Here is a 139115-nt window from a genome sequence, read left to right as displayed (position 1 = left end):
GAGTGGTCTCATCATGTTCCCAGTGTCTGACCATTTAAGAAGGGCATCTAGCATCTTGACTTTGACTGACACTTTTAATCTTATGAGCCAAGGACCGGGGCTCATGAGAAATCAACAGAAAAACCAAAAGTTTCATTAAGTAAGAGCAAGACACCAGAAAAGCCACAAATGAGGAACTGTTGCCACTTTGAGGAAGTGTATGGATTTTAAGTTTATGCAATGGTCTGCTAAGGTAAGCTGTTATTATGTGTGTGTTTTTTTGACTGTTTAAGCTCAGAAGTTGAATTCATTGTGCCAAGTTCCTTTCATCATGCTCAATAAGTTATTAGCTGAATCAAATGGCATTTTCCTTACTGTTCATGTAATCCTTCTTTGGAGGGATTATGTAAGCACTTCAGTGACTGTAAATCACTTTAGAAATTCCTGAGGCCATGACATCCTCTAAATAAATCCATACATTCATACAAAATAAATTCTTAAAGAAATGCAGTCGCGAAAGTCAGATTAATTTTTGTCCGTGGGATGTGGGCATCATTGGCTGGGCAAGCATTTATTGCCCATCGTGAATTGCTCTTGAGAAGTTGGTGGTGAGCTGCCTTCTTGAACCACTGCAGTCCTTGAGATGCGGGTACACCCACAGCGCTGTTAGGAAGGTGGAGTTTAATGATACTGACCCAGTGTCACAGTAGTAAGGTTAAATTATTCCAAGTCAGGACAGTGTGTTGCTTGGAGGGGAAATTGCTGGTGGCAGTTTACCCATGATCCACTGCCTGTGAGCTTCTAGATGGTAGAGATCACGGGTTTAAAAGGTACTTTGAATGAGCCTTGATGATTTGCTGCAGTGCATCATATAGATGATACGCACTGCTGCCATTGCATGTCGATGGTGAAGGGAATGAATGTTGAAAGTGGTGGATGTAGTGCCAATCTATCAGGCTGTTCTATCCTGGATGGTGTTAAGCTTCATGAGTGTTGTTGGAGCTACACTCATCCAGGCAAGTGGACAGTATTCTATCACACTCCTGACTTGTGCCTTATAGATGATAGACAGGCTTTGTGAAGTAGGGAGGTGAGTTGCTTGCAGCAGAATTCCAAGCCTCTGACCTGCTCTTGGAGCCATATTATTTATATGGCTGGTTCAGTTCAGTGTTTGGTCAATGGTAACCTCCAGGATGTTGATTCTGGAATAAAGTGAGAATAATATCATTGAATGTCAATTACAATGAAGATTACACTGTAAAATTCTGTGTAATTCATTGAGCAATTGCATTAGCAAGTAGTGGTGAAGTTTGATTTCAAAGGTAGGGAAACACATCATAAGAATAAGTGCCTAACACTGCTAAATAAATCTAAGCAGATAGTCCAACCGATCATTGCTGTTCCTTAAAGGAAGTGTACTGATACCATTAACGTGTCATTACATCGATTGTGACTGCATAGTAGGTAGTTCTTTAATTACAAGGTGCATTTATGTGGCGACTTTAATGTTATGAAAACATTTCAAGGTGCTTTAAAGAAGTGTTTTCAAACACAATTTGACTCTGAGGCACATAAGGTGAGACAGGTGATCAAAATCATAGTCAAAGAGGTAAGGATTAAAAAGTGATTCAAACGAAAAGTGATAGGTACAGAATTCGATAGTTTGGGGATGTAATTCCAGAGATTATGGTTAAACAATTGAAGATGCAACTGCCATAAGCCAGTAGCAATAGTGGCAAGGTTTGTCAGATTGGAGGGATTATATTGGACTGCTTAGCTTCCTGGATTTAGGGTTGAGACTATTGCGCTTCTCACAATATATTAAAAGTGGCCCAGTATGATACTTGTGATCTGCAAGGCCAGCTCTGAGCACACTCTTGTCCATTTCTTCAACCCAAGCCATTTCCTTGATGGATTTTGTAAATGGTGGTCTTCCTCTCTTGGGAGAAGCAGGAGAATGCAGTTCCCAACTCTACTTCATCCCAAACAGTAACTAAACTTTACAGTGTTGGCATTATTCCAAACCACATATTGGCCATCTACTCAAATGGACTAACCTGCCCCTCACATGTAAAGCCCTTGCAAGCCATTCAGGTCAAAGTGCTTTCAGGATGGACAGTGCCTTGCCAGTGACACCCACATTCCAAAAAAGAATAAACAGGATGAAAGCTTTGAGTGTAAAGTTCAACTTCCGTAGAGATACAAAGTATGAGATAGTTGATAGGCTGCTCTGGCAGGTGTCAATGCTACAGGAAGTGTTCAGAAAAGGATATTGCTGGGGTTGGAGGGTTTGAGCTATAGGGAGAGGCTAACTAGGTTGGGGCTATTTTCCCTGGAGTGTAGGAGGCTGAGGGGCAACCTTATAGAGGTTTATAAAATCATGAAGGGCGCGGAGAGAGTAGTTAGACAAGGTCTTTTCCCCAAAGTGGATGAGTCCCAAACTGGAGGGCATAGTTTTAAGGTGAGAGGGGAAAGGTTTAAAAGGGGCAATATTTTCACTCAGAGGGTGGTACGTGTATGGAATGAGCTGCCAGAGAAAGTGGTGGAGGCTGGTACAATGACAACATTTAAAAGGCATCTGTATGGGTACATGAATAGGAAGGGTTTAGAGGGATATGGGCCAAATGCTGGCAGATAGGACTCGATTAATTTAGGATATCTGATCAGCATGGAGGAGTTGGATCAAAGGGTCCGCTTCCATGCTGTACATCTCTGTGACTCTGTGACCCAATAAAATGAGAATTTGGATAGGGTAACTAACAAGGTCCTCACCCATTACTGCCAAGATTACAGTCAGCTCCCTGCCTGCTTGTAGGGGAAACGATATCCATATTTGCAGAAATAGTGAGTGAGATTATGAATATATTGAAGTGATGGTTAAAACAATGCTTGCTGCATCAAGCCTTCCTTCACACTCAGGATGTTTTGAGCAATGTGTTTCCCAAGCTTATAACAAATGTCAGAAGCACAATTCAGTTAGTGGCTAGGAAGATTACTGAGTGTACAGAAGGTTAATATGGGAAGCAAAGAGGGATCATGAGAATAAAAGAAATTTATGTTAATCTCTTGTTTCTTTTCATGATCACCATGACATCCCTAAGTGCTTTAATGCGAATGAAGTTCTCTGAAAGTGTAGTCACTCATGTAGGAACTCCCACAAACAGCACTGAGTTAATGACCAGCTGTTCTGCTTGGATATATTATGTGTCCACCCAATTGAGGAAATGCTTTAACACAGTTTAATCTCAGTTGAACATATCATCTGAAAAATGTCAGAATCAACAAAGCTACACTGCTCTTTTTTGAAGGGATTTGATTTATTATTGTCACATGCACCTAGTGAAAAGTTTTGTTTTGCATGTGTTACAGGCGGTTCAAACCTTACAATGATATGGAGGAGCTGGTGATAAAAATCACACAACACCGGGTTATAGTCCAACAGGTTTATTTGGATGCACGAGCTTTCAGAGTGCTGCTCCTTCATCAGATGGTTGTGAAGCAGGACCATAAGACACAGAATTCTGCTTTCTTGCATTTCTGGAGAAACTTGATGTCTGTGTTGATTTGCGTGATCTTCTTGCGTGATCCTCCCAACTTTGAGCCAGCAGTTAGTGGTGTCGATGATAGCCGTGATGTGGCGGAGCTGGTATCTTATAGTCCTGATGAAGGAGCAGCACTCCAAAAGCTAGTGTTTCCAAATAAACCTGTTGGACTATAACCCAGTGTTGTGTGATTTTATTTTAAACTCAGGCCATAAAAAGTGCATAAGGGTAATAGAACAGAGCGTGGAATACAATGTTCCAGCTGCAGAGAAGGTGCACAAAGAGCGGGATCAACATTAATTTTTACATTTTGAAAGGTCCATTCAGAAATCTAATAACAGCAGGGAAGAAGCTGTTCTTGAATCTATTCGTATATGTATTCAAACTTTATATCTTCTGCCTGAGGGTGGGAGGGATCTTTGATTATATTGGTTACTTTCCCAAGGCTGGGTGGAATATAGATAGAGTCAATGGATGGAAGGCTAGTTTGTGTTCACAACTCTCCGCAGTTTCTTGTGGTCTTGGGAAAAACCCCGATGTGCGTCTTGAAGCATGTTCCATGTGATTCAGAAGCAAAAGTGCAAACAATAGAGCCATGACTGACTCTGAATGAGCCATGTTTAGTTGAATCATAGAATTTTACAGTACAGAAGGAGGCCTTTTGGCCCACTATGCCTGTACTGGCTCCCAAAAGAGCTAGTTCTATTCTCCAGCCCTATCTCTGTAGCCTCCAACTTTCAGGATTTAGCAATGAGACTATTGAACCTCTCGCAATACATAAAAAGTGACACACAGAATAATACTTGTGATTTGCAAGGCCAGCTCTGAGCACACTCTTATTTGTTGCTTCATTCCAAGCCATTTCAAATATATATCTAGCTCTCTTTTGAAACCTCCTAATGAATCCGCCTCCACCAATCTCCCAAGCAGCGCATTCCAAATCTTAGCAACTCTCTGAGTAAAAAAGGTTTCTCCTTGTCTCACTCTTAGCTCCCTTGCTGACAGTCTTGAAATTGTGACCGCTAGTTACTGACATAAATCCTATAACATTTTCCTCACAAATAACTAGCTAAGGAAAAAGCTGGGTCTATTCAGGATCCAAAAAGATACTTTCAATTAAAGGCAATGAAATGGCTAAAGTATGGCTGAATGGCTGGATGTGTTCACGGGTTTTTATAATTCTGTGAAGGTCAATTTAAGAGGAAAGCATCTACACCATTCCTCTCCAAATCTCTAATGTAGTTGGAACTTGTCTGGGATAATCATGAATCACATTGCTTCACATCTCAGCTCATTCCTGTATGCAATGATATCAAGCCCAGGAGGAACAAGTCCTTTGAAGATATGGAGCTGATCAGAACACACCATGTTCTCTGGCCTCTCACTCCACAGATCTAAGATCAAAATAAAAAGCTTGCTGATATCTAACCTTGTTCAAATTATTTAAATTTTATAACCTTCCAGAGGCAACAATGGCCTTGTGATATCGCTAGACTGTTAATCCAGAGAGGAACTAGGAGAAAGTGAGGACTGCAGAGGCTGGAGTACCAGAGTTGAAAAATGTGGTGCTGGAAAAACACAGCAGGCCAGGCAGCATCCGAGGAGCAGGAGGATCGACGTTTCGGGCATCAGCCCTTCTTCAGGAAGCCCTACATTTACCCCTGACTAATCCACCTAACACTACGGGCAATTTAGCATGGCCAATTCACCTCACATGCACATCTTTAGACTGTGGGAGGAAACCAGAGCAGAACAGAGGGAACCCACGCAGACACGGGGAGATTGTGAAAACTCCACACAGACAGTCACCCGAGGCGGAAATCGAACCCGGGTCCCTGGCGATGTGATGCAGCAGTGCTAACGATTGAGCACCCGTGCCGCCCAGAATGATCAGTAGGATAAAAATAATGGACAGGGATAAGGGAAAACAGCATGAAATTTAGAGTCATAGAGATGTATAGCACAGAAACAGTCCATGGCGACCAGATATCCCAACCCAATCTAGTCCCACCTGTATGGATGAGGGTCAGTTTGTTAGATAGCTGATTTGCAATGCGAAGAGATACCAATAGCGTGGGTTCAACTCCTGCGCCAGCTGAGATTAGCATGAGGGAATCAACTTATCATTCCTGTCCCCTCACATGGGATGTGGTGATTCTCAGGTTAAAAGCCATGGCCAGACATCGCTCTCTAATGAGAGAGCAGACCTATTGCAGGGTTGTGACAACTTTAGCTCATTGACTGTTTAAACTGCAGCACAGAAAAACATTTCATTATTGACAAAATAAAAGTGATTCATGTGAAAACCCTGCTGTTTGTGAGAATGGAGTACAGTCACAAACTAAGTGAGACTGAATGTAAAACCCTGTTCACATAGAATAGGAATCTTCCTCTGTCCTATGATAGAGATTGGTTGATATGACGTCACTTTATTTCCAATAGGTTAGTTGTAGTTTAGCAGTTACCTAGGTAGAAATGGATGGCATGGAAGTTTATTTAGAGAATTATAGAAACTAGAATACAAGGACAGTACCTCAAATCTGTCAGTCTTGGGATCAAAACTGTGCTGAATTTCAGATCAAGCATTTCTGGCCCTGAGCGAATTAGGTCAAGCTAAATAGGGTGTTGTGAAGAATCGCTTGGGACATTGGATAGAGAGGAGTGCAAAGCGATAGTAGCCAGTAACTGCTCTGGAATCACAATGTGCCAATGTAATGCTTAGCCAAACTGTCCAGGTAATTTTAACACAAACATTTATTAAACTAACATTCATGCAGGAAGGTTGTAAAAATGTCCAGTTTCTAGGTATTTGGGTCGCTCGATTTGAGGTACAAGTATTGCATATAAAATTTGGCTAGTTCTCAATCTCCTTAAAAATAAATAGTTACGACCATCGAGAATTTGTTTCTGCATGTGCCCCTGCTGTACAGCCTATAGGTATTAATAATCAACCTCATAAAAATTGAAAAATGAGATAGATTTTAAAATTTAATCTTAAACCTCTCGTCACAGCATGAAGAGCGTTCCAAACCATTTCCTTTAAGACTGAAATTCAGCACTTCTGTGTAAGTTTTAATGACTTTGAAAGTGATATAGGTTTGCAAATGTAAGTGTGAACTTGAACAGCACTCTGCATCCCTGATATTTTGAGGGATGCTACGTTTCACCCTACATGCTACGTTTCAGACAAATGTCACTAAACATAATATGTATATTTGCTTGTGCAGTCAGGTTCATAGAGTTTATGTGACATTGAAACTGCAGAATTTTGCTTTAGTATAATCATAGTTCAGTAATAGCAGTCTGCGCTATTTGATTTATTTCAAAAATATGCTGATGGACTGACTATAAAGGATTCTGTTCTTTACAGCCTCTTCTATTAGGAGAGAACTAGTAACAGGCACTTAATTAATTGGATTGATCTCTAAGTTCAATTGTCCATCACTTCTCCCTACCTCCGGAACCTCCAACAGTTTGCAACTCTCTAGAAATTCTGTTCCCCTCTACTCTGATCCTTGTGCCTTCAGACCCACCATCAGTGACTGTGGTTTCATTTGTCTGGGGCCTAATATCTGGAATTTTCACTCGAGTCCTCAATACCTCATTATCTCTCTTCCCTCCTGTGAGTTTCTCCTTATTACCTCCCTTTTGGACTGAGCTTTTGTACATCTGTCCTAATATCTTTTTATGTGGCTCAGTGTCCAGTTGGTTTAGATATGATTCTGTGAGCATGTTGGAATATTTTACTATAGCAAAGGCCATACAGAAAGCAAATTATTGTTAATGATAATGGAAGGAGGAAGTGGGAGCTTGTATCAGTCTGGTCTTATATCTAATCTGCTAGTTTTGGATGGGGCAATGCAATGCCAGCTTTACTCTCTATTGTGCTCTGCCTTATCTGGCAACTCATTGGAAATGCTGGGTGGACTAAGTAAAAAATATTCCACATATCATGTAATAAATTTTTGACAAATTTATTAGAGTTTTTTGAGGGAATCACTGGGATGGTAACTAAGAGAGCCAGTCGATGTAGCGTACCTCAAATTCCAAAAGTTATTGGATAAATTGCCACGCAAAAGGTGAATACACGAGATAAGTGTGCATGAATGTTGGGGTAATGATAGCATGGACAGAGGATTTGTCAACAGACATGAAGAAGTGATTAGGTATAATTGGGTCATTTTCAATTTGACAGGCCATGACTACTGAGTGCTGTAAGGATCAATGTTGGGGTTTCAGCTTGTTACAATCTGTATTAATAGACAGACAGCATTATACTGTTGGTTCTGCTATAACATGGTAGTTCTCATGCGATCCTGTATTATAGGAAAATCACATAACAGCAGCGCCATTTAAATTAATGGGGCCAGAATAGCATTATAGACAATGCATGCTTTAAAAGTTTGAGCGTTAGAAACAATGTCCCCAATTCATCAGTTGCATTATAGCAAATTCGCATTAACTAAATACACGTTAAAGCAGAACGACCTGTATCTAGATTTGTTGATACAAAATGTGCAAATGTAACTAAGAGGCTGCAGAGACATGGACATGTTAAGTCAGTGGGCAAAAGGTAGTGGATACAGTATAATGTGGGCTCTGTGAGCTTATTCACTTTGATTGTAAGAATAGAAAAGCAGAATATTTTTTAAATGAAGTAGTTGGCATGAACACAAAGATGGCCATCAAAATGGCAACATTACATGCACGAATGAGCCTAGTGACATTAGTTCCTAGTGACAAATGTCTCTAACTTAGAATGATTGAGGCTAAATTCCCTTCAACCTGATGGAATACATCCTAGGATGTTAAAGGAAGTGATTACAGAGATAGTGGTTACCCTAGTAGCAGGGGTAGCACGGTGGCTCAGTAGTTAGCACTGCAGCCTCACAGCACCAGGGTCCCACGTTCAATTCCAGCCTCGGGTATATGGAGTTTGCACATTCTCCCTGTGTCTGCGTGGGTTTCCTCCCACAGTCTAAAGATGTGCAGGCCAGATGAATTGGCCATGCTAAATTGCCCACAGTGTTAGGTGCATTAGTCAGAGGGAAATGGGTCTGGGTGGGTTACTCTTCGGAGGGTCGGTGTGGACTGGTTGGGCCGAAGGGCCTGTTTCCACACTGTAGGGAATCTAATCAAATATAGGGAATCTAATCAATCTTCCAAGATTCCTTAGGTTTTGGCAAAGTTCTGAGGATTGGAAAATTACCACTGTAACAGTCTCATTGAAAAACAGAAAGAGAAAGAAAGGTAACTATATGCCACAAACACAGAGTGCTGGAGAAATCCAGCAGGTGTGGCAGAATCTGTGGGAAGAGAAACAAGGATAACACTGAGTTTGTTATGACGCTCCTTTAGAACTGAAAGATGTTGGAAAAGGGTTTTATTATACTTCACTGAGGACTCCCAATCACCTCCCCACCCCAACCACTTCATTGAATCTCTGTGGATTGGTTCAACAAACTTATCCTACTGCTGGAAGGCAGCTGTGTCTGTCCCTTTACAGTGGAATAATACAGACAGGTGGAGTTTCTGGGCCTGCACACTGTTTGTGCCATCTAGAGGTGGCATTCCTCTGACACAGCCATTTTGTAACAGCTATGAAACTTGTAATTATTGATGTTCAGAGACAATTGTGAACACTTGTGCAAGGAATTCAGAATATTAGCATACAAGTAAGCAAACCCTTAGGAAACTAAATGGCATGTTAGTCTCTATTACAAGGCGGCTGGAGTGCAGGAATAAAGAAGTCTTACTGACAGTTGTACGGGGCTTTGGTGAGACTACACCTGGAGTACTGCATATAGTTTTGATCTTCATATTATTCTAAACAGCCCACGAGTGAAGTTCCCCAACACAGTATTGTTCCAGATTGGATACCTCCCAAACTGTTAAGCTCCTGGGAGAGGTGGAATAAATGGGCTCCTCCTCTTTATTCACTTATTCAAGGAACAAGGTTCATTTAAAAAGGATCCCTTCCCTTGCAGATACCATTTTCCTGGAACAAAAGGACTGCTGTTTTACAGAATGAGCAAATTAGGCCAGGGTTTCTTGAATTAATGTTTCTGAGTTTAAATATTATTATTATACGTGAGAAGGAATACTGACACAACCCAATAAAAAAACGAAAGAACTGAGGATGCTGTAAATCAGAAACAAAAACAGAAATTGCTGGAAAAGTTCAGCAGGTCTTGCAGCATCTGTGGTGAGAAATCATCATAGAATCCCCAAAGTGTGGAAACAAGCCACTTGGCCCAACAGGTCCACACTGACCCTCTGAAGAGTATCCCACCCAAACCCATTACATTACCCTATTAGGCCCACAATCCATTATGAGGAGATAATGGCATTAACGGTGATGTCACTGGACTAGTAGAGTCATAGAATCATAGAGATGTACAGCACGGAAACAGACCCTTTCATGGTCCAACCCGTTCATGTCGACCAGATATCCCAACCCAATTTAGTCCCACCTGACAGCACCCGACCCATATCCCTCCAAACCCTTCCTATTCATAAACCCATCCAAATGCCTCTTAAATGTTGCAATTGTACCAGCCTCCACCACATCCTCTGGCAGCTCGTTCCATACACGTACCACCCTCTGCGTGAAAAAGTTGCCCCTTAGGTCTCTTTTATATCTTTCCCCTCTCACCCTAAACCTGTGCCCTCTAGTTCTGGACTCCCTGACCCTAAGGAAAAGACTTTGTCTATTTATCCTATCCATGCCCCTCATAATTTTGTAAACCTCTATAAGGTCACCCCTCAGCCTCCGACGCTCCAGGGAAAACAGCCCCAGCCTGTTCAGCCTCTTCCTGTAGCTCAGATCCTCCAACCCTGGCAACATCCTTGTAAATCTTTTCTGAACCCTCTCAAGTTTCACAACATCTTTCTGATAGGAAGGAGACCAGTATTGCATGCAATATTCCAACAATCCAGAACCAGTAATCCAGAAACAGGCTAATTCTCTGGATATATGGGTACATGGCAGATGATGAACTTTGGATTCAATAAAAATTTACAATAAAAAGCAAGCCTAATGGTGAACATGTAACCTATAAAAAAAACCCATCTGGTTCACCAAACTCCTGTAGGGAAGGACGTCTGCTGTCCTTACCTGATCTGGCCTATGTGTAACTCCAGACACACAGCAATATGGTTAACTCTTAACCACCCTCTGGACAATGAAATGTTGGTCTAACCAGCCACTCCTGTATCCCACAAATTAATTTTAAAAGTCTTCATGACGCTCTGATAAACTTTAAAATAAAAACAATCTCAGACACAAGTGTGATTGTGCACCATTTATGAGTTATTTATTCCTCACTGACTGATGTGCAGTTTTTAGCTTTACACAGGATCTAATTCTATTATGATGTGTTGTAGAATGTTTCACAATTCGCAGTGGACTTACTGAAATGGCTACTGAAGGTAATGCACTCACATTGATCATAATGCTGTCTCAATTCAAATCAAGTTGATAGTTCTTCTCATTGAAGAATCTACAAAGGATTCATTTTATGAAGCAAGCCATTTTCAATTCCGCCATTGTGTGGTAAGGCTGATTGCAAAGCCATTGTTGTAAAACTGATGTGTACTAAAATGTGGGTATAGCATTGTCCATTGTTCATTGTGATTCTTCCCCAGCCAGTTTCTAAGACTAGAAGATGAGAACCCTTATTTGTGTCTTGAGTGCTTTTTCAATAAGCCATCAGAATAATTAGAAGCCCAATGCCCCCACCTATTCTGTTTTTATTAGTAGCAGATTTTGTCTTTGACCCAATTTCCTCCCTTTCTATTTTGAAGGCAGCAATCCTTGTAGAGGTTTGGCACCATAGGTGGCATTCATACAACAGTATATTGTCCATGCATCAATTCACTGTTTATTCAGACAGGAATCAGGCACTGAGGGTATACAGTATTGACAATTCTCACAACTGGAGCTCCACAGCTGAATAAGGTGCTCTCTACTCTGCCTCATTCATTTGAGATGTAAGGGATTGAATACAATTGCTGTTACCTTGACAACTTGTATTCAGAAACTGAATGTACATTAGTTAGCTTGGCGTATTGTATCAAATTAGGCGAATTTGAAAAAGATGGATACAAAGTGGAGTGGATACAATTTCTAAGCGACAGATAAAATTTAATGTAGTTAAGTGAATTAAAATGGGGATCATGTACTGGGCGGGCAGTATTGAAAGGGCTAAGAGTGATTTTTTAAGACACCTAGGAGCATTGATAGAATTGTTCAGCATGTCGAACCAGTTAAGAGCAGCAAACAGGTCAGCAATAGGGTGAAAACACAAAGTGCTGGAGATCTCAGTGGGTCAGGCGGCATTCATGAAGAGAGACTAGGAGAAAGTGAGGACTGCAGATGCTGGAGACCAGAGTTGAAAAATGTGGTGCTGGAAAAACACAGCAGGCCAGGCAGCATCGAGGAGCAGGAGAATTGATGTTTCAGGCATAAGTCCTTCTTCAGGATTCCTGAAGAAGGGCTTATGCCTGAAACGTCGATTGTCCTGCTCCTCGGATGCTGCCTGGCCTGCTGTGTTTTTCCAGCACCACAATTTTTCAATCCATGAAGAGACAGCAAGCTAACATTTCAAGTCTGGATGACTCTTCATTAGACAAATATGGTGTTGGATTAAATAGTTAAAAGTTAAAGGAAGTTACAATCAAACCGATTAGACCACACGTGGACCATATGTTTGGTGTGGTCACTAAGTCTCAGGAGTCACCTTCCAGCGCTGATGCAGAGGAGGGTTACAAGACAAATCCTGATTTGTAAACAGCTAGATTTTCAAGGAAAGAGGCATCTAAGAGGTGATCTTATTGATGTATATAAATGAATAAAAAATAAGCAATGCTAATTAGGAAATTTATTTCAACTAGATTGTGAGGAAAACAAATAAAATTAGTAAAAAATTAGTGAGGAATAAAATTAGTAAAAAGCAAATTTGGAATTGATAGCCAAAATTTCTCTCACAGACAAATGATCAATAGATGGAACTGGCTCTTGGTTGGAGTGGTCAAGACAAACAAAAAACTTCATTAATATTTAATAATAATTGAATTCTGCAGAGGACATATTTAGAATATTTGCCATTGCAATGCAGGAGGACCTTGAGATGCTTCAAAGAGCAGTGACCGATGCTGCCAATCTTGAGGTTCAAAGACTGATATAATATGAGATGATGGGTAGATAAAGACAATGATTTCTACAGCTTGATTGCTAAAGAATGAACTTAGGAGACAATGTAATGAGGGCTCTGTTCCGAAAAGCTGTAACTAGACAGTGTGGATATATGTCCATTAATGGCCCAGGCAGTGTGTGCTTGAAGAAATTGTTTGGTCTGAGTCCATCTCTCTTGTCTTTGTTTACATCCATACTCATGTGTATCTGGAGATGGTAGATGTGTATGGTGTCCATACTGATGTTCGAGGCCTTCCCCAATAGATGGACCCTGCAGCGTATCTAGTGCATCATTACCCCCAGGAAAGTTACTTTGATTTATTAAGAATCCAGTAAATTTTCTTAGCTGTTTAATTTCTAGACAAATGCTCTCATTACCCTCCATTAATTCATCGATATGAAAATCTGCCAATGATTCATTCATTAAAGATTTAGATACTGTAGAGGTGAAAATTGCTATGGTCATTATACAGATTCAATTGGCCATGAGTGAGGATACAAACGGAAGATATCAATTCTCCACCTGTAATACACACTGCCTGGTATTCAACAGCATGTACAGGAAATGATTTTATATAAGGAAATTTTCTGAATTCCAGACACTGCCCTCAGGAAGAATATATTGACCTTGTTGTGGGTGCCATGCAGGTTCACCAAAATGTTACTGTGGTAAAAAGAATTAACTTATGACAACAGATTGCAAAGACAAGGTATCCATTCCATTCAGTAAGGAGTTGTCTAGCTGTAGTGTTTAAGATAACCAAAGAACTTAGAGTCATAAAGTCATAGAGATGTACAGCACAGAAACAGACCCTTTGGTCCAACATGTCCATGTCGACCAGATATCCCAACCCAATCTAGTCCCACCTGCAAGCACCCGGCCCATATCCCTCCAAACCCTTCCTATTCATATACCCATCCAGATGTCTTTTAAATGTTGCAGTTGTACTCGCCTCCACCACTTCCTCTGGCAGCTCATTCCATTCACGTACCACCCTCTGTGTAAAAATGTTGCCCCTTAGGTATCTTTTACATCTGTCACCTAAACCTATGTCCTCTAGTTCTGGACTCCCCCACCCCAGGGAAAAATACTTTCTGTATTTATCCTATCCATACCCCCCAGGGTTTTATAAACCTCTAGAAGGTCACCCCTCAGCCTTTGATGCTCAGGGTAAAAAGCCCCAGCCTACTCAGCCTCTCCCTGTAGCTCAGATCCTCTAACCCTGGCAACATCCTTGTAAATCTTTTCTGAACCCTTTCAAGTTTCACAACATCTTTCTGATAGGAAGGAGACCAGAATTGCACGCAATATTCCAACAGTGGCCTAACCAATGTCCTGTACAGCCGCAACACAACTTCCCAACTCCTGTACTCAATACTCTGACAAATAAAGGAAAGCATAACAAACGCCTTCTTCACTAGCCTATCTATCTGTGACTCCACTTTCAAGGAGCTATGAACCTGCACTCCAAGGTCTCTTTGTTCAGCAACACTCCCTAGGACCTTACCATTAAGTGTATAAGTCATGCTAAAATTTGCTTTCCCAAAATGAAGCACCTCACAGTTATCTGAATTAAACTCCATCTGCCACTTCTCAGCCCATTCGCCCATCTGATCAAGATCCTGTTGTAACCTGAGGTAACCTTCTTCGCTGTCCACCGTGGGCAGCACGGTGGCACAGTGGTTAGCACTGCTGCCTCACAGCGCCGGAGACCCGGGTTCAATTCCCGCCTCAGGCGACTGACTGTGTGGAGTTTGCACGTTCTCCCCGTGTCTGCGTGGGTTTCCTCCGGGTGCTCCAGTTTCCTCCCACAGTCCAAAGATGTGCAGGTCAGGTGAATTGGCCATGCTAAATTGCCCGTAGTCTTAGGTAAGAGGTAGATGTAGGGGTATGGGTGGGTACGCTTCGGCGGGGCGGTGTGGACTTGTTGGGCCGAAGGGCCTGTTTCCACACTGTAAGTAATCTAATCTACACCTCCAATTTTGGTGTCATCTGCAATCTTACTAACTGTACCTCTTATGATCACATCCAAATCATTTATATAAATGATGAAAAGTAGTGGACCCAGCACTGATCCTTGTGGCACTCCACTGGTCACAGGCCTCCAGTCTGAAAAACAACCTTCCACCACCACCCTCTGTCTTCTACGTTCGAGCCAGTTCTGTATCCAAATAGTTCTCTGAATTCCATGGTATCTAACCTTGCTAACCAGTCTCCTGTGTGAAATCTTGTTGAACACCTTACTGAAGTCCATATAGGTCACATCTACCACTCTGCCCTCATCAATCCTCTTTGTTACTTCTTCAAAAAATTCAATCAAGTTTGTGAGACATAATTTCCCATGCACAATCTCTAATCAGTCCTTGCCTTTCCAAATACATGTACATCCTGTCCCTCAGGATTCCCTCCAACAACTTGCCCACCACTGACATCAGGCTCACTCTTATATAGTTCCCTGGCTTGTCTTTATCAACTTTCTGAAATAGTGGCACCACATTAGCCAACCTCTAGTCTTCCAGCACTTCACCTGTGATTATCGATGTGTTCTTGTTGTACAGTATGGGCATTATGAGAGAGGAGTTTTTACCTGGGATTGAATGATTGTTCTTCAGATGGTCCCATTCATTAGCATTTCTTATCAGCATCTTGCAGTTTGTTTATCGACTGATCTTAAATCAGCAAGTCGTGTGGAAAACATATGAGCCAAATTGCACACAGTCATTCCTGGTAAATAGCAACAAAATAGGAACAAAGGAACAGGAGAAGACCATTCAGCCTCTAGAAACTTCACTACCGTTCAATTAGATCATGGTTCATGGCTGCATTCTGTAATCTATGTGCAGTGTAAATCATCTATGTATTTGTAGTCATAAAGAATGTGGAACATGTGTATTTGGATGCTATAAACATTCTGGGGTATTTCACCAAATGCAAGATAAGTAAGAGGCTCATAGCGTCAGGCCACGGAGTCTGCTCCATGTAGCAACCTACTGGATAGTCAACCATCCATGGTCATCCTGAAGGGCCCAGGAATCAATGACTAATCTCTTCAAAATTGTTGAGAGTAAACTGGGGAAAAAGGTCAGGGGAGCATTAGACTCATTATTAGAACCTTTTTATCCCAATTCATTTGAGGTTAGGGGTTAAAGACTGTTGTACTTGTTGGGAATAGTTGAATGTGGGAGGTTATGTGATTAACCTCCAGCAACATATTCAACAAGAATGAGTAACTCCAGGAAGACATGACGACCTGCAGCAATAAGACTGCCAAGTACTGATTCCATTCAAGGTGTTTGACATGATTAGGTCAGCCACTAAAGTTCTGCACACCTATAGCAGCATCAAATTCATGACCTCAATTAACTGCTAGATCTACAGAACAATAATTGATAGAGATTTGAACTGGAGCTTAATGCAATTTTTACTTCAGTACGCTAAACTAGATAAACAGTATATATAATGGTTATAATATTATGTGTAATGGATATGGCTATGTGTATTGGCTGTTCAATAATTTACTTCCAATACCTGTATCTAGGCTGTAGTTAAGGTTCTATTCTACTGTACATTAGTCAATGTTGCAGGACCTGCTGTTAGATCTGTCCCACTTCTCACTTACTTTGCCCCTGGAGTAACCTTGCAGCCAAGCAAGCTATGCCAGCACTGGAAGAGGACTCATGAAGCAATTATCCTGCAGCCTTCATAGCTATCACTATTGTAAAAGCATAAAAGAGTGTGTACCCCTTGTCTGTGGTTAATTCCATAATCGTCTGTTAGTAACTCTGAGCTAGTGGCAGAAGAAGGCTCCCAAGCTGGAACTCATCTGCTCCACTGCTTTTCTTCCTTCTTTTCTCACTTCTTCCTTTTTTTTAGTTTTTCTTTTCTCTACTTACCTTCTGGAGGGAGCTCAGTCGTGGAGGCAATGGCAGTGATGGCAGCAGTTAGGGAGTTTTGGCCGTTGGCCACAAGATGGCTTGGGTGCCTACACCGAGCTCTGGCAGTCAGCGGCATTGCAGCTTCTTTGAGGTCCTCGGCATGGAATAGGCTGGGGGTCCAAAGCGGGACTCCAGCAAGAGTGCAGGAGCAGGCAGCTTGGGACAACAGCAAAAGAAAGAACAGGGGAAGGTTGAGTCCTTGTGAGGAGTATGAGCCTAGCATGGCCAGACACTTATGGACAGTGGTGTTGAACTATTTACTATGTATCTTTGTTTTTCTACTTTTTAGTAAGAAGGATTGTAATGTTTAAGTTTTTAACTTTGTTTTCCTTATTTTTCTGCTTTGTACCTAAGATTCTGTTTCTCGGTCCCATTATAGCTAAGATGGCACCATAAGTGGTGACTTGAAAACTTCTCACTGTATTCATGTGAGTACATGTGACAATAAAACTAATTCAGCTCAATTCTCTTGAATATTTCTTTCCATGCTATATTGTGAATGATGTTGTTCGATTTAGTGTTGAATTCTTACTGCTCGTCATGAATAATTGCACATTAACAGTGAAGTATTAATGTGCTGCACATAGGCTATATCCGAGAAAGTACAATGCACCGAATGTCATGCTTTATATGAATTTTATACCATTGCATATGTTTATGTTACATATGACTTCATCATGGAGTCTGCATCTCTCACATAAATTAGCAATAACTTTTGATTTATAAAGCACCAATATTGTAATAAAATTTAGAAGTAATATTTGTGATGCATCTCAAATGTTTGATAATCAATCTGTGAGTCTGTTTGGCATTTCTCTGCTGTTCCTTAAAAGGGAAAATAGTGTATTTGAAAACATGCTAAAAATATTAATCTCCGGTTCAGTACCTTGGTATGATTATTAGACAGACTTTGATACTGAGCCACATAGGGATAATAGGACAGGTGACCTAAACCTTGCTTATTTCATCACTCACTGTATCATTGTGTATAGTTCTGTCACTGTATTACTAAAACCTGTCCATGCTTAACACTTTGACCAGAATGTTGAACGTTTCTGTAATACACATTTATTATATCAAATCAGCTTTATTTCAGAGATAGCAGTCTTACCTCTAACCCTGGAAGATTGTAAGTTTAAATCCCACTCTAGGACGTCAGCTTACATTGACGATTGCCACTTCATCACAGTTCTGAGGGAGAATTATAAGGTCAGAGGTGGGAATTTGACTCTTGATTACAAAATGTTCAGTACCATTCACAACTCCTTAAATGCCGAGGTAGTCTGTGTCCATACCCAGGAGGATCTGGATAATGTCTGAATTGGAGTTAAGACAACATGAGTACTAAGAAAAGACCATTTTCAATAAATGAAAATCTGACCATTTTCTTTGACATTCATGCACATTACAATCACTGAATCCCCCATGATCAACATCCTGGGGGTTGCTGTTGAACTTAAAATGAACAGCACTAGCCATACAAATAGTGTGGCTACAAGAGGAGGTCAGAGGCTGGAAATTCCAAATCCACCAGCAGCTAGCAAAACAAATGCAGAAAATACAAGGGAATACCACCACCTACTAGTGTCCCTCCAAGCCACTTGTTGATTTGATTTGAATTTTTTTTTTTAAAATTCAGTGATAAGCACCTCACCTCCTGATTCCCTGTTCTGTATCTACAAAGCACAAGGCAAGAATGTCATGAAATATTCTCCACCTGCCTGAATGGGTTTAGCTCCAACAACATCCAAGAAGCTCATTGGCAACCAGGACAAAACAGCCCTCCTGATGGGTATCCCATCCACCATCATCAATATTCACTTCCTCCACCATAATGCGCAGAGACAGCTGAATGCACCATCTACACAGTGCACTTCAGTAACTCACCCAGACTCTTTTGATAGCACCTTCCAAACTCATGACATCTACCACCAAAGAGGACAAGATGCACAGGAAGACCACCATCTGCAGATTGCTCTCAAGGTCATCCACCACCCTGACTTGCAACTATATTGCTGTTCCTTCACTGAACTCCCTTCTTCACAGTAATGCACATCACATATATAGTGTATACCTACATTGCATGGACTGCAGAGGTTCAAGAAGGTGGCTCACCATTACTTTTCCAAGGACGATTAAGGATTGGCAATAAATACTGATCTGATCAGCAATGTTCACATCCCATGAAAGAATTAAAAACATCATGTTTTCTCTATATCACTGAGTTCTAGACTTCTTAAAATCAATAAGTGAGAAAATTAGTTGAGAATTGAGGGGGAATCTTTGGATTGTTTACTTAAACAACTTCAAATAAAACAAGCCAATGAAGCAGCAAGATAAAAACTGTTTAATCAAAATAAAATGGTGTACCAAACTCAGATCTTCAAAACAGCATGATTCCACATGTATATTTATTTTGTTTCTGTCTTCTTCTATCACCTGGGATGACATTTTTCAGGAACAGGAAAATATTTGGGATTCTGGTGTGCCCAGTACATTGACCAGATGAGCATACCTCCTGAAGGAACAATGTAATTAGAAAGTGCATTTCCTTGGGATATTCAGAGCATTAATAAAGTATAATTAACAGAAGAGATCCCATTAAAAATATCTAAAAGATGATGTAACAATGTCTTGGCGTGGGCTTCAAATTTGCAGTTTTGGAGACAATACTTTCAAATAGGAACAGAAACCAGTGTTTTGATTTAACCAGTCTCGTAGAAAAAAAATCTGTCAATGAGGAACTAAATTCAATCTTGGCATTCCAGATGACCCAAGGCAAACTGTCAATCCCACATTCTTTATAATCACAAAGAACACCTACTTCAACTTTTATAACATCACCCACCTTCATCCTGGCCTCAGCTCATCTGCTACAAAAAGCTCATCCATTCCTTTGTTACCTATTCACTTGGCTATTCCAATGCTCTCTTGGTTCGCCTCTTATATATCACACTCATAAAATTGAGCTTAACCAAAACCTTGCCCGTTTCCTAACTCTAACTATGTTCTGTTCTTCCATGCTCATTCTCCCACATTGGTTTTCTACCAACCTATTTTAAAACGCCTCACCCTCTCGCTATATCTATAACCTCCTCCAGCCCTACAACTTTGGAGGAATAGTGGCAAAGTGGTAATGCTACTGGAATTGTAATCTGACAGTTTCATTTCCTGGGGTCGTGGGTTCAAGTTCCACCAAAGCAATCTGGAAATTTACAATTCAGTGAATAAATCTGGAGTTTAAAGTTAATCTCATAACGGTAACTGGGGCAACTATCATTGAGTGTGGTACATCAAAATGTCTGGATCACTAATTTTCTTCGAGGAAGGAAATTTGCTGCCTTATTTGATCTGGCCTACAAGTGACTCCAGGCCCACAGACTGGGCTGGAGGAGGTTACAGAGATAGGGAAGAGGTAAAACCATTTAGAGTATTTATAGGAACTTTTAAAATTAGGGTGTAGCTGGATCTGAAACCCAATGAAGGTCAATACAGAGGTGATGGCTCAACATGACTTTGGGAGTGAGTTAGCAAATATGCATGAGAGTTTGGGATGAGCTGATTTCAACCATTATCCTTGGAATTTCTAGGGAAAAGAACATTCTTGTGGATTACACTCTTGCAGGGAGAAGGTACTGCAATCGTAATGTCTTTGGACCAATGCAAAGAGCTTTTGGCGACGTGGATTCAATCCCCACCAATGGCAGCTACTGAAATCGGATCAATGACAAAATCTTGAAATGAAAGCTGGTCTCATAACCACCATGCTATCATTGATCGATATAAAAACCTATCTGGTTCACCTGAGGGAAGAAAATACACCATCCTCAGCTGGTCTGGCCGAAATGTGACTCCAGATGCACTCAAATGTGGTTGACTCTTAACCTTCCTCTGAAATGTTGGCGTATACCATTCAAGGGCAAGCCACTCCAATTCAGGGGTAATTAAGGATGGAGAGTAAAATGCTACCCCCAGTGGTGACCATCCCCTCCCTGTGTCTGAGATTGAGAGGGAGGTTGAAGAGGGGGGAGCTGTGATGGGACGGTGTTGGTGGTACTATCCTGAAGCCCTTTCTTGTTACTTTAGCTTGGTCAGGGTCACAAAAGGTCATGAGGTCGATTGGCTGAGGTAGTGAAGGGCTGTGCCACTCAGCGTAGCTCCCCTTGGGAGGAAAGGCCAGAGTCATCGTGGAGGGAGTGATTCCAGAGAGAGAGAGAGGTTGGGAGACACAGAGAGATAGACAGAACCTGCTGTATCTCTCTCTCTCTCTCCAGTCTGAGCGGAGATGATCTCACCTTGTTGAGTGCGCAGTCTCTGGAGCTGGGAGAGCCTCTCTCTCTCGCCAGCTATAGATCTCTTGTTTTCAGGCGTGATGGCAGCTCCTCTCGTCACCCTGGACGAGGAATGGCAGGATTTTTATGAACTGAAGCCGGACCGAGCCGGCGAGCAGGCTCGGTACGAGGCAGAGGACAGTCTGAATGAGCTGGGCTCCCTCAGCTCCCTGGCACTGCCTCAGCCCCTGGAAGAAATGGGCGAACTGGACAATTTCAGCACCGACATCATCAGTTTCAAGTCCATGGAGGACCTGGTGAACGATTTCGACGAGAAACTCAACGTTTGCTTCCGAAATTACAACGAGAAGACGGAGAATTTGGCCCCGGTGAGAAAACAGGCGGCGGAGGAGGAAGAATTGATTCGAGACGACGAGTGAGTAGATTTAGTTTATAAATAATCTCACCGAGATTTATCATTCCAAAGATTGGGGCTTCAAAATGTCATCACAACTGCATTAATTATAATTGCTCGATCTCTGATGAAATTAACATTGATGCCACTTCTTTGCATACATCACCCCCCCCCCCCCGCAAAAAAAATGTATTTATTCCATGGAGTTAAATTAACTCAATGCTGTTTTGATGCATGTGGAAGGTTGATTTGGCAATTCCCCCCCATCGCCCCCAGCAACAAACATTGTGAGATTTCCCTTGTGTTATTTGTAACCCTATACTCCCACCGCTTTCACCTGCAGAATAGTGACATTCACAGACACACATAAGAAATACACTGTAATGTCCTGATTGTCCCAATCCCTTGTGCAGCACCCTCACTGATTTTGTTTTGAACAGAATGAGATTGGAGATGGTTTGGGATGAAAATGTTGAGCCATATATGCGGTGTATATATATATATAGAGAGAGAGAGAGAGAGAGAGAGCTGCTGTCAGTGTGTGGGAGAGAGATGTTTTACAGATAATCACTGCACCAGACTTCTAAAGGCAAACCCTAGACCCCCAAGGGTTATCCACATGTGATGGGATGCATCCCGCAATGGCCATAAGCTGATACCAGTATTCCCATTTCGAAGCACTGGTTACCCTGTGGTACATTTTTCCCCAATGTTCTTCCCCAAGAAGACTTTATCATTTCTGTGTTCTTCCCGTAAAGACAGAGGATAATAAAAAGCTGGGTGGGTTGGCCATGGGAAATGCAGGGTTACAAGGGAAGGGAGGGTGGGTGCGTCTGGGTGGGATGCCCTTCAGGGGCTTGGTGTGGACTCAATGGGCTGAATGGCCTGCTCCCACACTGTAGGGATTCTATGACAGCTGCTTTGAGAAGATATCTGGACTGGACAGTGGGCTAGCATGGCCTGCTCAAAGGTGCAATCTTGGCACACAGTGGTAGCACACACTGCTCTGCCTGGCGCTGCTCCGCATTCACTTACACTAGGAAATCTGCTGCAACATTTTGGAAGCAGACTGCAGCCTGTCCTTTTCCAAGTCCCCAGTTAGTGAGAAAATGGGTGAACTGTAGCAATGCCTCTGTGGGTAAGGGCTTTAATCAGTGCAGCATTGCCATTACCAGTTTGTGTCGCATTGGCTGCTTTAATGAGGGGGCCAGCAATTAACCTCAGTATCTGAGTCTTTGTTACCCTTAATGTTAACATCCTTGGTTATTATCCAGCAACCTGGAACATTTGTGTATGCAGTGTCCTGGTATCCATTAAATAACGAAACAGTTATGCCCTGCTATGCCACTTACAACCAAAGTGCATGCTGTTCGTTGTTGCCTGGGTTAACATGCTTATTATGGTCATTAACAAAGACTGCCACTGGGCCATAGAATTGTAACAGAGTATATACCTTAAGGAGAGAAATGATGGAAGGACAAATAAATGATTGGAGGAGCTAATTAGTTATTCATTGGTGATGAGGTCAGGTTTCAAATTATTCAGTGATGTTAAGGAACGATTATTTTAGGATATTGTGGAATGTGGTCTGGAACCTTCATCAGCTCCAATCAAGTTAATAATAGCAGAAACACCTTTACACAGGATCAATACCATTGTTATTTAGAAATTCCTGCCAGCGCAATAAGTGATTTGACCCTTCCTGAACTAACTGAGTATTCATATCTCCTGAAGCAAACGTTGAAGCCCCTTATTGAGCTGTGAACCAGCCGGGCAGCACTCTTACCTTTAAATCCGAAGGTAATTCATCTTGAATTCCACATAGTTTTGAGTCTATCTGCTTCCTCTTCTCCCTATTGAAGAAGTGCCACTGGGTCAGAGATGCTGTCCTTCAGAAGATGCTTGTAACAGGTTGCATCTTATCATAGAAGCCCTGCAGCACAGAAGGAGGTCTTTCAGTCCGACCAAAATCACACCAACCCACTGTTGAGCATCTCGATCAGACCCACCCCTCTACTGTATCCTATAACCCCACATTTACCCTGGCCAATCCACCTAACCTGCATATAGAGTCATTGAGATGTACAGCATAGAAACAGACCCTTCGGTCCAACCCGTCCATGCCGACCAGCTATCCCAACCATGGGAGGAAACCAGACCATCCATCAGAAACCCATGGGAAGAACATGCAAACTCTGGACAGACAGTCGCCCAAGAGTGGAATCGAACCTGGGTCCCTGACGCTGTGAGGCAGCAGTGCCACCCATCTGCCAGGAACTCTGTAAGGATTCTGTCACTGTTTAAAGAGACATAATTTATTCAATATCTTTGCTAATAATTCTCTCTGAATGCTAAAATTCTGTTGCAGTTGACTATCTAACAACTGAAAAGGTGATGTACAAAGTGCTTTAAGCTATCTCAGTTTGACAGATAATTGTGTCAATGGGGATAAATAATATTGTGAGCTGTTGATGGCCAACATGCAAAACCTTGACCAATATTTATTATTGTTCAGCCTTATACCGACACATCATGCTAATTTCAGTGGGGACAATTTTGACTTAACCCACTTGTCAAGACTCTGATGGCTTGGGTTCAATGCTGGTTTTACACCACACTCAATTCTGCTCTGTATTCGAGTCATTGTTTGATTAGTTTCAATCACAGAAGGTTTACAAAATCATGAGAGGTATAGATAAGGTGAATGGCAGGTGTCTTTTCCCTAGGGTGAGGGATTTCAAGTCTAAGGGGTGTATTTTTAAAGTGAGAAGAGAAAGATTTTAAAAAGACACGAGGGACAATTTTTTAACATAAGTGTTTGTGTGTGGAATGAACCTCCAGAGGAAGTGGTGGACATGGCCACAGTTACAACACTTAACAGACATTTAGATAAGTACATGAACAAGAAATGATTTCGAAGGGTGTGGGCCAATTGCAGGCAGCTGGGACTAGTTTAGTTTGTGATTATGGTCGGCATGGGCTGGTTGGATTGAAGGATCTGTTTCCATGCTGTGTGACTCTATAAATTTATGTGTAAAAGCAATGCTGCACCCCATCCAGTGGGGTGGTATCTGACAAGACAAGGTGATAACTCTGATGGTCACTGGAGTGAGGTGGAGTTACCCTGATTAAGAAAGACCCTAGATTTGGTCAGCAATTGGTTCTGTGAGCAGATCTTGACCAGTGAGGCTGGGATCATTTAGTGATCCCTCAGCAAGGTGGTAGAATCAACTGAAGTGAAGCAGAGGCCACATCTGCCTGCTCATTAACGATCCCATGAAAATATGTTTTTAAAGAAAAAACACATCAGATGAGGTCTCTCTAGTGTTCTGGCAAATAATTAGCCCTGATCTAACAATTTTAAAAAATCAGGAAACTAACACTTCATTCTTTCAAGGGATGTGGGTGTCACTGGTAAGTTCAGTATTTGTTCCCCGTTCCCTAATTGCCCTTAAACTGAGTGGCTTCCTCGGGTAGTTAAGAGTTAATTACGGATCTGGAGTCACATGTGGGACAGTCTGGGTAGGGGTGGCAATTTTTCTTCTCTCATTAAGGGCATTAATGAATTTGATAAATTTTACAACAAACGATCATAGTTTCATGGTCACCTTTACTGACAGTTAGCTTACAATGCCGGATTTATTGATCAAACTTAAATTCCACCAACTACCATAATAAGGTTTGGTCTCATTTATTGGGGTATTAGCTTAGGCCTCTGATTTTCTACAGAATCAATATTATCACCATATCACACACTCAACTTTGAAAAATACTTTCAATGTGCTCCACTGATTATAAAGCATTAACCACAACCAATGTCAAGACTTTCCTCCTTATTCTTGCTCTGAGAAACAGAAGAATCTCTCCATAGATGTTGCCTCTGTCTGTTATTTGCAATAAAACAGATTGGAGATCGTTTCAAAGTGATTTCATATCTTAGTATTTGCATGCCATTGACTAAAGAACTGAGCTTTATCCCTTAAGAACTGTGATGCTATTTCAATGCTCCGTGTCCATGTCTCATCTGTGCCTTACCTCCTGTGTAACATATTACTGCATTATTTTGATTGTCACTACTTGAATATCATGATTTATTTAATGACATTCAGTGGGAGTGAAGGTTGGTCAATGGCATTACCATGACAATGGCATTGCCTTCTCATCCCCCTTTGTGTTGCTGGCTCCACTCTGAGTGTACAGAATCATTCAATTTACTTATTAAACAATAGAATGATTGGGGGCAGGAATTTTGATGGACAATGTAGCACAGTCCACACCACTTTCACCTTGAACCCCATTAGAGCAAACAGCAAAAGGTTGACTCAGATTATTCTTCCTTGAGAGGAGTGTTTGCCCAGTCACCTGTGTCTGTAGTTCCAGCATATTTTACACATTCTGCAGCCACAAAAACAACATGTATTTATGAAGCATCTGTGACATAGTAAAGTGTTAGCTTTATCAGAGAAAATTTCGCAGCTAGTTACACAAGTGAATATGAGAAGAGGTAACAGAAGCTTGGTCAAAGAGATGGTTTTTAAAGAATCTCTTGAAAAGGACAGAAGGGTTGAGGTACTTAGCGAGGAAATTTCATCCAAGCAGCTGAAGGCACAGACGGCAGCAGTGAGTTGAAGAAAATCAGTGATGTTTTAATCTATACAATTTGCAGATAATGATTTAAATACTAAGACCATGGGAAGGAATAATGGAAGGCCCCAAATCCATTGATTATTATAATATACATTTAAAGGATGTACTCCACGTTATTATTGGGAATTATCAATTACTGGGTAAATTGGTGTATGAAAAAAGTGGTAAGATGTCAACAGATACATCCTTTACACTGGTGCCATTGTGTGGGACAACAAACTTGGCACAGTTAACTCAGAGGTTTTACACAATTAGCAGTTTAGTCCTGGTCAATATTTATCCCTCAACCTATATCAAAACAAAATGGCTTATTTTTTACACATTGTGAGACCTCACTGAGTGCAAATTAGTTGCATTATCACTTTGCATGTCAATGATGACTGTATTTCAGAAGCACTTTATCGGTTCTGAAGTGCATTGTGGTGTGCTGTGAGGTTCTGTTGGTGTTAACTCTTCCTTCTGCATGGATTACAATCTTGTACCAGTGACCGCTATTCAAGTCAGCTCATTTCAACCAATTATGTGACTGTGATGGGCATCAGAGTAAAGTCCAAGACCTGGGTTCAAATCCCACCTGTTCCAGAGCTATGTAATAACACCTCTAATGAGAAAATGTAGAATGTGAAAGGAGCTATACAAATGTAAGGTTTTCTTTCTTTGAGAATTTCTGCTTCTCATGAAAGCAAAACATGAATGAATTGTGTTTTTGTGTTCGCAATTCTTTATCCCCCATCACCTAACATCAACACAGGGGAAATTGGCAAACAGCAGTTGGCATCTTAGCCATTGTTCCCTCCTCTATCCCAAGGAGACTGAATAGTTTGTAATGCTGTCTCTGCGATAAGCTACCTTTGCAAAATACTGTGGATGCTAGAACTCTGAAATAAAAACAGAAAGACAGCAGTTTTGGGGACAGAAACAGAGTTAATGTTTCTGGTCAATGATTTTTGATCTCCAACTGATGGTCTGTTTCCTTTTTACATCCAATGGATTCTGGAGGAGGGGGATTTTGACTGTCCCTCTCACTTGAAATTGGGCAAACTGGACAGTGAAGTTGCCTCCATCTTTTCCCTGGGATCATCCCTACTCTTCATTGCCTGTGATGTGTAAATGTGATGGGAGCCTATGGTTCTTGCCTTTTTTGTTCCACTTACCACAGCTTCTTTCAGCTGCCACAAACCAAGTTTATGAACAGGGGATTCAGGCAGTGTTGGTAATTACCCTGAGATACCCCTTGAAAGTGTAGACCGAGGTGACAGTCTTGTCTTCCCTAGTATCTGCTTAATGGACCAAACCCAATGGAAGCCTTAATCACTGCACCAAGCCTGAACTGTGGGTGATTTCTGTTGCATTACATCATTTTTAAACAGGTTATTGCTCATAGAATATGGATATCACTGGCAAGGTCATGGTTTAATATTAATGAACCAGATGAGTTTTTACGATTATCAATGGTAGTTTCATTGTCACCGTTATTGGGACAAACTTTCAATTGCAGATTTTATTAATTGAATGTTAAACTGCAGAGTTTGCTGTGCATTGATTCATAGTAGTAGGGTCACAGAGATGTGCAGCACGGAAACAGACCCTTCGGTGCAACTTGTCCAGGCTGACCAGATATCCTAAATTAATCTAGTCCCATTTGTCAGCATTTGGCCCATATCCCTCTAAACTCTTCCTATTCATGTACCCATCCTAGTGTCTTTTAAATATTATAATTGTATCAGTCTCCACCACCTCCTCTGGCAGCTCATTCCATGCTCTCACAACCCACTGTGTGAAAAGAATTCTCTCCGGCCCTTTTAAATCTTTCCCCTCTCACTTTAAACCTAACCCCTCTAGTTTTGGACTCCCCTATGGTGGGGAAAAGAGCTTGGCTATTCACCCTATCCATGCCCCTCATGAATTTATAATCCTCTATAAACCTCAGCCTCTGACACTCCAGGGAAAACAGCCTCAGCCTATTCGGCCTCCACCCCATTGCTTAAACACTTCAACCCTGGCAACATCCTTGTAAATCTTTTCTGAACTCTTTCAAGTTTCACGACACCTTTCCAATAGCTTGGAGACCAAAATATTTATCTGTGTCTTAGGATTGCTAATTAAGGGACAATACCATCTTGTCGCACCTAATGGCGTTATGGCAGTGTCCACTCAATCACATGCTCAACATCACTCCCCACTTTCATTGAAGTTGCTGAGACTGATATATCAATGGACATATTTCCACTATTTTCCGTTGTCGCCCGAAGGCATAATTCTTCCATTGTCTTCCTCGGGATCACCAATCATCCTGTAGGAGGAAGCCTGACTGATTTGGAAAGGAGAAAGCGAGGACTGCAGATGCTGGAGATCAGAGCTGAAAATGTGTTGCTGGAAAAGCGCAGCAGGTCAGACAGCATCCAAGGAGCAGGAAAATTGACGTTTCGGGCATGAGCCCTTCTTCAGGGCTCATGCCCGAAATGTCGATTCCCCTGCTCCTTGGATGCTGCCTGACCTGCTGCGCTTTTCCAGCAACACAATTTCAGCTCTGATTTGGAAAGGAGCCAGCTCAAATAGATAGCATATCTCTCATAGAAAGTGAAGGTGTTCTTTGCACAGTTTCTATCCAGTGTCTAAGTCCCGAGGAGTATATTAAAGACACAACTTCACTGAAGCCAATTTTTAAAAGCCAGTAATGATCTCAGGACATCCCAAAGTGAACCAGCCAATGAAGTATTTTGGAAGTGTCATCACTGGTCTATGAATACATGATTTGTGCTCAGCAAGGTCTAAAACAGGGCACAATGAGATTGATCATTACCCATTTATTGCTAGGAATTATTTAATTTCCAATCAAACACTATAACTTTGGCAGACTCTCTTGATACATTCTGGTTGTCTTCAACTAAAGTCAATTAAAACAACACATAATTTTCCTAACTGAAATGTGATAGCACTTTACTTCTGTTGGCTTAATACAGATCAGGGATCCAATGTGAAACTTCTCCTGGTCAGTATAATTCAGGTGTGTCAGAATAAGTCAGTATAGGTCAAGCTTGCAAATGCGCTTAAACACTGTGTACTGTGGAAATAGAAACTTCCTTCACAGCCCCTTAGATGTTGTATAAAGGGTTTGATCTGACCGTACGATATGGTCAAGTGACCCAGTACGCATTACCACAGAAAGTAATGCAATGTCACATGATGTTCCTTACTCTAGTGGCAAGATAAGGACATACAGCACAGAAACAGACCCTTCGGTCCCACTCGTCCATGCCAACCAGATATCCTAAACAAGTTTGGTCCCACGCCAGCATTTAGCCGATATTCCACTAAACCCTTCCTATTCATGTACTCATCCAGATGCCTTTTAAATGTTGTAATTGTACCAGCCTCCACCACTTCATCTGGCAGCTCATTCCACACACGCACACCCTCTGCATAAAAAAAATTGCCCCCTTAGGTCCCTTTTAAATCTTTCTCCTCTCACCTTAAACCTGTGCCCTCTAGTTTTGGATTCCTGTACAGTGGAGAAAATTTACCCTATTTACCCTATCCATGCCCCTCATAATTTTATAAACCTTTATAAGGTCAGCCCTCAACTTCTGATGCTCCAAAGAAAATAACCCCAGCCTATTCAGCCTCTTCCTGTAGCTCAAATTCTCTAACCCTGGCAACACCTTTGTAAGTCTTTTCAGAATCCTTTCAAGTTTCACAACATCTTCCCTGTAGCAGGGATTTGAATGCAGTATTTCAAAAGTTGCCTAACTAATGTCCTGTACGGCTGCAACATAACATTCCAAACATATACTCAATGCACTGACCAATAAAGGCAAGCATGCTAAACATTTTCTTACTACCCTGTCTACCTTTGACTCCACCTTCAAGGAACTAAGAACCAACACCCCACGGTGTCTTTGTTCGGCAGCACTCCCCAGGGACTCACCATTAAGTGTATACGTCCTGCCCTGGTTTGCCTTATCAAAGTGCAGGACCTCATAATTGTTTAAATTAAACTCCACCTATCGGATCTCGGTCCATCAGCTCATCGTACTCTGAAATTCATTTAAGAAAGTGTTGGATAGAGCTCTCAAGGATTGTGGAATCAAGGGTTATGGAGATAAGGCAGGAACAGGATACTGATTAAGGATGATCAGCCATGATCATATTGAATGGTGGTGCAGGCTCGAAGGGCAGAATGGCCTACTCCTGCACCTATTGTCTATTGAAATGACCTTCCTCACTGTCTACTATTTTGGTGTCATCTTCAAACTTAATAACCATTTGCCCTATACTCACATTCAAATCATTTACATAAACACAGTGGACCCAGCACCAATTGATGTGGCACTCCTCTGGTCACAGACCTCTAGTTTGTAAAACAACCCTCCACCATCACCTTCTGTCTCCTACATTCATGCCAATTTTGTATCCAAATGGCTAGCTCTCCCTGGATAGAGCAGGTAAGCATACTTTACTTTGGTAAAGAATCACATGGAGACCAATTTATACCCATTCACATGGCAGGAGCATGTTAATGCCTGACTAGAAGTATCCCGATGACATCAGGCCATGTTTCCAATGCTAGAGAACTGCCTCATCCTTCACCTGCAGAGTTAGAAATCACTTCCACATCATACTCACCTGCAGAGCCATATTCACAGCTTGTGTTTCCTTTCCCTTCCCTTTCACCCATCTTGTTCCAAAGCTCTGTCTCCTCCTTGCCAAGGCTTAAGGTGACCTCATGAGGCTCTCAGCACTTTTGCCTTCCCACAGTGACTGTCTTCGTTAATTGGCTTAATCCCTTTAACCTTCCACCATTGTCCACTCCTACCACTTAGTGGTAAGTTTGAGAAGGAAGTAGGCAGTGAAAATCCATGTTATCAATGAGCAAGCAGGGAGGCTCGTTGAAAGATACTTCAGTTGGAATAAAGTATCTTCATTCTCTGCTTTCAACAATGGTCTTGGGGAAGAATGAGGTGGGAATGGCTGCTCAGGGTTCACACTGCTACCTCATAGCACCAGGGAGCCAGGTTCAATTCCAGCCTCTGACAGCTGTCTGTGTGGAGTTTGCACATTCTCCCTGTGTCTGTGTGGGTTTCTTCCTGGTGTTCCAGTTTCCTCCAACAGTCCAAAGATATGCAGGTTTGGTGGACTGGCCATGCCAAATTGCCCATGGTGTCCAGGGATTTGCAGGCTAGGTGGATTAGCCATGGGAAATGCAATGTTTCAGGGTGGCTTTGGGTGGGATGCTCTTTGGAGCGTCAATGTGGACTCACTGGGCTGAATGGCCTGCTTCCACACTGTAGTGATTCTATGATAACAGCGAAGGTAATAATGACTTTCTGCAATTGCCCAATGTGGAAAATTGGATCTGCCACCTCTCCCCTTTTCCAAAGATATGGGAGATATACAACGAGCAGCTGTATCGCACCAATACTCAAAATCTAATTTACACCCCCTCCCCCCACTTTCCTACTCTGATCCGAATCTGTAACCAAGTCCAAGTGAATGACTTAAGAATTACAGTAGTCCCACTTGATTGAGACTGTTGTAGCTCATCAATCACTTCCACGTTGTAAATTATAAACGGCTGGTTCAGTGAAGCCCAGTTTTAGAGCAGAGACATGTCTCATCAATTTCATTTGATAACTCAGATACCTCTGAGTGCATACAGAATGTTTTCTCTCTTGCTTCAACACAGTCCTTGAGCCATAGATTTTAAATGGGTTAAGGTTATATTTGCAATGCCCTAGCTTACAATAGCTGCAGTTACAAGGATATTAATGAGCTTGACAAGCACACTGAAACAAGTACCTCTGCCATCTCATGAGCAGATTGAGGTAAATCTAGCTGGATAGCCATTCCTCCATCTACTGTGTTCAATTAGAACAAAATCTCATCCTCCCTTCTCTATGTCAAATCATCATAAGTTATCCATTGATTTTATTTGTTATTGTACCTCTCCATGTTAATGTCGAAATCTCTGTTGATAGGGAAGTGCCGTGACAATTGTTTTTTTAATGAATCTAATGGATGTAAGGTTTTAATATTGCATTGTTCAAACATTAGTGACAAACACTTAATGCATGAAATTCCTTTGTTTGTTTTAATGGACTGGTTAAATGAGTAAGCATAGCCATTAAAGTAGTAAACAGAGGAACTGCATATCAGTGCAATAATTGCTAACCTTCCTAAAACCTCATTTAAAAACTTTAAGTATCTAATGATGCGCTGTTTCCACAGTCTCCTGACAACTGTTCCAAATTGTCATTCAAGTATTGGAAACCCATTCAATGTAAATGTGCCTAGTATTCTCTACATGATCTGATCAAAGTGTTTAAAATGTTAAAAGGATTTGATTGAGTAGCTGGGTAGATAGATTTTATGAAAAGTCATCATTTATTTGAGATGATGATGCAAATAAAACAAGTAATCATAATTTATGAAATAATTTAATTAAATATAAATTCTTAAATATTAAAACTGCCCAATGGTTTATGTTTACAAACAATGACCACACATGGCAAAATATAGGTCTCTCTCCTTGAGCAGCACGGTGGCTCAGTGGTTAGCACTGCTGCCTCACAGTGCCAGGGACCTGGGTTTGATGCCCACCTCGGGCACATTCTCCCTATATCTGTGTGGGTTTCCTCCTGCTGCTCCGGTTTCCTCCGACAATCCAAGGATATGCAGGTCAGGTGAATTCTCCATGTTAAATTGCCCTCAGCGTTAGGTGCATTAGTCAGGGGCAAATATAAGGTAGGGGAGTGGGTCTGGGTGGGTTGCTCTTCAGAGGGTCGGTGTGGGCTTGTTGGGCCAAAGGGCCTGTTTCCACACTGTAGGGAATCTATTCTAATCAATTTACAGAATAGAAACAAAAGCCACTCTGCACTTAGCAATAACATCCACAGATTCCATGTTGTGAGATTGAATTATTTCAATTATTAATCTATTCTAGGCTATTTATAAACTTTGTGAAAGAAAGAGTTGGTGCTGTGGTACTTCATGGGCCGGAGACAATGCTGTCTGGACCAACATTTATTGTCCATTTCTAATTGCTCCTATATGGGTGATTAGGCCATTTAAGGGGGTGGTTAACAGTTGACCACACTGCTGTGGGTCTAGACTCCCATGAAGGCCAGGACAGGTAAGACCAACTAATTTCTTCCCATAAAGAACATCAGTGAACCAAACGGGCTTTTACAAATTTGGTGAGATGGTTAATATTGGACTAGCCTGACTTTAATTGAATTAAAATTTCACCATGTGATGGCATTCAAACCAATGTCCCCAGAGCATTAAGCTGTCTCTAGATTACTCATCCAGTGACGTTATCACTGTGTCATTGCCTCCCCATGTAAAAACAGAGAAACTATTTCCTCGATGGGAAATTCAAGGTCAGTTTTAAATTAGAGCCACAATATTTTGAAGCTACAGTTTTTCACTTTTTGGTTCAAAGGATAGTGGATATTGGAAATTCTTGTCACTACAAAAGGCTGTGGATGTTGGGTTAATTGGAGTTTTAAAACAGATTTATGGGGTTGCTTTTAGGAATAAAATGAGGGATCGGGAGCAAAGATAAACAGAGTTGAAAGATCCTTCATAGTCTGATGAAATTGTGGAGGTAGGTAAAGAGGGTCTGAATGATTTACTTCTGGTCTACAGCGATTGGAACCAGACCTTGTTGGTTATGAGGTCCTTGATTGGAGTTGATAACCTGGGCCAATCAGGAAAGCCTTGGCTGACCAATATAATCAGGAGATTTAGAGTCTCTTCAGTTTAGAAGAAAAAAAGAAATAAAAATAACCAGATGGTTGGGATTTGAGGTTTGTCCTTATTTCCCTGAAAACAGGTTGTACCATGGGATGTAGGGTCTTGCTTTGCCACCCCTTTCCCCTGTAAATTGCTGTTTCTTGTATACGGCTGTTCATGTTAACTGTTTGTTTGTAATTTGTACTGTTTAATAACATTTTAAAAACATTTATAACCAGGAAGTTGACTTGTGTACAGATACCCCTGGGTCTCTCTGCTCCTGCCTATCCTTTAGAACAGTACCCATTGTTTTATACAGCCTCTCAGTATTCTTGGTATCTAAGTGCACCACCTCACACTTCTCTGCATTGAACTCCATCTGTGACCTTTCTGCACACTCCACCAATGTTTCGATGTCCCTTTGGAATTTCACATTGTCCTCTTTAAAGTTTACAATTTTTCCAAGTTTCCAGTCATCTGTCAAAACATATATATATATATATATATATATATATACAAGGAGGTCCCTTGCCAACAAATCATCCCTCTAGTCTTATTCAGCATGAATGCTGGTTTTTCCCTTAAACTGGTATTCACGTGAATTGTCCTGATGAGCCCAACTTGAAGAGATTTGACAGAATCTGTCTCTCTTTTCAGCAACACTCAAGTTGAGTGCTTCCAGACAGCTAATTAATGAGAATGGTAAATACATAATTTGTCAGTTGTTTAGTTGATGAACTGAACATTAACAACAGTGAAATGGAAAATATATAACCAGGAAGTCGGGCCTGGCTGTCCCTGGAACAGGAGTACACGGTGTCCACCAATACTCTCGATGTCTTTAAGGAGAGGTAGACACCGCGGGGTGTGGAGTGCTTTATTTCTCCCTCCAATTCTGTTTTGATTTAATCCCTCCCTTTCTTCTTTCACATAGGCATTGCCCCCATGGGACTCTGCTTAGAATATAGAATCTCCACAGTGTGGAAACAGGCCCTTCGTCCCAACAAGTCCACACCGACCCTCCGAAGAGTAACCCACCCAGACCCATTCCCCTACCCTGTATTTAGCCCGGACTAGTGCACCTAACCTGCACATCTCTGAACACTACTGGCAGTTTAGCACGTCCAATTCACCTAAACTGAGCATCTTTGGATTGTGGGAGGAAACCGGAGCACCAGGAGGAAACCCACACAGACACGGGGAGAATATGCAAACTCCACACAGACTGTCGCCCAAGGCTGGAATCGAACCCAGGTCCCTGGTGCTGTGAGGCAGCAGTGCTAACCACTGAGCCATTGTACCATTCCATTGATTTCTTAGCCGCTTGGCTGTTTTTCCAGGTGGTGGAATGTTAATAAAGTTATTTACACCTGGTGTTTTCACTGTGTAGAAAAAGATTAAAAAATAGACATAACAGGAGATTAGAATCTCCCCAGTTCATGGTCCAATCTCCCTATGCTCCTGTTTTTGTCCAAGACTTGACTCTTTTACACTAAAACCTCTTTGGTGCCGTTTCTAGCAAAGGCTGTCTCCGAGTAATCCTGGTTGATTTTGCCCCAACAAAGGTCAGCTAATTCCTAATACAAAAAGGTCAAAGTATCAGTTTAGCTCAGTTCCTCTTGTTTTGCCCATGCAGACAATTAAGGGAGCTAGCATGTTAGCCATATACCTTGATGCACTTCTGACTCAGACGCGTAATTCAGCTTGTAGATGGCTCAACCTTGGCTGCAGCTTCTAGTGCAGTAAAATTAGACCGGGGCGATTCCAATATCACAGAGACCTTACTTTTGCAACAGAAAAAACCGGGAGAAAATCTACTGCCCTTGCCTGTCCTGTCTTACATGTACATCTCCGCCCACAGCAAAGTAGTCAACTCTTAACCATCCTCTGGGCTAGCCCCCCCATACAGGGGCAATTAATAATGGGCAATCCCAAACTTGTTCCCACTGTGACCCTATCTTGAGATTTAACTTGTCAGGATTCTCTAAATGAGAACTGTGGGAGTGTAGTACGAGAAGTTGTGAGAGAGGGGCCAGTCTGAGAGGGAACACAGCTGTTCTAACTCTGTCAGAGCTCCGTGCTGTTTCATAGCTCAGGGCCCCAAAGTTTCACCTTGTCAGACTGGACCCCCCACTTTGAGAGGCATGATCTGTACCACCTTGAAGCCTGATATATTTTTCATTCTTTCATGGGATATGGCGTTGCTGATAGGTCAGCATTTATTACCCATACTTAATTGCCCAGGGTGCAGTTAAGTATCAGCCACATTGCTGTGAGTCTGGAATCGCTTGTCAGCCAGATCAGGTAAGGACAGCAGATTTCCTCTCTAAAGTGATGGGTTTTTCCAACAATCAATAAAAGATTCATGATCACCATTAGGCCCTTAATTCCAGATTTTCACATTCCGCTGTGCCTTGGGAGGATTCAATCCCAGGTTCCCAGACATTAGCTGGGTCCCTGGATTAACAGTCCACTGATAATATCATTAGGCTGTCACCTCCCCATTTGTTGACCTTTTTCCAATTCTGATGATAATTCATTTACCTGAACTGATTGGATCATTTCAACTCCAAACAGATGGAAATCGTTTGAGTGGGAGGTTAAGTTGTTAAAATTCAGAAACATGAATCCACACTGTAACATGCAGATGGTTTCTAGGGGAGGCCAGGGAACGAGAAACCAATCCACTCTGGGGAATCTCTGATTTTTTTGAAGGAATCCACATTTGATTAAGGATTTTATTTCTAACCCCAAGTGATTGGGTTTTTTGGACATGAGGAAATATGGCAATGAGAGAGAGGAGAGAATGCTCTGCCCCGGTACGCAAATTTATTTACAACATTGCATTTGTACCAGGAGGTGCAGGAGTGTTTGCCCTAATCCAACAGGCTAACATCAATTTCGCCCCCGTCCCATAATGTCATTCACTGTAGCCCAGCTCAACAACACACTTGTAATCACAGGCCACCCTGAAACTTGACTCAAATAATCCTCAACATGCTCCATGATCACTGATTGTCCCCACCCTGAGCTCACAGAGACTGCCCCCCCCCACTGTAATCACTGACACTCCCCCCCCGCCCACTGTAATCACTGACACTCCCCCCACTGTAATCACTGACACTCCCCCCACTGTAATCACTGACACTGCCCCCCCCACTGTAATCACTGACACTCCCCCCACTGTAATCACTGACACTGCCCCCCCCACTGTAATCACTGACACTGCCCCCCCCACTGTAATCACTGACACTCCCCCCACTGTAATCACTGACACTCCCCCCCCACTGTAATCACTGACACTCCCCCCACTGTAATCACTGACACTGCCCCCCCACTGTAATCACTGACACTCCCCCCACTGTAATCACTGACACTCCCCCCACTGTAATCACTGACACTGCCCCCCCCACTGTAATCACTGACACTCCCCCCACTGTAATCACTGACACTCCCCCCACTGTAATCACTGACACTGCCCCCCCCACTGTAATCACTGACACTCCCCCCACTGTAATCACTGACACTCCCCCCACTGTAATCACTGACACTGCCCCCACTGTAATCACTGACACTCCCCCCACTGTAATCACTGACACTGCCCCGCCCACAGTAATCACTGACACTCCCCCCACTGTAATCACTGACACTGCCCCCCCACTGTAATCACTGACACTCCCCCCACTGTAATCACTGACACTCCCCCCCCACTGTAATCACTGACACTCCCCCCACTGTAATCACTGACACTCCCCCCACTGTAATCACTGACACTGCCCCCCCCACTGTAATCACTGACACTCCCCCCACTGTAATCACTGACACTCCCCCCACTGTAATCACTGACACTGCCCCCACTGTAATCACTGACACTCCCCCCACTGTAATCACTGACACTGCCCCGCCCACAGTAATCACTGACACTCCCCCCACTGTAATCACTGACACTGCCCCCCCACTGTAATCACTGACACTCCCCCCACTGTAATCACTGACACTCCCCCCACTGTAATCACTGACACTGCCCCGCCCACAGTAATCACTGACACTCCCCCCACTGTAATCACTGACACTGCCCCCCCACTGTAATCACTGACACTGCCCCCCCACTGTAATCACTGACACTCCCCCCACTGTAATCACTGACACTCCCCCCCCACTGTAATCACTGACACTCCCCCCACTGTAATCACTGACACTGCCCCCACTGTAATCACTGACACTCCCCCCACTGTAATCACTGACACTGCCCCGCCCACAGTAATCACTGACACTCCCCCCACTGTAATCACTGACACTGCCCCCCCACTGTAATCACTGACACTCCCCCCACTGTAATCACTGACACTGCCCCCCCACTGTAATCACTGACACTCCCCCCACTGTAATCACTGACACTGCCCCCCCCACTGTAATCACTGACACTCCCCCCACTGTAATCACTGACACTCCCCCCACTGTAATCACTGACACTCCCCCCACTGTAATCAATGACAGTCCCCCCACTGTAATCACTGACACCCAGAGTGTAATCACTGATACTCCCCCCACTATAATCACTGACACTGCCCCCGCCCCTCAGTAATCACTGACACTGCCCCCTGCCCCACTATAAACACTGACACTGCCCCCCCCAGCCCCACTGTAATCACTGACACTCTTTCCCCCCTCCACCCCCCACTGTAATTACGGACACTGCCCCGCCCACTGTAATCACTGACACTGCCCCCCCCCGCCCCACTGTAATCAATGACACTCTTCCCCCCCCACCCACTGTAATCACGGACACTGCCCCGTCCACTGTAATCACTGACACTTCCCCCCCTACTGTAATCGCTACCACTGATACCCCCCACTGTAATCACAGACACCTCCCCCCCCACTGTAATCACTGACACTGCCCCTGCAGTAATCACTGACACTGCCCCCACTGTAATCACTGACACTGCCCCCGCCCCACTATAATCACTGACACTGCCCCCCCGCCCCACTGTAATCACTGACACTCTCCCCCCCCCCAACTGTAATTACTGACACTGACACCACTCACTGTAATCATGGACACTGCCCCGCCCACAGTAATCAATGACACTTCCCCCACTGTAATCACTGACACTCCCCCCCACTGTAATCACTGACACTCCCCCCCACTGTAATTACTGACACTGGCCTCCCCACTGTAATTACTCCAGCTCAGCACTGTCCCCATGAATTGTCCTACCTGTCTATCTTCTTTTCCACCTATCCACTCCACTGTCTCCCCGCCCCCGACCTATCATCTTCATCCCCTCCCCCACTCACCTATTGTACTCTATGCTACTTTCTCCCCACCCCCACCCTCCTCTAGCTTATCTCTCCACCCTTCAGGCTCTCTGCCTTTATTCCTGATGAAGGGCTTTTGTCCAGAACGTCAGTTTACTGCTCCTTGGATGCTGCCTGAACTGCTGTACTCTTCCAGCACCCCTCTAATCCAGAATCCCCCACTGTAATCACTGACACCCCCCCACTGTAATCACTGACACTCCACCCGACTCTAATCAATGACACTGATACCCCCCCACCGTAATCACTGACACCGCCCCCACTGTAATCACTGACACTCCTCCCCACTGTAATCACTGACACTGACACCCCCCCACTGTACTCACTGACACTGCCCACCCCCCCACTGTAATCACTGACACTCCCTCTCCCCCTCCACAGTAATCACTGGCACTCCCCCCACTGCAATCACTGACATTCCCCCCTCACTGTAATCGCTGACAACCCCCCCACTGTAATCTCTGACACTGCCCCCCCTTGCTGTAATCACTGACACACACCCCACTGTAATCACTGACACCTCCTCCACTGTAATCACTGAAACCCCCCCCCCCCCAACTGTAATCACTGACACTCCTCCCCCACCCCCAACGGTAATCACTGACACGACCCCCCCTGCACTGTATTAATGTGCTCTCTAGTTTTCGGATTGAGTTGATGTATCTACCATCTCCGTCAGATCCTAGTAATTAGACCTGACCAAATGTAGTTGTGCTTATTGTTCTGAAGCAATAACAATAATTTATTGAGCAAGGACAAGTGTGATGGGCTGAATGGCCTCTTTCAATGCTTTTTTTATGGCTTCTAAGAACAGTGCCTCTTCTGTAGATACTCAACAGTGGTGTATCCTCTACCAGTAATTACTAGATAGACTCAAAACAAAGCAAAGACAGAGGAGGGTTGTTGGAAAAGATTTATTCAAATGACCTTTACACATGGAGATGACAAATACCACAAGGTATTATGGGTGGTCACACATTTCTGTACTGTCCTTTGGTCCTCTGCAACCTTCCAGCACTCCAGTTCACCCTTAGCTGTCACAACCATTTTCTAACCCTGTCCAAACCCACCGACACTACTTCCAACCTCCCTCATAATTCCCTAAATACCATCCTTCCTGTGTTGCAACCTGTGCCAGTGGATTTCCATTGGATCAGCCATGCATATCCTCCAGGCCAGCTCCAGAGTGCGGATGTTGGAAAAGATCTGGGAAATCATATTTACCTATAGTAACTGTCTGTGTGAAGATTGCACATTCTCCCTGTGACTGCCTGAGTTTCTTCCTGGTGTTCCGGTTCCTCCCACAGTCCAAACATGTGCAAGTTAGGTGGATTGGCCGTGCTGAATTGCCCATACTATCCAGGGATGTGCAGGCTCGGTGAATTAGCCATAGGAAATGCAGGGTTTCAGGAATAGGGTAAGGGATTGGGTCTGAGTGCTCTTTAGAGAGTCGATACACACTCAATGAGTCGAATGGCCTGCTTCCACACAGTAGGGATTCTATGATTCCATTCCTCGCCCTGAAATCCTGCCAGAATAATGAATGGGAATTTTGCCTTGGTTTATGTCTCTCTGTAGTTGCTGTCTGACCTTCTGAGCATTTCCAGTATTTTCTACCTTTATTTCCAAGAAATAACAAGTTGGTAGTCTTGGATTCAATTATAATGGAAAATGCAACGTGAATCTCCGTGACGGGCACAGAGGAATGATTAAGAGGCTGACACACACATACTACTTACCATGTCCTGCTGAACTCAGATACGATATCACAGTTCTCCCAAGGGATCTAAGAGCTCCAACTAGACACCCTAGGGACTAAATCAGGATACTTACTGTATGAACCTCTGCGCAGCAATCAGAGATGTACTACAGTGCTTTCCAGCATGATAATTAATTCAGAAATCAGGTCAGTGAGCTGGAAGGTGACACCAACACTCACAGATGATTTATTTCATAATTGACAAATAAAGGTTGTGACTCGATGATTTAAAATAAACTGAAATTAGACTTTAGATATTTGACGAATCAAGGGGGAGAAGCCACTGTTAAGATTGATGTGACGGATTGACAGGATTTTCTGATGGAGGTTTGCTCTCAACAATGAATTCAGAGTTGTACCAACTAGACCTGAAATGAGTCAATCATTGTGCCTCGCTAAGCAGACTAATGATTTGTTTTCAAAGGGACAGACTTATCATCTTTGCGGACAAGAACAGGAATCTGTCTTGATGAGGGAGGCATGCAGTGAAACATAATGACTTTTCATGCTGCTGAGTTGAAGATGCCTCCGGTCTGATTCAAGGTGTTGCTGCATCTGCAGCTGGTGTCCTAGCACCAAGGTCAGACTCTGAGATTATAATGAACAGGGACTTTGGCAAGCAGTTGAGGGAAAAAAAAATTCTCAATGGCAAGAGAAATATATTTTCTCCACTTCAATCATTGCTGAAGACAGAAATAGAAACAGATGGTTCATTGTTCCTGTAGCTCGTGTTCGATTTGCTCAGCATTTTCTAAGTATTAATTATGGATAGGATATTTGTTATATTGATAGTCAAGATGTTTTGAGTGAGAGGGATAAATTGGTTGCCTTCTTCTATGTTTTTGGTCCTTCACAAAGATTTACATTCTTTTTTAGCATGACACAGTGCATCTCTCCATTTAAAATGTAGAGTCGTAGAGTCATAAGGATGTAGAGCATGCAAACAGACCCTTCGGTCCAACTCATCCATATCGACCAGGTATCCTATCCTAAATTAATCTGGTTTCATTTGCCAGCACTTAGCCCATATCCCTCCCTATTCGTGTACAAATACAGATACCTTTTAAATGTTGCAATTGTACCAGCCTCCACCACATCCTCTGGCAGCTCATTCCATACACGCATCACCCTCTGCATGAAAATGTTGCCCCTTAGGTCCCTTGTAAAGCCTTCTTCTCTCACTTTAAACCTATGGTCTCTAGTTTTGGAGTCCTCTACCCTGGGGAGAAGAGCTTGGCTGTTCACTCTCTCCATGTCCCTCATAATTTTATAAACCTCTATAAGGTCACCCCTCAGCTATCAATGCTGTCTTTTGTTTAATTCACATTGGTTTCATGAGAATTGGCCAACTTATGTAGGTCAGTTTAAGACAGGGGTTTATTACTTTTTAAAAATTGTTTGTCTATACAAGTCCCATATACTAAATTAGCTGATGGGATGGTAAGAACAAAAGCCCATTTTTATATCCTCGTGACAGCGGTAACCGGGACGTATTTGTCATTTTAAAAAGTCGCAAAATGCCAGCTGTAGTCAGCAGAGACATTGTGAGTGTCAAGTTTCTTGAAAGCGGAGTCATAGATAGGCAGGATGGGGAAGAAGATATTTGGTATGGTTGCCTTTTATTGGTCAGTGCACTGAGTTTGGGTTGTCATGTTGCAGCTGTGCAGGACATTAGTTAGGTCACTTTTGGATTACTGCATTCAATTCTGCTCTCCATGCTGTAGGAAAGATGCTGTTAAACTTGAAAGGGTGCAGAAATGATTTACTAGGATGTTGCCGTGGTCGGAGGCTTTGAGGCTGAATAGGCTGGGGCTATTTTCCCTGGTGTGTCAGAGGTTGAGGGGTGACCATATAGAGGTTTATAAAATCATGAGGGTAATAGATAGCGTGAATGGCCAAGATCTTTTTCCCAGGGTTAGCATGTCCAAACCTAGAGGAGAGGAGAAAGGTAAGAGGAGAAAGGTAAGAGGAGAAAGATTTATAAGGGACCTAAGGGGCAACATTTTCATGCAGAGGTTGGTGCGTGAATGGAATGAGCTGCCAGAGGAAGTGGTAGAGAGTGGTACAATTACAACATTTAAAAGACATCTGCTTGGGTATATGAATAGGAAGGATTTAGAGAGATATGGGCCATGTGCTGGCAAATGGGACTAGAGTCATAGACTGGATTGATGGTCGACATGGATGAGTTGGACCGAAGGGTCCATTTCTCTGTTGTATATCTCTATAAGTCTACAACTCTGAAGAGGTACAATTTGGTGACTCGTAGCATAAAATATGGACCAAAAGTGTTGGCTGAGGAAAAGAAGACAGCTGATGCTGGAATGAAAGATTACAAAGTCCCTTCTACAGTTTTAGAATCTGTTAGATTTGGACTAGATAGAATGTTTGTAGAGGATGTCTCAACAGGCATGTGTATCACGACCACTGAATCTGTATGGAATACCCTTCAAGATCTGACTGAGAATTGACAGAAAGTCCCCAGCCATACATATACAGTTATCAAGACATTTGCAGGTCTGCTGTGGAATGGGTGAAAACTAGACCAGTGTGTTCGAAGGTTTCTGCAGCATCGTCCTAGTGGTCATTGTCAATGTCCAGTTTCTGCCAAATTATCCTCCATTTCTCTGGCTTCCTGTCACTGTATTAACATCATGGTGGAGCAGGGAGCAGATTTATAGCACTCTTGGATTCAGTGGGAAAAAGATACAACCAAGCTGTCAGGACTAATAAGCACTGTTTCTGATCTTTGGTGGTTGTTGTTAGAGCTGCACCCTGCAGCAGCAAGAAGAGCTCAGATGGCAGGGCTGAAGAAGATTGCCTCGCTTTCTGAAGGACCATTCTCCACGTTTTCCAATAAACCAGGCTGACAGATGATTACCCTAAAGTGACCACTTCAGCATTGCTGGCTGGGAAGTGAGCATTGACCTACATGACACAGAGTTGGTGGAATTTGATGAGCTGAAATTTAATGAAGAGAAGCACTTCTCTGCTCATGCCAGTCATCATATTAGACCCCGACAAATCTGCATAACACATCATATTAGTCCTCTACAAATCTGCATAACACGTCATATTAGACCCCTACAAATCTGCATAACTTGTCATATAACCTCTGCAAATCTGCATAACCTGATGGATAACTGCATTAATTATAATCACTTGGTCAATCCAGAATCGTGATGAAATGATATTGAGTAGGTGAGATGCAGAGGCCGTTGAGGTCCAGAAGGCACAGTATGTGGGCACCACTGGCCCGGTTGATCCTTCACAGCCCTTGAACTGAGTGGCTTGCTGTGGTATTTCAGAGGATCATTAACAGTCAAACACGTTACTGTGGACTGGAGTTACATATAGGCCGGACCAGCACATTTCCTTCTCTAAATGGCAGGAGTGATCCTGATGGGTTTACCCAACAATCTGTGAGAGTTGAGACTGAGACTAGCCTTACATTCATTTAAATTTGAAGTTCCATCAGCTGCCCTCTTGAACCCATGACTTCAGGACATTAGCTTAGCTCTCTGGATTTCCCCGTCCAATAACATTACCACGATGCCCCTGACTCAGAGCCAGAAGATTGGACTTTGCCTAACTGCTAGGGTTGTCTCTAGGCTATTAGTGCCCTATTTCTCTCTATGTCTGTTTCACCTCTGAGACCTGGGTAGCACCTGGGCAGGCAGCGAGTGGAGAAACTCTTCTGTTGGTTAAGGAGTTAATCCGACTAAAGGCATAAGTTGTTGCCAAGAAGCTTGCTCCCCCATTGCTGCTCCTGTGCACAATCACAAAAGGCACTTGTCCTCCAAGCGTGTGTTGGGTCGTAGTGAGGGGATGTGTGCAGCTGACAGCTAACAATAACTCTTGTTATTCCAGGATCTGGGATGCTTTGACCGACAACTACATCATGAGCACAGCTGATGACTGGCGGACAGCACGACTACAGGAACTCAATATGAATCTCTCCAACCTGGAGGTAACATTGAGGCCTTGTCTGAGGCTATGCTTAGACTATCAGTAACACTGGGGTTGGGAGGTGTGTTCAGGAAATAGACTCAATTTACATTACAGTCAGTTCTGTTTTAATGCGTTAGTTCCATTCCCAGGCAATCCTATGTTATCAGAAAATCGCATAATAGCAGCACCATTTAAACTAATGGGGCTCGAATTGCATTATAACCAATACACACTTTAAAAGTTTATGCTATAGAAACATTTCCCCAAATCATCTATTGCGTACAGTGAATTCACATTAACATAATGAGTGTTATAGCAGAACAACCTGTATTTGAATCAAGGCTTGCCCAGGACTGGGATTATTTCTTCTTAGCTATTTTTCATATTCTGATGAAAGATAAGATTTGAATGGGTTTGTTCCTAGATTTGATGTAGTGTTGCCTTCTCTTGGGTTCAAGTCTCACTCCAGAGACCTGCAATGCCTTAGCCCTATCATGAGTCTGTCAGAGTGTGTCACTCTGTTTGAGGTATCGGATGAAATGATAAATTGAAGTCCAGCTCCCCAAATAGATCTCACACTTCAGAGTAAAGCAGTGATGGTCTCTCCCTGTCTCCTGGTCAATGGTTACCCCTCACCAAACACCAGCAGTGACCTGGTCATTTTATTCATCACTGTTGATGGGAGCTTGCTGTGCTTGAGTTGACTGCCAACATTGATCACATTTGAAAAGTACTTCATTGGCTATAAGGAGATGTTTGATATAAAGTGCATATGACAATCTCTATATGATGACAGATCTTTTCTTAAAATTCATTTAAATCAACAGTAGAGCCTCAAAGTTATACTTGCAGAGATACTGCTACTTATTGATGCCTCTCAGTCGTTTATGTTTAGGACTGTTCCTGCTCAAGCAGCCCTGATATTTTAGTGGGAAGGTGTACAGATCAGAAATTCCCAGCTGAGGTTTCAGGTCTAGGGTCATTTATAGAGTCATAAAGATGTACAGCACGGAAACAGACCCTTCAGTCCAACTCGTTCATGCCGACCGGATATCCTAAATTCATCTAGTTTCGCTTGCCAGAATTTGGTCCATATCCCTCTAACACCTTCTTATTCATATACACATCCAGATGCCTTTTAAATGTTGCAATTGTACCAGCCTCCACCACTTCCTCTGGCAGCTCATTCCATACATGTGCCACCCCCTGTGAAAAGGTCGCCCCTTAGGTCTCTTTTAAATCCTTCCTCCCTCTCCTTAAACCTATGCCCTCTAGTTTTGGACTCTCCACCCTGGGGACAATACCTTATCTATTCACCCTATCATGCCCCTCATGTTATTATAAATGCTTGTAAGGTCACCCCTCAGCCTCCAACACTCCAGGGAAAACAGTCCCAGCCTGTTCAGCCTCTCCCTATTGCTCAGACCTTCCAAACCCAGCAACATCTTTGTAAATCTTTTCTGAACACTTTGAAATTTCACAATATATTTCCTATAGCAGGGAGATCAGAATTGCACACAGTATTGCAATCGTTTCCTAACCAATTGAGTTGTTTTTAGCCCTGAGTGATGTAAAGGCTGTAATTGGCTGGAAGGGAAGAGGGAAATTCTTTCCTGGTCTTCCTCCAGCAATTCCCCATGGAAAATACACACTCAGGGTCATCAACACCAGCTAAGTGCAGGATCAGACTCAACTGTGCTGCTCAGATGAGCCTTGTCTGTAATAATGTCTATCATATCATTGTAACCTGTAACTAACATTCAATAAATGAATCATGTTAACTACAAGAGTACAAAGTGGTTTTCCTCTGCCGAACTAGATCATTCAAACAAAATAGTTTCATATTTACCTTTATCGTTAGCAATTGCTGTTACTGGGTAATGAGTTGGCATGACCATACAACGTGCACCAACAGGAGTCAACCATCGGAGGGTATGAGATTTGGCACCAAAACCATATATGGAATCCTCCTGATAGATAAAGATGGTTTGAAGCAAGGGCAAATTTGGAGGCTGGGCCATGCTCTGTATCCAGGAAATCTGGTTGGAGATGAGTGAGCAATAGATGTTGCCATTCAGCTAAAGGCAGCACGGAGCTAATCGGCATCAAATTGAGAACCTAATGAGAAGCTTCTGCTAGTATCTCTTTGTGTTCATTGTGGAGTTAGGCAGCTCTCAGGAGTCTGCCTCCTGCTGGCAGACTGCATGGCTATCAGGGATCATGCCCCATAATGTGACTGAGGTTAAGGAAGGTCACCAATGCATCCCATATGCATCCCTCCAGGGGGGTTTTCCTACTGCTCCAAGGGACCTACTAGCATTGCTCACTTCATTTAGTCCATGTTGTGGAACCATGCTGAGGTCCACTCCATTTTAAGTTGCTCCTTGACTCCCTGAGAAGCAGCCATTTGTGGTGGGGCTCTGCCCTCCCAGGCTGCGGGCCCTCTGCCTGAGCCTGCAATGTCAGGGTTCAGAGTGTTTTGCTGGAAAAGCTCAACAGGGTCAGGCAGCATCCGAGGAAAGGAGAGTCAATGTTTCGGGCTGGAGCCCTTCATCAGGAGCCCGTCGATTTTCCTGCTCCTCAGATGTTGCCTGACCTGCTGTGCTTTTCCAGCAACACACTCTCAACTCTAATCTCCAGCATCTGCAAACCTCACTGTCCCCCTGCAATGTCAGAGGTTAACCCACCAAGATTAATCAGGCCCACAGGTATTTCCTGGAAAATCAAGCTAGATTGTGCACCGCAGACCCATGTGGGATTGAATACTGGAATGGTCCACCACTCCTGAAATAAGTAATCAGAATGGTATTTATCATCTCTCCCTGTATGTGTTACTAGAGAAGGGCTGTTTAAGGTAATTCACGTTGCTGTGATGGGCTTAAGAGGTAGAATCGTAGAATCCCTACAGTGTGGAAACAGGCCCTTCAACTCAACAAGCCCACACCGACCTTCCAAAGAGTAACCCACCCAGACCCATTCCCCCACCCTATTGTCTTCTATTTACGTCTGACCGATGCACCTAACCTACACATCCCTGAACACTACAGGCAATTTCGTACAGCCAATTCACCTGACCTGCACATCTTTGGACTGTGGGAGGAAACTGGAGGAAACACAGGCAGACACGGGGAGAATGTGCAAACTCCACACAGACAGTCACTTGAGACTGGAAGTGAACCTAGGCCCCTGGTGCTGTGAGGCAACAGTGCTAATCACTGAGCCACCGTGCCCCACCCCACCCTCCACCACCACTGTGCTGCCCCTGATTAGCAGTAGATAAGTAGGAGAGACACTTTTCTTGAAGAGCAAGAAGATTTATTGTGTGATAGCAGTAAATCTAACTAAATTTGGTCAGATATAATTACCAGGATTTTAGGGAGTTGGGGTGGCATGGTGGCACAGTGGTTAGCACTGCTGCCTCCCAGTGCCCGGGACATCAGGTTTGATTCCAGTCTCTGGTAATTATCTGTGGGGAATTTGTACATTCTCCCTGTGTCGGTATGAGTTTCCTCCCACAGTCCAAAGATGTGCTGGTTAGGTGGGTTGCCCATGCTAAATTGCTTCCTAATATATAGGGTTAGGTGGATTAGTCACGATAATTATGGGGATATGGTGGGGTCTGAGTGGGACGCTGTCCAGAGTGTCAGTGCAGACTTAATGGGCCGAATGGCCCCTCTCCACACTGTAGAGATTCTTTGACTCTGAGTTAGTATGGATAACTGCATCCTTCAAAACATAGGGTAGAACATTCTTGTCTCCAACCACAGCATGTGGGTGACAGTAGGAGCATGGCTGGAGTCAATGTAACATGAACATTAATTCCTTCAGGACCTTCTCCAACAGAGACTGCAAACACATAAAAGAACTTGCAATCATGTCTTCAGGATGTGGTGAGATGGTTACCAACTATTTTTGAAGTGTGGCCACTGTTGTATTGGAGGAATTGTAGTTGTCAAATTGATCACAGGTTGACCCCAAAAACGTCAGTGTGTCTGCAGTGATTGTAATGAGGTCAGCCAGATGGACATCATAGTATGAGTTCCCTGTTTGGGGTGGTTAATCTGGTCCAATCAGGGAGCCCTGGCTGACAGATATAAGCAGGAGTGTCAGGAGTTCTGTTCACACGAGGAGCCGGCTCTGAGCTAGCTGGGTCTGTGTCATGTACTATGCAGAAAGGGTGCATAGGGTGACTTGGTGATGGCATACCAGCCTCTGTGGGGTTATTTCAGTGACAATGGTCAGAAAATCAATTTCTATATGGGTATTCCAGTCATTTACATAAATGATTTGGATGTGAGCATAAGAGATACATTTAGTAAGTTTGCAGATGACACCAAAATTGGAGGTGTAGTGGACAGCAAAGAGGGTTACATCAGATTACAACAGGATCTTGACCAGATGGGCCAATGATTAGATTAGATTACTTACAGTGTGGAAACAGGCCCTTCGGCCCAACAAGTCCACACCGCCCCGCCGAAGCGTAACCCACCCATACCCCTACATCTACATCTACATCTACCCCTACCTAACATTACGGGCAATTTAGCTTAGCCAATTCACCTGACCGGCACATTTTTTGGAGTGTGGGAGGAAACCGGAGCACCCGGAGGAAACCCACGCAGACACGGGGAGAACGTGCAAACTCCACACAGTCAGTCGCCTGAGGCGGGAATTGAACCCGGGTCTCCGGCGCTGTGAGGCAGCAGTGCTAACCACTGTGCCACCGTGCCGAATGGGCTGAAAAGTGGCAGATGGAGTTTAATTCAGATAAATGCGAGGTGCTGCATTTGGCAAAGCAAATCTTAGCAGGACTTATACACTTAATGGTAAGGTCCCAGGGAGTGTTGCTGAACAAAGAGACCTTGGAGTGCAGGTTCATAGCTCCTTGAAAATGGACTCGCAGGTAGCTAGGATAGTGAAGAAGGCATTTGGTATGCTTTCCTTTATTGGTCAGAGTATTGAGTACAGGAGTTGGGAGGTCATGTTGTGGCTGTACAGGACATTGTTTAGGCCACTGTTGGAATATTGCGTGCAATTCTGGTCTCCTTCCTGTCGGAAAGATGTTGTGAAACTTGAAAGGGTTCAGAAAAGATTTACAAGGATGTTGCCAAGGTTGGAGGAGAGGGAGAGGTTGAACAGGCTGGGGCTGTTTTCCCTGGAGCGTCAGAGGCTGAGGCGGTGACCTTCTAGAGGTTTACAAAATTATGAGGGGCATGGATACGATAAATAGGCAAAGTCTTTTCCCTGGGGTCGGGGAGTCCAGAACTAGAGGCCATAGGTTTAGGGTGAGAGGGGAAAGATATAAAAGAGACCTAAGAGGGTGGTGTGTGTATGGCATGAGCTGCCAGAGGATGTGGTGGAGGCTGGTACAATTGCAACATTTAAAAGGCATTTGGATGGGTATATGAATAGGAAGGGTTTGGAAGGTTATGGGTCGGGTGCTGTCAGGTGGGACTAGATTGAATTGGGATATCTGGTTGGCATTAACGGGTTGGACTGAAGGGTCTGTTTCCATTCTGTACATCTCTATGACTCAGAGCTCAGATCAGGGTACAGACCAGACTGACAGGTAAACCTTGAACTTAGAACATTACAGAGCAGTACAGGCCCTTCAATCCTTGATGTTGCACCAATCTGTGAAACCAATCTGAAGTTCATCTTACCTACACCACTAGTAACTGAACTCCAGGAATAACATTTCCCATCAACCATGACCCTCTATCTTTTTTCAGCCAATTTCCGATTCAAACCACTAAATCACCCTCAATCCCATGCCTCCATATTTTGTGCAATAGCCTACTGTGGGGAACCTTATCAAACACCTCACTGAAATCCATATATACACCACATCAACTGCTTTACCATCCACCTGTTTGGTCACATTCTCAAAGAAAGCCCTTGCTGGGTTTATTTAATTAGCAGTGGATGGTGTGCACTTCACACCCATTTACACATGTAAACCAATGTGAGGTTAGGACAGTCACTGTGACAAGCCTTCCCATTGCCCATCCCAATACTGTGCTTTACTCCCATGGCTCTGAACAATGAAAGTTGTAGTTTAGATTAGATTACTTACAGTGTGGAAACAGGCCCTTCGGCCCAACAAATCCATACCGACCCTCCAAAGAGCAACCCACCCAAACCCATTCCCCTACATTTTACCCCTTCACCTAACACTATGGGCAACTTAGCATGGCCAATTCACCTAACCTGCACATTTTTGGACTGTGGGAGGAAACCAGACCACCCGGAGGAAACCCACACAGACATGGGGAGAATGTGCAAACTCCACACAGACAGTTGCCTGAGATGGGAATTGAACCCGGGTCTCTGGTGCTGTGAGGCAGCAGTGCTAACCACTGTGCTGCTCAAGTGTGAGGTGGTCTGATTGCTGTAGTTTAGTAACAGACAAAAGAACTGGATAAAATACTCAGGGCAATTGTTGCAGGATTACGAATGAATATTCTCTGAGACAATTTGCTGCTTTGTACCACGGCTCAGTTTCAATGAGAATTCTCATTTCAACTTGCGGCTGATCTATATTCAAAGGGTTAAATATATTAAGAAGGCAGAGATTCTAGCTGGAGCAGAAAAACTTAAAATTGTGCTTTGGGAACAAAATAAATTATGTAAGTTTAACTGAGTACAGAAATGTTTTCCCTGGTCGATAAAAATCCCACAGGAGGATTGTTTCCATGGGCTGTAACCATAATACAGTCAGTAAAAACTTTTTGTGGTCTTGTACAGGGTGTTTATGTGTAATAAGATCAGGTCGACAGAATTTTTAAAAAGTGGTCCTCATGGAATGAGGGTGTCACTGAGTAGACCAATGTTTGTTGTCCCTCCCGCATGAAGAGTCACTCACATTGCAGTGAGTCTGGAGTCACGTGTAGGCTAGATCAGGTAAGGATGGCAGATTCCCAAAGGACTTTAGTTAACCAGGTGGGTTTTTTTTAATGCTGAAGAAGGGCTGATACCCGAAACGTCGATTCTCCTGTTCCTTGGATGCTGCCTGACCTGCTGTGCTTTTCCAGCAACACATTTTCAGCTCTGATCTCCAGCATTTCCAGTCCTCACTTTCTCCTCGTTTTTTTTTAATGACAATAAACAGTGGCTACATGGTCACCATTAGGCTATCTTTTCATTCAGTCTTATTGTTGAATTCAAATCTCACCACCTGCCTTGGTGAGATTCAAACTCATATCCCCAGAACATGAGCCTGGGGTTTGGGATTGCTAGCCTGGTGTCATTACACCACCGCCTCCCCCTGGTGGGATGTAAGGGACCACCTTCCAGTTGTGCTGGGTTTGATGTCTCATAGCTGCTTTTGCACATGCTCAGTAGCTGTGTTTAGAGTAAAAGTATAGCAAATCTTTACAATGAATACAGTCAGTAAAGGCAACTCAGGAGTGCTCCCCAACCAGCCGGATTAAAGATAGGGCAGACTGGGTGTTAGTGATATTGTACGCGAGGAGGCTGCTTGTTAAATCCAGCATAAGATCTTGCCATCAGTGACTGGTCTGGCCTGACCTGGATGGAACTTTATGGAACTTCCCTAGTCAGCAGGACAAAGGAAGCACCACCAGTTTAATCAAAATAAACCGCAGAGCATCAGGTACAGCAGAGAATTGGGTAGCTCACTTCTCCACACATGGACCTATTGAAGGCCTCATGAAGCCAATTAGTAACCAACCTTATCCAAAAGCAAATTTGCTCATGGGATGAGAATGTCATGGCTTGGCCAATAATTATTGCCCATCCCTAAGTGTCCTTGAGGAGGTGGTGATGAGCTGCTTTCTTGAAATGCTGTGGTCCATTTAGTGTGTGTGTGTGTACCCACAACACAGTTAGGGAGGGAGTTCTAGGAAATAACAGGATGGTGCGTGGTTCAGAGGGAAAGTTGCTGGTGGTATTCCCATGTATCTGCTGCCCTTGTCCTCCAAGGTGATAGAGGTTGCAGGTTTGGAAGATCCTTGGAGACTTGTTTCAATGCATCTTGTAGATGGTACACCCTGCTGCTACTGTGCCTTAGTGGTGGAGGGTATGAATGTTGAAGGTGGTAGCTAATAAAGTTGTCTGCATTGTCCTGGATAGTGTTGAAATTCTTAAGTGTTAATACAGTTGCACTCATCCACACAAATGGAGAGTATTCTATTGCACTGTTGACTTGTGGGCTTGTTTATTGGGGACAGGCTTTGTGGAGTCATGAGGTGAATTAGTCACTGCTCTGATCTGCTCTTGTTGCCACAGTACTTAAGTGGCTCATCTAGCTCAGTGTCTTCCAAGCCCAGCTATTTTACCCATGGCAGGAATGGATGGAGCAAGTTTCCTGTAGGTCCCCTATGCCCATTTGAAGCATCCACACCCCTCAAGACCACACTTTCCCTTGTCTCCTCACACCCCCACAGCAGACCTTGGACCTCTCAAACTTTATGCTCCCCAGCTCCCTCATCCTCTTCACCAGACCCTGCTGAACTGGCCTTTGCTGAGACCAGAGAAGTTATCCTGGAGCTGTACAAAAAAACATTACTTAGGCCACAGCTAGAGTATTGTTTGGAATTCACAATGCAGGAGGGATGTAGAGCACTAGAGAGGGTGTAGAGATGATTTACCAGGGTATTGCCTGGGCTGGAGAGTTTTGGTTATGAAGAGAGATTGGACAGACTGAGGTTATTGTGGTTCTGTTCGCCGAGCTGGGAATTTGTGTTCAGACGCTTCATCCCCTGTCTAGGTGACATCTTCGGTGCTTGGGAGCCTCCTGTGAAGCGCTTCTGTGAAAAAATGGCCAAACTAACACACAACAGAGAGGGCACCACAACACACACCTGGGTTAGAAACCTCTCCCACAGACAGCTCACAGACACGGAAAGAACAATACTGGCCAAGGGACTCAACTACAACCACAGGGACGCCAAGACAGCAGACTTCCTAGCAACACTAGAATGCACACTCAGAAACAATGGACTGACAGAAGAGATACAACAAACAGTGAGACAAAGTATCGTACCTCTGATAACAAGGAAAAGACAAACACATAACCGCAACACCAAGGAGAGGGAAGCACTAAAGTCACTAAGAAACGATAAGAACATAATCATACTACCAGCAGACAAAGGCAGAATGACGGTCATCCTGGACAAAGCAGACGACATCCAAAAAGCGCAACAACTACTTGCAGATACCAACACCTACCAAAAGAGGGAGTTTGACCCCACCCCACAGCTCACCAATACAATAAACAACACAGTGAGGAACCTACAAAAAAACGGACAGCTAACCAGGTTTGACCTATAACGAATGAAACCTGAAAGCAACAACACCACCAGATTCTATGGATTACCTAAAGTGCACAAACCAGACATCCCACTCAGACCCATAGTGTCACTACCAGGGACACCATCACACAAACTGGCTCAAGAACTACAGCAGAAACTGAAACACCTGATCAGCGGATCCAGACAATCGATACAATCGACACAGGAATTCTTGGACATCATCAGAAATATACACATAGACAAGGAAGAAACTATGGTCTCATTCGATGTAACGGCACTGTTCACCTCTATCGACAAAACCCTAGCCAGAGAAACAATAGCCAACCTGCTGGACATACAGAATTGACAACAGGACGGTGAACCTATCAACAAAGACGGCATACTCAAACTACTGGACCTGTGCCTCACAACACACTTCGCACTCAACAACCAAATATATGAACAAATCAACGGCACACCCATGGGCTCACCGATCTCTGGACTCATAGCAGAAGCGGTAATGCAAAGGTTAGAACAAACAGTCTTCCCGCAAATTCAACCCAAACTCTGGGTCAGATATGTAGATGATACCTTTGTAATCATTAAGAACATGGAAATAGAGAACACACACCGGATCATCAACGCCACACTCACAGGAATCCGATTCACGAGAGAGGAAGAAAAGGACAACCAACTCCCATTCATAGACGTGATGGTACAGAGAACACCTAACGGAGAATTCACCACAATGGTATACAGGAAAGCCACACACACAGACCAAGTCCTGAACTAAGAATGCAACCACCCCAACACACACAAAAGAAGTTGCATCAAGACACTGTTCAAAAGGGCCACAGCACACTGCAGTACACCAGAACTGCAAAAAGAGGAAGAAGAACACCTATACAATGTATTCGCCAAAAACGGATACCTGCGCAATTTCATCAACAGATGCCTAAGGGAAAGACAACAGAACGAGGACATGCTACAACCCAAAGGACTAGCCACGTTACCATACATCAAGAGCATTTCCGAACTGACAGCCAGCCTACTGCGACCACTAGGACTCATAACAGCACACAAACCAACAACCACTCTCAGACAACAACTCACCAGGACAAAGGACCCGATACCCAGCATGAGCAAAACAAATGTAGTGTACAAAATCCCATGCAAGGAATGCACAAAACACGACATAGGACAAACAGGAAGACAGCTAACGATCCGCATCCATGAACACCAACTAGCCACGAAAAGATACGGCCAGCTATCCTTAGTAGCCACACACGCAGATGACAAGCAACATTAATTCGACTGGGACAACACTACTATTATAGGACAAGCCAAACAGAGAACAGCCAGGGAATTCCTAGAGGCATGGCACTCATCCACAGATTCGATCAATAAGCACATCGATCTGGACCCAATATACCGGCCACTGCAACGGACAGCTGGAACTGACAACCGGAAGCGACAGATTCAAACCACTACAAATGCCGGAGGAAAGATCACAGAAGTGCTTCACAAGAGGCTCCCAAGCACTGAGGATGTCACCTAGACAGGAGACGAAATATCTGCAACACAAATTCCCAGCTCGGCGAACAGAACCACAACAACGAGCACCCGAGCTACAAATCTTCTCACAAACTTTGAAGACTGAGGTTATTTTCCTTGGAGTAGAGGAGGCTGCGGGGGTCATGATTAAGATGTATAAAATTATGGGGGACATGACCAGGAAGGAACTTTTCCCGTTGGTGGAAAGTTCAATGAATAGGGGGCACAGATTTAATGGGCTGAGGTTTAGAGGGGATGTAAGGAAAAACCTTTTCACCCAGAGGGTGATGCGAATCCGAACCTCCGTGTCTATAAGGGTAGTGGAGGCAGAAACCCTCCTAACATTTCTGAAGTATTTAGCTGCACATTTGCAATGCCAAGGCTACAGGCCAAGTGCTGGAAATTAGAATTAGAATAGTTTGGTCGTTGTTTTTGTCCAGCACACTTGGACCGAAGAGCCTTTTTTTTTGTGTTGTACTCCTCTGTGACTCAAAATGACTGAGACAGCCATTATTTCCCTGAGCCTGCTCCCTGTCAACTCTTTAGCTGAGGGACACAGAGCAGCCATGATGGCCTATGAAATCCAGTCCAAAGAGTTGGCATGGTCACTACATGCCTCCACACTGTAATAAATAGATTCAGACCCATGAGCAGTTTTTTGCTTTTGAAGCTGAGAAAGGACAATTAGTTTGTCCCTGAACCACTTTTCCAAGTGCTGTGTCTGGGGACTCAGGGATGTCATTGTAATCGAGCACAGCTTGTCCTTGCTGTAGAGACACTCTGTTAGCTTCCAGGAGCCCCAAGGCTGTCTGGCCTCATGTTAGTTAGTACACTAGTCAGCAGGACAAAGGAAGCACCACCAATTTAATCAAAATAATCCGCAGAGCACCAGGCAGGTAACTCCGCAGTGAAGTTATTGTATCAGAATTGCCTGCACTCAGTAACTGATCCCCAAAGCAGCAGACGTCTTCACATTCTGAAAAAGCTGATGGGTTTCCATGGATACTTTATCATATCAAATAAAACCCCAGAATGTCATTCTCTCCCTCACATTAACTGATCAGCACTAGATATATTTATCAGAAAACCCTTCCAAACCTGCAATCTCTATCACCTTGAAAGACAAAGATATAAAATGTGGAATAAACATGAATACTTTATGTACATTTGCAGTAAAGTATCTAATTAAGGCTAGCGTTCATACCTGCTGGTCTTATGTGGTAAAACCTCATTTGCTCAAAGCGATAGGAGACTGACTTTCAAAATGATTCTTGTTTTTTTTTTGACAACCACCAATTTGTTTATCATGACGGCAAGAAAATGCAAAACTATTACTGAGCACTAAAAGATAGAGGAGATGTATATTACTGCTCACATCTTTTCAATAACTCAAACCATTTTTGTTCTGCTGTCAGGTAAAATTGATGCATGTGATGAGGTCCTTCAGAGAAAAGGGACTGCTAAATGTTTCTGTGCAAACTGCACACATTTGTACATTAATGTGACTTGCAACCAATGTTTTATGTAAACATTTTAAAAAATATGTCTATTGCAGCAAACTACTATTTTCTCCTTGAGGCAGCAGCATTGGAGATCATTTGGTTCTGTCAATAATGAAACTGTATAAAAAGATCAGGAATGAGAGGGCCCAAATGTAAAGTAATTTGCAAAAGAAGCAATTATGACATGGAAAGAAAAATCACAGAGGACAGAACTGGAACATGCTGCTTGGAAGTGTGGACAAAATCAGCTCAATTGATGCTTAAAGAGGGCGTTAAATGATTATTTCTGCAGAGACAATATTCAGAGTTATGGGGAAAAAGACAGGATAATGACACCAAGTCCTAACGCTCATTCAGAGAGCTGGTGCAGGCACCATGGGCTGAACAGTCTCCACCTGCACCACAGCAATTCTGCGATCAATTGTATGACCGAACAAATCTAGACAAGAACTAACCAGAAAACAGAGAAAAGTCAGCTTTTGACAAAAAACAATTAACAAATGAAGAAGCACATTAATAATGGATCCAAAACTTCTGTTCAATCTGTGAGTGAGTAATAAGAATAGAATATAGGCAGCTGAATATCTTGCATTCTATGGTATGACTACTATCTAGGTCCCAGGTGTAGAGTCATTACAGCAGTGAGAAATAAAGCTAAATTCTGAAACTAAATTTTGCATTGGAAGTTGGCTGATATGAAAATAAATAAGCCACAGTCCACAAGTCGATACTTCTCTGTAAACAGAAATTCAATATTAAATTCTGTTTAACAGAGGCTGCCGTCTAAGGACCCAAAAGGCATTTTGTTTTCCAGGAGTTGAAATGTCAAACTGTCTTTCTCAACAACACTCAAAACAAAAGCTCCATTTCACAGGCCAATGCAATGTACCAAACCAGTCATTAGTTATCTCTCAGGATTCATGTTTAATGGTTAGCACTGCTGCCTCATAGCGCCAGAGACCCGGGTTCAATTCCCGCCTCAGGCGACTGACTGTGTGGAGTTTGCACATTCTCCCCGTGTCTGCGTGGGTTTCCTCCGGGTGCTCCGGTTTCCTCCCACAGTCCAAAGATGTGCAGGTTAGGTGAATTGGCCATGCTAAATTGTCCGTAGTGTTAGATGTAGGGGAATGGGTATGGTTGGGTGCGCTTCGGCGGGTCGGTGTGGACTTGTTGGGCCGAAGGGCCTGTTTCCACACTGTAAGTAATCTAATCTAATCTTAATGTGGCAAAGTCAAAGGCCGTGTCTTAAAAAGTAAAGAGAGTAGTTCGTATTTGGAACTCATGACTACATAAATATTTGAGGTGAATAGAACACAACAACTTAAATAGAAGCCCACATTGCTCAGACCTTTGAGTATAGGAGCTGGGATATTATGCTGAGGTTGTGCAGGGTATTGGTGAGAGTAGTGCTGGAAAAGCACAGCAGGTCAGGCAGCATCCGAGGAGTAGGAAAATCGACATTTCAGGCAAAAGCCCTTCCTGATGAAGGAAAGTCAAGCCTGAAGAAAACTTCAAAGAGAAGGAATTCAAAAGGAGAGATGCACTGCAAACTGAACTATAACGCTTTGTGAGTATCTCCAACTGTGAACAGGTTAGGAGAACAGAGTGTGGTTTGGATGAGAGTAGTTTTTGTGTATTCTGTTTGTGTGTATAGTTAACCAAAGGAGTTCAAAGGCAGTTCCAATCCTGGCCTGTATGTGCTAGTGGGTGAAGGTGTGTGCTTGTGATAATCATAACTGAGAAAATCCCTAGTCACCTTTCCACTGCAGGTGAACTGAAACAAAATCTATCTTTTTGCTGAAAAGAAGTCAAACTGCAGTTAAAACAAAACAAGGGCCTGTCAGCTGACCTGCAGATCCAGGATCTTGAAATCCATCATTTATCTACCAATCCCACTTTAACCAGACTCACACATCTGTAACATGTCACAGCGACACGACATGGAACTCAGAGACTGATCTGTCCGTATCTTTTTTAGTTTTTATCTTTTTGATGGATTGACCTCTTATTCCTAATTTGAATGCATGTGGGCTGCTTTATTATGTTTTTTCCTGCTTAATAATTAATAATTAATGGTCAGAGTATTGAGTACAGGAGTTGGGAGGTCATGTTGCGGCTGTACAGGACATTGGTTAGGCCACTGTTGGAATATTGCATACAATTCTGGTCTCCTTCCTATCGGAAAGATGTTGTGAAACTTGAAAGGGTTCAGAAAAGATTTACAAGGATGTTGTCAGGGTTGGAGGATTTGAGCTACAGGGAGAGGCTGAACAGGCTGGGGCTGTTTTCCCTGGAGCATCGGAGGCTGAGGGGTGACCTTATAGAGGTTTACAAAATTATGAGGGGCATGGATAGGATAAATAGACAAAGTCCTTTCCCTGGGGTCAGGGAGTCCAGAACTAGAGGGCATAGGTTTAGGGTGAGAGGGGAAAGATATAAAAGAGACCTAAGGGGCAACTTTTTCACACAGGGTGGTAAGTGTATGGAATGAGCTGCCAGAGGAAGTGGTGGAGGCTGGTACAATTGCAACATTTAAGAGGCGTTTGGATGGGTATATGAATAGGAAGGGTTTGGAGGGATATGGGCCGGGTGCTGGCAGGTGGGATGAGATTGGGTTGGTATATCTGGTCAGCATGGACAGGTTGGACCAAAGGGTCTGTTTCCATGCTGTACATCTCTATGACTCTATGAACTCACATTTTTGTTAATTCAATAAACCTGGCAAAATTGGATCTTGACAAAACATAAAACTCATTTGATCTGGTGGAAAAACAGATGTAAGGGAAAGATCTTTTTGAAATTAACCTTGTAAGCAATCAAGGGAGGTACTGAATAAGGAAGGGGAGCCTGTTAGTCTCTTCTCACCCGGGAGTTTGACAACTTGGCGTATCTGTTTGGGACTGAAATAACTTGTGGCCGACTACTTCAACTCCCCCTCCCACTCCCTCAAGGACATGCAAGCCCTGGGTATTCTCCATCACCAAATCCAAGCCACCCAACAACCGGAGGAAAAAAGCCTCATCTTCCACCTTGGGACGCTCCAACCACACGGAATCAACATTTACTTCACCAGTTTCCTAATCTCCTGTCCCCCCACCTCATCCCAGATCTAACTCTCCAACTCTGCACCACTCTCTTGACCTGTCTTACCTGTCCATCTTCCTTCCCACCTATCCGTTCCATCCTCCCCACCGACCTATCAGTATCACCTCCCCCCACCTGCATCTACCAATCGCCTTCCCAGCTATATTCCCCCTAGCCCCACCCCCAATGCCCTATTTATCTCTCAGCCCCCTTCCCCCTCCACATTCCTGATGAAGGGCTTACACCCGAAACATCAATTCTTCTGCTCCTCGGATGCTGCCTGACTTGCTGTGTTTTTCCAGTGCCGCACTTTCAAACTCTGACTCTCTAGCATCTGCAGTCCTCACTTACTCATAGTCACTGAAATAAATTGGGGAATCTTATCTGAGAGTGATGCCTACTTAACAATCCCAAAGGACACTTAACCACCCTTAAATTACCTGACCTCCAGCAAAGATGTCCCAGAGTAACATCCGTGCATCACACCTTTGTGCTACTGAAATCTGGAGCGGAGGCAGCTTGTGGTTTAAGTGGCCAGCTACCTCCATGAACAATGTATCTCGACTCAATCTCCTACACACACACCCTCTTCACCCTGTGAAAATGAGAAGTTCCGTGTATTTGAGGGAAGGACTTCAACCTTTCATTGCAGTGAAATTCCAGACTGAGATTTTCACGATCCGTGCGTGGAGCAGGGATTAGTCAGTCCACATGAGAGTAAACGGGCCTAACACTCACTTCTGCTCCCCCTTGTACTTTTGACATGTGTCTTTAGAAACCAACCCCTCCAGCTAAAACCAAAACTTAGCAGCACAAATGCAATTAAAGGTTAATAGTCTCACCTTAACCACTCTTAAAAATCACACCACACCAGGTTATAGTCCAACAGGTTTAATTGGAAGCACTAGCTTTCGGAGCGCTGTTCCTTCATCAGGTTGACAACCACCTGATGCAGGAGCAGCGCTCCAGAAGCTAATGCTTCCAATTAAACCTGTTGGACTATAACCTGCTGTTGTGTGATTTTTAACTTTGTACACCTTAGTCCAAAACCGGCATCTCCAAATCTTAACCACTGTCAATCTTAATCGCGACGTCTCCAACCTTGCTCTCAAATCTGCCCCTCAGGACACCCCACTCCTCTGCTCAATGTCAACATCCCATCCTTCAACCCTTCATCCAGTTTTCTCTTGTTCACAAACTGCACCCACATCCCCAGCAATGTTCTTTCCCAGCCCTTAAGTATACATACACTGAGGCCTAGTGATTCATCCTCCCTGCTGTCACCCAATCACTTACATGGAGGTTGGGTACATGAACCTGAACAGGCCTCAACCTATGGAACATCTGATTGATGAAGGGGTGTAAGGCACAGAGTACACAGTTTCCTGGACCTCCCACGTAAATGTGCATTGAAGGTTCCAAGAGTAGGTACTGCCAAATGTCTTGACCACAATGCATTGATATCACAGAGAGTAGCAATTCCATTGCCTGTTATTCTGCTATCACCTGTCAAGATGCAGTCAAAGATGTTGATTAACAAGAATTGAATTGAGCAACTTATTGATGGAATGTTGTGTAATTCACGTGGGACTGTCAGAAACTGGTACAGACAAGTCCGTTCAATCAGCTGCACACGAGTTACAGACAGCTCTGTTGAAGATGCAGTCAGTATTGATAAAGTTTTGGGGAAGCAGCGATGGCAGTAAGGTATTGCAGCATTGCTGATTCTCAGTGGGGAGCAAATGTGTTACGATGATAAGGAATAGGAACAGGAGGAGGCTGTTTTGCCCCTTGAGCCTGTTCCATCATTCAGCAGGTTCATGGAGTGGCTGATTATCCCATGTGGGTTGGATTGCTAACCTTCGAGGCTGAAAAATCTATATCCAGGCAACTTCTTCGTGCAACGCAGGCGAAAAATCATTTGATGAAAAAAGGGTTTCTTTTTCATTTTGTTTGGACACTTTTATAACAGTGCAAGAGGAAAATGTCGTTTTGTTGACAGTGTAAACACCCCCCCCTTTTTGGGTAAGAGTATTGGCCCAGGTACCAATGCATACAATAACTTAGATACTGTTCTGCTCAACATGTTACAGGGTTATTACACTATGAAACAATGGTGCATTCTCACACTTACCCCAGTTGCTTAGACATCCCGTTGTCCAAGGTTTGTTTCAGGTGGTGAATTCATCACTAGATCTCCTGGTGTGACTTTAGAGAGCTGCTCAAACTTAGTCGCAAGTTGTTTATGAAAATTTTTCTTTGTGCACCTTTCCTTGCTATGATTTTGCCTGTATGAAGCCCTTACCAGTGATGTCTTTTCCCTGGCCTTCCTTCAAGGTAATTGTCATTGTCTGGAATTTGTGTTCAAACTATAGAACTTGGACTGCAGTGGCTTAGGAAGTCACCTCACCATCACTTTCTCACTGATAAGCAATGAATGCTGGTCCAGCCAGCCACGCTTTTGTCTCATGAGCGAATACATTTTAAAAAAAGAAATGTTGACATGCTGTTCCACTGAAAAGGCACTAGAACCCTAACCCAATATCCATTTAAACCTCTGGAGTTTATATATAAATATATCAAAACAAAATATTTATTAGCTGCAGCTTTCTCTGAATCTCATGCAAGGCCCACCAGTCAAAGGTCACACTTTAAACTAAGAAGTCAACTTGGCTGAAATAATTTCACCAAAGGATCATGAAGTCGTGAAATTGCCGGCCAGTAAAGTGTAAATGACTTTGAGGGTCATTAGAGTGAAGTTAGACTTGGTATACAAAAGTAACAAAGTTACTCTAAGTTTAATCATAGAGTGAGTCATATACCACAGAAAAAGAACCTTCGGTCCAACCAGTCCATGCCGAACATTATCCCAATCTAAACCAGTCCCACCAAACTACTGTTGGCCCATTCCCCTACAAACCTTTCTTACTCATGTATCCATCCAAATGTCTTTTAAACGTTGTCATCGTACCACATCCACCACTTCAAATTTATTGCTCTCTCGAGAGGTACCGCCAAAAGTAGATGGGCCAGCACCACTTCAGCTGTCAGCAGAACCCAGGGTTACAGTTTGACAGTGACAAACAACTGAGGGTAGCTTCCTGCCTTCAAAGGGGAACCACCCAATTAGAAGTTCTGCAGCAAGGCAAGTAGGGTACAAGGATTGACACACAGCCTCATACCATGCAAACTGTACCATTGGGGCTGGTCAGGTAGGCGCCAGTAAGGGCTGGGCCATGGGGGGGCCATTGCCACTGGGGATGGGGAAAGAAATGCCCCTGAGGGCCAAAGGTTATCTGAAAAGGAAGATTACTGTGATGTTGCCAGGGATTACTTTGTTACAGAGAAATAACTGTTGCTTTTTTAATACAAACAGACCTTTAACTGGCCACTTAAGTGTTTCTGTTTGGCTTTGAACAGGAGAGCCATTTGCTATCTTACCCTCCTTTTAATACAGTGATAGGATACTGGGCACTGACAGCTACCTCTGTCTTCCCCTCACCCTTTTACACATGCTCTTCCTGCCTCCCAACCTTTCCCCAGGGAGCTTTTAAAATGTAGTCCTTGGGCCACTCTAGAAAGAATGTCAAGAAGGTCAGAAGGGGTTTATTGAAGGTCATTAATCTTATTACTCTACTGTCTCTATATTAGGAAGATCATTACTCTTATTAAAGATTAATGACATTCCTAATATGGAGACAGTAGAGAAACTGAGGCTGTCTGGCTTCGAGGAGAGCAAGTTAGGGGGAGATTTAATGGAGATTTTTAAGGTTATGCAGCATTTTGACAGTAAATGGGAGAAACTGGTTCCAGTATAGGAGGATACAGAATTAAGGGAAGGGGAGGAAAAGACAGCAGTTTATTACTTCTGCCTGAAAGGTGGTGAAAGCAGTATCAATATAACAGTGGAATAGAAATTAGATCAAAACTGGACAAGAAAGTTTGAAAGAAATTTGAGGAAATCACTCAGATCTTCCAAAGAGGGTGTTGAATATGAATGATTTGGAGATGCTGGTGTTGGACTGGGGTATACAAAGTTAAAAATCACACAACGCCAGGTTATAGTCCAACAGGTTTAATTGGAAGCACACTAGCGTTCGGAGCGACGCTCCTTCATCAGGTGATTGTGGAGGGCTCGATCGTAACACAGAATTTATAGCAAAAATTTGCAGTGTGATGTAACTGAAATTATACATTGAAAAATTGATTGTCTGTTAAGCCTTTCATCTGTTAGAATACAGTGACAGTTAAAGGTCTGTTTGTATTAAACAAGCAACAGTTATTTCTCTGTAACAGAGTAATCCCTGGCAACCTCACAGTAATCTTCCTTTTCAGATAACCTTCCCCATCCCCAGTGGCAATGGCCACCCCATGGCCCAGCCCTTACTGGCGCCTACCTGACCAGCCCCAATGGTAGAGTTTGCATGGTATGAGGCTGTGTGTCATGAAAGAAGTGAAACTATCACTGTATTCTAACAGATGAAAGGCTTAACAGACAATCAATTTTTCAATGTATAATTTCAGTTACATCACACTGCAAATTTTTGCTATAAATTCTGTGTTACGATCGAGCCCTCCACAATCACCTGATGAAGGAGCGTCGCTCCGAAAGCTAGTGCGCTTCCAATTAAACCTGTTGGACTATAACCTGGTGTTGTGTGATTTTTAACTTTGAATATGAATGGTCTCCTTCTGTACTACTTATGATCTACTGTCGTAGGTGGAACTCTGACAACATAGTATTCTCTCTATGCTCACTGGGCATTAGCTTAGGTCCTGGTGTGGGAGTTTAACCTGTTGCCTTTCTACTTGAGAAATGAGGCTGTGACACCCCATGACTGATAAAGACCTAAAGGAGGATGAGTGGGTTATATATTGTCACTGACACTTAATCCTCAAGTTTACCAAGAAACCTTGAGTAATGCTGAGAAGCTTCCAATAAACACTGTCATTGTCACTTTGCAGGATGCAGAAAAGAGCTAAAAGATTTCGAATGGAATTGAATTTATTGTCACGGGTACTGAGGCACAGTGAAAAGATTTGTCGTGCGAGAAATAGAGGCAGATCAGAGTTAAGTAGCAAAGATAGTAAATAATAGGGAAACAGCAGCAAAAACAAAAACACAGATACAGACGAATGCTAAGAGTTTGTGAATCCATTCAGTATTCTAACAACAGCAGGGTAGAAAGTGTTACGAAACCAGCTGGTGCATGTGTTCAGGCTTCTGTGCCTTCTCCCCGATGGTAGAGGTTGTAGAAAAACATTGCCAGGGTGGGATGGATCTTTGAGAATGCTGGCGGCCTTTCCTTCACAGCGGGTCTGGTAGATGGATTCTATAGATGGGAGGTTGGCATTAAGTGCTCTCCACATTTGGTGCAGATTTGATGGGCCAAGTGGCCTCTTCCTGCACTGTAACTATTTCAAGATTCTGAATGAATTGGTCATGCTTTTGTTAATTTGCTTCACAGACTAATATACACACTCTGCCAACATTTAGCACCAGCTAAATCTGTTCCTGAGTTGCAAAATTCTGTGTAGGTCCACTAAACTGTTAAACAGCTGAGTTACAGAACAATTTATTCATAAGCTTTTATTATGCATAGCAAATGAGATCATTTCCCAAATGATGACAGCTGGATTGTATTTGAAAGGCTACATTGTCCTGTGAGGAAATGCCAAGCACGGGACTGAGAATCCATGCTCCCAACCTCACTGAGCCCATCTGTGCCGCCCCTGCACATGGTACGACAGCCATGTCAATTAGCATTGAATTTGATTAACATAAAATTAGCACAAAGCCTGGCAGAAAGTGGGTATCCAGCGAATATCTGTCCAACACCAGTTGCTGGAGTATAACTGACTGGAATCTGAGCAACAGGGAAGCAACTGAGGAGCTGCACTTTCGCATCCCAGGTTTAAGGCAAGTCTGAAAATTTGTGCTTTCATATAATCTTTTCATTGATGTGCTGGGAATAAACTTAGGCAAGGGTCAGTTTTTATATCTGTGTAGCACCCAATTGGCTCAGTCACAGAGTTTACCAGAGTCTTGCTCCCTCATGCAAGTGCTGTTTTTATATATGGTTGCATCTTAGCTGAAACCTCTGAAGCCAACAACATGTTTATGTAGGGATTGTGCCTGAGTGCTCTGTAATGTGACTATTTGTATTCACTAAGGTTATGTACTTTACTGCGCTTCACATTTACCAATGCAATCACTCAGTGATTATCTTTAGCCTTTTCATCACTTACCTCATCTTGTCATTGCACAGCTCACACTGCTTCATGTTGGGAGTGTTACAGAACATGATGTGCACTGACTTTATTCTATGAATCAAAAGTAGAAAGTCTGTCTATCTTCATTGATTACATAACCTGGTTATTGGTCTCTGTTTCATGGTGATGCCCTGATACTCTGTGATTGTTTCACTTTAGTTGTGTCATTATAATTATTTTTATTTTCTTTATTTTCTTACTATTCTTATTTAGGGTGGCATAGTGGCTAGCATTGCTGCCTCACAGCGCCAGGGTTCGATTCCAGCCTCAGGCAACTGTCTGTGTGGAGTTTGCACATTCTCCCCATGTCTGTGTGGGTTTCCTCCAGGTGTTCCGGTTTCCTCCCACTGTCCAAAGATGTGGAGGTGCAGTGTTAGACTGGGGTGGACAAGGTCAGAAGTTACATGACACCAGGTTATAGTTTAGAGGGTTTATTTGAAATCACAAGCTTTTTGAGCACTGTTCCTTCGTCAGGAGCAGAACCTTGAAAGCTTGCAATGTCAAATAAACCCGTTGGACTATAACCTGGTGTCGTGTGACTTCTGACCTTGTCCAAAGATATGCGGGTTAGGTGGATTGTCCATGCTAAATTGTCCATGTGGGATAGTCATGGGAACTGCAGGGTTACAGGGATAGAGTGGGGTGAGGCTGTTGGTGTTCTTTGAATGGTCGGTGTGGATTTGATGGACTGAATGGCCAGCTTCCACACTGTCGAGATTCTATGCTTATTCTTTTAATAATTATTTTTAGCATGCATAGCGGATTGGCTAACTAATCAAAGATAGAGAGTTGGCCTGTGGGGGTCATTTATAAGTTAACAACTTATCCACAGGGATCAGTGCTGGGACCACACTTATTGACAATATATATATTAATGATTCAGATGAGCGATGTCAATTTGCTGTAGCTAAGTTATAGACAGGTTTAAGCAAGAGAGTAAAATCTAGGCAGACAAAATATAATATGGCAAAATATGAGGTTTTTCATTTTGGCAAGAAGGATGGAAGAGAGCTGAGATCATTTAAATGGAGAAAGACTGGAGATAACTACAGCACAGAGGGATTTGGAAGTTCTTGTGCCGCACATCATGAAAGTTAGCATCCAAGTTCAACAGGTAATAGGGGATGTGAGTGACATGTTGGTCTTCATTTCAAAGGCAAAATATAAAAGTAGGGAGGTCTTGCTAAAAATGTACAAGGCACTAGTCAGATCACAGCTGGAATACTGAGAACAATTGTGCTCCCCTTGCCTAACGAAAGATATATTGGGATTGGAGGCAGTCCAGAGAAGGTTCAGGATGGAAGGACTGACTTATGAGGAGAGGTGGAGTCTGTACTCACTAAAATTTAGAAGAATGAGAGGCAACTTTATTGAAATGTCCAAGTTTCTTAGGTGTCTTGATAGGTTAGATGTGGAAAGGTTGTTTCCTCTTGTGGGAGAGTCAAAATAAGGAATCACCCATTTAAGACAAAGCTGAGGAGGAAGTTCCTTCGAAGGTTAGTTAATCTGTGGAATTCTTTACTGCAGAGAACAGTGGAGGCTCGTTCATTGAGTATATTCAAGGCTGAGATGGACAGATTTCTAAGCTGGAAGGATCCAAGGATTATGGGGAAAGGCAGGAAATTGGAGTTGAGGATGATCAGATCACCCATGATCTGACTGAATGGCAGAGCAGACTTGATGGGCCGAAATGCCGTCTTTTGAGCTTCCTTTGGTCATTTAATCAGCTGTGCAGACATTGACATATCTCTAGGGTGGTTGAGACTTAAACTTGGCTTTATTGGTCTACCTCTATGCTACAGGTACAATTTGGTTTCATGATGTTGGGTTACCTAAATGGATGCAGCCATGTGTATTCAATCCTGACCAGAATGACAAAAGCACCATAAATACCAAACCGCCCCCATTAGTTAAAACTTAGATTTATTTATATTCCCTTTCATGATCTTATGACATTTCAAAGTGCTTTGCAGGCAGTTTAGCGCTTCTGAACAATTGACACGATGAAGAGTTAGGAAGCAAAATAACTCATTTGTCTCAATCGGAGCTCCATAATAATGATCAGACGATCTGATTTTTGCCTAGCAATGTTTTAAATCAGACACCGGCAAAGTCTCTGTAAAATTGTGCCATAGGAGAGATCCATCTACCTGAGAGCACATGCTAACATCTCAGCAACTTGTGATACCTCTGACTCAGCGCTCCCTCAGTACTGCACTGAAGTATCAGCCCAGATTTCATACGCCTGCCTCTGGAGTGGGATTTGAACCTTCTCAAAGGTGAGAGAGAGTGGGGGGAGTGGGGAGCAGGAAATGTACCCAATGCTGCCCTCATCCTGATGGCCACCTTTCTGGGTGGCTGCATCAAACTGGGCATAGACCCTCAGTATGTGAACACCAAGTGTCACTACATACTGAGGTTCTACCTGTCCCTGCTGTTGCATAGGATGGGTCTTGTACGTGTCCATCATGAAGAAATTTGCAAAGGAGACAACTTTGGCTAGAAATCCATCAGGACGTGGTCAGCACACAGCATCCTCGTGACCCTATGTAAAAAGGAGAGGGTGGATCCTGTCAGGTTGTTCTCTGAGCAGACTGTCAAAATCATTTGACAGAATGCCTCATCACCAGAGCTTTCTAACCAGTGCCAAGACATCGCTTGTCTGGTGGTGAGGAGGTATCACAGCCCATCAGATCCCTTATGTACATCCAGAATCTTTGTGCCATTGCATGATACCCTCAAGGTGGATGGGGGAAGGTGTGAGGTTCCGAGTTCCAGGACTACGTGCTGAGAGATGGACTAAAGCTTTAGCTAGCTGCTGCCAAGGCACAATGGGGAAAGACCACTGTCTAAGGTCTTTCTGCCAAAGTACAATGGGGTTTGTTCAGTTATTGTACCCTCCCAGTGCCTCAAATATATGTAAATGTAGTCTTATATAAGTAAGAAATGCTTTGAGTTTGTTAGTTCTACCAATGTGTACAGAATTGAACTCGTCTAGTGGCTATATATGTATAGAAAGTTTTTTTTATGATTAATTTATTTTTGAAATAAACAAAAGGTGAGAGATTTACCAATGACCCATGGCTAACTAAGTTGCTGGAGTGTCAGTGATGCTAACTCACATTTTCTTCAGCACTTTTACTTTAGTTCGGAGGTCAGTGCTGTCAAAACAAAGCACCATGGGGTGAATGCATTCTAATTATAATTTGCAAAGATCACACATATACGGTAATTGCAATCATTAAAGTATCATTAATTTATCTTGGGCCATACTGCAGTGGCAAAGAACATAGGGTGTGGGAAATAAGCTGTTGCTAGTGACAATAAAATCACAGTATTGCTATGGTGCAGAAAGAGACCATTCAGCCCAAGAAGTCTGCACCAGCTCTCCGAAAAAGCATTTTGTTTCATTCCATTCTTCTGCCTCCACCCTATAATTCTGCATATTTTGCCTTTTCAGACAACAGTCTCATTCATATGAATGCTGCAATTGAATCTGCCTCCACTACACACTCAGGCAGTGCATTCCTGACTTTAACCCATTCAGTGCATGGAAAAATTTATTTTCCTCATTTTTGGTTTTGCCTCTATGATCTGGAGGTGCCAGTGTTGGACTGGGGTGTGCAAAGTTAAAAATCACACAGTACCAGGTTATAGTTCAACAGGTTTGTTTGGAAGCACTAGTTTTCGCAGCGTTGCTCCTTCATCAGGTGGTTGTGGAGTATAAGATCATAAGACACAGAATTTATAGCAAAAGTTTACAGTGTGATGTAACTGGAATTATATACTGAAAAAGACCTGAATTGTTTGTTAAGTCTCTCACCTTTTGAAATGACCATGTTGATTTTAGTTCTTTCATATTTAAATCTGAGAACTTATTTTAAAGTTCCATTCTCAAGTGAATTTTAACAATAGGTGCCATGTCGGCTCAGATAATGCATTGAAGATATGATGTGCCCTGTGTGAGGCTGTCTGTATCCCAATATTCAGACTGATTGTATTTCTGCAAAAGAGATTTACAGAATCTTGCATGGATTCATGCAGTTTTTGAGCAAAATGAAATGTAATTCTGCTAGTACAAATTCACCCCACAAAGTGTGTGTGTGTTTGTGTGTGTGTGTGTGTGTGTGTGTGGGCATGTGTGTGGGCGTGTACATGGGGGAGGGTATGAGTGTCTGTGAGAGAGTTTGTGTATGTGTGTGAGTGAGTGTAAAGGGGCATAGGTCTGTGAGAGGGTTCGTGTGTGGGTGTGAGTGTGGGAGTGTATGTGTGAGCGTATGAGAGAGGGTCTGCAGGAGTGTGTGTGTGTGTGCCTGTGTGTGTGTGTGTGTGTGTGTGTGTGGTGAGGTCACCTGTAGTGTGACATGAACCCAAGGTCCCAGTTGAGGCCATCCCCATGGGCACAGAACTTAGCTATCAGCCTCTGCTCGGCCACTTTTCACTGCTGCCTGTCCTGAAGTCCGCCTTGGAGGACGGTCACCCGAAGGTCCAAGGTCGAATGTCCCGGACCGCTGAAGTGTTCTCCAGCCAGAAGGAGAACACTCCAGTCTGTTGTGCGGTGTCCATTTATCCATTGCCGTAGCCTCTGCTTGGTCTCGCCAATGTGCCATATCTCAGGGTATCCTTGCCTGCAGCATATGAGATAGACAGTGTTGGCTGGGTCACATGAGTACCTGCCGCATACACGGTGGGTGGTGTCCCCACGTGTAATGTTGGTGTCTGTGTCGACACTCTGACATGTCTTGCAGCATCTGCCATGACAGGGTTGTATGGTTTTGTCCTGAAAGCCTGGCAGTTTGCTGCAAACAATGATCTGTTTGAGGTTTGGTGGTTATTTAAGGGTGAGAAGTGGAGGCGTGGGGAAGGTCTTGGTGAGGTCAGTGCTCTGAAAGCTAGTGCTTCTAAATAAACGTGTTGGACTAAAATCTGGTGTTGTGCGATTTTTAACTTTGAATCTATGCCCTCTCTCAATCCTTTCACAAGAGGGAACAGTTTCTCCCTCCAATTTCCCAAGGCAAATTTGCATGACGTTTAATTTTTCTTGTCATTGTAAGATTCAGTCTGAAAAATTAAAGAACTGCAAGTGCCCAGCATTTTGTGAACTGAGAACGTGTTGAATTACATTAGCTCTAACCCTTGTCTCCAAAGCCCTGTAGGAACTTCACAGTGATGTCAGGGATGTCTGAATTTGCCCAAGATGCAGGGCAGGGCATAATTGGAGCTTCATCATTGACAGTGGGTCACTGACAGTGGAACCCCTGCTCACAAGCCCTTGTGGGGACTCTCACATTCTCTACAAAGCCACTTTTCCAACTTGATTGATTTTGCTGAGGTGATTTCCTTGGAACAACTGCAAAGCATTTCTTAACACAGTTTGCAGTTAGAATATGGAATTCTGTCACATATGAGGACCACCAATGAATTCATAACTAAATTTGATCACTCCTTTAACAATATCAAGGCAATGGGGAATGAATGATAGAGTAAGACCTTATTAGGTATCCTGAATTTTCCAACAGTATAGGTTGTTCAATGGCTAGGGAGTGCTAGGGGTTCAATCCCCACGCTGACTCTGACAGTTCATGGAGACCTGCTTCCTCACTTTGCCCTCTGTTTGTGGAGTGCTGCCCCTCAAACTGTCAATCATCTCTAACAAAGTAAGACACCTTTGTGGACTGTAACTAATTAGTTTAGATCAAATTGCTATTGATAGGTTCCTTTTCAATGTGACCATCCAACTATCTGCTCGTTTGTATGGCTTTCAATATGGGTTTTTCAATGACCAACTTATAAACACTCGTACTTACAAATGCAATCCCATACACTGGTGTAATTTAAAATATCCAACATACGAGCACTTTCTGAATTGTCCTTCATTGTGTTCCAACTTGCAAAAGGACTCAGAAATGGAACCTACTTGCAACCTGAGGACTGTGTGTGCAAAGACGGGTGGGAGCAGGATCCTATCCATGCTGTGAGTAGAATATTGAAGACGAAGTTAAGTTTAATGAGATTGAAACTTAAGGCAAAAGACGATTGAAGGAAAGTATCAGATTAGAAATCATTACAATGTATCCACTATGACTCACTAGGAAGCACTGAGTCACAGGGTTTTGGGTCCAAATCCCACTTTAGAATTTGAGCATAAAACCAAAGGCTGACTCTCTAGAGCACCGCTGAGGAAGTGCTGTACTGTCAGAAGTGCCACCTCATAGATATGATGTTAAACCAAAGTTGATGGTCCTTGCCTGCGTGCTCATTAAGAAGTTCCAATATGTTGTCATGAAGAGGAGTTATCTGTGGTGTCATGCCTAATATTTATCCCTCAATCAACAGATTGCACTGTCATTATCACAGCATTGTTTTGGGACATTGCTTTGCACAAAGTTTTCCTACATTACAACAGTGACCACACTTTAGGAGTGTTTTGTTGTACAGTGATAGAATTAGGGTCCACTTGAACCCGAACCCTAACCCTAACTCTAACTCTAACTCACTTTGAGACAGCCAGTGGTTATATTACAGCACCACATAAAGGCAGATCTTCCTTTCTTTCAATCCTGAAGGTCCTTGGAAATGTCTTGAAGCAGCTCAACTCCTTAGAAACACTGTCAAGGCGACAGCGGAGAGGGTCAAAGAAAAAAAATATTCAAGATACAGGCATGACCTGTATCTTGAATACCCTCCCTTTTGGGTGGGTCACTGAAGGAGATGTCAGAGGGCAGCTATGTGGCAGTGCCTGCACAGAGTCATGTTGTCACATGCCAACAAGAACACCCAAGTTGCAATTGACTATTGCAGACACTAGGTAGACCAATGCACCAATGGGGATAGCTGCAGACGGCGCCAACATGTACCTGAAAACAAGCCTCTGCTCTCTTTACCAGGGTCTATAGTCACAGCTATACAGGTTATGCAGCTATCGATTACCTTGGCATACCACACTGAAAGCTGGATCTACTAAATTCAGGGGAATTCTGATGCAGCTTCCAATATCATTTTCAGTCAACACTCATGAAGCAATTATGTCTGTTCATGTCAGACTATCTTTGGGATGAGGGCAGAAAGCAAGATTTTGGTCATTTTAAATTCTGTGAAAAGAAATAAGTCCTCTTAAGTGATCAGTATTTTCTGAAGTATTTTGCAACCACTAAAGTGCTTTTTAAAACATTAACACAGCAGGGAAATCAATGATTATGAATAATAATCACATGTAACTTGGTGTAGGGAATGGAAGTTACAGGCTGTAGCTAATGGTAAGAAGTGATATGATCTAATGTGGTCTGAAGGAATACCTGAGACCTAATGGAATTGGGGAATGGATGAATGAATACATTAATTAAGAGGTAATTGAGTTTGAGTTGGTTGTATAAATATGGGGAGCTAGTAATCAGTGGGAAATGAATTTTATGGAGTGTGGCTAACTGAAATAAGGCTTTCACAGAAAAATGTGCACTTGAATTCTGTTTAATGCAGTTACCTTTAGGAGTATAACAAAAAGGACTTTCATGGCCCACTGGTCAGCCAACAGCTACCTCAGGTCAGGATGACCCTAACCAGTGAGCTACTCACCATGGTTCAACCATCAGTGGGTGCTTGAAGCTTTAAGTCCCTTCTTGGGCAAACAGACAGAATCCATTGAGTATGGCAACCAACGAAAGGAAAGCAGATGCCAATGCTTTAGCAAGGGGCATGTCAGGAGCATGTTCACACGATACATGACAGGCAACTTTCAGCTGATCAGTAATGTGGGCAAGGCAGCCTTGATTAATATACAATCTGCACATTGGCATGTAGATTCCCCACAAGAGACTAGGTTTACTGAAAGAGTGGATCAGTTCATCTGGCAGGGGAAGAGTTCTGGAGGGAGATGTGTGAGAAAGTTGTTAAAGGTGGGGTGTAAGGAACTGATGACTTTCAATGATATCTACAGCCTTCCAACCACCCTCACCCCTCTGCTTCTGTAGCTTGGAGTCTAACCTTGTTGGATGTTACCACCCCATTGGTGTAGCTGGTCAATGGAGCTTGTAGCTTCTGATTGGCCAGCAGCACTTGTCTGACTTCCACCTCCGAATCTTTTGTTCTGGGAAGGATCCACTGTTGCCTGGTTACCAGTTGTCAGCAAATATCGCACCCATACCTTCCCCACCCCTTCATCATTTATATAAATGGTCAACAGTTGATGTCCCATCAGGGATCCATGTGGCACTTGGTACATCTTGCTGACCTGAAAAGTTCCAATTATGTTTATGTCTGATTCCTGGCAGCAAGCAATATCTATCCATGCCAATACGTTATTCCCTACCACGACCTTTATTGCCTCCTTATGTGGTTTGTAACCTCTGGAAATCTAAGTACAGTACATCCCCTAGTTCTCCATTTTTCCCAGCTTGTATTACCCCCTGCCAAAGAACTCCAGCAGATTGTTCAAACATGACGCCCTTTTCACAAAATCTTGTTGACTCTGCCTGATTACCACATTCATCCAAGTGCCGTGTTCTAACCTCTTTAAGAAAAGCTTCCATGACCAATGTTCATCAGTTTCCTGTTTTCTGTCTTCTTCCTTTTTTTTCAGTAATAATCTGAAATGAATATCTCAAAATCAAAGGAATTACAGAAAATTAAAACTAAGGCATCAACTAACTCACTGGCTGCTTTTTAAAATGATATGAGGATGAAGTCTGTCAGGACCTGGGCACTTGTCAGTGCGTAGCTCCAACAATTTATTCAGTGAGGGAGGTGATGGCCTAATGGTATTACCACTGGATTGTTAATCCAGAGATGAAAAGTGTGCCGTTGCAAATGCACAGCTGGACAGGCAGCATTCAATGAGCAGGAGAGTCGATGGTTTGAGCATAAGTGCTTCATCAGGATGAAGGGTTTATGCGCTAAACGTCGACTCTTCTGCTACTCGGGTGCTGCCTGACTTGCTGTGCTTTACCAGCACCACACTTTATGACTCTGATCTCCGGCATCTGCAGACCTCACTTTCTCCCAAAAATCCACAAGACCCAGGGAATGTTCTGAGGACACAGGTTCGATCCCACTATGGCAAAGGGTGGAATTTGAATTCAATAAAAATCTGGAATTAACGGTGAATGATGACCATGAATCCATTGCTGCTCTTTGGAAAAAACCTGTCTGATTCACTAATGCTCTTTAGGGAAGGAAACTGCCATCCTTACCTGGTCTGGCCTACATGTGACTCCAGACGCACAGCAATGTGGTTAACTCTTACCTGCCCTCAGGGTAATTAGGGATGGGCAATAAATACTGGCCTAACCAGTGATGCCCTCATCCCAAAAATGATTAAGAAAGTGCCTCTTTGCTGATTGTTGTGACGTTTCATTGTAGGAGAGAGAACTAGATTGAAGAACTTGTGATTTATATACTGAAATTGAAAAGATGTGATAAAACAATGCTGATTTGCCTCTCTTTTTCCCATGTGTTGTTCAGGTTAGTGACAAGGATAGTATCAGTGAGGATGGAGAATTAATTGAAAAGTTGGACATCATCGTATCCTGCAATAGTGAGGAGCCTCTCTTCACCGCTGAACAGGTAAATTCCCAAAGCCAACAAAGTCGACGCAGAAAGAAGCAAAATGAAAAACAACTGGAATGTGGCATTGGTGCCATCATCTTCAAGAGAGACTCTCAGTCTGGCTGCAAAAGCAAGTCTAAGTCTTCAGTGCAGCGAACATCTCGGGAAGGACAGACTGAACTAACCGCTGCCCATCATTCAATCCTAGGCTGGAGGACACTGAAAATGAGGGTGAACAACATTAAGATAAAAGCACCCAAGAGGCTGGAGAAGCTTAGCATCTGTGGAGAGAGAAACAGGGTGAACAGTTTGGTGGCTCAGTGGTTAGCACCGCTACCCCTAGTGCTGGGGGACTTGGGTTTGATTTTACCCTCGGGTGACTGTCTGTGTGGAGTTTGCACATTCTCCCAGTTTCCACGTGGGTTTCCTCCGGGTGCTCCATTTCCTCCCACAGTCCAAAGATGTGCAGGTCAGGTGGATTGGCCATGCTAGATTGCCCGTAGTGTCCAGGGATGTGCAGGCCACATGGATTAGCCATGGGAAATGAAAGATTATAGAGATGGGGGTGGGTCTGGGTAGGATGCTTCTCGGAGGGTTGATGTACACTTGATGAACCAAATGGCCTGATTCCACACTATAGGGATTCTAATCTGAGGCAGAATCATGTTTGACTCGAAACATTAACTTTATTTCTGTCACCACAGACTGTGCCAGACCTGCTGAGTTTCTCCATTTTTATTTATTTCAGATTTCCAGTATCTATACTATCTTATTTTTATTTAAGTAATATTGACAACCCAGCTAAAAAAGCCCCTACCTTTATTATTTGAAATATTGGCTGAAAAGTCTTGAATTCAGCCCATGTTTGGAAAGATGACAGAAGTACGATGGATGGTTATTGATCTACCATTGACCCTCCCCAATGGAGGGTTAGGAGCTATTGCAAGAAAGTGCCTTAGATCCTGGTCATAATAATTAAACTCCAGGTCCTGAGAAGCTGGTATGGGAGGCAGGAGTGGAAGTTGGGTGGCTGGATGTTTAGTGGAAATGGGCAAGAGGGCAGAAAATAGGCCGCAAGAGCAAAATGTGTGAGAGATAGAGAATAAATAGAGATAACCAACAGTTTCGCTTGGGCAGCAAGTATTCTGTTTGAGAGTTGCAGGGAAGTAATGAATCACTACAGCCTTACCAGACCAGAGGGCTACACTCTCATTAGAGAGTGATGACTGGTGGTGGTTTTACCTGAGGGTCATCATGCCTCATGTGAGGGGAGATACTGAGAAGATTACCATGACAGAAGTTACCATCTGTTGTGGTAACCTCAGCCAGTGTAGGAATTGAATCCAAGCTGTCGGTGTCACTCTGTATGGCAAGTGAGCCAGCCAACTGAGCTAACCAACTCCCAGAAGGAAGGGAGAGTGGTAACTGTTAAAATAGACTTTTTCTCATGACCAAGATGTCCATAAACTCCTGGCACATATTATTGGCTTGTAGGGGTGAAAAGAACAGCAGAGAGGGGTTTCAGGAGTCTGTCAGTGTTGAAGACAGGAAACTACAGATTATCCAGAATGATCATTATGTGAGAGTAAGAATTGATAGATCTAGCCAACCAGTTCAGCTCAAGCCTATGATATGTGGAGTAGTGACTAGAATGGGAAAAACTTTACTGAGGGCAAGACCATCAAAGGAAAAGAAAGGGTTATTCAACTGCAGACATTTTGGTGAATGGAGGTTGAAAGGTGAGGCAGCTTGAAAGGAAATTGTAAATGATTGGTGAGGCACTTTTCCCAATGATAGCAGCTCCCCTCCATCCCCCCAGCTCAGCACAGACAGTGTAGGAACCTGAAGTGTACACAGTCTGGGTGCATCATTATTACCCTTACCCACTGACCATCCAACATCTTCAAACAGAACTCTGAGGGAAAAAACACTGTTAAAAAGAGTCGAGTTAGCAGAATGTCTGAGATGCAAGTGTCTGCTCATCCACCTACAGGTCATTGAGGAGATTGAAGAGATGATGCAGAATTCCCCTGACCCTGAGGTTGAGGAGACTCCGTCACAGTCCGACAAACTCTCAGTCCTCTCGCAGGATGTCCAGGTGTTCAAACCATCCAGCAGCAACAACAACATCCGGATGGGAGGTGAGGTGTTAGTCATTTACCAATACATAGATCACTGTATCACCCCACTCTTATCACTGGGGGGATGTTTACATGAGTGGTTTGGGGAAGGTTGATGGGTTAATATTTTACAGTTCCAGTCTTCTTTAAAGTTACAGCTCAAAGCTGATTTCCTGTGGTTTTGCCCACGATGAGGTGATGGTCAGAATGTGGTAACCGGAGGAAGCCAGTCAAGCTTGTGTCACAGTTATGATTGGTTATGACAGATCTGCAGATCTATTCATTCACTTTTATTGCCCTAAATAACAAAAATGCACTATGTTATGCCAGGAACATTACATTTGTCACACACACAATATTACTTTATAAAAGGCTATGCCCCCATCACTCAGAATACATTTTGTACATCTGAAAGTGTGGTATATTTGATTTAAGATGAATGTGTGCAACAAGTTAATTTGCAAGAGTTTTTAAATATTTCTGCAGTCACAAAATGTCCAGACTTTGGTTGCAGCTCAGCTTCTAGATCTTTCTGTGGTGTCTGCTTACTTTAGTTCTGAGGCAAGGCCCAGCCTTAACCACACTAAGTGTAGATCAGTTACCAGACTCTCATAATCTAACAGAAATGAGTGAACATTTAAGCACAGCAGATGAATATCAATAAAAAGGATAAATGCTGATATAAACAGAAGGTGCCTGTTTATACTTCATCTCTGGGATGGAAGCACTACCTTGTCAGCAGAGGTTGAATAGAATGGGCCCGTGTAGAAGACTGAGAGGGGATTCCATTGACATCTGGAAGGTAAATGCTGAGAGGTTGTTTCCCTGACTGGAGAGTCTAGGGGCATTGTTTCCTGATAAGATCCAGCTACATGGGACTGAGATGAAGAGAGCTTTCTTTACTCAGACAATTATGAATCTTTGAAATTCTTCCCCTTGATGAGATGTCACTGTGAATAGTTAAAATGGCGATTGAGAGATTCTTCGCAAAAGGGAAACAATCAGGGGATATGGGGAGCATGTGAGAAAGTGTGGCTGAGGTGAAAGAACATAGTGATAGATTAGTTGTTGTGGTTTGGTTCGCCGATCTGGGAATTTGTGTTGCAGACGTTTCGTCCCCTGTCTAGGTGACATCCTCAGTGCTTGGGAGCCTCCTGTGAAGCGCTTCTGTGATCTTTCCTCCGGCATTTATAGTGGTTTGAATCTGCCGCTTCCGGTTGTCAGTTCCAGCTGTCCGTTGCAGTGGCCGGTATATTGGGTCCAGGTCGATGTGCTTATTGATTGAATCTGTGGATGAGTGCCATGCATCTAGGAATTCCCTGGCTGTTCTCTGTTTGGCTTGTCCTATAATAGTAGTGTTGTCCCAGTCGAACTCAGTCGAATAGATTAGTGAATAGTGAAACAAGCTTCAGGAGCTGGGTGACCTCCTCCTTTATCTATTTCTTGTCATCAAAAGGCACCCTGACACTCTTTCTTTTATACTTTAGAAACAAAAAGTGTCTTTCTCCCCTCCCCTAAACACCACAGCCCGACCCCACCCTGAAACATTCCTCTGACAGAACTAAAGTGCTACTTGATAAAGTGCTGCCAATTTTTTTTTGGCAAATCTTCAAACCACTCAATCATATCCTGAAATTAAGAGGTTTCTTTGTGCAAGCATAGCTTTCACCACAAAGTTCATAATTCAAAATTGCTGAAATCAATTCACATTTTAGACATTAAATCCCACCGAGTTCGATGTGATGTTTTACCTCATTTGAATCATCAAATGATTGAAACTTTTTTCTATCACATTCAGAACACTGGGATCTAGTAACACAATTAACGTTGTATGAAATATTAATCAAAGGTGTTTGATGAATTGCCTTCGTCTTAACTCCTCATTGAATCATTTGAGGAAGTTGACAAGACTCACGTCTAGGAAAGAACTGGAGCCCCAAATATGTCACAACATACCACTTCATTTTAACTGGATTATATTCTATTAATGCTAACACCACCAACAGACAGCTAGGTATAAAATGTCAAGTGAATCAGTTAACCTACTTTTCTCCAGTCATCAGACAAAGAATTCTAACCACAAATCACAAATGATCATAAGATTAACATGTTCAGGTAGAAGCACTTATAATAGCAGATTAACAGGTAGAATTAATATCTAATAAAAACTAAAAGAATTGTGGATACAGTAAATCAGAAACAAAAACAGAAATTGTTGGAAGGGCTCGGCAGGTCTGACAGCATCTGTGAAGAGAAATCAGAATTAATGTTTTGGGTCCAGTGACCCTTCCTCAGAACTAATGTGTAAGTCAGAGTGAGTGGATGACTATAGCTATCATTAGTGGAGCTCTATTTATTTGCTCTTTCACACCTCCTTTTATACCTAATATGCAAAATTAGCACACAGTAAAGTCAGTTTAGTTCAGACCCATGTGTGCAGCAAGGAACAGGTTTAGGGCGGCATGGTGGCTCAGTGGTTAGCACTGCTGCCTCACAGTGCCAGGGACCTGGGTTTGATTCCTGTCTCAGGTGACTGTCTGTGTGGAGTTTGCACTTTCTCCCCGTGTCTGCTGGGGCTTCCCCCGGGTGCTCCAGTTTCCTCCCACGATCCAAAGGTGTGCAGGTTAGGTTAATTGGCCATACTAAATTGCCCATAGAGTTAGGTGTATTCCACCTTACCCCATTTACAACCTGCCAACTCAGCATCATCCTCATGACCTGTCCTACCAGCCAATCTTCCTTCCCACCTATCCGTTCTGACCTATCACCTTAAACCCCCCTCCATCCACCTATTGCACTCTTACTACCTTCTCCCCAGCCCCACCTCCCTTCCATATATCTCTCCACCCCGGAAGCTCCCTGCCTTATTCCTGATGAAGGGCTTTTGCCTGAAATGTCGATTTTCCTGCTCCTTAGATGCTGCCTGACGTGCTGTGCTTTTCCAGCACCACTCTACTTTTGACTCTGATCTCCAGCATCTGCAGTCCTCACTTTCACCTAGTTAGGTACATTAGTCAGGGGTAAATATAGGGTAGGGGAATGGGCCTGGGTGGGTTACTCTTCAAAGGATAGGTGTGGATTTGTTGGGCCGAAGGGTCTGTTTCTATACTGTAGGGAATCTAATCTTATGTGTAAGTGGGGAAAGAAGTGGCTCTTGTTTATTAATGTAAAATGGAAGCAGTAAGGCCCAATTTTGATCACGTCCATTCTACATCACAATTATGCCTGTAATTAGATTAATTCATGTTCCAGGCTGCTCTGCAATGGGGGAAGTGTGTGTGAATTTGTAACAAGCTTTTTAGTGGAATCAGATGGCTGGACATGTTCTTCTTCTTTCAGTCATCACCCATCATCTGTTTCACAGATTGAAATCCAGATGTTGAGTTTAGCAACAAAAACCCTTCCCTGTCCAGAAGCCAACTCACCGCTGGGGAAGAAGCCAGCTCTTGTTTTTGGTTTCTGTCATCAAATCAGCCAGTTAACAGACCAACTCACCAAATCACCCATGTCATTGAGTAAACAATTAATAATTTTCAAGCAGCACTCGTAAGGGGTGACAATGTCAAAAATAGGGAGGGGAGTAAATTAGAATGGAGCTGGGAGAGCTCACATTTTTTTTTCAGTCAACCTGCTCAGACATATATCTCTGAGGCAGGAAGGACTTGAACCACGGATTGCTGGCTCCAAGGTAAGAATACCACCACAACATCACAAGAACCCATTTCTTTATCGCTTTTGTTTTATATTCAGAAGTACTTTCACACACATCTGAACAATTTTTTTTGCCCATCACCAAACCATCCTTGTCACTTTTCACCTGTGATGCGCCATCACTGAAATCATCCATGTTTCCAACTGACCTGCAGAGCCCATCAATGCAGCAATACCCAAGGTGAGAGAGAGGTAAGAAGAGAGGGATGAGGTTAAATCAAAGTGGAGTTGGAAGGGACGAAAGGACATTCCACCCTTTGCGGGGCCCACCTCTTCCTAAAAGCATCAAAAATATTGATAAGCACTGCATGCTCCCTCCCTAAGGACACCCAGGCCTGAAAATAGCGACAGTAGGGGGGATGGGAGTCGGGAAAGATACCTATTTTTCCTCTTCGTATCCAGACAACTTGCACAAAACTGAACATTTCTATTCCCTCACCAAATCACGTGTTGTATTTTTCATCTATTAACCGCCACCATTAAATCACCCTCGTTTTCCAATTGATTGATTGACATTCAAAATCCATTAAGGGCAATACAGAGCACCAAAGGTGAGGGAGAGGTAGGGAGCACAATTGATATTGTGTATAGACAATCCATTTCCTGTCTTGCTGTGCAGCTTTTTCTAATCAACCTGTTCAGAGATATTGTTACACACCTCCAGAGCAGGTGGGACTTGAACCCAGGGCTCCTGGCTCAGAGGTAGAGACACTACTATTGTGCCAGAAGAGCCCAAAAACCCAACATTTCTTTATTTCTTTATATTCAGAAGAGCTCTTGCACATGATTGATTTCTCATTATCAAATCAACTGCAGAATATTTCTTCAATCTATTAACCACTACCAGTAAGTCAGCCATGTTTTCCATTTAACTAACAAGGCCTGGTAAGGGAAATGCAAACCATCAAAGGTGAGGTTGTGGTAAGGTGAGGGGGAAGGTAGCTAGTTGAAAATGGAGTAAGAAGGGTTGAACCCAACTCTTAAATACAAAATCCAATGAGCATCACCTTTTTACAGTCAACTCTGAAGCTATTGAGGTTGACTCTTAGTGCTTTTTGGTGCAGTTTTGGTGGTAGTGGTGGAGACAATGCAGGTTCAATGGTCCCAATTTGAGGGGAGTATGGGAGCAGAGGGACCTTGGGGTTCAAGTACATAATTCTCTGAATGTGGCCAGGCAAGTTGAAACAATTGTTGAGGAGGCTAATAAGATACTTGCATTTTTTAAATAGATATTTTTATTAGAAATTTAGCATTTTTACAAGTTTACAAAAATAAACAAAACTCTCAAGTACAAACATTGATATACAATTAAATCTTAAATATATAATAACCAAAATTTAACAAAAGAAAAATACCGAGAAAGAAAAAAAATAAAACTCAACTAACTACTAATCTAACCTACAACTAACCAGAGTGTATATTTAAGTCTCTTACATTATTCAAGTAAGAGAAAGAGAAAAAAAAACAAAAAAACAACAGATAACATAGAAATTGGGTAGTGAGATACATGCTCGGAATGTGTTACCATCAAATGTAACAAAACCCGTATTCGTGCGGGATTCCTCTCCCAAGGGGCCCCGAACCAGCCAGGTTCGTAATCTCAATTAAATAAAAGCCCTTGTTAGGATAGCCGAAATATCTGTATTCATATAATTCAAGAAGGGCTGCCATATTTTATAAAATAATTCGGTCTTTCGGTGCACCATATGTGTAAGGAAGTCAAGGGAATACTTTCCATAATTAATCAGTGCCAATTTGAAAGTCCAGGGGGGGCCCTCAGCCACCCAGTTTACCAAAATATTTTTCCTTGCACAGAAAGAGAGAATAGAAAATAGTCTCTTCCCGTGCATATCCAGGGAGGGTAAGTTCGAAAAGCCCAAAAGAAGAGATACAGGGTCCACTTTAATTTCCATTCCTAAAATTTCTGTCAGGGTACTTGCTACTTTAGTCCAGTATCTATGGATCTTATGACTGGTCCATAGGCAATGTACAAGAGTGCCCACCTCTATTTTACATTTGGGACACATTGGAGATGCTCCTGCCTTAAATTTTGCCAATCGATCCGGTGCTATATGGGCCCTATGAAGTATCTTCAGCTGGATAGCCTGAGTTCTGTTACAGATGGTGATTCTTCTGGCGTTTTCCCAAATGTCATTCCACGTTTCTATAGAGATTTCTAGATCAATTCCTGATCCCATGTTTTAAGCAGATTGTCCATATCTCCCGATACTTCATCGTGTAGTAAATGATAAATAGTACCGATGGAGGATACCCCCATTGGTTGTAGTACTCTACATTCTCTATCTGATTTATAAAGACTATCTAATAACGTAGTCTTCTTTTGTATATAATCACGAATTTGGAAGTATCGATAGAGGTCACCATTAGGTAATCCGAATTTCTGACACAGCTGTTCAAAAGACATCAGGGCCCCATCTTTAAATAGGTCCCCTAGACATGAGATACCCCTGGATCTCCAGAGTTTAAAAGTGGCGTCTGTAAACCCCGGTGGGAATCCCCATGCTCCCAGTATCGGCACATAGGGGGATGTTTTATATGAGTTGCCCTCATTTTGCCGCATTATATTCCAAGCTTTAATTGTGTTTGGTATTATAGGGTTTTTACAGTGATCCGTAATGATTTTCCTCTTGTCTGAAAATAAAAGGTTAATAAGTGGGCATTTTACTTGAGAAGCCTCGATGTCTAGCCAGATTGACTGCGGGTAAGAGAAGACCCAATCAGCTATGTAACTTAATAGGGAACTTAACTGATATTTCCTAAAATCTGGGAAGTCCAATCATCCCCTTGCCTGTGGCAGCTGTAGCTTCTTCAGCTTAATGAGAGGCCGTCTGTGATTCCAGATAAAGGAACCAACCAGCCATATAATTTATGTAGTGCCAGCCTCGGCAGCATCACCGGAAGCATTCTCATAGGGTATAGGAGACGGGGCAGGACATTCATTTTAATTAGTGCTATTCTACCCAGCCAGGAAATTGGAAGGTCTCCCCATCGCTGGAGGTCCTGTCTTATCCTTCCCAGTAAATGCACAAAGTTAACCTTGTATAACTGACCAAATACTGGGGTAATAAAAATGCCTAAACGTAAGAAACCCTCCAGGGACCAACGAAAGGGAAAATGGGATCCGTCTCCTAAGTGGGGTATTATAGCAAGGCATAGCCTCCGATTTTGAGGAGTTAATTTTATAGCCTGAGAATGCGCTAAATGTATTAATAACTTGGATTAAGTGAGGTACGGACATCAGAGGATTACTGAAGAATAGAAGAACATCATCTGCATAAAGGGTAATTTTATGTTTACCTGTACCAATCCTCGGGACCGTGAAATTAGGATCAGCCCGTATAGCTTCTGCTAGTGGTTCAATTATTAGCGTAAGTAATAATGGCGAGAGAGGACATCCCTGACGGCAGCCCCTACCCACACTGAAGCTATCCGAACCTAATCCATTGGTAACCACAACTGCTTTGGGATCACTATACAATGTTGAGACCCATTTGGTAAACACCTTTCCAATGCCAAACCTTTCCAATGTGTAAAACAAATATGACCATTCAACCCTATCGAATGCCTTTTCCGCGTCTAATGAAACTACTACTCCTGGTATCTTTCCCTGATGGCAGGCTTGAATCATATTCAAAACCCTTCTAATATTATTGGATGATCTACGGCCCTTAATAAACCCCGTCTGGTCCTCCTTTGTGATATGTGGCAGTACCCTTTCTAGTCTCAATGCTAACATTTTAGAAAGGATTTTAAAATCTACATTTAGCAAGGATATTGGTCTGTATGATGCACAATCTTCTGGATCCTTTCCTTTTTTAAGGATAAGAGAGATATTTGCCTCTTTCAGCGAAGGCGGGAGACAGCCCTGACGATATGCACAGTTATACATGTCCATAAGTGGACCAGCCAATATTCCTGTAAATTCTTTATAGAATTCAGCTTGAAAACCATCTGGGCCCGGTGCCTTACCGCTCTGAAGTTTCCTGATTGCGTCAAGTATTTCTTGGACTGTTAGGGGACCATTTAAGACCAATACTTGTTCCGGAGTTAGGCCCGGAAAGGTCAAATTTTTAAAAACTGATTGCATCCTCCTAGTCCAGTCTTCACAATCCTGCGATTTATATAAATCAGAATAAAATTTTCTAAAGATTGCATTAATCCTTTTATGATCATGAGTCAAAATACCCGTTGTTTCCTTGATAGACGTGATAGTTTGAGGGGCCTTTTGTTTCTTTGCAGGAAATGCTAAGTATCTACCCGGTTTGTCGCCAAATACATATAACCTTTGATTTGCAAATAATATTTTCCTCTTAGCCGTTTGGGTAAGCGTGGTGTTTAGAGCTGTCCTAAGGGCCGTAATCCTTTGTAATTTGATAATAGAAGGTCTATCAGCGTATGCTGTTTCAGCTGCTTTTAAGCGAGCTTCAAGCAGACGCTGTTGTTCTCCCTTTAATTTTTTCTGGGTCGCTGAGTAGGAGATGATCAAACTTTGCGCGTAAGCTTTGATGGTCTTCCACATCATTGATGGTTGCTAGCCGTATCTAAATTAATTTCTAAAAAAGTTTTAAATTCTTGAGAGAAGTACTTTACAAATTTACTATCTTTCATTAGGAAGGGGTCCATACACCAATGCCGAGAGGATGTTCCATTGTTCCTCGTCTTGATTTCCATATATACAGCAGCGTGGTCGGAAATTGCGATACTGCCTATTTTACAGGATGATATGGAATTTAAAACAATCGAGGGGGCAAAAAACATATCAATTCTGGTATGACATTTATGTGGATTGGAGTAAAAAGAAAAATCTCTGTGCTGTGGATGAAGACATCTCCATACATCTACTAATCCTAATTCTTTGTTCAGATCCACCAATTGTCTAGATCTGGGACATTCTCCTGCAGTACTCTTGGGAATCCTATCTATTTCCGGATCCATAATACAATTAAAGTCTCCCCCTATAATTGTATGACGGGCACCAAGAGCCATCAATTTTGAGAAGGCTTCCGTTATAAATTTAAAGGGGTGTGCCGGGGGGCAGTACAAATTTAAAATCCCATATTCTTCTCCATTTATAAGGGCTTTAATCAGAATATATCGTCCAGATTCGTCTTTTATCTGATTTAGGATTTTGAAAGGGAAATTCTTCCGAATAAGAATAACAACTCCCCTACTTTTTGAGCTAAAAGAAGAAAAAAAGGCCTGATCAAATCCACCCTGTCGTAATTTCAAGTGTTCTTTATCCAACAGATGTGTCTCCTGTAGGAGAGCTATATCAACTCTTTCTTTCTTGAGATTTGATAATATTTTCTTCCTTTTGACTGGCGAATTATTACTCTTGACATTTCAGGTGCACCACTTAACTAAATGATCAACCATAATCATCTGGGCAAATCCGAGACCCCTCGGGAGGGGAAACCCTATCCAGAACATCCCGAGCATAGAGCATATAAAATTCACAAAAATAAAGGCCCTCTAATACACTCACAACAGTATTATAAAAAACTATTTCTAAATAATAAAAAAAAACATATTTAAATAGAGATTTTCCCCCTTGTTCCCAGGGGGTGTCACTTCCTTTCCAAAGGTCCATCGTATCCTCTCCCAACCAATGCCCCACCCTTGACCCAGGCGCTCCTTTAATAGGATGAGGAGAATTCAGATATAATACAAAGCTAGAGTTAACAATGAGCACCCTACCCCCACCCCGCCCCACCCACGCCAACACTTGGATATATTTGGTAATGTTAATACCATGTATAAACATATATAACTATAAAATTACAACCTCAACAAATAATAATTAAATATAATAATACAAAATAACAAGGGAAAACAACCCCGCTCCTCGAGACGGAGGTAAAATAGAATAAGGTAACCACTAAACCCCCCCGGCTTACATACATACATACATATATATTATTTTTATATATATATATATATATATACACACATATATATACATACACACACACATACATAGAATAATTTTTTTAAAAACCCCAAAGGGGGGAGAAAATCATTAAATAGAGAACAAATAAATAAATCCCTCTCCCCACACCCCAAGATAATATTTAACAGTGAGGTAAGAAAAAAGAAAAAGGGGGGGGATATAAACCGGAGTGCGGGGGAAGGCAAACCAACATCCATTATCTCTTACAATTTATCTAAGAGAGTCCAAAAATTCCTTAGCCTTTTCCAGCGATCCGAAGTTATACACGGATCCTTCATGGTTAAAGCGCAGCGTCACTGGGTAGCGTAAGGAGTACTGAATATTTCAGTCCCTTAAACACTTCTTCGCCTCATCGAATGCCTTCCTCTTTCGGACCAGAACTGGGGAAAAGTCCTGGAGTAACATGATCTTGGATCCTTTATAGATCATGGCTTGGGAATCTTTTCCAAGATTTCTAGAGGCTTCTCGGAGTATCTGCCTCTCCTTGCAGCTCTGCAGACGGAACAGGACCGGGCGGGGACGCTGGTTCGAGCCAGGCCCGCGCATTGCAAACCGGTAGGCCCATTCTACCCTTATCTGGCCTGATCCAGCTTCCAGATTTAAAAGCTGTGGCAGCCACTGCTCGAGGAACGCTGTAAGCTGGCCTTCCTCTTCCCGTTCGGGAAGGCCCAGCAAACGAATATTTTTTCGACGACCTCGATTATCGTCAATGTGATTCTCTAAGGTCCAGACTCGCTGTTCGAGAATCCAGACCCGATCCACGGCCGATTGAGCTGTAGTTTCGGAGATCGCGGCCTTTAGCTCCGCCCCCCGACTCGTCGCTCGATTCCTTTAATGTCTCGGTCGTGCTTTTGCAGCGCGGCCGAGAGTGAGTCCCATCGACTTCTGGATTCTTCAATGAAAGCGTCGATCTTCGCATCCAGTTTAGAGATCATTTCCACGAGGCTTGCCACTGTAGGTAAGTCCCCCGGGGCGGCTGTGGATGCCTCTGCTGCAGCTGGAGAGGGTGGGGGAGGGGTCCCTGCTTGCTGAGAGCTGCGGGCTCCCTTCCCTTTGATCATTTTTACTAAAGATTAGATTGTTTAAATTTAATACTAAGCAATTAATTAAATTAAACAGCAATTTTAAATGATTTGGTGAGTGTGGTGGGGGTGGGTGGCCCACTTTGCCCAAGTCTTGGGAGGAGCACTATAGATTCAGACTTGCTGGGTCCCCGCCATCTTGGATCCCCCCGATACTTGCATTTATAAATAGAGGCATAGAGTATAAAAGCAAGGAAGTGACTCTACACCTCCACAAATCATTAGTCAGACCACATTTAAAGTAATGTGTTCAGTTCTGGGCAGTTTATTTAAGGAAGGATGTTAAAGCCTTGGAGGGAGATCAAAGGAGATTTACAAGAATGTTCCCAGGAATGAGAGATCTTAGATACAAGGAAATATTAGAGAGATTAGGCTTACTCTCCTTGGAGTAGAGAAGAGTAAGAGGTGACCTTATTGAGTTGTTGAAAATTGTGAAGAATTTTAACAAGATAAATAAGGGCATTCTGTTTCCACTGGTTGGTCAGTAACTACTGGTCACAACTTCAAGGTTGTGAAATAATATGTAAATGGATAGATTACTTGAGTGTGCGAAAGGTGAGATTGTGTACTTTGGTGGCAAGAGTAGAAAAGCAGAATATTATTACATCAAGATGGATGGTCAGGTAATGTGTTGATTCTGCGTGATGTGGGAGCTGGTGGACCCCATTCTGATTCCCAGTGACCATGTCTGTAGTAAATGTTGGTTGCTGCAAGAACTCCGGCTCAGAGTCAGTGAGCTGAAATCTGTACTTCAAGCATTGCAACACACCAGGGAGGGGGAGAGTTACTTGGATGTTGTGTTTCAGGAACGGTCACACCCCTTAGACTAACTAACTCGAATTTGGCCAGTGGTCAGGGACAGGAGGGTGTGGCTGCGAGTGAGGGAAGCAGAAGGATCCAGAAAGTAGAGTTGCAGGAGCCTCACCACCCCCCCCCCCCCACCCCCCCGTCTTTGTCCAACGGGTTCAAGAGTTTTGCTCCCTGTCTAGATGGGAATGGTTGACTGCAGCGAGGATGAGCCAAACGACTGAAGCACTGTGGTGCAGGGAACCATTCAAGTGTGGGGAGAGAGGAAAGATGTTGCTGTAATTGGAGATAATACAGTTAAAGGAAGAGACACTGCTTTCTGTGACTAGGATTGAGAGTCCCGAGTTGCCTGCCAGGTGCTTGGATTCAGGATATCTCATCCGGGCTACAGAGGAACTTGGAGTGGGAGGGGAGAGATCCAGTGGTCATGGTCCATGTAAGTCCCAGCAACATAGATAAAACTCCCTTAGCAGAGATTCTGCTAAGAGGGTATGAACAGCTAAGAGCTAAATTAAAAAGTAGAACCAAAAAAGTAATATTCTCTGGATTACTATCTGAGCCATGAGTTAATTGAGGAGAAAGTGAGGACTGCAGATGCTGGAGATCAGAGCTGAAAGTGTGTTGCTGGAAAAGCGCAGCAGGTCAGACAGCATCCAAGGAGCAGGAGAATCGACGTTTCGGGCATGAGCCCTTCTTCAGGAAGGGCATGAGTTAATTGACACAGGGTCAATAAGATTAAGAAGGTAAATGTGTGGCTCAAAGGTTGGTGAGGGAGAAATGAGTTTATATTCATGGGACATTGGCACCCGTACTGGGGAAGGCGTGACCGGTTCCGATGGGACGGTCTTCATCTGAACCATGCTGGGACCAGAGTTCTAGTGAATTGCATAACTTGGGCCATAAATTAAGTGGGGGGGGGGAGGATTCAGTTACAGGGGAAATTAGAAAACCCAAATTAAAGAAGGAGGTATGAGTGCAGAGCTCAGGAGAGGTTATTAAAATCTCCAGCGCAGACACACATAGGACAGGGTTTATGGAAAGGGTTAGCAATCAAATTCCAAGCACACTGGACAAATGAATGACAATGAGAAGAGAGATGGTTAATACAGGACTGAAGGAATTATATCTGAATACGGAATAAGGTAAATGATCTTATGGCACAGATTACGGTGCTGGAGAGATAGTAGTGAGGAGCAAGGAAGTAGCTGAGGAACTGAATAATTACTTTGTGTCAGTCTTCACCGTGGAAGAAACAAGTAATATCCCAAAAATTCAAGAGAGTGAGGGAGCAGAGTTGAGTATGGTGGCCATCACCAAGGAGAAGGTTCAAGAAAATCTGAATGGCCTGAAGGTGGATAAATCACTTGGACCAGATGGACTACACCCCAGAGTTCTAAGGGAGATAGCTGAAGAAATTGTGGAAGCATTAGTGGTGATCTTTCAGAAATCACTCAAATCATGGAGGGTTCCAGAGGACTGGAAAATCGCTAACGTGATGTCTCTGTTGAAAAAGGGAGTAAGGCAAAAGATGGAAAATTGCAGACCAATTAGCCGAACCTCAGTTGTGGGTAAGATCCTGGAATCCATAGTGAAAGATGAGATTTCTGAATATTTGGAAGTGTTTGGTAAAATAGGACAAAGTCAGCATGGTTTCATCAAGGGGAGTCATGCCTGACAGATCTGATAGAATTCTTTCAGGAAGCGATGAGCAGGTTAGACCAAGGAGGGCCAATGGATATTATCTACCTGGACTTCAACAAGGCCTTGGTCTAGGTGCAGCACAGGATGCTGCTGAGTAAGATAAGGGTCCATGGTGTCAGAGGTAAGATGCTAGCATAGATAGAAGCTTGGCTGTCTGGCAGGAAACAGAGAGTGGGGATAAAAGGGTCCTTCTCAGGATGGCAGCTGGTGACAAGTGGTGTTCCCGCAAGCCTCAGTGTTGGAATCACAACTTTTACACATGACGTAGATGAAGGAACTGAGGGCATCTGGCTAAGTTTGCAGACAATACAAAGATAAGTAGTGGTACAAGGAGCATTGAGGAGGCGGGGAGGTTGCAGAAGGATTCGGACAGGTTAGGAGAGAGGTCAAAGAAGAGGCAGATGGAGGACAATGTGGGAAAGTGTGAAGTCATGCGCCTAGGAAGAACAGCGGCATGGACTGTTTTCTAAGTGGGAGAAAATTAAGATGTATAAAGTGCAAAAAGACTTGGGGTCCCCTCAAGGTAAACTTGCGGGTTGAGCCAGAAGTTAGGAAGGCAAATACAATGATGGCATTTATTTTGAGAGAACTTGAATATAAAAGCAGGGATGTACTTCTGGGGCTCTGTAAGGCTCTGGTCAGACCACATTTGGAGTATTGTGCCCAGTTTTAGGCCCCATATCTCAGGAAGGAAGTACTGGCCCTGGAGTGTGTTCAGAGGACGTTCACGAGAATGGTCCCAGGAATGAAAAGCTTAACAATAAGGAAAGTTTTAGGACTCTGGGTCGATACTCAATGGAATTTAGAAGAATGAGGATGGATCTAATAGAAACACACAGAATACTGAATTGATTGGAAAGAGTGGATGTTGGGAAGATGTTTCCATTGGTAGGAGAGATTAGGGCCCGAGGGCATAGCCCTAGAATAAAGAGAAGACCTTTTAGAATGGCAGCAAGGATAAATGTCTTCAACCAGACAGTGGTGAATCAATGGAATTTACTGCCACAGAAGGCTGTGGAAGCCAGGTCATTGAGTATATTTAAGACTGAGGTAGATAGGTTCTTGATCTTGAGTATCAAGGGATCAAGGGTTATGGGGAGAAAGCAACAGAATGGGCTAGAAAAACTTACCAGCCATGATTGAATGGCCGAGCAGACTCAGTGGGCTGAATGGGTTAATTTCTGTTGCTATGCCTTTTGATCTTATGGTCTTATTTAAATAGAGAGAGATTGTACATTACAATGCTGCAGGACAAAAGGGGTGTGGGTGACATTGAACATGAATCATAATAAATTAGTATGTTGGTACAGCAAATAATTAGAAAGGTAAGTAGAATGTTGACTTTTAATACAGGGGTGTGGGTTTGAGTATAAGTCTTGCCGCGATTGCACAATTTTGGTGAGATCACACCTGTAGTATTGTGTAGAATTTTTGTCTCCTTATTTAAAGAGACATAGATTTGCATTAGATGCCATTCTGAAAAGGATTTGGATTCTGAAAAGGATTAGTATACTGACTCTTGATGTCAAGGTGTTGCCATATAAGGAAATGTTCGGCACATTGGATCCATACTCATTGAAGTTTCGAAGAATGAGAAGTGATCTAATGGAAACATAGAAGATTCTGCGGGGTTTTAACAGGGTAGTCAATAACCTGGGGACACAGTTTGAGAATAAGATTATGTCTTTTAAGAACATTGTTAATCTTTGGAATGCTGTACTCCCAGAGAAGGTGAAGTTCAGGCCTTAATCAGATCAACTATGATCTTATTAAATGGTGGAGTAGACGAGAAAAGCCAAATGACACAATCCCACTCCTATTCCTTATATCACCTGCCCGTTGTCCACTCATTCCACCAACCCAACTGTGTTGATTTGAATTTCTTAATTCTTCCAAGTTTCATGTCAACAGTAAATTTTGAATTTGTGTCTCTCACACCAAAGTCTGGATTATTAACACTTATCAAGAGGAATGATATTTCTGATTTTAGTAATTTTCTAGGTACTTTATTAATAAGAAATGCCAGTTGTGAGAGGCTCAGTCTTGTTCCCTAGGACTCACTCGCTTGAACATCTTGAAGACTACTGAACATTCAACCTTAAGTACATCTCCCACCAAATTTGTAGCACTTTTTCTCACAATTGCGCGTATGAACCTGCAGTATCAACTAAATCATGACATATTTGTTTGTTGCAAAGGAAAATCTGTGTTTCCCATTAGGTTCCTTTTCAATCTTTCCCGCCTCACCTTAAACCTATGCCCTCGAGTTTTGGACTCTCCTACCTTGGGGAAAAGACCTTGGCTAGTAACCCTATCCATGCCCGTCATGATTTTATAAATCTCAATAAACCTCAATCTCTGATGGTACAGGGGAAAATAGTCCCAGCCTATCCAGCCTCTTCCTATAGTTCATACCCTCCAACCACAGCAATATCTTTGTAAGTCTTTTCTGCACTTTTCCTATAGCAGGGAGGGCAGAGTTGAATGCAGTAATCCAAAAGTGGCTCACATAATGTCCTGTACAACTGTAACTCGGATACTCAATGCACTGACCAATAAAGGTAAGTGTATCAAATGCCTTCTTCACTACCCTGTCTTCCTGTGACTCCACTTTTAAGGAGCTATGAACCTGCACTCCAAGGTCTTTTTGTTCAGCAACAATTTCCAGGACCCTACCATTAAGTGTATAAGTCCTGCCCTGATTTTCCTTTCCAAAGTGCAGCACCTCACTTTTATCTAAATTAAACTCTGTCCATTGTCCATTGGAGGTTCCTTCTTGTCTTGTGAGGCAGACAAATAGATTGAAAAAGTTTGAGAATTTCAATCTTGAGAGCAAAAATGATTAAAGAAGTAAAGCTCAGTAGTGATAGTGTGCTTCAATGGTATTTTTGTTACTCCAGAATTGGAATCAATCAGTTTTTGCTATTCTGTTTCACAAACTTTCTGTGTGCATCAATGGAAAGTGCTTGCTATTGGTTAAAATCTAATTGAGAGGTCTATGTCGAGGATCACTGATATCTGGCTGAGTTAGAGACTATGGTCTAATTGAATTGAAAACATAGAAGCAGAAGTAGGCCATTCAGCCCATTGAGCCAGCTCTGTAATTTAAATAAATTATGTCTGATCGAACATTGGAATGGCATTTACCCATGTTATCCCCTCAACTCTTTACATTATTGATAATTAAAAATTTCTTAACCTTTACTTTAAATATACAAAAAGACTAAGATCACACAGACTTCTGAACTCCAAAATGATCACAACTCTCCAGTAAAAAGATCTCTTCTCATCTCAGTCCAAAATGGCATTCCCCCTTATTTTTATTTCCCCCTTATTTTTAAATTGTGCCTCCTGGTTTTTTGACTCCCCAACCAGGGGGAAATTCTTATGTGTATCTCTCCTACCTCCTTTACGTGTTTTGTAGGTTTTAATGAAATCACCTCTATTCTTCAAACATCTAGAGAATAAAGGCCCAGTTTGCCGAGTCTCTCTTCATAGGACAGTTATGTGGTCCAAGGAACAAGTCTGGTGAACCATCATTGCACTCATCTTCCAGAGATAAGGAGTTAAAAATCGCACACAATACACCAGGTGCCATCTGAACCTTTTCCTATAAAATTGGAGCAACATCCCTACCCCTTACTCACATCTTCTTGCAATAAAGACTAATACTCCATTAGCTGCCTTAACAGCTTGCTACACTTGCAAAATTGATTCGTTTACAACAATAACTCGATAAGCCATAGAGTGTGAAAGTGGTAAAAGTGAACTATCAAATTTTAAGTTCCAACATCTGATTATTATTCCTGAAACCTTCCATGGCTTTAAAATAAGGAGAAATACTGAACTAAAATGGCTGCCATGGTCACCTAACTGCACATTGAGACAATCCAAAAGACCCATATGGAATAAATTAACAAATCTGTACTCAAATTTGCTTTTTATTGAAAGACATTGAAACCAGGCAACTGAGTCAACATCAGGAAATTTGTGTCTTTTGTTTTAATTCATACATTTCTGAGTTTCACATATTGGGAGATGAGAGGCATGCCCAATTGTTAGCTGGCTTGGAAAGACAGTAGAACTAGACTTGGGAATATAAAACAAACCATATTTCAGTAGTCATAGAGATGTACAGCATGGAAACAGACCCTTCAGTCCAACATGTCCATGCTGACCAGATATCCCAACCCAATCTAGTCCCACCTGCCAGCACCCAGCCCATATCTCTTCAAACCTATTTATATTTCCATCCAAATGCCTCTTAAATGTTGCAGTTGTACCAGCCACCACCACTTCCTTTGGCATCTCATTCCAGACACGTACCACCCTCTGTGTGAAAGATTTGCCCCTTCGGTCTAAGCTGCTGAGCAGAAAGAATGATGAGCCATAGCAGCAGAATCTGGAAGATTTTCTATCTCTTTTATTAACTCTCTCTCTCTGTTTCTCCCCCTATTTCCCTGATCACCACAGCAGACAGTACTCAGTGGAAAGCAAATTGGGAAACCAAGCATTCACTGAGAGCACAAAGGTATCTACAATCTTTGCCAGTAAACAATTAAATAACAATTACCCCAAGTTAAAAATCTAACACCCCAAGAACTTTAAGAACTTTTAAGCTGCACTACCATTATTCTTCCTCTCTGTCCCACTCACTGTCTCCATTTCGAACATATTACTTCTGTTTGTGTCTATGTTTGACATTGCGTTTATTATTTTTTCTCTGGCTGAGTAGGCATTAAATTTCTCTTTCTTTTACTCAAGAAAAGGTGAGTAATTAACTCCATAGGGTGGATGATGGCTCAGTGGTTAGTACTGCTGCCTGGCAGTGCTAGGGACCCAACTTCAGTTCCTCTCTCAGGTGACTGTGTGGAATTTCTGTATTCTCCATGTGGGTTTCCTCCAGGTGGTCGGGTTTCTTCCCACAGTCCAAAGATGTGTAGGTTAGATGGATTGGTAACGGTAATTTGCCCATGGTATCCATGGATGTGCAAGCTAGATGGATTAGCCATAGGAGTTACAAGGACGGGGGTGGGTCTGGGTGTGATGTCTTTTGGAAGGTCCGTGTGGACTCAGTGGGTTGAATGGCCTGCTTCCACGCTGTAGGGATTATGTGATTCATTTTTGACCTAGTTAATTACTGTTTTAATTGATGATTAAGTGCACATGACAAAGGACGACCGAAAGGGGCCTACTGATGAATGAAACTTTAACTGAAGGTTTAGCCAATGGGACCAGGTTAAAGGAAGCTTCTAAAGGACAGAGGATTCTGGAGAAACAAAGGGATTGAGGGTGGGGTTACAATCTGTGGGTCAAGTGGCTGATGGCGTGGTGAAGCAGGCATCCTGAGTAAAGTACAGAGAGGTCTGGGAGAGGAAAATTTACCTACAGAATAATAAGGAATATTTTGATGGATATTGAAGGGGGCAGAGAGTTATACACATAAATACAGCAAGAATGAAGTAGCAGACAGAAAGATTTAAATGGATTCACTATGAAAGATTTCACCCCTGCTTTGTGTGTTCTGGCTGTGCAGATGTGAAGCAGCTGACTGAGGTTGAGCTTGGTGAGCTGTTGGCGCAGATTGAATTGGCCGTTAAAGATTACTCAGAGGAGCTGATCCAACAGCTGGCACTGCGTGACGAGCTAGAGTTTGAGAAGGAGGTGAAAAACAGCTTCATCTCCATCCTCCTCGAGGTGCAGAGCAAGCAGAAAGAGCACCGGGAAACAATGAAGAAGAGAAAGAAGGAGAAAGGTGGCATTTCAGCAAGTTTCCGGCAGGAGAGAGCAAGTCACATGCCTGTGAAGGTGAGGCTCTGACCATTGCATGCTGAAAACAGGTTGCTGCTCTTCATTACCAGCCCAGTCTTGTGAGGCTCTCCATCGAAGTTCTTTCATCTTTGTGTGGGCAACGGTAGAATAATAAATGATTGGATGAGTGATTCAAAATTCTGATATAATGTAGCGTAGATATGAGTTCAAATCACTCTGTGGCAGGAGTGAATTTAATTTCAGTTATTTAAGTTCGGTTAATGAAGATAAAATCTGGAATTGAAAAATAGTCTCAGGCATAAAACTCCTGAATTGTTGTAAATTCCTATCTTGTACCACAGACATCTGCTGTTCCTACCTGGTCCGGCCCACACGTGACTCCAAACCCACAGCAGCTTGAAATGTCCGTACATGCTGCTCCATTTTATTCTCTTGGAAAACAAGGGATGGTCAATCAATATGGATCCTGTCAGTGACGCCCACACTCCATGAATAAATACCGTTGGTTTGTTCTTGAGTGACGTACTAGGAAAAGAGGGATGCTGCCAATATCTCAACTCTGTGGTAGAGTTCTCCTTCAGGGAAGGCATGACATGGAAGCCCTAACTATCTCTATATCTTTACTACATTGTTTCCTCATCCAGTCATGAGGTGTGGATGCCATTGGCAAGGTCAACATTTGTTGTCCATCCCCAATTGCTTTTAACAGGGCCCCTGTGAGCTGTGTACAGCTGAGTGTCTGGGCCTAATGACTGTGTGTAGGCCAGACCGGGTAAGGGCAGCTGATTCCTTTCCCAACAAGACCACCGTGAACCAGACTTATTTTACCAATAATTAAGCAGTTTTAAATATGTCATTCTAGACACTCGCTGTTGAATTCAGATAAACTTTAACTAATTGAATTTAAATTCCTCAGCTGCTGTGGAGTTGTGTCACCAGGTCATGAGTTCAGGCCTTTGGGTTGCTCTCTTCTCTCATAGGCAGTCCCAAGGGATCAAGGGTGACCTTGCTTCCTGTCCAGCTCAGTGGGTTCCAGGATAGCTGATCAGTCCAATGCACGATTTGTGTGTGTGCTTGATAATGCCTCATTATTAATTTTCTCAGCATTAGCAAATAATAAATTTGCTCTTCCTTTAATTCAAGAAAACTTTATAACTGTCTCCTTATTATTCTAATGATCAAGTCCACTGTATAGCACTGCTGCCTCACAGCGCCAGGGTCCCAGGTTTGATTCCACTCTTGGGCAACTGTCTGTGTGGAGTTTGCATGTTCTCCCCATGTCTGCGTGGGTTTCCTCCAGGCACTACAGTTTCCTCCCACAGTCTAAAGATGTGCATGTTAGGTGGATTGGCCATGCTAAGTTACCCATAATGGTCAGCGATATGTAGGGTTACAGGGAAAGGGTAGGGGGATGGGTCTGGGTGGGATGCTTTTTGGAGGGTGGGTGTGGACTTGTTGGGCTGAATGGCCTGTTTCCACACTGTAGGGATTATATGAAATTTGAGTTGGGTACTAAAAACAGTTCCTTTCAAAAGCTGTTTCAAAAAAAGCTGCAAAGAGGTATTCTTAGGCCTGTACCATTGAAATGCTAAGCAATCTAGAACAGGACAAGGTAACGAATGAAAGGCATTGTCTTTGGAAGAATTGAAAGGATAGCTAGGTACTGCAAGCTCAGCCAACATGTCTTTGGAAAACTCCAAAACAGAATACAGTATTAGATGTAATTCCATAATTGGCCTAAATGTGTTAAATTATTCTGAGATTTGTAAAGAATTATGCTGATGATCATTTTAGGATTGTCATCCTGCACGTCCTGTATGTTAATATCCAGGGCCCTATTCTTTGCAAGAAGAACATGTACACACTGTGCATCTGTCTTCAACTCTGCAAACAGGTGGTGTTCATTTCACTTGTTAATTTTTCAGGGCAATGCATTTATTAATCAGAGTCAACCTGCCTTGTTTAAACTCTAAACAAATCTTGGCATTAACTGTCAGCCATCATCTAACTGGCACATTTTCTAGACAATACCACTATCAGAGTCTACTTGCAAACCACATTTTCTCTCATACAATATAAATTTTGCTTTCCAATTAATTTATTAATGCTTGCAAATTGAGCAAGGTGAAGAGCCTTGAGAAAATGTGCCTTTTTTCCCCAGTAATACAAAAGTTCTGTTCCTAGCTTACTGCTGAGCAAATCAGATCCCAGACTAAAATCTAACTTGATAGATCACATTTTGTTTTTGTCTTAATTAATAAATGCAGCAGCATTTCACTGAAATACAAGATTTGGTTTTAACAATGAAACAGAAGTCCATCATACAAAGACTTCCTTACCCCGACCTGCTTGAAATAAGGGCCTGCATTCTATTAACCTTCCTGATTATCCACTGCACCTGTGTGCTGGCTTTCTGTATTGTGTTGTGCACAAATACCCCCAAGTCGCTTTGTGTTGCAGCTTTCTGCTATTTTCTCCATTCTCCATTTCAGCAGCATGGTGGCTGTGTGGTCAGCGCTGCTACCTCACTGTGTCAGGGACGTGGGTTCAATTCCAGCCACAAGCCGTCTGTGTGGAGTTTGCATATTGTTCCTGTGTCTGTGTGGGTTTTCTCACGCAGTCCAAAGATGTGCAGGTTAGGTGGATTGACCATGGAAAAGTGGGGTTACGTAGATGGGCGTGGGTGGGATGTTCTTTCATGGGTTGGTGTGGACATATTGGGCCAAATGGCATCTTCCTGCTTTGTAGGGATTCTATGATTAAATAATACTGTTCTTTTGTTCTCCCTTCCAAAATGAACAACTTTACATTTTCCCACATTATACTCCATTTGCCAAATGTTTACCCACTTAGTCTATCAATATCTCTTTGTAAACTGTTTGTATCCCTCTCACAACTTGCCTACAAATTTGACTACAGTACATTCACTTCCTTCCTCCACGTCACTAGTACACATTGTAAGCAGTTGTGGTCCTAGCACTGATCCCTGTGGAACCCATTGGTTGCAAGTTGCCAACTTGAAAAAAAATCTTGTAATCCCACTCTCTATTTCCTGTCCATTAATCAATTCTCTCTCCATGCTAATAAACTACCTCCAACACCATGGGCCTTTCTGGGGTACCTTGTTGGACTCCTTTGGGGAAGTCCAAACACAACAAGTTTACTAGTACCACTTTATACACTCACATTGAAAAACTTCAATAAATTAGTCAGACATGATTTCCCTTTTGTGACGAGTTGGACCGAAGGGTCTGTTTCTGTGCTGGACACCCCTATGACTCTAAGCCATGCAGGTACTGCTTGATTAGATTATGACTTTCCAAATGTTCTTCCATAATAATTGATCCAACATTTTTCCAAAAAATAGTTGTTAGACTAATAGGCCTGCTTTTTTCCTCCCTCACTTTTTGAAAAGGATGCCACATTAGCAGCTTTCCAATCCTCTGGTAATTCTCCAGACTCCAAAAGTTTTGGAAAATTACAACCAATGCATCCACTATCTTTGTAGCTACCTCATTTAGGATGCTAGGATACAAGCCAGCAGGGCCAGGGGATGTATCTGCCTTTAACTGGACCTAGGCTAATAGCCATAACAGAGGGCAAGAAAGTCCCAGGGAAGGAAGATGTCAAAAGGTGATCGGACAGAGCAAGAGATATGGTTAACAAAGTAGCTTCATGTAAAAGTTAAAGGAGTTCTCAGACAGGCGCAAAGAAAGTGGAAGTGAAGCCTTACTTAGTTGAAGAGCCACAGTGAAGTGTTGTTGAATGTCCACCTGATGGCAGTAGTGTTCTAAGGCAAGTGTAATAGGCTAAGGGAAAACCCATTCCAATCTACAAGGAAGAAGGATGAGAACACACTCCACTGCAGACATTTGGTGAGAAGCAGCAAGGGCAGGCGCATAAGGGAAAGCACTTTTCTCTACTGGGGAGACCAAAGGAACAAATTTAACACGCAACGCTCGACCTGTTTAACTGAGTTGATGTAAAGTTGATTGAAAGTGAGGTACAGGATACAAGTCCATTTACCCAGTGGGAGGGGAAACTCATTATTACCCAATTAGCTCCAGGAAATCAAATTTGGAAAAATGCCAGCATCTGGAACATGGATTGTGCAACTGGGCAGTGAAAGATTAAAACTCAGATAAGAAGAACAGCTCAGAAACTAAGTCCAGTGACATTTCGCAAAGCAAGTTTTGAACCCAGGTTAGGATGAATAGAATGAGTGTGGAATGTGCATCTGTATGTTAGTTGTTCCAAGTTTTGTCTTGTTATTTCGTAGCAATTTTGTAAGGGAATGCTCAGTGTAAACAAGTGGAACAAATATTGATTCTGTTCCTTTCTTGAAGTGGGAAGGTTATACAATTGTGGTAAAATGTGGAATATCAAGTTTTGATTTGTATCAGCTGATCATAATGTCTGGGACCTTTATGGACTGAAAGAGATTTGGAAAGGAAAGACAAAGACATATAAATGATTGCACTGATAAGCTGACCACAGGTTGAGACAAGCTTCTTAAAATAATCGATAAAAAGAACCAGTCTGAATTGAAATTAACATTTCTATCAGGAAACCAGTCAAACATGGAAAAACCTGTATCTCTGATTTGATATCCACCTGCGTGATAAGTTTCATATCCTGGAACTGAAAAGCTGACCTACAAATATCCAGTTTGAAAACAAGAAACTCAGACATTGGAGTACACAAACCAGCTATATTTCAAAGAGCTATTTTTGGTAGGGCAGAGGAGATAGTTTTGTAACTTAAACTGAAGAAGGCTCTCTGTTTGTCTGTCTGCCTCTCTCTCTCTCTCTCCTCTCAAGAAGGACAAACTGCAGTGACAAAGAAAATTGTAGAAACAGTCGATCATTGAGAACTCTTAAGATATCTGCAAGATTCATTATTCCTGTTGATCCCAGGATATCTCTAACTAACCATAGTCTCATGGATTTTAAATTGCATGTTCTTTTATCTTCCTTTGAACTGTATACTAGCCCCTTTTAATTTGTATCTCACAGAATCACAGAATTATTATGGCCATTCAGCCCATCATGCCTGCCCTGATTGCATTACCAAGTGTCAATCCCCTGCTTTTATCCCATGTTCCTGTTCACAATTTGTATTCATATAATCATCAAGTGCTCTCTTGAATGTTTCGCACCTGCATAAGTTTTAAAAATGCAACATTAGGGAAGGCAAGGCAACTTGTGCTAATCTTTTGTATGTCTTAATAGTTAGCTTAAAAATAGGAGGCTCAAGGCCTGTAAAGTAAATGAGTGTTTACCCCATCAGCTGGAGTGTGTTGTTGAGATTGAAGTGAAGGTAGAAAACTCAGAGTTGAGATTATTATCTTAAATAAATAAATTCTTGCATTGAAATCAGTCCTTTCATAATCTCAGGATGCCTAAAATTATTTCACACATGATAAAGTGTTGCAATTCCCCTTCTAATAAAGGAAACATCTAATCAAACCTGTGCACAGAAAGATCCCACAAACAGCAATAAAGCAAACAATCATGTGGATATTATTTGAGGAGTATGTGTTTTCCAAGATAGTGATATAGTCCATTGCTGTTCTTCAACATAGTGCCTTGGGATCTTTTATGCTCATCTGAGACGTTAGACAAGCTCGAAGGTTAATGGTTAATCTGAAAGGTAGCATCCCTGACAATGTAGCACTCCATTGATGGTGCCTAGAGTTTTATGCCAAAGTCTTAGACTTAGACTCAAGTTAAGTATTAGATGATGGACTAGCAGTTATGTTGATAGATTGGGGATCATGTGGTCATTTTCATACAAACAAAATTGAGTGGAGATTTGATAGAAGTATTCAAGATTGAGGAGGTCTGGGACAGAGTAGATAGAGAAATTCTATTTGTATTGGAAGAAGGGTTAAGGACCAAGGAGCTCTGACAACACTCGAAGCTTGAGACCATTCAGGACAAAGCAGTCCACATTGACAAACATTTACTCCCTCCACCATAGACACCCAGTAGCAGCAGTGTGCACCATCTCTACAAGATGCACTGCAGACATTCACCAAGGCTCCTAAGACAGCACCTTCCAAAACCCATGACAGCTATCACTTGGAAGGATAGGAATGGCAGGTGTACTTCCACGTATAAATTCCTCGCTAAGCCACTCACTATTCAGACCTGCAAATATATTGCCGTTCCTTCAGTGTCATTGGGTCAAAATCCTGGACATCCATCTGTAAGGGTTTTGTGAGTCTACCTACAGCAAAGGCACTGCACTGGTTCAAGAAGGAATCTCACCACCACCTTCTCAAGGGCAACTAGGGATGAGCAATAATTGTTGGCCTAGCCAATGTCACCCATATCACATGGGTAAATAAAAAAATGTTAAAGATAATTGACACAAAGACCGATGGTAACAGGAGGAAAATGTTTCTCTAGACCGAGTGGTTAGGATCTGGAATGCATGCCTGAATGTGTGCTAGATGCAAGTTCAATCTGACTTTTCAAGAGTTACTTGGATAATTGTCTCAAGAGAGAAAACTTACAGGCCCATAGGGAAAAGGGAATGAGCTGAGCTGTTTTTGCAGAGAAGCACAGCAGGTCAGGCAGCATCTGAGGAGGGGGACAATCAATGGTACGGGTAAAAGCCCTTCATCAGGAATGAGGCTGTGAGCCAAGGGAGTGGGGAAATAAATGGGAGAGGGTGGGGCTGGGGGGAAGGTAACTGAGGCTGACTGACCTGCTGTACTTTTCCAGCACCACACTGTCGACTCTAATCTCTAGCATCCGCAGTCCTCACTTTCCCCTGTTTTGCAGAGAGACAATACTGACATATTGGGCAAAATTGCTGCAAACATTCTCTAAAATAAAGTGGAAGGATGTTAATGAGGTACATAAAAAAGCACTAACATAGCCTATTTGGCCTAAACAACCTGGTTCTGTGGTATACAGTCTATCAAATCTAAGATTTAATGGTGACCTGAAAAAAAGGCATAATTTCAGATTTTTGAAATCATTATGACAAAATTACAACATTGTGATTATATAGTGATTAATTAATGCAAATGTACTCATACATATTAATGACAGCCCCATGACTCACTGGCTTAGAATGACATCACATGATGTACTATGCAATAATCAGATGTGTTCTTGAAGTCAGTCGGTGTCTCTGTTTCAGGGAAGTTACTTCCACTTCAAGTCTCTTTGCATTCTACTCTACACCTTTAGTCATAATGCCTTCAGGTGTCTAGGCCAGACAATCCCTCCCTAAATCTCATCTTTTTACCTCACTGTCTTCCTGTAAGATGCTGAAATGCCCCAATTATCCAGTTTGGTTCAGTGTCATTGATTACCCTGCTGTGCAGTGACTTGGGACTGCTTATCTGGTTAATGGTGCTGGTTAGGTCGAAGTTGTGGTTTCTGTTTGACACCTGTACTTCGAACTCCACTCCTGATAACCTCCTTTCCTTCTGTTCAACATGGCTGCCAGCGTTTTAGCATGGAAGGAATCTCCAGTGTCATCCAGAGTGGCATTCGACAGACATTTGGAAATTCTGGCAACGAGAAGCAGGTAGCTACACTTTGTGTTGTTCCCGTGTCCTATTGTTTATAATGGGTTGTCAGCACTCGGAAATTCAGGCAATTATTAAAGAATTCATTTCCTGGACACTGCTACAAAGAACTGTGAAGCTAAATCGTAGGCACATTGAATAAAATGGTGTGCTGTTGTATCCATCTTTCTTCTCTGAGGAAAATCTTCTATTATTTATAAAGTTAACGGACATGGGGTAGGTACTGATTCAGGGGAAGGTATGCAAGAGCCATGTCATGAAGCCTACAGGAGTATGTCCAGCCAGTATTGGCAACCCCATGATGAGCTCTCATTGGAGAATAAAGGAAACTCATTCAGTTTATTACATCCTAAAACAACAGCTGTCGGCAGTTCACTAACATCAACAAACACCAGCTTACAGCCTGGATTTATTGGTTCTGACTGGTTGATGAATTGCAACATTACTGAAACACTGAGCAGAAGAACCTGTTAATTCTTACACTCAAATTGATTTATCGCAAAGCCGTTCTTTATGCTGAAGAATACATAACAAGAGGCGACATGTACAATCACACTGCTTACATTATTGTTGATTATTCAAAAGAATCTGAATGTGTTACTCAATCACCATGAGGTGTTAAAGCCACATGGTTCTTAAACCAAAGTGCTCTTGTCAATTACACATCTAAATTTGTACAGAAAGTGAGGACTTGAATTATGTTTAGATCTGAAATTGAATCTGAAATTAATATATATTATATATATTATATTATATATATATACTTGAACTGCGCACCTTTCAGAAATTATTTATTTGATTCCTTCAAGGGGTTTGGCACTGCTAGTGAGGCCAGCTTTGTTGCCCATCCCTAATTGCCGCTTGCCATTTCAGAGGGTGGTAAAGAATTAACTACATTATTGTGAGTCTGTGTTCAGCTGGAGGAAGGACATTAATGAATCAGGTTGTTTTTAACAACAGTCGATAATGCTTCATGGTCACAATCACTGAGATTAGTTTTCGAATCCAGTGATTCATTGAACTGCAATTGCACAGCTGTCATGCTGGGATTTAAAAACCCCTCCATGGGACATTGATCTGGACCCCTAGAATACCCATCCAGTGACATTACCACTACACTACCATCTTCCTGCTAAACTGACCTGAAACCCATGCTCACTCCTTCACTGAATACATGATGGTGCTGTAGCATTTCAGCATCAGTAGTGACTAGATGGAATGTACCAAATATTCTTATTACTATACTAACAAAGTGTCTCCTTATATTCAGTACCTAACCACAGTAATACCGTATGAGAAGAAGAATACACCTCCAACAGTTGATGACCTTCAAATTCTGACCACAAGTGAGTTATTCAAAGAAAATACCTAGTTAACCAATTTTGTTTGATTGTTTAATTTTGTTGCAAGCAGTTTGCTAAGAAAGATTGAAAAGATTGAGATGATTCTTTTTCATCTCTGCAAATGCCTGACCTGCCCAGTTTATCAAGCGATTCTTATTTTTATGGCAGTTCATATTTTTTGGAGTTGTGTGTTAAACAAGGGTTAGATTAAAATTTGGCTGTTAATTCAGTCAAAAGTGAACCCACTATGTCACCAGTTTTCCATTCCCACTAAACACAACCACACTTTAGATTTCAGTGAAAAATGTCATTACAACTGGTTTAATGCTCAATGGCAACTTGCTTCAGACTGGCCAAACAATTTCACTTTGACACCCAAGAGTGCACTTGGACCCCAGTCCCAGGAGTGAGAAGTCATTGACAATTAACCCGATATTCAATTATTAGATTTTCACTGGTAATAGCAATTCATTGTGTAGCTTAATTGTCCCATTGCCATGGATTTTGAATAATCTGGTAAAAGAATTCCCATCTCCTGATTGCCTATTAATCAGGGCCAGTGCAGTGGTATTGCCAGGAAACTAGGTTCGATTCCACCCTTGGAATTTGTACATTCTACCCGTGTCTGCGTGGGTTTCTTTCGAGTGCAGTGGTTTCCTCCCACAGTCCAAAGACTGATGGAGGCTGGTACAATTACAACATTTAATACGCACCTGGATGGGTATATGAATTGGGTGGGGGGGGGGGGGGTGGGTTTAAAGGGATATGGGCCAAGTGCTGGATGTCTGGTCAGCGTGGAGTAGTTGGACCAAAAGGTCTGTTTCCATGCTGTACATTCTGTGACCATGACTCTGTGTGCAGGTTAGTTGGATTGCTAAATTGCTCATAGTATCGAGGGATGTGCAGGTGAGACGGATTAGCCATCGGTACTGCAGGGTTACAGGGATTGGGTAGGAGCAATGGATTTCGGTGGGATGTAGTTCGGAGGGTCAGTGTGGATTCAATGGGCTGAAGGGCTTGCTTCCATACTGTAGGGATTCTATGATTAATAAGGAGCTATGAACCTAAACTGCTGTCTCTGTGTCTTGTATTTCAGTTCTGTCCTTTTGTTCTTTGTAAATTGTATTCTATCATAAGATGTGGGTGTCTCTGTGATAGATATTACCAATCTCTAATTTCCTTTGCCCTGAGTGGCTCGTTTAGCTGGTCGTTGCTGTGCAACTGGAATCACATTTAGACCATAGCAGGCAAGGAGGGCAAATTTCCAAGCCTAGAGGAAGGGGCATTAGTCAACTCAATGTTTTTTTTATAACAATCAATGATTATTTTCTGCTCGCCATTATTAAGACTAGTTTTCAGATTTTTTTTATTAGTTGAATTCAAATTCCGTTATCTACCTTGGTGGAATGTTAATATCCCCAGGATATTAGTTTAGGCTTTTGGATTATTCGTGCAGTGACAATACCACTATGTGTCCCTATCACTTTGCCCAAAGGTTAACACTTAAATACAGTATTACCAGTCTGAGCTACTATCACTTACATGCTTTTTTGGTGTCACTTTCATCTCTCTGGTGTGAATCAAACATTGTTTGGTTCACACCTCTCACTGCTCCACTTCCCCTATTGCCAATTATAAATAATTTAAGCTGTGCTCTCCTTTTTTAGTGACTTATGTCTCTACCTGACATGGAAGCTAAGATCAGCAGCAGGCCATTCAGCCCTATGACCCTGCTCCACCATTCAGTATGATCATGACTGACACTCTGTCTCAGTGGCATATTCCCACTTACTGCCCATACCCCTTGATGCCTTTGAAACCTAAACAAAAAGTCACTTTAATGGTTGGTGACCACTCTGTTAATACCCCCTGGAACTAGCTTGCAAGAGACTTTATGAAGTCTGATGGATGCAGTAGTCCCCTTTGCTTTTTTTCACTATTTCCCTTGTGTCCCAAAACTTAAGTGAAATTATGACCTCCTTTGAGATAATCCCTCTGAAATTGGGAAGGAAGGAGTTCAGTGATTTGAGGCTATATCTTGTCCTGGCTCCTAAGCTTCGAACATCAGCGGTTCAAAGCTAGGATTCACCATGTTACTGTTTCCTCTTGGTCTGTGATGTGCATAGTAAGTTCCACTACCTCTTACTGAACAATTAGTAAGATCAACCTTGCGTAGGACACTTATGAACTCTGGAACATGAAGTAATCCAGAAACAAGCAGCATGTATACATTGAAAAAAAAATTAAGATATGCAATATAAAATCATGCACATTTCTTTCACTGAAATAATGATGGAAATCCAACTGTTCCTCCATTTAGGTGTCGATTGTTGGCTTATTTTGCAAAGTCTGCTATTCCTCAATGTATATTCCAAATGTATTTATGCTGGGAATACATCAGTAAAACACACAAAACACTAATTCTGTCCTTTTCTTAAAGCTTCCTTATTGATTGATTTGTTCTGTCTGTACATACTGATTGCACTGGTGCTTAGCAAAATTGTGAAGCTATCCAAAGAAACTTTTTTTGATTTTTTTTCAAAATGTTGACCACAATCTTTATGAAGACATTTGCATTGTCCATGTTCAGTGACCAGACTAATCCTCCCCACATTGTTGGCTAAAAGCTGATTTCATTCAGGTCAATAGACAGTAATAAGTCTTTAAGTGATACCAAGAATTCAAGTTTTGTTTTTAAAATTCTTTTGGATTCCTTAATTCTATCTGGAGGTATTCACATGGAGGCTTCAGCCTCAATTTTCCAGTTCATTGGTTTAAGCCACTATCAGCCTGTTGGCTTTGTCTAATGACAACCGTTACATTGAGTCAGCCAGACGGAGACTATGCTGTTCGCTGCTTGAGAGCAACACACTATGCTGCCAGTGAAATGCCCTTTTCAATTGACTACTTTATAAATTAAGGTACAAATAACTAGCAATTATACTTCATCACTTTTGTTTTCCATTCTGATTTATGTTTGTTGTGGCATCACAAAGGGTTGCATTTTATTGTAAGTGGTTGTTGATGAGGCAGATTCCAGGGGAAGGATTTGATTCTAGCATAGTTTGTCTTGATGTCGACGTTTCAAAGCTGGTGAAGGGCTATGGAGGTCAGTCAGCAATGGACATGAGTCAGGGAGGTCATGAGAACAGTTACAATGTTCACCAGATTCTCACTATTGATGCTCATTTGAAAGGAACAAGTTTTTGACATGAACAAGGCGCCAGGTTCTCTCTTGATTTGCCAAGCCTGGCATGGAATGATGCCAAGAAAGGTCAAAACCTAGGTCTGAATACAAGAAAAAGAATGGCTTGTGTTTATTCTTAGGCCCTGGTGAAAGTGCGAAAGAAATTAACCAAGCATGGAACCAGGAAAGAGGGATTTGAGTTATGGGGAAAGACCTAGAGGAGTTGGAATTAAGAAGGGAATGTGCTCAAAATACATGCCAGATCTTGGCAGCGTCTCTTGAGAGAAGCAAGGTTAACATTTCCACCAATATTGCCCACACATGCTGAATACCCACCGCAGTTCCTGCTTTGATTTCAGGTTTGCAGCTTCCACAATGTCTTGTGGCTGCTGGGTCTGTTATCTTTAAATTAGGGAAGGATAATAAGAAATTTGATTGAGGTGTTCAAAATTGTAAGTGTTTTTGTAAGGAGAACGAATTTTCAGTGGCTGAAGACACAAATATAATGTGATTGGCAAATTGTGACATGATAAATAGCCAGATGTTGTGGTCTGACGGTATAGTGGAACCATATGTGGATTAACTTACAAAAGAAAATTTTATAACGCTTTGAAGGGCAGAGTTGACAGATCTATTAAAAGGATTCCATAGAATCATTTTGCAAAAGGCAGTTGGATTTTCCCCAGTGCAAGTTTATGGGATTAATTGGATAGCTGTGCCAAAGACCCACCACTGATATGATGAAGCAAATGGTCTGCTTCTGTATTGGATCAGTCTGTGATATTGCTCCTTTTGTGACTTCAGAACATCCTAAAGTGCTTGACATCCACTTAAGTAATTTTGAAATATAGTTACTGTTTTAATATAGGAAATATATCAACTAATTCATGCACAGCAACCTCCCATACACCAGTAAGTAATAATGTCCACATGGTCATTCAAAGGAATACTGGTCGAGGAACAAATATTGGGTCATAAAAACACTGGGGAAAATCCGACTACCTTCTGCAAAATGATTCCATGGGATCCTTGTAACCTACCTGAGAGCAATGATTTGGCTCAGTGTAATACCTCACCTGCATTTGAAGCCCAGCATCCTCAAATTTGACACTGACTGCACATGTGACCCTCTCCGCCAATGTCGCCATGATGCCATTCTGCCATTGCTTCACCACCACCAATGCCAGACCCAACTAATGTCAAATTTGCCGATCCTCAGGCACCATCTCTCTCGTCTGGGCCTACCTCGCCAATGTCACCTCCGCCAATACTGGGTCCTGTACTCGTCTGTCTTACCAATATCCACACTGGGCCCACTCTTGTCTGCACTGGACCCACTCGATTCCACAGTGGGCCCACTCGAGTTCACGCTGGGCCCACTCATGCCCACACTGGGCCCACTCGAGTTCACGCTGGGCCCACTCGAGTTCGCGCTGGGCCCACTCGAGTTCGCGCTGGGCCCACTCGAGTTCGCGCTGGGCCCACTCGAGTTCGCGCTGGGCCCACTCGAGTTCGCGCTGGGCCCACTCGAGTTCGCGCTGGGCCCACTCGAGTTCGCGCTGGGCCCACTCGAGTTCGCGCTGGGCCCACTCGAGTCCGCGCTGGGCCCACTCGAGTCTGCACTGGGCACACTCATGCCCGCACGGGGCTCACTCGAGTCCACGTTGGTCCCACTCGGGTCCGCACTGGGCTCACTCGAGTCTGCACTGGGCCCACTCGAGTCCGCACTAGGCCCACTCATGCCCGCACCGGGCCCACTCGAGTCCGCACCGGGCCCACTCGAGTCCGCACTGGGCCCACTGGGCCCACTCGGGTTCGCGCTGGGCCACTCGAGATCACGCTGGGCCCACTCGGGTTCACGCTGGGCCCACTCGGGTTCGCGCTGGGCTCACTCGAGTCCGCACTGGGCTCACTCGAGTCCGCACCGGGCCCACTCGAGTCCGCACTGGGCCCACTCGAGTCCGCACTGGGCCCACTCGGGTTCGCGCTGGGCCACTCGAGATCACGCTGGGCCCACTCGGGTTCACGCTGGGCCCACTCGGGTTCGCGCTGGGCCACTCGAGATCACGCTGGGCCCACTCGAGTTCGCACTGGGCCCACTCGAGTCCGCACTGGGCTCACTCGAGTCCGCACCGGGCCCACTCGAGTCCGCACTGGGCCCACTGGGCCCACTCGGGTTCGCGCTGGGCCACTCGAGATCACGCTGGGCCCACTCGGGTTCACGCTGGGCCCACTCGGGTTCGCGCTGGGCCACTCGAGATCACGCTGGGCCCACTCGAGTTCGCACTGGGCTCACTCGGGTCCACGCAGGGCTCACTCTAGTCCACACTGGGCCCACTAGAGTCCACACTGGGCCCACTCATGTCCCAGCTGGGCCCACTCGAGTCCACACTGGGCCCACTCGTGTCCGCGCTGTACCCACTCGAGTCCACGCTGGGCTCACACGTGTCCGAGCTGTACCCTCTCAAGTCCACACTGGGCCCCCTCGAATCCACACTGGGTCCACTCGTGTTCACACTGGGTCCACTCGTGTCCGCGCTGTACCCCCTCGAGTCCACGCTGTACCCACTCGAGTCCACGCTGGACTCAGTCCAGTCTGCGGCTGGGCTGAGTTGTTGCCATTGGTGCCATCACTGGGACCGAGCTCTTCACAGGAGGTACGTACAAGAAGAAAAACAAAACGAGAAAAGAAAAAATACAGAGAAATGGAAATGAAAATGAAAAGAACAATGCTTGCATTGGGGTGCAAGCCTTGGGGCTTGCCATCTTACCAGAAGGCTTTCTATCTATGGCGCATCCTCCTATGTGCCAGGTATGACTCCACCCAGAGAGTTTGACCTCTGATTCCCATTGATTCCAGTTTTGTTAGGGCTTCTTGATGCTGCACTCAGTCGAATATGGCCTTGATAGCAAAGGCTGTCACATGCACGAATGAGGTCAGGAGCTGACTGGCCCTGGCAGAACCCAAACTGGGCGTCACTGAGCAGGTTATTGCTGAGCAGGTGCTGCTTGAATAGCACTGTGAATGACAACTTCCATCTCTTTACTGATGATCAAGACTAGACTGATGGGGCAAAAATTGGTCAGTTTGGATTTGCCTTTTTTTTATGTAGAGGACATATCTGGACAATTTTCCACATTATTGGGTAGATGTCAGTGTCATTACTGTACTGGGACAGTTGTATACTATCTGTAAACTGTCCGTTATTCTATAAAGACAACAAGCAAGAATTGTAACAAACACTGCATTGGCCAAACAGGCAGAAAACTAGCCACCCAGATACATAAACATCAAATAACCACAAAAAGACATGACCCATTCTCACATACAGATAAGGAAGAACACTACTTCGACTGGGACAACACATCCATCCTAAGACAAGCCAAACAGAGACACGCATGAGAATTCCTAGAAGCATGACATTCCAACCGGAACTCTATCAACAAACACATTGACTTGGATCCCATTTACCACCCCCTGAGAAAAAGAACAGGAAATTACATCACCATAGGAAATGATATCACCACAGGAAATGACATTACTAACCTGAGGAAACTCAAACATATAAATAGAAAGTGGGCTAAAACCACCAGCGCTTCAGTCATTCGCTTCACTAAGATGTTACCTAGTATGGTGACGAAACGTCTGAAAACAAACCTTCCAGCTCAGCGAGCAAACCTACATCCAGTACTGGAGCAGCTTGGCCATGAGAGTTGTAAGTGCTGGAGCACAAGTCTTCAGTATTATTGAAGGAATGTTGTCAGGGCCCATAGCCTTTGCAGTAACCAGTATCTCCAAACTTTTCTTGATGTCATGTAGAGTGTTTCGAATTGGCTACACATCGGTATCTGTGATGCTGGGAACCAATGAAGGAGATCAAGGTGGATCATCCACCTGGCACTTTTGGCTGAAGACTATCGCAAATGTTTCAGCCTTATTTTTTGTCCTGATGTACTGGGCTCTTCCATTTTTGTGACTAGGAATTCTCAAGTGGGTTGGTGGCTTCACCAGGGTTCCACCTAATTTTTTCAGTATGCCTGATGTTGCTCCTGGTATTCCCTCATGCACACTCTGTTGAATGTAGGGTTCATTCCCTGGCTTGATGGTAGTGGTTGAGTGGGGTATATGCCAGGCCCTGAGGTTGCAAATTCTTTTAAGTATAGTTCTGTTGTTGTTGATGGCCCACAGTGCTTCATGGATGCCCAGTCTTGAGTTACTAATGCTGTTCAAAATCTGTCCCATTTAGCAAAGTGCTAGAATTAGAATTAGAATTAGAATCCCTACAGTGTGGAAACAGGGCTTTTGGCCCAACAAGCCCACACTGACCCTCCCAAGAGTATCCCACGCAGACCTATTCCCCTACTCTATTACTCTGCACTTACTCCTGACTAATACACCTAACCTACACATCCCTGAACACTACGGGCAATTTAGCTTGGCCAATTCACCTAACCTGCACATCTTTGGACGGTGGGAGGAAACCAGAGCACCCAGAGGAAACCCATGCAGAATGTGCAAACACCACACATACAGTCACCTGAGGCTGGAATCTAACCCCCAAGTCCCTGGTGCTGTGAGGCAGCAGTACTAACCACTGCACCACCATGCTACCCTGTGATAGTGCCAAACAACACAAAGGAGGTTATTCTCAATGTGAAATCAGGATTTCGACTCCTCGAGGACTATGGGGTGGTCACTCTTACAAATACTGTCATGGACAGATGCATCTGCAGCCAGCAGATTGGTAAGGATGAGGTCTTGTATGTTTCTCCCTCTTGTTGGTTCCCTCACCATCTGCTGCAGACCCAGTCGAGCAGCTATGTCCTTTAGGACCTGACCAGGCCAATCAGCAGTACTGCTTCTGAGCCACTCTTGGTGGTGGACATTGGAATCCCTGACCCAGAGTAAATTTTGCTCCTTTGCCACATTCAGTGCTCTCTCCAAGTGTTGCTCAACATAGAGGAGTACTTATTCATCAGCAGAAGGGAGAATGATATGTGATTTCCTTCCTCGTGTTTCGCCTGAAATCATGGGGTCTTAGAGTCTGGAGTTGAGGCCTCCTAGGGCAACGCCCTCCTGACTGTATCCCATTGTGCCACCACCTCTGCCGGCTCTGTCATACTGGTGGCACAGGACATATCCAGGGATGGTGACGGTGGTGCTTGGGACATTTGTCTCTAAGGTATGATTCCATGAGTATGATTATGCCAGGATGTTGGTTGATTAGTCTGTGCAACAGCTCTCCCAGTTTTGGCACGAGCCCCCAGATGTCAGTCAGGAGGAGTTTGCATGATCGACAGGACTATTTCTGCCATTGTCTTTTTTGGTGCTTGGGTCGACACTGGGTTGTCTGTATAGTTTCATCTTTTTGTTGAGACTTCGTAGTGTTTGATACAACTGAGTGGCTGGCTAGGCCATTCCAGAGGGCTGGTAAGAGATAAACACATCGCTGTGGATCTGGAGTCACATATAGGTCCAACCAAGTGAGGATGACAGATCTCCTTATCTGAAGAACCTGAGGGAGCCACCTGTTTTTTTTTTCCCTGACAATTGATAATGATTTCATGGTAATCAGTAGATTCTTAATTCCCGATAATTTCATTGAATTCAAAGTCTGCTGTGGCAGGAATTGAACCTGGTCCCCAGAACATTAGCTGAGTTTTTGGATCAATAGTCTAAGTGATAATATCATGAGGTCATCACCTCCCCCTACATCTTAGGTTCTCAATGACTCTAGTTCTGTATTTAGTGGATACTGGGAGAGTGGATATGTCTAACACATGGGTCAAAGAAAGTGCACATGAATCAGGAAGAGGCTTGGGGTAAGGGAGAGATGGGGAATAAGTGGAGGTGTGAAGGGTCGTGCGTCATTAAAGCGCACCTGATGCCATAGTATGTGGAGGTGGGAAATCCTCACCCCTGACAGCTATCCTCACTGCTTCATATCCATCAACATCCCAATCCCACATTCCTGGAATGAAAATATAGCAAACATATAGTCTTTTTAAACAGAGAGAAGTTCCACTACGATGAGAATTTTCCCAACTTCTGATACCCATCTCCCTCACAATAATCCAACCCTAGATCTTTCATTAAATTCCTACATTCTGTGCTAACTTAATTGGCTTCTGCCAGATCAATAGTGGTGGGCCCTGTTATTGTATTTGGGGGTTATTATTGCTCTAATTATCATCCAGTAACCTGTGCTGGCAAAAGCACTGTCATGACTCACTGTCTGGGTCCTTCAAAGCCATGTTTGCTTAGGCAGGGAGCTGACGGATTGTCAAATCTTACTGGTTAATTTCAGTGAAAATGTGGTTGATGTGTGTCAGCGAGTTCAGTGTTTGAAGTCACTAATCAAATGATCTTTGTCCTTCAGTCCTTCTGGCCATGAAGGAGGACAGTGAGAAGGTTCCAGTTTTACTGACGGACTACATTTTAAAAGGTAATACTGTTGGTCTTTCTTCAAGTATAGAAATCTATAAGCTGTATAATGAATGTGCTTCCTTTGCACTCTCTTGTTGCTTCTTCACATTCTTCATGATTCTAAAACCAGACAAGCAAATAGTCTTCTCTACCAATGTTATTCCAAGTCTGGCCTCTACACTCTGCACAGTTGAAACCAGGGGATAGTCGCATGTGCATCTTGGTTTGGTGGGATGGAGCACTCAATGAAAGAATTAATATTAGCATTGAAATCACTCCACAGGGGCCAGTATCCCACCACCATTTACACATGGACAGTCCTTAACACCAACTCAGCTCCCTCAGAGCCAGGTCTCAGAGTGTAAGGATGTCTGACTGTCCTGTTTATATCTATCAGCCGGGGCTCCCTGATTGGGGCTGATAATTTGGTCCAATCAGGAAACTCATATTCTGTGAGGTCCACCTAGCTAACCTTGTGACAATCACGACAAGCATCATCCAATGCATCATCAGTTTATTGTGCAATGTGCGAAGTTACTAAAAATTTACTGTCAGATATGTGGTTAAAACTATAACAGCTGATTTAGCTGCAAGTCTCTTTCATCTTCTGCTATTACCTTATGACACCTATTGACCAGTATTGGTTTTGTAAGGTTGGGAGAGGTGACAATCCCTTTTGAACCCCATGGATGGTAATTGAGAATTGATTTTTCTCCTGTTTGTTGAGCAGTTGCTCAGAGCATGACCTGGAGAATGGTGCAAATCAAAAGAAAAAGTGCAGTAAAGCTGAGAAAAAGCAAAGCTAAGCTTTGAAGATGATATCTCAACAAAATGTAGTTGTTTGAGCAGTGCTACTCAATTTTTTTCATGGCCACATATGTAATTGTAGTTTTGGTGAAGATTGCAAGCAGAATGCTCTTATAAAATGCTTATATCTTCCACCACCACCTGATTGTAACCTAATTCTTGCTGAATGCAAATGAGGGATTTCCCCACAGGAAATCAGAAGAATATGCTACTTCTGCTTTACTGTAATGTGGCCCTCTCACTTGTTAAGCAAGGCAAATAACCTTCCTTTTAATAACATTCTCTTAGAACCAGAGTGCAAAAAAAAACAGACTTGCACTTGCATAGCACCTTTCACATATACATTGATGATGTAAATGAAGTCAAAGGTTACAGGGTGGGGCAAAGTGAAGTTAAAGTCTTGCATAGGGAGGCCCTCCAAAAAACTCGACACATCCCAGACTTTGATTCTCTCTCCTCAGACATTGCCAGACCTGATGAGTTCCTCCAGCATTTTCTGTAAATGGCCTTCTCCCTCTCCCGTTTCTATCAAAATGCTTTATTACGAATGAAGTTCAGCTGCACCAAAGAGAAACCTATCAGCCAATGTGTGCATAATGAGGCCTCCAAGTAAAAAGGACATAAATGACCAAACGGTCTGGGATTTTTAAAAAATTGTGTTAGTTGAAGGTTAAATGTTTGTCAGGACATCTCCTCTGCTTGTTTTCACTTGTCATGATAGAATCTTTTACAAGCGAGCAGTTAGGCTGTCGTCTTATTTTCTCATTGACAAAGCCAATGATGCGCCCCTCCCCCCATGTTCTACACTGAAATCAGGAGCTTTAATACATAACCTCTAACTCAGAGAGGTGTGTGCAACCACTAAACCAAAACAAGGACTGAAACCCAGCCTAGCCAAGAGCCAGCAAGAGGATCATCTGTGACTCGAGGCCACAGTGAAGCTGAATGTGAGTAGACCCCAGAAATGAATGAGTGAAAATGATCATGTCCCAGCGGACCATGGATTTCTCTCTCATTACAGCGAGTTAACCAACCCCCAACCGAGCAACCCATCACAGTGTCAGGGACACAGGTTTGATTCTAGCTTCAGATGACTGCCTGTGTGCAGTTTGCACATTCTCCTCATGTCTATGTGGGTTTCCTCCCGGTGCTTAGATTTCCTACCACAGACCAAAGATGTGCAGGTTAGGTGGATTAGCCAGGGTAAATTGCCTATCGTGTCCAGGGATGTGTAGGCTAGGTGCATTAATCAGGGGTAAATGTAGGGGTGGCATGGTGGCTCAGCAGTTAGCACTGCTGCCTCACAGCACCAGGAATCCAGGTTCAATTACACCCTCAGGCAACTTTCTGTGTGGAATTTGCACATTCTCCCCGTGTCTGCGTGAGTTTCCTCCCACAGCCCAAAGATTTGTGGGTTAAATGAATTGACCATAGTGTTCAAGGGTGTAGGCTAGGTGCATTAGTCAGGGTAAATGTAGAGTAATACAGTAGGGGAATGGATCTTGTTGGGTTAGTCTTTGGAGGGTTGGTGTGGACTTATGGGGCAAAATGGACTATTTCCACATTGTGGATTCAATTAATTCTATAAATTGTTCTTGGTGTTCAGGGGTGTGCAGGCTAGAAGAGTTGGCTATGGGAAATGCAGGGTTACAGGGATAGGGCAGGTGGGTGGGTCTGGGTGCAATGCTCTTCAGGGCGTCAGTGTTGACTCATTGGGCTGAATGGCCTGCTTCCTACTGTAGGGATTCTACGATTCTAATAAATACAGTGACAGGTTGATATGTATGCTTAAAGAACATCTGGGATCTAATATCCTCCTGGATCGTTCTGGAAAGGTGCAGTTTGACAGGATGTTTTCAGGTCATGTCAATTTCTGGTTAATGCTATGTGATACCTACTCTGCTTATCTCCATTATGTTTTGATGTGTATCTTGTCTTTTCCAGTTCTGTGCCCAACTTAAATCCAGGCCCTGACACTGTGGAAAGCCAGGATTGACTGGGCTGCCAGATTCCCGCTTGCAGACTGCGTCTTGAGGCCAACATAATTTCCCGACTGCTAAACTTTGTGAAACTGTCTCCGACCTGGGCATGACCAAATGAAAACAATGCAGTTCCTTATGCTTCGGGAAAGGTTTTGTAAATAACATATTTTTAAGTATCAGCTGATACTTGTTGGTGTCAAATAATCCAATGCAGAAATCATCCACAAACAGTATAGATACTAACAGGAACAATCTAATTGTAGCTGTACTTAATCCATCATGGTTGATCATTAGGCATGTTTGGTGCTGGGGTCATGGGAATTAAAGCCTGTGTTGTAATCCACTCCTAATTTTGGGCATTTCCAATTAGTACCGCAGAAATGTTATCCATCCTGAGTTAACTCAGCTTCCATGATGAATCACGTGGATCTTCTGTTATGGGCTGGAGAGTCAGAATATAAAGCATTCTCGCTAAAGTCACAAGGCTGCCATATTACTGCAATATGCTACACGCGTGAAGTAGGGAATAGTGGGGGCTCTCCTGTGAGATCAGAAGTTGTGTGTGCATCAGATCAGGTGCTGTTCAGAGACTGTGGGATCTAATGAGGCCAGCGGCAGGGGCTGACCTGGGACAGTACCAAGTGCCAACCAGTATTCCACAATTGCTGGTTGTGGGTATGACAGGCATTTGGTAAGATATGCAGAAATGGTCACTTGAAGTGGAATCTTCCATGCACACGTATTGGAAAGTGGTTTCTGCTGTAGATACCACAGTTAAGGGAGGGAGATGTACCAGTCAGCTGAAAGAAATTTGCTCTAATTCTAATTCAGGAGATGGATTCCAAGAGGGAGAAAATTGCTTTCTGATTTCTAACACTCAGCATTTCACATTCTTCCCTATGCCTGTTAATTGCCATGTTGCCTAAGGCAGAATTATTCTAGCAGACATGTCCCTGTTTTATTGTACTATCCACATCCTGATTGGTAAAGAATTGCTTGGCATGTTATAGATTATGTAAATATTGTTCCAGTGTAGTGTTTCTGAACAGACTTGTGCCCAGTAAATCTCAAGATCAATCATAGTTCAGTATTACCTCAGTGGTGCTCGGATTATTTATGTATTTCCAAGATGAATGAGGTTTATATTAAGAAGGAACTGTAGCCTCTATGACAGTGGACTTGCAGAATATGAGTCTTTGAAAAATCTAACCTTGCAGCTTACATTATTCATCGATGGTCAGTTCCCTTGCGTATGACAGGCATTTTGTAAGATATGCAGAAATGGTCACTTGAAGTAGAATCTTCCATGTATTAGGAAGTGGTTTCTGCTGTAGATGCCACAGTTTATGGGAGGGAGATGTATTTTCATGGGTGCGATAATTTCATGGGTGCAGTGTGTCGAAAGTCTTTTTAAAATTAAAAATGCTGCAATACTTAAACTTGTTTACTGGTATAGTGGGAATCTGAAGCTTCATAGACTAAAAAGCCGTTATTAAAAGCAATTTAAATGTTCAAAACTGGTTGAGTTTAACATACTGAGCAATTGTGGAATCAAGGCAATGGAGTTAAGATACAGATAATCTGAACTAATTGGCTGATGGAAGAGAGTCTAGTAATTGTATGGCCTACTCCTGATCCTATGCTCCTGGATTTGTGGGTTATTGAAGTGGGTTATTAATGGGCGGCACGGTGGCACAGTGGTTAGCACTGCTACCTCACAGCGCCGGAGACCCGGGTTCAATTCCCGCCTCAGGCGACTGACTGTGTGGAGTTTGCACATTCTCCCCGTGTCTGTGTGGGTTTCCTCCGGGTGCTCCGGTTTACTCCCACAGTCCAAAGATGTGCAGGTCAGGTGAATTGGCCATGCTAAATTGCCCATAGTGTCAAGTAAGGGGTCGTTGTAGATGTATGGGTGGGTACGCTTCGGCGGGGCGGTGTGGACTTGTTGGGCCGAAGGGCCTGTTTCCACACTGTAAGTAATCTAATCTAATCTTCACAAAAGACCTTGTGCTTTATCTCTGAAGCACATATTTAAATTATGTCAGATTATTGGGAAGCTCTCTAACATTAAGAAGTCTCAGTCAGTTTCAGTTTTGATTTTGTTATCACACAGAGGTTTCAGAATTTGAAATGTGTGCACGAGGCCTGATCAGTATATCAGGAATACTTGCTACAAAGTGAAGTTCAAAACTTTAGTATTTGATGACAACCCCTGTTAGATTCACATCCTGAAACAGGAAGGAAATGGATGACACCCTCCCAATTTTATTGAAAATATTGTCTTATACCATTAGTGTGAATTAGGTTACAGAACTTTGCAGTTTTTTGGGTCCCTGCCCATTTTTACCGCCCAAGGTCAAATGCACACAGGATGCAATGGATTTTAAACCACCCCCCCCCCCCCCCCCAAATGAAAAGTGTTTTTGTAGAATCAAACCACTCCATGTGCTATGAATCTGCAGGGCAATATTGCTCACAATTTTGCTCTAATCAGCCTCTAAACGGATGCTCTTTACTCAGAGAGGTTGCAGGGATCAGAACTGTTACACTGAGGGAGAGGTTTTTCTTTTGCCGAGAAGCTGCATTGTTTCCAAAGAGTAACAAGTACATTATTCTGCACTTTCCCATTGCTGTAGCTAATCTGGGAGTGTTCAACAGTGCAGTCAAAAAGAACTTCATTCTGCTTGTAAACTATTCTGTCGCAGAACTGATAAAGCCAAAGCAGACGACATGCACCGAAATTAGAAGCTGTTGCTGCAAGATTGAGGTTTGTGATTGGAATCAAAGTCCAAACACAGAAATTAAGTGGTTCATAAAAGCCATTGTGACAATGGTCAAACATGCAAGCAGCAATGGTAGCTCATGATTTCTCCAATTTTAGGCAATCTTTGGCAAAGTTCTTCGCATTTGAATGAGTGTACAGCCAGACTCCAGGTAAGGTTGTAGGAGGAAACAATGTGGCTCTAGTGTTGGAAATAAAGCAAGAAATCTAAAGTCAGAAGAGGAAAGAGCCAGAAATACAGCAAGTCTAAGTCTAAAGAAAAGGGCTGAACTATTTGGTTTGAGCCCATTCATTTGAGTACTTAATGTCCTGATATAAATATTACCCCAGATTCTGGTGGAATTTTCTGTGTAATTGACTATTTTCTGGTATTGTTTTTCAAAGGCTTGTGGATGCTGTTAATAAAGGAGCTAATGTATTTGGATTGCGTGCAGTATTTCTCTAGTCAATAAGTGAATGTGTTTCATTGGCACTGAAGGATGAACATTAATATTGATTATTAAATAATGCTAATTTTTTTAAAGTAGTGAGAGAATGGAACTATGGAGTCTGCCAGATGAATGTTTCTCTGAATGCCTTCCTATAAGGATATGTGTGCAACTTGCAGAGTTTCACCTTTAAAGAGACAATACCTGTGTATTCTCTTTTTCTCTTTTTTTGTGTGCTGAATCAATGTGGACACCTTCACTCCCACATTCCTGTTATTGAATCATTTCACAGGGTAACAGTATTCAGAGATCAGCCACCTTCCGATGTTAATTTCTTTTTGACAGGCTAATTACTTGTCCCGCATTGTGTCTCTGGCTGACTCACTTGGATGTCCCCTTTCAGAGCCTGGCACCCAAGTGCATTAATTATTGACCTAATTCCTGTTCACATACAGTCAATACAATGAGGTATTACAGCTTTGGTAGCATAGAACATGACTTTTCTGTGTCATCTTGTCAGAGCCTAATACTTTGCACTCATCAGGACAATTTGCAAGAGTATCAGTTCAAGGGCAAAACCAATAATAATACCACATGAGAGAAGCATGTTAATTGTTTGACACTGGACTGTAATTGCTAAAGGAGATGGCGTGGAAAACCATTCATGATTGACAGTTCATGGCCAGGCTTTTTGTTTAAATTTGACTGTGGTCAGGACCAGCAAATGCCTGTCAAGTATTGTGTTGGATTGAAACAAGTTCAGTGTGTGCACCTTCGTTTGCTATCTGCAAAAAGCATGACCCTGTGTATTAATACATATACATGCAAGTGGTTCAACTTGCATTCAACTCAATTGGCTGTCAGTGAAATTCTTCATGCACTCAGAATTATCCAGGAAATGGTTACCAAGTTGCAGAATCTTATCAATGTTGGATATTGTGTAGCAAGTGTTACAAGCTTGGGTTGATTAGATAGAGTCTGTACCTTTGTTCTAACAAAGCTGCAAAGGGATATGTTCTTTGATGTAATCCATCAGTGATGTATGGCCTACATATCTGGCAACACACTTGCACTGCAATTGATATATTACATACTTGTGTGACAGGCAGAAGGTCTTTGAATAACACATGTTGCTGCTGTAAAGTCTACTATATGGTGTATTCACCATGGCAATCAGAACCACTTTCCAACCAATCAACACTGTATAAATTTTGGCTTTCCCTCTTGAATCAGTATTTCTTGAAAATTGTCCGAATGAGAGCAAGATGAAATGCTTTGACAAAAGTGTCTTCTTCCAATAACATTACAACTTTTTACATTGTCACTCCTCCAATTCCACTGCTGCTGCAACTTCAGTTGTATTTTGTGAGTGGTCAGCGTGCAGTGGAAACAGTGTAACTATTTCCTCATTCCCCACCTCCACCAAGTCATGGAGCTCCACATTGATCCAATGCTGCATTCTGCAAATGAGAACTCCTGGTCTGGCCTAGACAATGATGGAAAGTGCTCACCACCTTCAGTAGCGTGCAGAATAGAGTGTGAGGCTATTCAAGGACACAGATAGACCATCATTAAGATATGAGACAGAGATCTGCTCCTATCTCCTGCCTTGGTACTGGGGCTTGCCTGGTCATTTATTTTATAGACACATTTTTGGTTTAAATTTCTCTCACTATCCTCCACATCAGAGCCACACACGCTCCCCCCTCCCCCCCCCCCCCACCTCATCCCTCAACCCAAAACAGAAGCTAAACGTACATGAGGTGAAATGGATGCCTCAGCCTGTTGCAAGATGGGATGATCCATTCGAGGAATGATTCCCTCTTCCTTAGCAACAGGAAATGATGCAATTTACTACAGGCGGAGTAGGTGGATTTAAGAATGGCCATTTGGTGGGAGTCATCCAAACGAACAAAACTACGTTATCCGCATGTGCTAAAACCACTACGGACAAATTTAAATTCCGCCTTCTCGCTCCACTTAAAAACAAAAGCAATATTGTCTCTTTAAAATATACTTCTTTGGCTGATGCGTGTCAAATAATTGTTAGATATGATAAAGTTGTAATTGAAAATGTTAGCATTATTCACAATAAAGGTTTGCAATATTTTATATGCATGGAACTCTTACAGTTATTCACAGACCATCTTGGTTGGAAGTTAAAGTATAGCCATATCACAGCTCAGCTAGAGTTTAAATAGTATTGTTAAAATTTCTTACAAAATAGTTATGGGTTCAAGCCTGAAATCAAGGTATCAGTATGTAATCATAAAATCCTGACAGTGTGCAAGCAGGCCATTCGGCCCATAGTATCCACACCGACTTTCCAAATAATTCCAGCCTATCCCTGTAATCCTATGTTTCCCATGGCTAATGCACTTATCCTGCATGCTCGGGGCAATTTCCCATGGCCAATCCACCCAAGCTGCACATCTTTGGACTGTGGGAGGAAACCAGAGCACCAGGAGGAAACACACACGGGGCGGGGGGAGGAGGGGTGGGGGGGGCAGAATGTGCAAACTCCACATAGACAGTTGCCTAAGGCCACAATCAAACCCAGATCCCTGGCACCGTGAGGCAGCAGTGCTAATCACTGAGCGACTGTATTGCCCCAGAAGAATCAGAATTGGCACCATGTTTTGCTGAAAGAGTGTTACATCGACATTGGTGTTGGAGTTGGTAGCCAATGCAAAAGTGCCCTAACTGATAGTCAAAATGGCATTCCCAATTAAAAAGGAGCAGAGGTCAGTATGGTTGTTCCTGCAGTAGACATACTTCCTTTGGACGACCAGCAGTCATGTGTAAAATTGGAATGTTGGCCTGCAATCCCATTTTGATTAATAACAATTGGTTGTCCGATGTCTGCTTCTGTACTGGTTATTACTTGGCTCAATAGGATAGAGATTCTCCAGACCTTAAACCTGAGTCAGGCCACTGAATTCCTGTGGTGCTTTCCCCTCAGGTTCCCCCCTGTACCGGTGCAGGCTGTCTTCCACTCTCAAACTCTCGGCCTCTCCTGCCTTCGCTGTAATTCTGCTGTCATTGTCGAGCAGTGGACCACATCAAAACCAATCTGCCAGCCTGGCATGTTGAAAGACTGGAGATGTAGAAATAAACACAGCCAACTAAACCATCAGAGACAGAAACAGATGGTGGCAGTGAAGTTGGAGAGAAGTCAGAATCGTGTGGAATTTAGTCCAGCTGCTATTTTCCACATTTCTTGTAAAAGTGATTTTTCAAGATAAAGGCTGCAATTGTTAAACACCCAAGAGTTGAGATGTAATTTCTGTTAACTGTTTGGAAATGGGTCAGTTTGGAACTTTCTCAAAGATTATATGCAAATTGTATTAATTGGAAAAACAAAGCTCTAAACATCCCATAAAGCCATATCGTCCCCATTTAGCTGTATCCTCCCCTTACAGCTACATCCACCCCTTACAAATACAACCTCCTCATTCAGCTGCATCCTCCCCATACAGCCACAGAGTCAGAGGATTATATGCCATGGAAACAGACCCTTTGGTCTACCTCGTCCACACCCACCAGTTGTCCGAAACTGATCTAGTTCCATTTGCCAGCACTTGGCCCGTATCCCTCGAAACCCTTCCTATTCATACACCCATCCAGATGCCACCTCCACCACTTCCTCTGGTAGCTCATTCTATACACACACCACCCTCGGTGTGATAACTTTAAATTTTTGCATCTTTCCCCTCATCTTAAACCTATACCCTCTCCCACCCTAGGAAAATGACCTTGACTATTCATCCTTTCCATGCTATTTATGAACCTCTATAAAGTCACCCTTTAGCCTCTGATGTTCCAGGGAAAATAGCCCCAGCCTCATCCTATAAGTCAAACTCTCCAGTCCTTGCAACATCCTTGTAAATCTTTTCTGTACACTTTCAGGTTCAACAGCATCTTTCCTATAGCAGGGAGAACAGAGTTGAATGTAGTATTCCAGACGTGGCCTAACTAATGTTCTGTACAGCTGCAACATGACATCCCAATTCCTACATTCCTGACTAATAAAGACAAGCGCATCAAATATATCTTTACGATAGAATGCTGTGCGATATTCCAAAAGTGGCCTCACTAATGTCCCATACAGCTGCAATATGACATTCTAACGTCTATGCTCAATGTGCTGACTAATGAAAGGTGAGCATGCCAAATGCTTTGTTCACCATCAGGCCTATCTGTGATTCCGCTTTTAAGGAACTGTGCACCTACGGCCCTAGGTCTCTTTGTTTGGTAACATTCCCCGGGGCCCTACCATTAACCAGGGCTCTAGTCACTAATTTGATTGCATTTTTTGAGGAAGTAACAAAGAGGATTGGTGAAGATAGAGCGGTGGATGTGATCGATATGGACTTCAGTAAGGCATTTGACAAGGTTCCGCATGGTGACTGTTCAGCAAGGTTAGATCACATGAAATACAGGGAGAACAAGCCATTTCGATACAGAACGGGCTTGAAGGTAAGAGATAGTGGGTGGTGGTGGTGGTGAAGGGTTGCTTTTCTCCAGGAAGAGGGCTGTGTTATTTATCCTTTGTTCTAATTTTGGACCCCATGGAAGAGCCAAAGGGGCTTCTATTTTAGCCCTGTACTACTCCTGTCTCAGATGTACTTGATGAGGAATGGTGTGAGGGAAATTTTATCTTTAGTTGAAACGAGCAGGGGAACTTGCTGTGGATTTTAAACCAATGTTGTCCCTGCTCCAGGAGTGTTCGATGGGGATGGAACAAAGGGGATTTCAATATTCAGTTGATTTGTTTGTTTAATTATTTGTTTTCTTTGATTTTGCTTGGGTTTATTTTTATTTTGGCCCCTTGTGGTCCCTGCCCAAAAGAGGTTGGTAGCGACAAAGTCAAGGTCGTGTCATTTTCATTTTTTTGCTTGTTTATCCATTATTGTTCCCCCAGAGTAATAGCTTCTTTATGTTTATTTAACAAAGAGAAGGAAGCTTTATGTTTTGAAAGAGCAGAGTGGGCTTTGCTCTGTGTTTTTAATTGGTGCTGTCCCTGTCCCAGGATGTGTCTGATGAGGGCGATGTAGGGAGATGGGGGTCTTAGAATTTTTTTCTGTTTCAAATAGTAGAGGGTTTCTTTCAGACTGGAGGTCTGTGACCAGCGGTATACCGCAACGATCGGTGCTGGGTCCACTGTTTTTTGTCATTTATGGTTAGTAAATTTGCAGATGACATCAAACTTGATGGTGTAGTGAACAGGGAAGAAGATTACCTCAGAGTACAACTGGATCTTGAATGGATGGGCCAATGGGCTGAGGAGTTTAATTTGGATAATTGTGAGGTGCACCATTTTGGAAAGACAAATCAGGGCAGGATTTAACACTTAATGGTAAGGTCCAGGGAGTGTTACTAAGCAAAGAGACCTTGGAGTGCAGTTTCATAGCTCCTTGAAAGTGGAGTCACAGATAGACAGGATAATGAAGAAGGTGTTGGTATGCTTGTCTTTATTGGTCAGTGCATTGAGGAATTGTGAGGTCATATTGTGGCTGTACATATCGATTAAGCCCTTGTTGGTATACTGCATTCAATTCTGGTCTCCCTCCTATCGGAAGGTGGAGTGAAACTTCAAAGGGTTCAGAAAAGATTAACAAGCATGTTCCCAGGTTTGGAGGATTTGAGTGATAGGGAGTGGCTGAATAGGCTGGGGCTATTTTCCCTGAAGTGTCCGAAGCTGATGAAAGTTTGTGAAATCATGAGGGGCATGGAAAGGGTGAATAGCCAAGTTCTTCTCCCCTGGGAGTTCAAAACTAGAAGGCATAGGTTTAAGGTGAAAGGGGAAAGATTTAAAAGGGACCTAAGAGGCAGCTTTTTCACACAGAAGATGGTGCATGTACGGAATGAGCAACCAGAGGAAATGGTGGAGGCTGGTACAGTTACAACATTTAAAAGGCATCTGAATGGGTATATGAATAGGAAGGGTTTAGAGAGATGTGGGCCAAATGCTAACAAATGGGACTTGATTAGGAGATCTGGTCAGCATGGATGAGTTGGACTGAAGGGTCTGTTTCTATGCTATACAGCTCTGACTCAGTAACTCTATTAAGTGTTAAAAATCACACAATACCAGGTTATACTCCATTGGGTTTATTTGGAAGCACTAGCTTTCGGAACACTGCTCCTTCATCAGGTAGCTGTGGAGCAGGACCATAAGACAAGGAATTTATAGCAAAAGGTCGTAGTGTCATGCATGCAACTGATGTGATATATTGAACAAACTGAGATTGCTGTTAAGTCTTTTATCTTTTAGAATGGATTGCAGGTTTTGGTTCATTAATATCTAAATCCCAGAACTTCTTTCAAATCACATTCTTGAGATAACTTAAGGTTTCATAAAAAAAGTTATCTTGAGACATTGTCTGAGCTGAGATGTCACCTTTCTTCATAAAAAGTTATCTCGAGAATGTGATTCAAAAGAAGTTCTGGGATTTACATATTAATGAACTGAAACCTGCAACCTATTCTAAAAAATGAAAGGCTTAACAGCAATCTAGGTTTGTTCAAAGTTAAAAATCACACACTAGGTTATAGTCCAACAGGTTTAGTTGAAAGCACACTAGCTTCCAATTAAACCTGTTGGACTATAATCTGGTGTTGTGTGATTTTTGACTTTGTACACCCCAGTCCAGCAACGGCATCTCCAAATCATAGGTTTGTTCAAGATATTGTTGTATGACACTGTGATCTTTTGCTATAAATTCTGTGTCTTATGATCCTGCTTCACAGCTACCTGATGAAGGAGCAGTGCTGCGAAAGTTAGAGCTTTCAAATAACCTGTTGGACTATAACCTGGTGTTGTTTGATTTTTTTTTAACTTTGTCCACCTCATTCAACATTGGCAACCTCCACATCAATTAAGTGTGCCCTGCCCTGGTTTGCCTTAGCTAAATGTGAGGTACTGCACTTTGATAAGTTAAACTCTATCTGCCACTCCTCAGCCCATTGGACAATCTGATCAAGGTTCTGCTGTACTCTGAGATCTTGTCCAGCCATACCCTCCTCATATAACCATATCCTTGGGTATGTCAGAGCCCGGGTATCCTTGGAGAAGGAGCATGTGGTGTCCACCAACACCCTTGAGATTTTCAGGGAAAGGTGGGCACTGCAGGGAGTGGAGTATATTCTTCCCCCCTCCAACTCTATTTTGATTTAATCCCTGCCCTCCCCTTCACCTTTTTCATCACGCAGCATTGCCCTTTGTGATGTGAAGGGCGCTGCTTGTCACTGGCCACTTGGGTGGTTCCTTTCTTCCTGGTGGTGGAAACTGAATAAAGAGTTGTAGACCTTGTGTCTTTCACTGCGTCTCACACCTACACAAAAAAATACAACCATGTCCTTGCCATACCCACCATATTCTCTCCATTGTCAGATCCTCTGCATACAACAATATTTTCTTCATGTAATTATATCTTCCACTATGCTTATATCCTCCCTATTCAATATAAGATTGAGCCCTGCATGAGTAAGACCTCCAGAGAATGTGAAAGGCACTGTATAAATGAATGTCTTTCTTTCCACCATTTTATTTTTGAAATCAGATGGATAGGAGCACAAGACATCCAAACAACCTTCCTGCCACTTCAGTCAATTGTTGTGCTCAGTCCTGTGAGAAGCTCAGCAAGCAATTTGTGCACAGCAAGATCCCAAATGGAAGCGCAGTGTGATGCTGGCCACATCATTCATTTTAATTATTGCAGTTAATGGGGTTTTATTGGTGAGGTCTTCAGAGAGGACAATATTGCTGCACAGATGGCAGACTGGACCTTGATTTAGCATCACATCCAAAAGGTTTTTCAACCATCAGTCTGGATTTTGTGATCATGGCTCCGCAATGGGATCAGAATCCATTGTCTTATGTGTTAGCATTGAGTCACTGCAGATGCTTTTAAAATGGGGCAGCTGATCTCTAGTCCTAGAAAGCATCACTAATCAGTGGCTACCAATAAGTTAAATATTCAAAGCTAACCCATACTAGTTATGGTAAGTGATGTTACACTACTCTGTTACATCAACTTGCAAATCCATCACATTTGCCTAACATCACAAAGCCCAAAGGTCTGCTGGTTGATTAAGCAAAGGTATGTTTAGCCACTGGCAGATTCAGGCTCAATATTTTGGTTGCTTAAGTACGTTAGTATTGATTGCAATACAGGTTGAAGTAATAGCTCGTGGTAGGGAAGAAGGATGCAGGGCATCTTGCAATGAGTAGGCATCTTAGAAACCTTTCTTCAATACGTCAAGAGCCAAGATGGTAGAACTATGGAGGAGATGTATACAACAGAGTCCAAAACAAAGACACATGGATACAACTGAGGCAGAGTTTGAAATTCCCCAAAATAAAGAGGGGTCTAACAGCTGTGCACTTTGTCAAAGTATTGCAAAGGCCAATGAGGTACCATTAGATGTTAAAGAGCACCTCATGACCATAAAGGAAGAGCAGATATACAGTCTACATACTGCAAGGCAAGTGGTAACTGCAAAACATGACCATTTGAAGAGGGATCACAAGGTGAAAGAAGACCCAGATTCAGGGGGCTTTGAGGAGGTGAAGATGCGATTGGCCAATTGGAAGCGTGGAGATTTTACACTAATGAAAGAGACTTCCAAGGTGCAGGCAAAAATTTGTGGAACAGATGCAAACAGTGAGGGGTTTTCTGAGCCGATCATTCTAATTTGTCAAATAGCAACAGATTTTAGTGGCTCCATCAGTGCAGAGAGGGACGCTGATTCCCTATCGACACGCAGCAGCAGTCCTATCTTCTTGAATGACCAGGACCTGTCTCTCTGGTCCACATTGTGGGATCCTCCATTAACATCAGAGCCTTTGAGACAAATGGCTTTAGATGCAGAATCTTTACATCGAATGTCCAATGAAACGGCAAACTGTCAATTCAAACTGATCAACAGATTGGAGACCTGGCAAACTGGGGTCAAGAAGATGTTAAGATCTCAGTTTCACCAGCTGACGCAGAGAGTCAAACCCAAAATAAAGTCCCCTGAGCAATTTAATCGGGAGGAAGAAGGTATTCGGTGTGAAGAATACAAACTAGAAGATGGATTTAGTGACATTCCACTTGGATAATTATTACTTCCACTAAGTGCTTTCTAATATATGTTACTGATAAACAATACATTCTTTATGTTACTAAGCATGTTATTAAATTATATTAATCAGGCATGATCTAGCCTGTTGTTTTTTAACATTGAAATCAATATTATCCCACCAAATGATCTTCATCTTCCTGCAGAATGGAACTAAACTCTTTCTAAAGCCATCAGTTTAATTAAATCCATTTTGCTGCACAATGCATTAGTTGTATTTACTTGTCAGGGATAAGATGTTGGGTGCCAACAGCTCCCAATAGGATCTTAAAGAGCAACCCCCCCCGCCCCCACCAATACCACCATCCAAAAATGTTTGAAATGGCAGTCACCTCAACAGGAGGATTCTGGGATATTGTATTGTAAGTGATTCCTTTCTCCAGATAGTGCTACAGAGAAGGAGGGAACTTGCTGGAATGAAACAGCATCCTCAGTTTGTAGGATGAGCTGAGCAGTTTGTGTGAATCTTTGCAGAGAACTAATGTTGACTTTAACTCTGGCACAACCCTGAGTGTGCAAATGAAAAAGGCAGGGTTGGATTACATGTTGGATTACATGATAACCAACTTGGATTACATGTTGAGGTCCACTTAAGTGTACTTCCATTTTGCACAGCTCAGCAACATTCTCTGGCAAAGTATCTTAGTAATACGCCAATGTAAATTTGGATCAAAGCCTCCAGGCAGAGCTGAGTGATGACTGTCCCTCTAAACCTCAGGAATCTGCCAATGTTTTGTTTCACAATGGGATCTATTACAGCAAACAAAAACAAAGTACACTATTCAATTTTGTACACTCATATGGTGGCCTCAATATTTAAGCCATGTGACACGACACTGAGCTTTTACTGTCAACTCCAGCATTGCTTTTCTACCCATAAAAGGGGAGGCCATGCCTTGAGAATGTTGGGATGGAGGGTGAGGGAGCAACATAGTGAAAGCTTTTATTTCCTTAGTAGAACCGGCACTGCAGATTTTGGACAGGGAGTCAATAGGGGTAAGAAGGAAAAAGGAAAATGGAAAATTGGCCAAATCTAAAAGGGACTATTGTACTTTGCCATTTTATATATTCCTCACTTGTAGGTTAAATTGCTGTCCGACAGGCATGCACTGCACCATTTCAGCACCACTAGCTGTCCAGATGTTTATTCAAAATTGCAAGTGTAAATTCAACAAGATGTACAACATTGCATCCCTTGTGTGCTCAGCCTCCTACAGGCAGGGAAAAGTTGGTGTATTCCCATCAAAAAGTGACACCTTGTGGTTGTACAGCATCCCTTTCACTGTTAAATAAAACTTTCCACAGCCTTTCACAATAGCTTTGAACAAGACAAGCCTGGCATTCAAGCTGCATTCCGAATTGCTAATGAAATTCTCCTGGCACAACAAAGTTGGAAAATTACAGTGTAAATACTGAATACACGAAAACTTACCCCTTTGTCTTTATTATTTTGTTTAATATTTTCTTCAGAATGGGAGGGAGACCATTTAGCCGTTCAAACCTTTCGACCATTCAATCAGATCATGAATTATTTGTACCTCAACACCATTTCCAGAGCTTTGATCCTTACCTCTGTTATTGCCAATCTGTATCAGTACAGTTTCACTTTGACTACTTCATTACCATTCCCCTCCCGGCACCTCTACGCAAACGCTGATGTGGACAAGGGGTTGAATGAATGGAGTGTGGGCTCGTGGTCCTCCATGTCACCTTAGAACATATATGGTACGAGGGTAATGCGCTAGAATAACGTCAATTCTACATGTCTCAGCTTCAATTTACCCTCACTGGCAGCTCACACAAAGAGCAAGCAGGTTAACACGTATCTTCCGTCCACTATTCTCATCAACCAATACCATATGCACAACCCATTGTTAGAGAAAAGGGAGAAAATGGTACAATCGTAGAACATAGAAAAAATACAGCGCAGTACATGCCCTTTGGCCCTCGATGTTGCGCTGATCCAAGCCCACCGAACCTACACTAGCCCACTATCCTCCATATGCCTATCCAATGCCTGTTTAAATGCCCATAAAGAGGGAGAGTCCACCACTGCTACTGGCAGGGCATTCCATGAACTCACAACTCGCTGAGTAAAGAATCTACCCCTAACATCTGTCCTATACCTACCACCCCTTAATTTAAAGCTATGACCCCTCATAATAGCTGACTCCATACGTGGAAAAAGGTTCTCATGGTCAACCCTATCTAAACCCCTAATCATCTTGTACACCTCTATCAAGTCACCCCTAAACCTTCTTTTCTCCAATGAGAAAAGTCCCAAGTGCCTCAGCCTTTCCTCATACGATCTTCCTACCATACCAGGCAACATCCTGGTAAACCTCTTCTGCACCCGTTCCAGTGCCTCCACATCCTTCCCATAGTATGGTGACCAAAACTGCACACAATACTCCAGATGCGGCCGCACCAGAGTCTTATACAACTGCAACATGACTTCAGGACTCCGGAACTCCATTCCTCTACCAATAAAAGCCAGTACGCCATATGCCTTCTTCACCGCACTATTTACCTGGTTGGCAACTTTCAGAGATCTGTGTACATGGACACCAAGATCCCTCTGCTCATCCACACTACCAAGTATCCGACCATTAGCCCAGTACCCCATCTTTTTGTTACTCATACCAAAGTGAATCACCTCACACTTACCCACATTGAACTCCATTTGCCACCTTTCTGCCAAGCTCTGCAGCTTATCTATATCCCGCTGTAACCTGACACATCCTTCCTCACTGTCAACAACTCCACCGACTTTCGTATCATCCGCAAACTTGCTCACCCAACCTTCTAGCCCTTCCTCCAGGTCATTTATAAAAATGACAAACAGCAATGGTCCCAAAACAGATCCTCGCGGAACACCGCTAGTAACTGCACTCCAAGATGAACCTTTACCATCAACTACTACCCTCTGTCTTCTTCCAGCCAGCCAATTCCTAATCCAAACCTCCAACTCACCCTCAATGCCATAGCTCCGTATTTTTTGGAGTAGCCTACCATGGGGAACCTTATCAAACGCCTTAATAAAATCCATATACACCACATCTACTGCTTTACCCTTGTCCACCTCCTTAGTCACCTTCTCAAAGAATTCAATAAGGTTTGTGAGGCATGATCTGCCCTTCACAAAACCATGCTGACTATCCTTGATCACATTATTCCTATCCAAATGTTCATAAATCCTATCCCTTACAATTCTCTCTAAGACTTTGCCCACAACAGAAGTGAGGCTCACTGGCCTATAGTTACTAGGGTTATCCCTACTCTCCTTCTTGAACAAGGGAACCACATTTCCTATCCTCCAGTCTTCTGGCACTATTCCTGTAGACAACGAGGACATAAAAATCAAGGCCAATGGCTCTGCAATCTCCTCCCTTGCTTCCCAGAGAATCCTAGGATAACTGTCATCAGGCCCAGGGGACTTATCTATTTTCACCTTTTCCAGAATTTCTAACACCTCTTCCCTACATACCTCAAAGCCATCCATTCTAATTAATTGTGACTCAGTATTCACATCGGCAACAATGTCCTGTTCCTGAGTGAATACTGATGAAAAGTATTCATCCAGTGTCTCCCTAATCTCTTCAGCCTCCACACACAACTTCCCACTACTATCCTTGACTGGACCTATTCCTACCCTAGTCATTCTTTTGTTCCTGACATATCTATAGAAAGCCTTTGGGTTTTCCCTAATCCTACCAACTAAGGACTTTTCATGTCCCCTTCTTGCTGCTCTTAGCTCTCTCTTCAGATCCTTCCTGGCTCCCTTATAACTCTCAATCGCCCCAATTGAACCTTCACGCCTCATCTTTACATAGGCTGCCCTCTTCCCTTTAACAAGGGATTCCAATTCCTTATTAAACCACGGCTCCCTCACACGACCCTTTCCTCCCTGCCTGACAGGTACATACTTATCAAGGACACTCAATAGTTGCTCCTTGAACAAGCTCCACATATCAATTGCGCCCTTGCCTTGAAGCCTACTTTTCCAAGGCACACATCCTAAGTCGTGCCTCACCGCATCATAATTTCCCTGCCCCCAGCTATAACTCTTGCCCTGCAATGCACACTTATCCCTCTCCATCACTAGAGTAAAAGTCACCGAATTGTGGTCACTGTCCCCAAAGTGCTCACCTACCTCCAATTCTACTGGCCTATAGTTACCCAGAACCAAATCCAGCATGGCCTCACCTCTTGTTGGCCTGTCTACATATTGTGTCAGGAAACCCTCCTGCACACATTGGACAAACACCGACCCATCTAACGAACTCGAGTTATAGCTTTCCCAGTCAATATCAGGAAAGTTAAAGTCCCCCATAACAACCACCCTATTACTTTCACTCTTCTCCTGAATCATCCTCGCAATCCTTTCTTCTACATCTCTAGGACTATTAGGAGGCCTGTAGAAAACTCCTAACAGGGTGACCTCACCTTTCCTATTCCTAACCTCAGCCCAAACTACCTCAGATGGCAAGTCTTTATCCATCGTCCTTTCCACCACTGTAATACTATCTTTGACAAGCAATGCCACACCTCCCCCTCTTTTACCCCAACCTCTGACCCTACTAAAACATTTAAACCTTGGAACCTGCAACAGCCAATCCTGTCCCTGTTCTACCCATGTCTCCGTAATAGCCACAACATCGAAATCCCAGGTACCAACCCACGCTGCAAGTTCACCTATCTTATTTCGTATACCTTTTGCATTGAAGTATACACACTTCAAGCCACTTTCCTGTTTTCAGGCACCCTCCTTGGAGATTGATGCCATGTTCCTAACCTCCCTACACTCCAGGTCCTGCACCCTAAAGCTACAGTCTAGGTTCCCATGCCCCTGCAGAGTTAGTTTTAACCCCCCCCCCCAAGAGCACTAGCAAACCTCCCCCCAAGGATACTGGTGCCCCTCAGGTTCAGGTGTAGACCATCCTGTTTATAGAGGTCCCACCTTCCCCAGAAAGAACCCCAGTTATCCAGATACCGGAATCCCTCCCTCCTGCACCATCTCTGTAGCCACGCATTTAACTGTTCTCTCTCCCTTTTCCTCGACTCTCTATCACGTGGCACGGGTAACAAACCAGAGACAACAACTCTGTTTGTTCTAGCTCTGAGCTTCCAACCTAGCTCCCTGAAAGCCTGCCTAACATCCTCAGCCCTCTTCCTATTTATGTCATTGGTGCCAATGTGGACCACGACTACGGGCTGCTCCCCCTCCCCCTTAAGGACCCGGAAAACACGATCAGCGACATCGCCTGGGAGGCAACATGCCAAATGTGAGTCTCTCTCGCCCCCACAAAACCACCTATCTGTGCCCCGAACTATCGAGTCCCCAATAACTATTGCTCTGCTCTTCTCCACCCTTCCCTTCTGAGCAACAGGGACAGGCTCCGTGCCAGAGGCCTGAACCTCGTTGCTTACCCCTGGTAAGTCGTCCCCCCCACAAGTATCCAAAACAGTATACTTGTTCTTGAGGGGAATGGCCGCAGGGGGTCCCTGCACTGGCTGCTTCCTCCCAGTCCCCCTCACTGTCACCCACCTGTCTGAAATCTTTGGAGTTACTACTTCCCTAAAGCTCTGATCTATTACCCCCTCTGCCTCCCGAATGATCCTAAGTTCATCCAACTCCAGCTCCAGTTCCCTAACACGGTCTTGGAGGAGCTGGAGATGGGTGCACTTCCTGCAAGTGTAATCAGCAGGGACGACCATGGCATCCCTCACCTCAAACATGTTGTAAGAGGAACATTGCACTGCCTTCACTGCCATCCCTCTAAAAGTAACCTTTTAAAAAAAAACAAACTCGGTCTAAAAAATAGAACAAGCAAAATGCAGCACTTATCTACTTACCACAACGGGTCTTATTATTAGGTTAGAGGAGGAGGGCGGGTGGGAGACACTACCTCTGTAGTGCCTCGGGTTCCTCTCATGCGTTGTTTTTATAGGGAAAAAAACCTACCCAGGTAAGCTTGCGCTACACCAGCTTCCGGGTCCTGGCTGCCCTCTGGTCATCGTCACTTCCCCCTGCTGCTCCCGCTCTTTCTGTGAAGAGAAAAAAAACACCGCTGCCCGCTATTTTAAAACAAACTGTCTTACCTTAGCTGTAGCCTTCCGGGTTCGTTTAAACTCAGCTACTGCACGCACTCAAAAATCATACAGGTATTAGTCCCAACCTGAACCAGCACAAAGCATATGAGCTTGATACATGGGCTTGTGAAAATATACTATGAGATAGAAAGGGATGTAAAAGAGCAGTGGGGGTGGGGGTTGTCTGACTGCTTAGAGAGAATATCACAACTGTACTAAGGGCAGATACCTTAGCAGGTTCATCCAGCAAGGTCATATGTGTAGAGCTCAGGAATAGGAAGGCTGCAATCACTTTGATAAGGTTGTAGTACCATCCTCCAAACAAGCAGAGGGAAACAGAGGAACAGGTATGCGGACAGATTATGGAAAGATGTGAAAACAACAGATTTGTTGTGCTGGGAGATTTTAATTTTGCATATATTGACTGGCAGTCCCTTAGCACCAGGGGCTTGGATTAGAAGGGCGTATTGGTTAGCTGTGACCCTGAGGGTTTCTTAAAGCAATATATAAACAGTCCAACTACAGAAGGGGCCGTACTAGACCTGCAGTCCTCACTTTCTCCTCGAAGATTTTAACCTACTGCGAATCCTCTTACAAGGATGCCTTCCTTGAAGAAGCTCTCTTCCTCCCTCTACAAAGAAGAATGGCTTATGCCCGAAACGTCGATTCTCCTGTTCCTTGGATGCTGCCTGACCTGCTGCGCTTTTCCAGCAACACATTTTCAGCTCTGATCTCCAGCATCTGCAGTCCTCACTTTCTCCTCTAAGGCTATAATTAGGCAGGATCTGGGGAATGTAGATTGGGGGAGGCTGTTGGAGGATAAATCCACATCTGTCATGTGGGAGTCTTCTACGGGCCAGTTGATTAGATTTCAGGACCAACATGTTCCTATGAAAATGAAGGATAAGAATGGCAAAGTTCAGGATTCTTGGATGACAAGAGAAATTGTGAGCTTGGTCAAAAAGAAAAATGATGCATCTGTAATGTCTAGGAAACTGAAGACAAACAGAACCCTTGAGGAATATAAAGAAAGCAGGGGTATGATTCTCACTTGGGGTGCAAGAGGTCCCAGGTTCAGATCCTGGATGAGCCCCCAAACTGTTATCACATGGCAGTAACTCCCGCTGATAATTAAACAAAACACACACAAAAGCTCACCTTGCCTCATAATCTGTGAAAGTTTTAATGACAGAGAACTACCCAAATTCCACTATTTAACAAAAAATATCAATTTCATTCTTTAATTCTAAAGTGAACATTAAACAACAACTATTTACAACTCTAAGCCTCCTTTCTTTTAAAGAATTGTTATCTATCTCCCACTCTATAACAATATCCTGATCCAATATAGCCCCTATTAAATTTACAGCAACTCAAGTTTCAAAACCAGACAGCAGTTGTTGTCTCTGGTGTCCATCTTCCTCTGTTTGTAGATCTCCCTGAGTTGTCTTCAGTCTTCTGCTGCACAGATTTTTCATATGAGAAAGGTACCTTTGATAGTGAGTATTTTCGGGCAGTTTGTCTGATAATGGCGGGTGATGCTCTTTGCTGGCTAACTGTCCAAAATGTGTGCTTTTTATACCCCAAGCATCAGATTGTCTCATTGGTTTGATGTTGTCAAAACAGTAAAATTCAAATTTGTTTGAGTTTTAGTATCTTGGGGAATAATTTAAACTGATTGGTTAAATTCGAACTGCTGTGAAAACACTTGGTATCCAGGTTACAGCCAAAGTGTTACATCTTTCAATTTTTCAGCACACTCTGTGACATGACAGATGGTTGCTAGCTTGCACTCTCTCTTAAAGGTACAGTACACACCTTCAACTTCATAACAATTTAAATAAGGAGTTAAGAGAGCTAAAGCGACCATGAGATGACTTTGGCAAACAGGGTTAAGGAATATCTGAAGGCTTTTTATATGGAGTCATTGAGCTGTATAGCATAGAAACAAACCCTTCAGTCCAACTCGTTCATGCTGATCAAATATCCTAAATCAATATAGTTCCACTTGCCAGCATTCAGCCCATATCCCTCTAAACCCTTCTCATTCATATGTCCATCAGATGTCTTTTAAATATTGTAATTGTCCCAACTTCCACCACTTCCTCTATCAGCTCATTCCATACATGCACCACCCTCTGCATGAAAGCGTTGACTCTTGGCGTGTATGGATCAAGAAGATGGATAGGGCAAGGGGTGGTCCACTCAGGGCAAATGTGGAAGTTTATGTGTGGAACTAAAGGATGGGGTGAGATACATAAC

The 139115-nt window shown here is 43.0% G+C and overlaps 1 protein-coding gene across 2 annotated transcripts; it reads left to right on the top strand.

Moving 5' to 3' along the window:
- Positions 1–20822: 20822 nt before the first annotated feature.
- On the top strand, positions 20823–121627 carry fez1 (fasciculation and elongation protein zeta 1 (zygin I)). 2 transcript variants are annotated; one of them, XM_072593070.1, is made up of 9 exons: positions 20827–21360; positions 44675–44774; positions 75879–75980; positions 77956–78103; positions 96891–97162; positions 104594–104674; positions 105946–106021; positions 115586–115651; positions 118384–121627. In XM_072593070.1, the coding sequence occupies exons 1-9, from the start codon at positions 21026–21028 to the stop codon at positions 118398–118400; spliced, it is 1197 nt and encodes a 398-aa protein (XP_072449171.1). In that variant the 5' UTR covers positions 20827–21025; the 3' UTR covers positions 118401–121627. The 2 variants fall into 2 exon arrangements, with proteins under 2 accessions (XP_072449172.1, XP_072449171.1); XM_072593071.1 differs by lacking the exon at positions 104594–104674 and having other exon boundaries at positions 20823–21360.
- Positions 121628–139115: the final 17488 nt, after the last annotated feature.

This window comes from Chiloscyllium punctatum, chromosome 23 (genome assembly GCF_047496795.1).
Source record: "Chiloscyllium punctatum isolate Juve2018m chromosome 23, sChiPun1.3, whole genome shotgun sequence".
NCBI classification, from domain to species: Eukaryota; Metazoa; Chordata; class Chondrichthyes; order Orectolobiformes; family Hemiscylliidae; genus Chiloscyllium; species Chiloscyllium punctatum.
This window is presented reverse-complemented; position numbering and strand designations above follow the sequence as displayed.

Excerpts from the sequence above, each read along its gene's own strand:
- fez1 (XM_072593070.1), top strand. The coding sequence starts at position 21,026 with ATGGCAGCTCCTCTCGTCACCCTGGACGAGGAATGGCAGGATTTTTAT. Across the intron at positions 21,361-44,674 it reads GAATTGATTCGAGACGACGA|GATCTGGGATGCTTTGACCG; the intron begins GTGAGTAGATTT and ends TTGTTATTCCAG. Across the intron at positions 75,981-77,955 it reads CTCTCTTCACCGCTGAACAG|GTCATTGAGGAGATTGAAGA; the intron begins GTAAATTCCCAA and ends ATCCACCTACAG.